Here is a 128,621-nt window from a genome sequence, read left to right on the forward strand (position 1 = left end):
ATGGTTGTGTAGTGATTTGCCTCAATCCGGGTGGTGGAAGATGAATCCCAATTGCCTCTGCGTCTGAGACCATCAACCCGAGCATCTTATCACGTGGCTTGTTGAGGGTGTTGCCACAGAGACATAGCACATGTGGAGGCTTCACGCCATCCACCACGGAATCTGTGCTCAACTCACCACGTGCCCCACCGAGAACAAACCGCATTATAGCAACCATGAGGAGGTTACCCATGTGACTCTACCCTCCCTAGCAACCGGGCCAATTTGGTTGCTTAAGAGACCTGGAGTCACTCAGCATGCCCTGGGATTTGAACTAGCGTACTCCAGGGGTGGTAGGCAGCGTCTTTTACCATTGAGCTACCCAGGCCCCCATAAAGGCTTAATTAACATTATTATTTAACATATTGAGATATTATTGATTTTGTGATTTCTCATACCGTCTTTATTTAACATCCATCCCATGCACACTTTTGGCCTCTAGCGGGTGAGACAGGGCAGGTAAGTACAGTAGAGCACCGTGAGTGAGAGTCTGGTTATTCTCTGTTGACCTTTCTCATCAACAAGGCGTTTCTGTCTGCAGAACTGCCGCTCACTGGATGTCTTTTGTTTTTGGCACCATTCTGAGTAAATTCAAGAGCATGGGTCGGCAACCTTTTTGACATGGAGTGCCATTTTTTATTTTCCTGGTCAATGGCTGTGCCTCTGATATTATCAGCATATTAGTTTGAGTGAAAAAACAAAATCACATGCAAGCCATTCACACATCACAAGCCGATCAACTATTTAGCCCTTTTCGGTGAATCGCACCTGCAAAATCCTAAAACTTTATTTCCAGGTTTAATTTATATTTTGAATAGATGTGGGTTAATGTTTTCTCTTTTAATCGTTTAATGTAATTTTGAGTGTGACTATGGTTTAAGGAGGGTGTACCTGTATGTTGGGTTGGAAATCTCAAGGATTAATAGTGGTGTTTTCCTTATTAAATCACGTGTTGTTCTGAAAGCAAAAAGAAACAAATGAAACATGGAATGTAGGCTGTTATCCGCGCAGTCTGGCCGAAGCAAAGCGGGCACATTTACTCGCGTGATTAACCGAACGTGAAGCGGTGCCGGTTCGTTATGCGTGAATGGGGTGATAATGAGGAAGGATTACATCAAGATGTTGATAGGAATGCAGGTGCAGAATTTATATAAATAAAATAGTCTACTCCTCTCTCGCCCTTGCTGGCGTGCCACTGATTACCCCTCTGCATGCCAATACTGGCACGCATGCCATAGGTTGCAGACCCATGCTCTAGAGACTGTTGTGCGTGAAAATCCCAGGAGATCAGCAGTTACAGAAATACTCAAACATGCCAGTCTGGCACCAACAATCATGTCACGGTTGAAATCACTGAGATCCCATTTTTCCCCATTCTGATGGTTGATGTGAACATTAACTGAAGCTCCTGACCCATATCTGCATGATTTTATGTATTGTACTGCTGCCACACGATTGGCTGATTAGATATTTGCATGAATAAGAAGGTGTACAGGTGTTCCTAATTAAGTGCTCAGTGAGTGTGTATATTATAAATCAGAAGTTAAGGCAGCTAATGTTGCAAGTGAACTCTAGCAGACATACCTGCAGTGACCAAGCAATAAAAGAAAATAAGACAATGGGCAACCTGGAAGCATTATCAACCATTCAGAACACCAAGGAACATCAAATGAGAATGCCGGTGAGTGGAGGTTTGCCTGCTCCAACGTCTCAAATGAATACTCCAGGTTCAATACAAGTTAAGCTCAATCGACAATTTTGACTCATCCCTCCTTTTCTTAAAAAAAAAGAAGAAGCAAAAATCAAGGTTACAGTGAGGCACTTACAATGGAAGTGAATGGTGCCAAATTATGGAGGGTTTAAATGCTGAAATGTGAAGCTTATAAATCTATAAAAGCACTCACATAAATTTTTGTCAAAAAGTTACATCATCATGGCAATGAAGTTGCCATGATCACATAAATTTTTGTCAAAAAGTTACATCATCATGGCAATGAAGTTAGTGACTAACAGAAAAAGTTAGTAAGCAATTTTATTATAATAAAATCATGTTAACGTGCATATTGTTTATGTCTTGTGGCTATACTTTTGGAACTGTGTGTAACTGAACATTGCAGAGTGGCCCCATTGACTTCCATTGTAAGTGCCTCACAGTAACCCAGGTTTTTGCTTTTATTTTATAATTTAAACCATTTGTTGCTTGAGCTTTTTATTTTGGACTGAAATTTAGGAGTTATAGCTACAGTTGGCATTGACATTATGTAGCAAGTGTCAGCAAAAAAATATATAATCTATAGGTCTTTTAAAGGCTTGTTTTATATTTATTGCACAAAACAATGTGAGTAAAGTGAGTAAAGACGCTGACTGTCACACCTGGAGTCACAAGTTTGAATCCAGGGCGTGCTGAGTGACTCCAGCCAGGTCTCCTAAGCAACCAAACTGGCCCGGTTGCTAGGGAGGGTAGAGTCACATTGAGTTAACCTCCTCCTGGTCGCTATAATATGGTTCTCGCTCTCGGTGGGGCACGTGGTGAGTTGTGCGTGCATGCCGCGGAGAATAGCGTGAAGCCTCCACATGCGCTATGTCTCTGCGGTAACAAGCCACGTGATAAGATGCGCAGATTGACGGTCTCAGACAAGGAGGCAACTGAGATTCGTCCTCCGCCACCCGGATTGAGGCGAGCCACTAGAGTGCACTGGAAATTGGGCATTCCAAGTTGGGGAGAAAAGGGGAGAAAAAAAAAAAGAAAAAAAAAAAAGAAAAGGACTTTTATTTTGAAAATCCTCCTCACAGCCATGTTGAGGACTTTTGTTTCATTTTCCTGCCTCATGTTGTTGAGCCACAGGTTTCTTAGTAGGTCAGAGGGCTTCCGGAACAATGGAAAGCTGAAACTAAACTCCTCTAGCCGTTTTCATTGTTATCTCTTTAAATGATTTTTGTTCAAAACACCACCATAGCCTGTAGAATGGAGATCGGTGCTTTATCATGAAACTCCGCGCGCAGTATGACAGGTATTTATTTATAAATACTTAATCTAGAAATGAGTATTGAGGTAAAGGTTTTCATAAGTAAATTATGTACTAGAAGTGTTTGAGATATAAACCATAGAAAGTGTTTAGAAAGCGAGATATAAAAGTGTTTATGGCTGACAAATGTATCCTACTTAACCATGTTGTGTAGTGCAGTTATCCATTAATATTATATTATTCTGTAATTCCTTGAATTAATTGTGTAAACAGACATGCTCTAATATGTGCTAGTGTACAATTTTAAACAATGCTTTAATATGCGTACAAGGTATTGTTTATGTCTGTGTCTAAGTGTCAATGTGAGTGCTAGTTCTAATGCATAGGTTTGGTTTATTTCCCAACACAGAGAAGCATATAGCGAGTCCAGAAGAGTTCTGAAACTGAGGGATTCACCTGTTCCAATGCAGCCCGAACCGAACCCGCAGGAGGGGAACGGGCTGTCATTAACCCTGCAGCCGGAGCTGCTCGCCCGAATGCCGGCGGCTGGAACATCTGGCGGCCCGGAAACCGGCGAGGACGTCCGGGTTCCCATCGCCAGCTCACCGGGGCCGACAGGTGGACGAGGAGCGACCTCGCGGAGGGCGAGAGCAGGCAGTCACACTCAATGCCAATCTCATTCTCACGTGCACGTGCGCGCTCACGAGTGTGACAGCGGCGAGTCTGACCTGGAATCCGGCGAATCCAGTAGCTCATTATCAGAGCTGCGTTACCTCTTGCGCTGGGTGAAGAAAAGTCTTCCCTTCATGGTTATTCTGTGTGCGAAACTAGTCATTGAGCATGCCCTAGGTACGTGAAGGACAGCTGTTTGTGAGATCAGTTATTGATGTTGTTAGTTCTGGCGGGTAAAGTTCACGACCTGTCACACATTTGTTGTTCTCCTGTTTCTTCAGGTCTGGCTGTTGCAATTGGTCTGTTTACCACTTTTATGTATGTCAACAAAAGCATTCAAACACAAGTGTTTCTCCACGTAAGTTGCATTTATTAATATTTAACTTTAACATTTGTCAAAAATTTAAATTCTCTCATTATTTACTCACCCTCATGCCATCTCAGATGTGGATGACTTTCTTCTGCTGAACATAAATGAAATATTTTGATGAATATCTCAGCTCTGTAGGTCCTTACAGTGCAAGTGAATGGTGGCCAGAACTTTGAGGCTCCAAAATGCACATAAAGGCAGCATAATAGTTATCAATAAGACTCCAGTGGTTAATCCATATCATCAAATGTGATATGATAGGAGTGGGTTAGAAACAGATCAATATTTAAGTACTATTTTTTACTATCAATTCTCCAATTTCACTTTTACATTGTTCTTCTTTTGTTTTTGGCGATTCACATTCTTCGTGCATATCGCCACCTACTGGGCAGGGAGGAGAATTTATAGTAAAAAAAGACTTAAATATTGATCTGTTTCTCACCAACACCTATCATATCGCTTCCGATGTTATGGATTAAACCACTGGAGTCTTATCGATTACTTTTATGCTGCCTTTATGGGCTTTTTGGAACTTCAAAGTTCTGGTCACCATTCACTTGCATTGTATGGACCTACAGAGCTGAAATATTCTTCTAAAAAATCTGGGCCATGTGGCGTAACTTGCCGAAGACAGTAAAAACAAAAAAAAAATACAATCTAAATTTAAAGCTGAAATTCTTGAAGAAGAAATGTGTGAGTATTGCAGAATAATCTTTTATTATTATTTCTTAAAAAAAATAAGCAGTGAAATATTTGAAAATCATTTGTCCACCAAATCAGAGTCATGTAACCAACATGTATGTACAACAATCCATTGTTTTCATGTGACAAAAAAAAAAAAAAAAAAAAAAAAATATATATATATATATATATATATATATATATATATATATATAGAGGACCAATTTAGACTTTGTGAAGTAAAAAAAAAAAAAACAATTCTGTTGTTATCATTAAATATCAGTATTGTTGTTTTTATGAAAACCCTGTGTAAATTTCTTAAAAGAAATTGTGAAATTTAAAAAATATATATTTTTTACATTATTTATTTGTGAACACTCGCATGTATTCAAGGTGCAAGGTACAGAATTTTAATAGTTTTACTTTATGGTTTCACCACAGAAATTTTTTAAAATCATTAAATAAATGTTTTGTAGAAAATGCTATAAATTTTATTTTATTTAAAAAACCAGTATGGACACAAAGATTGCATTTCTATGAACTTGTTTTAAACTTTAAATGATGTCTCATTTTTATCACCTCGGACAGTCATTTGTCAGTGACCCAAAAACAGATTCCTCAACTTTTGTTTTGGGTCAAACGATTAAAATAAATCAAACTTCAGGACAAAAAAACCTTGCGTTCTTGTCGGAAATGTTCATTGCTAGTGTAATAGATAATAATAATAATAATTAATACAAATAATTCCTTACATTTTTATAGCGCTTTTCTAGGCACTCAAAGCGCTTTACATAGTATAGGGGGACTCTCCTCAACCACCACCAGTGTGCAGCATCCACCAGTATGCCATAGTGCGCCAGAACGGCCACCACACACTATCTATTGGTGGAGAGGAGAGTAGTGTGATGTAGGCAATTTAGGGATGGGGATTATTAGGAGGCCATGATTGAGAAGGGAAAATGGGGGGGAATTAGGCCTGGACACTTCTTGTAAAGAGTAGGGGTGTAACCCTGGTGTCCTGGCCACATTCCCCCCATTGACCCTTCTCAATCAAGGCCTCCTAATAATCCCCATCCCTTATTTTTAATGAACACAGAGAGTCAGGACCTCCGTTTAACGTCTCATCTGAAACACGGTGCCTTTTTACAGTATAGTGTCCCCGTTACTATACTGGGGCATTAGGACCTACACAGACCACAGGGTGAGCACCCCCTGGAAGTTAACCCCATCCCTAATACCTCTTCTAGCAGCAACCTTAGTTTTCCCCAGGAGGTCTCCCATCCAGGTACTGACCAGGCTCAATCCTGCTTAGCTATAGTGGGCAACCAGGCAAGAGCTGCAGGGTGATATGGCTCGTATGGATCCATAGGAAAGCATTGCTTTGATTCAGAGTTACAGTATGTTTGCACCAAATATTTGCTCTAGGTGTCAATAGTCTCTAATACTGTGCGTAAAGCTTTAGTAAAATGACTATTTACTTACTGCAGTTGATATTCTTCTAAAGGCACTTCTGTTTTGTGTCTCCTGTCTATAGGACCGAAGGACAAAGTTGCACTGTGCCTGGCTCGTGCTTTTTCTCATGACCTGCAGTCTCCATGTTTTTTACACTTTTAACACTCAGTCACTTTATCGCGGGTGAGTATTTTACACAGTGTATTACTTCACCTCAAACTCTACAGTAACCTGTTACAACACAGTCCACTTGTTTGGACATGGTGGATGGTGTAGTCTAGGGATTAAACACCTGCTCTTAATTGTCAGTGTATAACAGTGTAAAATAATGGCTCTCTCTTTCTTTATTTTTGTCCCTCAGCCTCATTTTTGCCAACCCGACAATAGATTCCCAAAATTTCTGGGAGGTTTTGTGGTGTGTTGGTGTGACTAACTTCATTGTGAAGTTTATCTTCATGGGGCTCAAGTGTATTCTTCTTCTCGTCCCCTCACCCCTCATGGCATACCAGCGAAGGGTGAGAATAATGTGTTACTTTGTGACATTATTTGGCTTGCAGTGAATTTAATTGAATAACAGCTTCACTGTATTTATCCTGCGTTCCACAGGGTCAGTGGTATATGCTTATTGAGGAGGTGGGGCAGGTGTATCAGGTGATTGCTCCGGTCCCACTCTGGTTCCGCTATCTGGTCAGCTACGATGAAATGGATAACTCAGTTGGTCTGACTCTGGGAATTCTGCTGGCCTTGCTCTACCTCATAATGAAGGTGTGCACAAGGAAACTTAGGAAACTAGGGCTGAGTAAAATATTGATTTTCCAATTAATTTTCATTTGAACGATCCCGGTATCGATTCTTAAAATTTTGGGCTATGTGACTGAAAATGTTTGTGATTAGACACTGGCTGAAAAAATGTTCAGATTTTACTTGCAAATGATTGAGTAGTATAGTGGGGAAGATGTGCCATGTAATGTGTGTTCAAAGACAAGATCCATGCAATCCATTTGTCATTGAATAATGTCCCTTTTAATAGCCTTTCTGTTCTTTACAGTCAGCTGTTGATAAAAAAAAACAAAAAAAACAACAACATTTAAAGGAATAGTTCACCCAAAAATTATAATTCTCAAATGATTGACTCACCTTTAAGCCATCTCAGATGTTTATGTCTTTCCTTCTTCAGCAGAACACAAATGAAGATTTTTATAAGCATATTTCATCTCTGTATGTCCATACAATGCAAGTGAATGGGTGCCATCAGGCTGCTGGCTGTTTGATGGTCCAAAAGGCATATTTAGGCAGCATAAATGTTATCCAATGACTCTAGTCGATCAATGAATGTCTTCTGAATCAAATCGATAGGTTTTAAAATAAAAAAATAAATTGATAACTAAAATGTTATTAACTTTTGTTTAACGCTTCCTGCTACCAGTCGACCCATCGCGTGATGGCGCGTTCGCGTGAGAAGTCGGAAGCCCGCGCTTTGTTTACAACAGAGGACAGAATGTCAAGAGAGAGTTTGGTCATTACAAATCTTGATTTCGGTTCTGCTGAAGAAGAAATAATATACACATCTGGGATGCCTTAAAGGTGGGTAAATCATGAGAGAATTACAACACACACTCATGGCAAAATCGTAAGGATTCGTACGACTTTTCTAAATTTGGCTAATTCGTATGATATCGTACCACTACAGCCAATGATGTCGCTGGACATCGTTTCCATCTAATACGTGACAATTACTTGCTTCTGTCACACACAACAGCTTCTTATCATGTTTACACACTCTACTGATCGGTTAAGTTTAGATATGGGGTTTGGGTAAGGGCATAATATTAATAAGCATGTCCTTAAGGCCTCGTGCGCAGAACTTGCGCATTAGACATCCGGGCATTTGCACGTAATGAAATGGTATGAATTTATACAAACGAAATCGTATGAAACAGCCAACTCATAAAATATGTAAGAATTTTCATGAGATCGGGTTGGAGAATTATAGTTTTTGGGTGAACTAATCCTTTAATTCTAATCACATAACATGGATAGGGTAAAGAAAACATTCAATTTCACTCTTAATGTGTGCTCAACCAAAACACTTCTGTGAGACACTTGCTGAACTGTCGCTATTCTTAAAGAGACAGTATAATTTTAGCACATGTTCTACATATCAGTGTAAATACTTGTAAATGGTACAAATTATGGATGTAAACTATAAACATGTAACAATATATATTTAAGCAATATCACACAAGTAAGAGTGCTGTATGGCCCTGCATTAGCACTGTTGTGATTCAGCCACAGGCAGAGTGCTGCAGGTAATCACAGCCATGCAGATTTAGCGGCAGAGTAATGGCAATTCAGATAAATAAATACATTAAAAAATGAGGAAAAACTAAGGACTGTCACAAAAAAATAAAAAACGCACTTGTGGATGGAACTAATTTCTTACGCCACGGATCAGGATCTGCCGTTGCTAGTTCAAAAGATACGGCCAAACCTTTGTTACTAATTCAAAAACGTCACTTTAGAACTAGTAACGATGGCTTCGGCTATTTCTAATCAGTTATTGGAGAAACAAGGATGTGTGTGTTTAAGAAAGAGAGAGAGAGAGAGAGAGAGAGAAAGATTGAGCGTGTGCGATTTACCTGTGTCTGTCGCGACTCTCAAGCAGTGATGAACAAGTGTTTAACTCTGTTCCTCAGCTGTAGTGTAGTGTCAGTCAGTTTGCTGAAGATAAGGGAATTCTGGTCAAATACATCCTGTTCTCTCTGTAAAAATAGCCGGCCGAGCGGGTTCCCCCCAAGTATTTCCCGGTAGCCGGTGCACAAGGGTCATTCACTATAGAAACCGTACTCTCCTCCGCCTCCGTTAAATGTTTATATCTCCTCCCAACGTGGAAACTCCAGCATCAAGTAAGTTTGATTACTCCGTCTGTTGTGTTTCTCAGCTGAGATAAGCCTTAATGCTGAAGCTTTTAGTTTAACTCTATTTCCCAGCTGTAATGTTGTAGTAGTAATCCAAGCGATCATGGAGTCAGAGACAATGCCGATGACTTTAAAGAAACCGCTCGCTGACTGACTGACTCAACGAACCTTGCTCATAACGCATAAAAATAGTCTTTTGTCACCACCTGCTGGCTAAAATCTTTAATGTCACAGGGAAAAATTAAAAGACACACATCTAGCTGCTTTTTATACTGTATATGGAAGATGGCGCCACAGATGGCTGCCTCGGTGTGGAGCTCTCCAATTCTTTTGTTGTTTTTGTTTGTTTGTCCTGTGTTTAGTAATTTTTTTCCAATCAGTTTTACCAGGGACGAACTGCTGAACATTCGGCAGCACATACCAGACAATCTTTTTTCCCGGTTTTTGACTATTCAGATGTTTTGTTGGACATTTTAGTCAGAGGCACAGCTGTGTTGTTTAAGCGTGCTATGAGATGCAGACGAGGGAAGCGAGCTGGCGCGCTGGTCAAGCTCCGACAGCACAGCTTTCGAACAGTGCTGCCGAGTATTCATCTAGCAAATCTTTGCTCTCTCCCTAACAAAATGGACAAATTACATCTCACCCAGACTGTGTTTCACCCACTTGTCTAAAATCCTGTGCTGACAAGCTGGCCCCCACCTTCACACAGATCTTCAACAGATCACTGGAGCAGTGTGAAGTTCCCTACTGCTTCAAATACACCACTGTCATCCATGTCCCAAAGAAACACAAGATCAAAGGACTTAATGACTACAGACCCGTCCCTCTGAAGTCTGTGGTCATGAAGTCATTTGAGAGACTGGTGTTGGCCCACCTGAAGGCCATCACTGGACCCTTTCTAGATCCCCTTCAATTTGCTTATAGAGCAAACAGGTCTGTGGATGATGCAGTCAACATGGGATTGAATCATATCCTGCAACATCTGGACAGACCAGGGACATATGCAAGGATCCTTTTTGTGGACTTCAGTTTGGCTTTCAACACCATCATCCCAGCTATTCACCGGACTAAATTACACCAACTCTGTTCAGAGACATCAGCACTCTTGGAACGCCTCTCATCCAATCAGATTCGAGGACCGGAACTAACTGTTATATATAGTGTATACTGTATTAAAGGAATACATGGAATTTTTAAAGCTAAAATGTGACCAAATTGATCAAAAACTAACAATACAATTAGTGAAATTAATATTTTCATAATGTACTAAGTCAGAATCCCATGTATATTTAATAGCATTAGCTGAGAGAGAATTACTGGACATACTGAAATACACACAAATTAATAAATCAAGTCGAATCTGGAAATCTTTATCAGTACCCAGCCCTATAGGAAACATGGGGTAGACAGTGAAACTTAGTTGCTGTTGAGTTGTCAATGTTTGTTTAGTTTGGAAACAGATCTAAAATACTGAGTGTAAATAATAGAATAAGTTCTTCATCATTACAGGCTGTTACAGTTTAAAATTAAGAAGTTAATAAGTTGGAGATGTATAAAAATAGTCATGATATTTTGGCATGAACATTCATTATTCTGCTGTAATTACTGTGCTATTTCCCTTCAGCTTTTAGGACTGTACGGACAGTGGGGATCTTTGAAAAGAACTTTCCGGGCGTTTTTCAGTCCTGAGGTATATAAGATTGACAGCTTTTGAATAATGCTAGACATTAACACAGATTGTATTTGACCTCTGCTACTCTCATTATTCTGAAATAGTTGATGGATAATCAGTAAACTAAATAATCAAATGATAAAGAAATTATTTAGTTTTTTATTTGCACTTTAGTCGTTTACACGTTTCCTTCTCTTTGAAGGTGAATGGAGCCCCAGCCAGTGTGGCTCAGTGCAGAGAGGCAGGAGACATCTGTCTGATCTGTCAGGCTGATTTTAAGCAGCCTCGGATCCTCGTGTGTCAGGTGAGAATCCACCTGAGATCCACCTTGAGTTATTCAGCTCAAATAATACACGTTTAAACAGAAAAATTAATGTACTGTAAGTGCTTTTATAAAATTATATGCTTCACATTTCTGCCATTAAACCCTCTAAAAATTGGCCCTATTCACTTCCATTGGAAGTTAGGGTTTACTTTTTTTTTTTTTTTTTTTTTACCCTTTAAGGCTTGAAGATATTTTAAAGGTTTCCTGTTTTAGTGGCATGCCCAAAATAAACCAAAAATGGTCAATTGTTTGGTTTCATTTTAAAGAAAACGTTTAAAATTGTTTAATGATATATATTATGATAAATTATAAGACTCTCAGCGTAAGAAACTGCTGAAAAATCACAAAAAAACTACTTACAACTTTTTTTCTTATTTTTCTGATTTGACATATCTCAGGGTGGAAATAAGGTAGCTCTGAAAAGCTGTTACTAAGTAAAAATTAGTGTTTACACGAAAAAGCAATCAAAAGTTACAGCATTAAAAAAATAATTATCCTAGTGTCCAAAAGCCTCTCCAAACAAATAAAACAATAATTGTACATAAGAACTAATTACCCAACAATGACTAAAGGTATGCTCTCTCTCGAAAGCATGCAGGCATGAGAAACAAGATCTCGTTTAGTTCCATTGTCATTTGAGCCATCATTGAGTCTGTCTCATGTACTTGGCGCCATCTCCTGGTGGTCATATGTAATTAGAGTGAACAATCCTCTCTGCCCGCATTTGGATGACTTCACCTGTTCTGGTTGCAGTGATCTGAATCCTAATACGATTGATTTAGCGTTCCATGACACTGGACAATGTACTACATCATTTCCAGTGAAGTCATCTGATTAAGGAAAACTTAACGTGTTTTTAGCCAGATAGCACATTATATGCTGTAATGATCTATGCATCCAATTATGTTGTGTGTGGGCTCGTTTTAATGGGAATCCCCTCCTCTAAGTAATGGTATGATATTTTGTGTTGTGTGTATTTTTCGCGAAGTTATAAGTGAAAACTGTTTACATGTAACATGAATTTCAAAGACATGTACTTATCTATTACTCGCTATATTTTTGACTGAGTAAAACAAATAGGCTGCTTGTATTCTACTCTTTGAGAGCTTTCCAACCACATATGACACATGACTATTTGATCAGTGTGATGTTTTTACCAGTTACAATAATATGTACAGTACAAAACTATTAATAAATTATCAAAACGGAACACTTCTGATTTGTCTGCAAATTTCAAAGCACTTGTTCAGTTTTGGTCATAATACCTACATGCGTTTTAAATTACAGCTTCTAAGCTTTAAAACAATACCTACAGTATTTTGTGTTGGTCAAGACTGTAGTTAATAATATTTTTATAATAATTTTTTATGATAATTATTTTCTTCAGTGCGGTCCCACCAATCCGAGTTTATAGGGTTAAAAAAGAAGGGACAAGCAAAATTATTTTTGTGGTAATCAACATTAAGCCACAAATGCTGTTGACTGAGTTTAATTGAACCCAGAATATTCCTTGAAAGTACTGCCTGTTTCAGCTCCTACCTCTACTTAATATGTAGGGTGTAACGTTCCTGCACCACTGCTAATATGCATTAGGTCTAACAACTCTATTGTTCTTATTGTATTTCGACACACTACATGCATTCTTGTCTTTCTGCTTAAGTAATAAACTATGCCACGTAATGCATGCTTGTTCTTGTTAAAAGAAACACACTGGCCAAGAACATACGTGCTTATGTAAACTGTTTTATTGTCTCCAGCATATTTTCTGTGAGGAATGCATAGCACAGTGGTTCAACCAGGAGAAGACGTGCCCCCTCTGCCGCACTGTTATCACAGACAAGGTGCACAAGTGGAAAGATGGTGCAACTTCAGCATATTTACAAATCTACTGAACACGCTGCTCACTGCGAGGATGAGGACACAGTGTTCTGACATGTTGAGACAGACGTGTTCTGACCAGCAAAGGATTTGCACAATGTGATCGTGGCTCATCCCAAACATCTCGGTTGTGAGATTGCTATGTTGCGCATACAGCACTTGTTTCAGGGCTGTAGTCACTGGAGTAATGACAGCTATCTCTAGGTTTATGTTTTTTTTGTATAGATAATTTTGTATAGATAAAAAAAAAAAAGGCAAGTGCGCTCACCAGCTCTTTATATTATTATTATTATTATTATTATTATTGCATGTGGAACTCCCTTATATTTTTGTTAGACTTATAATTTATATTCTTCATTGTGGTTTTGCATGCCATCTTTGGTTTTACTCATTTCTTTTTCCAGCATTTTTGGGTTTAAGTGGAAAAATGGTATCCTTTTCTAATGTGGGGACAAATGGATTTTATTTGTGACAAAACACTCAAACATTCATTTTCCCCTTCTCTAAATGTATTTTCCAATTTTGAAGTGTTTTTTTATTTCATGTTTCATAGGTACTGGGTCTTTTATCTTTTGTATGAAACATATTCTATGTAAATACTGTTTTTGTCACAACAAAACACATTTATGAATCCTTATAAGTAATTTGGAAGAATGCTGATGGCATTTACAGACTTTGTGTTCCCTTTGAAGTATTCTGGTTTATTCAGTAATAATCTGAATTCAAAGTTTAAGTTTTCCAAGATGTAATTACATATGCATACTACTTATTTATTAAGGATGTAGCATTAGAATTGTATGACTGTGATTCTAGTATCAAGACCAGATAATGCTCGTCACTTTTGCATCAACAAAATGTTACTGTACATGCAAAATGCATTTGTAATTCAGGCTCTATACAGATTTATGGTATTTTTCTAATACATGTTTGTAATAAACCAAAGAGTTTATGAAGAAATATCTAATTTAGGACCATGATAAAGTATGTAGTTACATTTATATTTTTATTGTACATCAAGTATATTTTGTATCAAGCAAGAGAGCTGACCAAATAACTTTTTCACACTGTTCAAATGTATCACTTAAATATTTTGTCCAGTAAAATACATACCAGTGTTGCTCATCAAATGCACTAATTAAACTTTGATTTGGTAAGATTCATCACCTATCAAACAAATTTGAATCAGCCTAACCTGATAAGAGTACCATGGATTTCTGAGATCAGCTTTCTAACTTCAGTTCCTAAGATTATAAAAAAACACACTTAGCACCCAGTCTTAATATTCCAACATAACTGCAAGAATCAGTGGGGGATAGTTAGTGTTCAAGAAATGTTTTAAACCTAGGCCTCAAGTCTTGTGATAATAGGAACTGGACTCATGGTCACACTTTACAACTCATCAGTCTGTCAAAAGTGATACAAGAAAACAGTTTTACCTTATTGTCTGCCATATTATGAGCCCTTTCTTGCAGCAAGAGTTGCAGAGTTTGAATAAAATGTTAATATTTGTGAATGCAAAGGCAAAATGTAATGCTTCAGTAGTCTAAGCACCAATTAAGAGGCATCGTAATTTAATCAAGTTGCTACTCTTGCAGATTTCACAGGGCTGTTAACTGCCACTGCACAGCAGGCTGTTGTTCATCAGTAGGCACTGTAGTTGACAGTATACAAGCAAACAGCTTGAGATTTTCACAATCAGCATGCTTCCTGTGTATAGCGAGTACAGCCAATTACTGACTTGATGCAAACTGCGGCAAAGCCCACACAGTTCAATCAGAGCAATAATGTCCAACCACAATTACAGTCTACACAATGGAAATGAGGTTAATATCACATTCAATCAGAGATTTACAAAACAAGACCAGGATATTTTACACTCCAATGGGAAAAATGTGTGGTGTCTATAATCATGTCCAGAAATTGTTTAGATGTGGTTACACAGACTTTCCATTCATAACAATAACAATGTACCATGCATACAGGAATGGCTGTGAACAAGATACTTCTTAGCATAAAACCACCCATTATGACTTTGATTTTTTAGTCTTAGCAGCCCTGGAATAAATTTTTTTTTTTTTTTTTTTTTTTTTTTTTTTTTTTAAATATACCAGAACTATAAAACATGATGCAGATTTAGTGTTGTCCAGTTCAGTGTGTCACAGAATGGTAATTATTGATAAACATGACACTAACTGTAACTACAAGAACTATAAATCAAGGAAAAACAGCACCAACAGTCATGAGGAGTTATGTACAGCAAAGGATTAAATACTGATTTTTAAAGGATTTACCACTTTATTACACTTTCATCATTGTGGATTCATCTAGAGATTTTTCTTGCACTCTGCTATTTTAGAATCACCCAAGCTTATTTTAACTAGAGTCAATAGAACAATATTTTTTTTCCTTTCGACTCTAATATCTTAAAGATATATATATATATATATATTTAGGTTTTTCATAACCTGAAACAAAATGTTTTCAAAATCCTGAAGAACACTGTAAATTATTTTGATTCAAACACCATTATAAAGAAAATGAAATACCAGCTTAAACTTAAAACCACACAGAAAAACAAACATATTCATATAAATCATCTGGCTTAATTTAGCATTCTTGATTATAAAGGATAAATAACTTTGCATAGTTTACAAAAGTGGACAAAATTACATGGCATCTAAAAAAAAAAAGAAGAAAAAAAAAAAAAAAGATAAAAATAAATTCTACATGAGGAAGTGACCAAATTTCTTTTTTGATATTTACTACAGTAAAATTTCAAAAACATTCTGTATAACTCAGTTCTACCAATAGCCAATGTATTAGTATTAGTAGCATTAGTCTTTGTGAATGTGGCTTAGAACTACTTGTACATTAGATTAAGAGGATTTATAGAGTATTATCTAGTAATTTTGTATTTTCAATATTGTTTGGTAAAAATAATGTCTGCATTCTGAAAGCAAACATATAAGACAAATAGTTCTACTGTCCAAAAGAACATCAGTGTTTAGATACCCAGAATGCAGAAATTTCTGTAATTATGAATTTTAAATGTACTCAAAAAAAAAAAAAAAAAACGGGACAGCTGTTTTAGCATCATCCAACTCTCAAAACAAAACAAAACTTAAAAAAAAAAAAACAAGGAAAAAAAAAAAACAAGGGACGGCTGTCTTGGCATCATCCAACTGTCTCAAAACAAAACAAAAAACAAGGGATGGCCGTTTTAGCATCATCCAGCTCTCAAACCAAAAACAAAACAAAAATGAATAAAAAACAGAAAACAAGTGAGGATGTCTTGCCGTCATCTAAATTTTTAAAAAACAAAACAAAACAAACAAACAAACAAACGAAACAAAATAAAAAACAAGGGACGGATGTCTTTGCATCATCCAGCTTTCTCAAAACAAAATCAAACAAAACAAAACAGAAAACAAGGGACAGATGTCTTTGCATCATCCAGCTTTCTCAAAACAAAATCAAACACAAAACAAAAAAACCAAACAGAAAACAAGGCATGGATTTCTTGGCACCATCCAACAGTCTCAAAATAAAAAGCCTTAAAGAACAAAGCAAAAAGTCTCTTTGAATTGCAAAAACAAAACAAAACATGAATAGAATATATTTTTAAGTTTGAAGTTTTCTTTACAGGTTGGTTAGCTTAAGATTACCTCTTGTCTTTTAACTACATCTGTGATTTTTGGGGTCCTAACAACTATTAATGAAGTGTCCACTGGATTGTAGACCTCTCTCACCACCTTAAATCCTGTTATTGACTATGAAAATAAGAACTTTCCCCAACAGTAGAGATTACAATCAAGCAAAACAAAGTAACAAGTGTCAACCTCAGTGTCTCTTCTAAAGCAGTTTCACTACATGCTTGACTTTAATCTGCATGAGACACCTGCAAGAATTTAAACTTGTAACTTCATGTCTAAACAAACTTCAAACACTGACCCGAGGATATAAAAAAGATGGTAAAATACATGCTCAGAATCATCTAAAGTGCAAGGTGTTCTCATACACAGCAAGAAACATTTGTACCAACTCACTATGATGCATGTAGAGAGAGATCCTTATATAGGTCAGTGGGTTCATTCTCGACAGACTCTCTGTGCTCATATGCAGTATTCAAGTGACGGGTGCTCAAAAACTGGGTGCAAAAAGGTCTTCAGGGTAATTTGATAAATTCCTTAATTGCAAAACTAAAAACTAAAAACAGACCAAACAAAATTGTTCATCATAGTTTCACTTTCAAATGCTTGGGTCTCTTGGAGAGCACTGGTTTCGACTGTTTCATGAAGGACCCTGTGTTGGACTTCGATGGCTTTTTGATGGGAAGAGGAGCGGAGGCCTCCATGCTGCTGCTGTCCACCTGTTCCACCCGAGACACCTCAATGGGCATATTAGCAGAGGGTATGATAGAGGAGGTGGAGGTGGTCATTTCTGGAAAGCGTGAACCACGAGACCAACCGTCCTTCACAGGGCTGGGAAGAGCAATTATCATCATGGGTTATGGACCCCACCAGTGTGTTTACATGCACAGCAATACACTGATAACTACCAAAAATCAGCTTATTCAAAAAATCAGACAACGTTAACATGAGACTTAAAATCATCAGGCTATACTTTAACTTATACTTTAACTATACTAAACTTTAACAGGCATGTGCACAACATCTGCGCACACTGGATAAGCCAGTAAGAACGGCAATAAAGATGCAACATAAAATTAGGGTAATGGGCAAAACATCTGTGTGTTGATCAGTTTTTGCTTTAACGGTTTATGAATTTACCCTGATAAAAGAAAACCAATTATGGCATTTACATGACCTCATATTGTCTGCAAAAATGTGCATGTAAACACGCTAACTGTTAACAAAGACTGAAATGGAAACTAAATTAAAACATTTTAATAAACTAAAAAAACTAAACTAAACTAAAATAACTGTTCATGATACTGAATTTTAGTTTTCGTTTTTTGATACACGGTATAATATAAAATGTAAAACCTTTACAACCAGCCTTCATCAATTATGAAAATGCCACTAGATACTGTAGCAATAACACAAGACGGCCCAGAGATATTTAGTTGTTCTAAACATATTTAAGTGATATCAGTTAATGCATTATCTTTGGAAGCCCTAAAATACTAAAAATAAAAACTAAATACATAGAAAAACTAAACTCAGATTATAAAACACTGAAAAAATAAAACTTAGTCACAGAGTGAAAACTAATGAAAATTAAAAGGTGCACTCAGTATTTTTTTCATCACTCAAATTTAAATGTGAAATTAAATGTCATTTTGTAATATATGTTTAAAAAACTCATGAGCACTACATGAGATGATGACTAGTCATATCAGTAACCTTGTAAAAGCTCTTATTTTACATGGAGAGGGTCCCCTCATGGGGGGGGGGTTATTTATTATAATGTTTATTTTTTATTTTTTTGGGGGGGAGGGGTCTAATACTTATGGGTCATTGACAAATAAGGTTGTCCAAGGTGTTAAAATAAGACATCTTTTACAAATCTAGTTTAAAACACGTGTGTCTAGTTCTCAGAAATTAATTCTTTGTGTCCAATTTGGTTTCATAAATTTTTTTAAAACCTTCATAGCATTTTCTACAATTTCTTTTTTTAAATTGTCATGTGGCGTAACCACAAAGTAAAAAGTATTATATTACTTTCTTTGCACCTTGAATACATGAGAGTATAAACAACTTCATCATTAATTTCCAAAGTTTTCAAACACATTTTTCAAGGTAAAAAAAAAATTTTTTTTGAAATATTGTGAATTTTCTGAGTAAAAAATATCAAGAAGTTTTCTCAGGGTTACACCACGTGACTTGAACAAAATGTGCCTTTTCATAAAAATGGCAAAATAAATATCAGATGTTTTTATTTTACTTTATGCTCAGTCTTGAGGGTCTAAATGTGTCCGCTATGTTTTGTGGTTTTTATTGTCAACATAATAAATTTGTTACACCCAATTACTTACATTTGGTGGACAAAATCATTTTTAAATATTTTTTAAGAAGTAACAATAAAAGATTATTCTGAACTAGTCATGCCAACATTTCCTTTTTCATGAATTTCACTTTTTAATAAGACTTTGACTTTTTCAGCAGTGTGACGGGTGTCTGAATGTTCGCAAACAGTATACCGTTGCTCAGCGGTTTCAAACTTCTTTTTGGCTTTGAAAAAAAAACAAATCCTACTTTGCCGTGAGTGTGCTGGGGCCTTAAATCTCAGTAACTGCCCTGTTATTGGACACTTTCACTTACTGGACAATTTGTACAATGGCATCTTTTACTAAAAACTATTGTGTTTGAATGATGCTACATCCATGCCCCTAGGTGTCAGTGTAAGTTCAAAACGACAAACAAAAGTACTGAGTGCACCTTTAAACTAAAATGAAAGGACACACTCAAAAAAATATATATAAAAACTAAAGTAAAATGTAAAATCTATAATGACCTTGGGCCCCATCCATGCAAAATGATGACAATGATAAATCAAATACATTTTCTTTGCTACAACATAAACTGCACAAACTGTTTCAACCTCAGTAGAATGAGAAAAATATGTTACCTCACTGGTGTTCTTGGGCTTCCCAGAAGCTTGCGAGGCGAGCGGGATTTTGGCTCAAAAGTGAACTTGTCCTTAATGTTTTCGAGCACAGATGGAGCTACGTATGTAAAGCCCTGGGGAGAGACGACATCCGAGACGTGATTTAAAAATTAGTTCGAAGAGACAAAACAAAGGGGGAAAAAACAGACGAGTGTGGAGGATGTGCAATTATGATGAAGCAAAATAAAAGTAGTGCCATGCTATGAGCTGGAAGAAACAGTTTATAATAAAGTCCAGATGAGAGACATTATCCTTTTCTCGTAAGTTTGTCTTCAAAAACAGGACTAATTTACCACACACACAATGTTGATAAACACTCATAATGCAGAATCATGTTTAGGACAGGAGTGGGAAATGAATCTACATTCTTCAGTGACCCACTGCTCTACATAGCAAGCTGACAACATTTAAACAGATGGTGGATAAACAACTTTGAGTCAGGTTACCGTTGGGTTCGTGTCATGTTTTATCTACTGTCACGTACAACGTGGCCTTGGTGGTGAGTAATATTACGCTGTTTGACTGAAGAATAAAACTTTACGTTTAGCATAACAATCTGTGTTTGTGTTTAGTGTCATAAAACTAATCATGTAGGCCAGCCTAACAATGCTAAGCTCATGGGTTTAATTCCCAGTGAACACACAAACTAACAAAATGATCGCCTTGAATGTACTGGAAGTCCCTTTGGATTAAAGTAAATACATAAATGTAAACAAAATACAGTTGGAACCAACACAGATGTCCAACAGTGTTGGTGTAAAGATATTTTTGAGTGGAAACATATACTGTATATATACACACTGATCAGCCACAACATTAAAACCACCTGCCTAATATTGTGTAGGTCCCCCTCGTGCCACCAAAACAGCGCCAACCCGCTATTCTGAGATGATATTCTTCCCACCACAATTGTACAGAGTGGTTATCTGTTACCGTAGACTTTGTCAGTTCAAACCAGTCTGGCTATTCTTTGTTGACCTCTCTCATCAACAAGGCATTTCCACACTGGATGTTTTTTGTTTTTTGGCACCATTCGGAGTACATTCTAGAGACTGTTGAGCGTGAAAATCCCAGGAGATCAACAGTTACAGAAAAACTCAAACCAGCCCATCTGGCACCAACAATCATGGCACGGTCCAAATCACTGAGATAAAAAAATCTCCCCATTCTGATGGTTGATGTGAACATTAACTGAAGCTCCTTACCCATAACTGCATGATTTTATGCCCTGCTGCCACACGATTGGCTGATTAGATAATCGCATGGATGATTGTTGGTACCAGATGGACTAGTTTGAGTACTTCTGTAACTGCTGATCTCCTGGGATTTTCATGCACAACATTCTCAAGAATTTACTCCAAATGGTGCCAAAAACAAAAAACATCCAGTGAGCAGCAGTTCTGTGGATGGAAACACCTTGTTGATGAGAGAGGTCAACAGAGAATGGCCAGACTGGTTCAAACTGACAAAGTCTACGTTAACGCAGATAACAGCTCTGCACGATTGTGGTGAGAAGAATATCATCAGAATGCTATTGTGAGATGCGGGTTGGCGCTGTTTTGGCGGCACGAGGGGGACCTACATAATATTAGGCAGGTGGTTTTAATGTTGTGGCTGATCGGTGTATGTATATATATATATATATATATATATATATATATATATATATATATATATATATATATGTATGTAATATATCGCACAATTTGTAATTCAGTAATATGAAATAATTGGTCTGGGGTCTGATTACTTTTGCAAGGCACTGTACATATTGGAAATCTGAGACTTTCTTTTTGCATTAGTGCATTACAATCAAATTGTGCTTCATGGTCAAAGTAAAGAAGGGCACTTGAGTGTAGAAGTTAATTTCACAAATACAATTAGCCTAAAAAGAAACAAACTGACCAGGAAAACTTGGCTGGCACTTTCGCTGAGTGTCGAGTCATCGGGACTGTCCACGGGAGTCTGACTAGTGAATTTTGAGTCAAACTGGCTAACATCATCTGCTGATTGCTGTAGAAACAGAGATCTGTGAGGAGTTATTTTTGAATATTGAGATATACAAAATTATAAAGATCCAATAATAGAGAGACAAGACAATCTAGTGATTTAGAGAGAGATTTTCACTTTTGCTGTCATTAACACTATCACGTACCAAAAAAGGCTTGAAGGGAGGTTCAACTTTAAAAGCCAGCAGATCATCCCAGTTTACATGTCTGAAGAAGGAGTGAGCCTGAAAAAAAGAAACTATGACACTAAAAAGACACCAATACATTTTCATAGTATATATTGGAACAATAGGGCCAATTCTTAAAGGTGAAATGTGTAATTTCTGTGCCACTATCATCATCATAAGGAATTACAAAAAAAATTACGTTTTCAAAAAGTTTCTTGAACACTCCCCATCTTCTACAAGTCAGATAAACATATAGTCCCGCTCCAAATCACGCTATAGGTTTAGCCAATGTTGTTGTGTCAGGTTGGTTGGGATGCTTAAACAAACAGAGCAATGTTTTGATAACATCACAAAGCCACAGTGTTTACACTTTTCAGAGGAAATTAACCCTAAATAGGTTAATTTCCAGGGTCCAGGGACAGGGTCACATATAGTTGTGCTCAAAAGTTCGCATACCCTGGCAGAAATTGTGAAATTTTGGCATTGATTTTGAAAATATTACTGATCATGCAAAAAAAACTGTCTTTTATTTAAGGATAGTGATCATATGAAGCCATTTATTATCACATAGTTGTTTGGCTCCTTTTTAAATCATAATGATAACAGAAATCACCCAAATGGCCCTGATCAAAAGTTTACATACCCTTGAATGTTTGGCCTTGTTACAGACACACAAGGTGACACACACAGGTTTAAATGGCAATTAAAGGTTAATTTCCCACACTTGTGGCTTTTTAAATTGCAATTAGTGTCTGTGTATAAACAGTCAATGAGTTTGTTAGCGCTCATGTAGATGCACTGAGCAGGCTAGATACTGAGCCATGGGGAGCAGAAAAGAACTGTCAAAAGACCTGCGTAATAAGGTAATGGAACTTTATAAAGATGGAAAAGGATATAAAAAGATATCCAAAGCCTTGAAAATGCCAGTCAGTACTGTTCAATCACTTGTTAAAAATGGAAAATTCGGGGATCTCTTGATACCAAGCCAAGGTCAGGTAGACCAAGAAAGATTTCAGCCACAACTGCCAGAAGAATTGTTCGGGATACAAAGAAAAACCCACAGGTAACAACAGGAGAAATACAGGCTGCTCTGGAAAAAGACGGTGTGGTTGTTTCAAGGAGCACAATACGACGATACCTGAACAAAAATGAGCTGCATGGTCGAGTTGCCAGAAAGAAGCCTTTACTGCGCCAATGCCACAAAAAAGCCTGGTTACAATATGCCCGACAACACCTTGACACGCCTCACAGCTTCTGGCACACTGTAATTTGGAGTGATGAGACCAAAATAGAGCTTTATGGTCACAACCATAAGCGCTATGTTTGGAGAGGGGTCAACAAGGCCTATAGTGAAAAGAATACCATCCCCACTGTGAAGCATGGTGGTGGCTCACTGATGTTTTGGGGGTGTGTGAGCTCTAAAGGCATGGGGAATCTTGTGAAAATTGATGGCAAGATTAATGCAGCATGTTATCAGAAAATACTGGCAGACAATTTGCATTCTTCTGCACGAAAGCTGCACATGGGACGCTCTTGGACTTTCCAGCACGACAATGACCCTAAGCACAAGGCCAAGTTGACCCTCCAGTGGTTACAGCAGAAAAAGGTGAAGGTTCTGGAGTGGCCATAACAGTCTCCTGACCTTAATATCATCGAGCCACTCTGGGGAGATCTCAAACGTGCGGTTCATGCAAGACGACCAAAGACTTTGCATGACCTGGAGGCATTTTGCCAAGACGAATGGGCAGCTATACCACCTGCAAGAATTTAGGGCCTCATAGACAACTATTACAAAAGACTGCACGCTGTCATGGATGCTAAAGGGGTCAATACACAGTATTAAGAACTAAGGGTATGCAGACTTTTGAACAGGGGTAATTTCATTTTTTCTTTGTTGCCATGTTTTGTTTTATGATTGTGCCATTCTGTTATAACCTACAGTTGAATATGAATCCCATAAGAAATAAAAGAAATGTGTTTTGCCTGCTCACTCATGTTTTCTTTAAAAATGGTACATATATTACCAGTTCTCCAAGGGTATGCCAACTTGAGCACAAATGTACATACACAATATCTGCATATTAACATCTAAAAAATTACACATTACACCTTTAGACCTTTAAAGGTGCACTCAGTATTTTTTTCCTCATTAAAAAAGTTTAACTCCTAAAGACATGAATTGTAATTTTGCAATATATTTGGAAATCATGAGCACTCACATTAAAATGAAGACTCCAGTCATATCAGTAATCTTATAAAAGCTGTTTTATTCCACATGGAGAGGGTCTGCACATGGGGGCTGCCATGTTAGAATCACATGACCAGCCGAATACTACTCACTTAATCTCAGTAACCGTCCTGTTATTTGACACTTTCACTCATTGATTAAAGTAATCATGTCTGACTGTGAATACTACTTTTCTACAATTGCATCTGAAACTGATTTTAAATGATGCTGCATCCAAGCCACTAGGTGTCAGTGTAAGTCCAAGATGACACAAAGACTACACTTACTGAGTGCACATTTAAGTATTTTATTGTAAACCCTGCTTATATGACTGGGTTTGTTGCATTAGTGGGGCAGATACCTGGATATCTACAGCATCTCCCGGGCCTGCTCCCAACCTCACTGATGCGTTTCTTTTTAGCAGCTGGGTGTGAAAAATAAACAAGCACATAAGTTGAGCAACGAGAAGAGCGGATTCCACACAGGAGTGAAATTTAACTGACTACAAATAACCTGTACCCTTTTGAGAAGGTCCCGTGCTTCTTGAGTGAGGTAGGGCGGAAAGTTCAGCTTACACCTCAGGATTTTATCGATGGTCTTTTTACGGTTTTCAGCGGTGAAAGGCGGCTGGGGGAAACAGGGTTGAGAGGTTAAGAGTGCAGTCTGTCACCCTCTGTACAAACTTCATACAAACAGTGATTGCCCTTTTTCTTTAAAATCATTAAATCTGTGTCTGGTTATCTACACTCATTTCACTAACATTTCTTTTTGTATTACACAGGAGATTGAAAGTCACACGGGTTTGGAACAAAATGAGTGTGAGTTAATGATGACAGACTTTTTATTTTTGGATAATCTAGCCCTTCAACGTAGAGTAAATACAACAGAAAGCAGGGAGATGCGGTACTCACAGCTCCTGTTAACATGTCATACATCAGGGCCCCCAGACTCCACCAGTCCACAGCTCTGTTGTGGCCACTTCTCATGAGGATCTCTGGTGCCCTAAAAGAGCAAGAGAACAAGAGAAACAAACGCTGAGAATGAATGAATGAGTTGAGAGAGAAAAGGCCAGATTGTTTGTGGTGCTGTCTTTTTTACTTAGACCTAACTGACATGAGAGGACTCAAATAAGCTTCCAGCGGACATGATGGATAGAGGCTCCGAACTCAAAGAACCGCACAGGATGGAGTTTTAAAGGGGCCATATCATGGAAAACATTTTTCATGCTCGCTTAAAATGAAGTGCAATGTAATATGTAGACATAGTTTAACTTTCACAACGCAAAGCTCCTTTTCCAGTCCACCCAGCCCATTTATTGAAACTAAGATGCAAAACAACCAATGAAGTGGTTAATTATAGTTTTCTCTGTCATAGGAAAAAGTATTTTAACATTACACACATCACCAAACGCTTTGAATAAAGTGGATCCAGTTCTCTGGAGTCTCTATAAAAACAAAACTGAGTGAACATGAAATGGGAGGGGAAACAAACAAGGATAAAACAGTCCAATGTACATCTGAACTTACATGTACTCTATGGTTCCACAGAAGGTGTGTGTGACGGTGCCATCATAGATCGACTCCTTGCAGAGTCCGAAGTCTGTCAACTTCACATGACCTGAGAATGAGAGGAGGATGAAATGAGGACACCCAGTGGAAAGATCAGTCTGTATTGAACAGTTCAATGGGGCAAGCATGAGGACAGTCTGGCACAAAAGGACACAGGTGAGTGTATGTGATTTTTCTGCATTACCGTTGTTATTGAGCATGATGTTCTCTGGCTTCAGATCTCTGTAGATGATACCCTTCTGATGAAGGTGACCCAGAGCCATGGAAATCTCTGCCAGATAAAAGCTAGATGCAGCGTTTGTGTATATATATAAAAAAAAAGACAAAAAATTTAAATTATGCCATCATCACTCTGGAACATGTTGGTCCAAGCCTGTATGAATTTCTTTATTCATTGGAACATAAAATGAGATGTTATGCAGCATATTAGCCTCAGTCACCATTCACTTTTATTGTATGGAAAAAAAGATGCAATAAAAGTGCATGGTGATGAGGCTAACAATCTGCCTAAAATCTCCTTTTATTTTCCATGAGAGAAAATAAGTCCTATAGGTTAGGAACAACACCAGATTAAGTAAATTATGACAGAATTTTCAACTTTTGCGTCAACTATCTCTTCAATAATTCAGATTTTCTCAAAAGCACCAAATTGTAAAAAAGTTAAAAGAACTTCCTCACAACAGCCACTTGTGTTCCATGGCCACTTGTATTCATTTGATATTCAATCTACTACATTTGTAGCGAAAACAGCATCAAATCAGCATTTAGGGCAACTATGCAGTCCATATTTGTTAAAGGGACAGTTCACCCAGAAATGAAAATGATCTCATTATTTACTCACCCTCATGCCATCTCAGATGTGTATGACTTTCTTTCTTCTGCAGAACACAAACGAAGATGTTTAGAAGAATATTTCAGCTCTGTAAGTCCATTCAATGCAAGTTAATGGTGGTCAGAACTTTGAAGGTCTAAAAAGCACATAAAGGCAGCATAAACATAATCCATACAACTTCAGTGGTTTAATCCATGTCTTCAAAAGTGATATGATAGGTGTGGGTGAGAAACAGATCAATATTTATGTCCTTTTTTACTATAAATCTCTGATTTCCCCCCACCCAAACCACTTAAGCGCAAACCATGCCCTTCTTGAAAAGTACCAGCAGGCTTATCTTACCATTGATCGGCTTCGGATCCATTCACGATGTTTCTGGAGTCTGAACTATTCACAGGTGACTGAGTGATTGAGATGACCAATAAAAAAAAACTTTCCTGAGGGTTTAATCATGATTGCGGGGCGTGGTTTACGCTTAAGTAGTTTGGGGAAAAAAAATACAAATCACACTTCATTTTCACATTTTTCTTCTTTTGTTTTTGGCGATTTGCATTCTTCGTGCATATCACCACCTACTGGGCAGGGAGGAGAATTTATAGTAAAAAAAACAATTGACTTAAATATTGATCTATTTCTAACCCACACCTATCATATCACTTCAGAAGACATGGATTTTACCACTGGAGTCGTTTGGATTACTTTTCTGCTGCCTTTATGTGCTTTTTAGAGCTTCAAAGTTCTGGACACCACTCACTTGCATTGTATGGACCTACAGAGCAGAAATATTCTTCTTTTTTTTGGGGGGGGGTTTCCCCTTTTTCTCCCAATTTGGAATGCCCAATTCCCAATGCGCTCTAAGTCCTCGTGGTCGCATAGTTGATTCGCCTCAGTCCGGGTGGCGGAGGACGAATCCCAGTTGCCTCCGCGTCTGAGACAGTCAACCCGCGCATCTTATCATGTGGCTTGTTGAGCGTGTTGCCTCGGAGACATAGTGCGTGTGGAGGCTTCACGCCATCCACCGCAGCAACCACGCTCAATTCACCATGCGCCCCGCCGAGAACAAACCACATTATAGCGACCACGAGGAGTTTACCCCATGTGACTCTACCCTCCCTAGCAACTGGGCCAATTTGGTTGCTTAAGAGACCTGGCTGGAGCAGAAATATTCTTCTAAAAATCTTCATTTGTGTTCAGCAGAAGAAAGAGAATCATACACATCTGGGATGGCATGAGGGTGAGTAAATGATGAGAGAATGTTCATTTTTGGGTGAACTATCCAATGAGCTTTGAACACAAAATTACATAAACTGTCAGAACCTCTCCCCCTACAAGATCAATGTTTACACACAACAGAGGTGTGTCATCAGAGATCACAGAAGGGTAACACAGGAACAGTTTGTACCCTGATAAGAGTTATAACCCTCCCACCCCTCACCAGGCTGTGTCCTCCATAAAGATCCCCTCTCTTTCCAGCTGTGTGAACAGCTCTCCACCTGTCAGATAAACATAAACACAATGATCGGCAATGTTATTGACTCATAACTACCGATAAACACAAAGAAAATGCTACAGCACTAAACCAGAGCTTAACACTTTTAAGCTGTCTTTGCACTGCAAATGCAGTATTTAACTCAAACGGTTTTGCTGACAATATAATTTATAATTAAACGATTCTACTAAATTAAAAACAATGCAAAAAACAAGCATTTTCACAACTGGACACAAGGAGACTTTTGACTTTTACTGAAAAACTGTGCTAATCAGTGTGCTCACAAAATATTCTGATGTTAGAATATCACACAGCTTGTTAACCAGCATCTGTGTTTAACTCACCACTAAGGTACTCGAGAATGAGGTAAAGTTTGCCTCCCGTCTGGAAGGCATACATGAGGTCCACAATAAAGGGGTGCTTAACTTCCTCCAGGATGCTCCTCTCTGCTTTAGTGTGAGCTGTGTCCTTTGCATTGCGCATGATCGTGGCCTGTTGAAATACAAACAAAGGCAACATGCTGAGTTTGGAGTATGGCATTTTTCCCAATTCTTTAGCATGGCCTAGTTGTCATGAAAGCTCAAATAATGGCACACATTTGTTGCTGTTGCATGTCCGTGCATCTTCTTTAACCACAGGTGTGAACTCTTTAGGATCAGTTTGCTTAGCTCATGTAGCAGTGTTGCTCACTGAAGCATCAGAGTGTTGTTGTAAATGCAATAATTGTTGAGTTGCAATAAACAAACAATTTAAGAATGGAATCCGAAGCATTTCAAACATGCAAACCCCAAAGAACAATGCAACATCAGTCTCTGAGCGATTAAGCTTCGGTACACAGTCACTGATTGCTCTCCTTCTGTCCTTTAATGGTTAAGAGGACATAATATTTAGCTCTAGCAGCAAGCTTGTAAAACTACACCAGTACTCTAATTAGCAGAATGGACATGATGCATTACAGAAAAGAACTCTAAATCTAAGGACATCCAGAAAAAGATGAATTACATGGATTTTGAGATACAGTATATGTGGGGTTGTACCTTTTTCAACACCTTCATGGCAAATATCTTTCCAGGAGTTGACCCGGTAATCTTGCGAACTTGAAAAACCTGTTTGCAAAAAGAGGAGAACGGTAAAAGTTTAACTCCTAAAGACATGAATTGTAATTTTGCAATATATTTGGAAATCATGAGCACTCACATTAAAATATAGACTCCAGTCATATCAGTAACCTTATAAAAGCTGTTTTATTCTACATGGAGAGGGTCCGCACATGGGGGCTGCCATGTTAGAATCACATGACCAGCCGAATACTATTCACTTAATCTCAGTAACCGTCCTGTTATTTGACACTTTCACTCATTGATTAAAGTAATCATGTCTGACTGTGAATACTACATTTCTACAATGGCATCTGAAACTGAAAACTATTGATTTTAAATGATGCTGCATCCAAGCCACTAGGTGTCAGTGTAAGTCCAAGATGACATAAAGACTACTTACAGAGTACACCTTTAACAAAGATGTAAGTCATAATCACTTTGGATAAAAACAGCTTTATGATTAGTAAGATGTACAAAAATAAAATTGTGTAGGTGTAGCTAGTAAACAAAGACAGACACTGAAACAAACTAAAAAAAGACAAATTATGTACATGTTATTTTAACCCAGACCATATCATGTGTACAAAACATATCACATGCAGGTAGAAGTCATGCTTACTTTTCCATAGCCTCCTTTACCCAAAACACGGAGTAACTCGAAGCAATCTGGACGAATCTGCTCTGTGCCTTGATTCACACTATCCTCTGAGATCTCAAACTTCTCACAATCTTCCATGCTGTTTTCAAAACACAATAACATTCAAGATTTCACTTAAGGGGTTAGTTCACTGAAAAATGAAAATTCTGTCAATATTCCTCATGTTGTTTTGAACCCGTATGACTTTCTTCCGTGGAAAACTAAAGCAGATGTTAGGCAGTAATCTTAGCCTCAGTCACCATTCAAGTATGAAAAAAAGACACAATGAAAGTGAATGGTGACTGAACCTAATATTCATCTTACCATCTCTTTTTGTATTCTAAGGAGGAAAGAAAGTCATACAGAACAAAATGAGGGTGAGTAAATAATGACAGAATTTTTACTTAAAAGGAATATTCCTGATTCAATACAAGTTAAGCTCAATTGACAGCATTTGTGACAATGTTAATTATCACAAAAATAGTTTCGACTAGTGCCTCCTTTTCTAAAGCAAAAATCAAGTTGCAGTGAGGCACTTACAATGAAAGTCAATGGGGTCAATTTTTTTAGGGTTTTAAAAGGCAGAAATGTGAAGCTTATAATTTTATAAAAGTACTTACATTAATTCTTCTGTTAAAACTTGTGTATTATTTGAGCTGTAAAGTTTAAATCGTCGTTTTAGGGTTTGTTGACGTTACATTGTCATGGTAACAAAGTTGTAAAATTGGCTATAAGGTTAGTAAGTGATTTTATTACACTGAAATCATGTTAACACACATATTGTTTACATCTTGTGGCTATACTTTTGAAACAGTGAGTATTTTAATGTTTACAGATGGGCCCCATTCACTTCCATTGTAAGTGCTTCACTGTACCACAGATTTTTGCTTTTTTAAAGAAAAGGAGGGGCAAGTCAAAGTGATTTTTTTGTGGTATTATGCCAAAAATGCTGTCAATTGAGCTTAACTTGTATTAAACCCGGAATATTCCTTCAAAAAAGAGAGCTAAAGGGGGAAAACAAATCTTAATTTTGATTTCAATAAAGCACGTAAATTAGAATACTGCAGTAAGTGTTTAATATATACAGCAGCACTTTAACCCTTAAACGCATACCTCAGATCTTTAGAGACCAGGGACCTCATTCCATCCCCTGTACCTCATCCAATTTTTGAAGTTGTACCCAAATCTCTTTAGTATTCCTAAATCTATCTCTTATAAATGTTTCAGTGATTGGTTTGATTTACATTTGACACTGCTAGTTGATGTAGAAATAACATGGAAACTATAGCAAGTGTAACACATGAACAGTATGATATGACTATTGTCATTTGAGTGTACTACTGAAATTATGTAAGCTGTGCATCTATTTAGACTCAATAAGTGCCTGAGAAAATACTTATGTGTAACATATGTGTAGCTGATATGTGTTTGGCAGCCAGCTGCATCTCATGAAATTCCAGTGTGAAAATAATGAATCCTGTTCTAGATTTGTCCTGATTTGTTGCATTACCTCTTTAATTTATGAAAAACAAAATATCAAAATATATCTAAATATACTTTATTCTATTATTTTCTAATTGTCTTGAATATATTTTGAAAATCTGACACTACCTGGGCATTCTGTACATACATTTTTGATAGATATACTGTAAGTGCCGGGTCTCTAAAGACCCGAATATGTAAGAATGTTTGGGAAAATGACTAGTGGTCGACAGATATGGGTTTTTTTAATGGCCGATGCCGATATCCAGAGAGCAGGGTGGCTGATAGGCCGATACACTGCCGATTTATCGAACAATTTAATATAGTAAACAACCTAAACATAAAATTGCTAAAAAAATAATAAACTCTTATTTAGCACTACATTTACTCAATTTCACACAAAACTTTAACTTTGTAAAAAAGAATCTAAAGAAATAATATTGTATTTTTAATGGTAGATAGCAGTTTCTTCTGATTTCTGTTCAGTCTTCAAATTTTAGTAATTTATTTGCACATGAAGAAATTGTTAATATATTAGGAAGAAGGAAATAACAGTACACACAGTAGTCCAGCAACCATGGATGGCATGTCCACGTTAGCAATCGCATTTACTCAAAAAATACAGAATCAAACCAATTGTACATAGAGTGCATAGTGAATATGACATTTACTCATAGCACACGTGAAGCGCTTTTACCTTGGGCTGCATCTGAAAACGTAGGCAGCTGATTTGCTACCTTGCTGCCTAATCAGTTAATGGCTTAACTGACATCTGTTTTTAATGAATCTAACTCTTAAGGAAACTGGTCTCCGAACAGTTTGAAAAGCACCTTATTTTCATCCTACCTCCGTATACAGCCTCCGGAGGCAGCATTTTCCTGGTTTCGGACACAGCCTTGAAGTTGCACTCACGTGCTCGTGCGGATCCAGCGCGAGCCTCAATCTCCTAACAGTTTCAATGGCCTGGATCACCTACTTAGATTGACACGAAGTGACTGTTATGATTTGTGAATCAGATCAACTTTTGATCCTGATCCTGAAGTTTTTGATTCTGGCTGATAGAACATGCGCTTCAGAGGAAGATATTAGATGAGTGCTGGATTTTTGTGAGGTTCATGAATTACATCTGTTAAAACGAGATATCTGCATATTTGTAAATGGTATATAATAGAAGTTTTATTGATATTTATCTTTTGTCATTACAGTAGAAAAGAATGTTAAAGGTGACAGGGAACAGTTGAGGAGAGACTGTTAGAGTACGTGCTTTAGAGATAAATAAATGAGCGCTCCACAGGATGCTGGATCTGCTGAAGTTGTGTGAGGTTGGTTTATTACATTTGTTTACACGAGATATGTGCATATTAGCAGACGGTATATGATATTAGTTTTCATTGATATTTGCCTTTTTATCATTAGACAAGTTAAAAGTTACAGGGAACTGTTGAGGAGAGAGAGGGAGAATGAAACAGGCGAGCACTTTAACATTATGAGCTCAAATGCATCTGCTGTGGCTCTGATATGCGGACTGTTAAAATGACACCGTGTTGCACACCGATCAATTATTGTAGTAACACGATGGCATGTAACAACAAAATGAACCATGACTGGTCATTTACACGTCTCAGTCGCTTCACATGCAAGCAGGCAATTCTCAAAGCCCTCAAGAAAAAAATAAAAAATAAAAAAATAAATAAAATAAATCGGCCAAATGGGAAAATGTATCGGCCGATGCGGATAATTAAAAAAAGTCAGAATATCAGTTGATTTATCGGCCTCTGCGATATATTGGTTGACCACTAAAAATTACCATGCATTTAAGGGTTAAACGTGCAATCACATATCCACAAATACATACTCACAATTCAAAGCCACTGCATTGGTCCATGAAATCATTAATCTGGGCCTGTGGACAAAAAAAACAAAAACAACATTCAACATGGCATTCTTAAACATATTTTACTTCAAAGGGGATACATTTTTGGTGGGATTACTGAGATTTTTTATGTGTTGGAATGCTTAAACTATCATTTTCCAAAAGCATTTCCCCCCCCGCAGCTTTTCCACCAAATGCCCAGTGTGCAGATCTGACATACCCATTAAAGCTCAATCTTTACCAATGACTGATGCGCACTGGCTCTCCTCCATCAGGAGAGTATCAAGGTCACTGCTCACTGTTATCACATTACAGGTCCTACTTTACCAATGGACAGAGTATTACACCAGTCCAAACTGGACCTACAACAGCTTTCTTTTGGTTTAGAGGCATTTCAGGAGCAAAGCTGGTCTAAACATACATACAAGATGTTCTGTCAAACTTTTGAGCTCTATAGCTTCTTGTTCATGTCTATTATTGCTTAAATTTTTTTAAACGATGATATAATTTTTCATAATAAATATGAAAAATGTGTTTAGTAATACAAATTTTGCAGCCCAGAATTAGGCCTACTTACATATTGCTGAAGTGATGCTGGGCGGACACCACAGAGAGATATTATAACAATATTATTTATAATAGGCGAGTAGGCCATATACTTCAGTAGGGACAGTGTGTGGTCTGTAAATACATTTTCAACCTCCCTGTGTGGGTTGATATGACACAAACTTACTGTACCAGTTAAATACCATGATTTATGAATATGGTAATCTTTAAAGGAATATTCCAGGTTCAATACATGTTAAGCTCAATTGACAGCATTTGTTGCATAATACTGATTCCCAAAAAAAATTATTTCTACTTATAAATTGTCCCTCCTTTTATAAAAATAAAAAAAAAAGCAAACATCTGAGCTCTAGTGTGGCACATACAATGGAAGTCAATGGGGCCAATTCATAAACATTAAAACACTCACTGTATCAAAAGTATAGCCAAAAGACGTAAACAACGTGCATGTTAACGTGATTTTAGTGTGATAAAAATCGCTTATTAAACTTTTCTGTGTAAAGTTAGAGCCAATTTTACAACTTTGTTGCAATGACAATGTCAACAAACCCTAAGCCCCTAAAATTACTGTAAAAATTATGATTTAAACAACTTTAAAGCTCAAATAATATATGAATTAATGTAAGTGCTTTTATAAAATTATAAGCTTCACATTTCTGCCTTTAAACCCTCCAAAAATTGGCCCCATTCAGTTCCATTGTAAGTGACTCACTTTAACCCAGATGTTTGCTTTTTTTTAAAGAAAAGGAGGAACAAGTCGAAATTATTGTTCGCGGTAATCAACATTATGCCAAAAATGCTGTCGATTGAGCTTAACTTGTATTGAACCCAGAATATTCCTTTAAGTACCATGGTTTTAACACTTCTTCAATTCTGGTCGTTTCAGGTGTTTAACAGCATAGAACACTGACTGTAAACAACATTTGAATACTATATCACTCTCTGTTAATCAACAAAGTGCTCGGCTAAACTATTTAGCTTAGTTGACGTTTAACTTAGGCTACTATATTGTGTTTCTGCCCTCTTTCTTTATTTCTCTTAATAACATCTTTCCATACTTTCCCCTTATTGTCACTCATCTGGTATCAGTTGTTATCCATATATACAGTGACACTTTTATTGTTTATGCTAGTTGTTATTGTTTTGTTCTATGATTACAATATTAAAAAATAAAAAAAAACATCGTCTCTTCTTCGGTAGAAACGAGGGACACTCACGCGAACGCTTCGATTATTAAATTGACACATCACGTGCATCGTTCTAGTTTTGGCGCGTGACATCGCTCGAACTGTTGACACCGTGTAACAAGAAACGGGTAACTTTGTTTCATCGATCCGCAGGCCTGTCCAGGCAATGCGGTAGATCTGAAAGCCAGCCGGTGTCACCGGTTACATACCCCGTCAACGAGTTCCTCATCCGACACGCTGTCGTCGGGCTGATCCAAGTCGATATCAAACACACCGGCCATGTCTCTTTCTTTACACTCTCCAATTCCAGTGTAACGATTTAACCGAACGCTTCATGAACATACACACCTAACCGCAGCCATAACCAGCTCCGGTTCACATCCCCGCTGAACTACTACCGGCAAAAACACCTCATGGCGAACAGTGGAGATTTTCACCGAGTGTGTGTGCGCATGCGCAAGGTTGCGAAACAACTTGAAACAAATGTATGAACTTTTGTGTTGATTTAATAACAGGAACATTTAATATCGGTCTAAGTGATGTAACATGGACATCGTTAATTTAATACCGGTCTAAATGATGTAGCTGGTTTAATTAGTTGTACGAATGTAAAGAAACGTCATTCTAGGTGTGTAGGAAGCTGCTTTTACATATAGTAACCCTTTACTGACAGTAGGGGCCGGCAAAAGACCGTTCAATATTTAGGTTCTGTCAATGGCTTCAAGGTTTGTTCTGTTTTATATAGTGCTATCTGATAAAATAAATAACGGGATACAACAACAGCTTAGTTTATTTAATGAAATAACTCCAAGTTCTTTCGTCTAGGTTAGTGACACAATAAATTGTAATATATGGCATGTAATAATATAAATTAGTGTAGTATAGTAGGCATGTATTATAGTATAGTAGGTCTATTGTATATTACTAAAGTATAATATGGTAGGGTTATAGTACAATATGGTATAGTAGGCCAATAGTATATAATAGGCTTGCAGTATAGTATAGTATGTCTATAGTATAGTATGGTATAATAGGCTTAAAATTAGGCCTGTAGTATAGTATGCATATGTTATAGTATAGTATGCCTATAGTATATTATAGTAGGCCCATAGTATAGTATAGTAGGTCTGTAGTATATTATAGTAGGCCTATAGTATATTATGGTATGCCTGTAGTATAGTAAGTCTATTATATACTATAGTATGCCTGTAGTATGGTAGGCCTATAGTATAGTATAATAGGCATATATTATAGTATAGTAGGTTTATGGTATAGTAGAGTAAGCCTATAGTATATCATAGTAGGCCTATAGTATAATATAATTGTTATATGTTACAGTATAGTAGGCATATGTTATAGTATAGTATGCCTATAGTATAGTATTGTAGGGTCATAGTATAGTATAGTATAGTAAAGTATAGTATAATAGGCATATATTATAGTATAGTAGGACTATGCTATAGTAGAGTAAGCCTATAGTATATTATAGTAGGCATATAGTATAGTATAATAGTTATATGTTGTAGTATAGTAGGCATGTTATAGTATAGTATGCCTATAGTATATTATTGTAGGCCCATAGTATAGTATAGTATAGTATAGTAGAACAGGCATATATTATAGTATATTAGGTCTGTAGTATATTATATTAGGCCTATATTATATTATAGAATGCCTGCAGTATAGTAAGTCTATTGTATACTATAGTATGCCTATAGTATAGTAGAGTAGGCATGTATTATAGTAAATTAGGCTTACAGTATATTATAGTAGGCCTTAAGTGTAGTATAGTAGGCCTATAATATAGTATAAAAGGCATATATTATAGTATAGTAAGTCTATAGTATAGTAGAGTAAGCCTATAGTAGGCCTAAAGTATAGCATAATATGCATAGTTATATTATAGTAGGTCTATAGTAGAGCAGGCATTTATTATAGTATATTAGGCCTACAGTATATTATAGTAGGCCTATAGTGTAGTGGCCCAAATGTACATTACAGTAGGCCTATGGTATAGGACAGAGCAGCATAGTATAGTATAGTATTAAAGTTGTCTACAGCGCTTATTCTTAGTGCTGGCTTGAGCACTTTAAAGATGTGTATTAATGTTCAGGTTTGATAAGAGATTAATGTGATACAGAAAAGGATCCCTTTGACAGTATTTGATTATTTAGGATTATAAGAGTGATGTCATGATGGTTAATTCATCCTGTCCTACACTACTTAAAAATTTGACAGAAGTCAGCAAACGTGCCAGAAGGGATGGCTGTAAGACAGATGCAAGCTCACACACTTCACATTGTTACAAATTGCTGGATAGCCACAATTCTCTGTTCCCCACTTTATAAAACCACATGAATGGATCACAATGGGGACTTTGTGTGTCATGTATGCTCCAAGCAGAACAAAAAATCACTATACAAATTACACTTAAAGGGACTTTCCTAAGTTGTATTTAAAAAAAGGCATAATAGCTCATTCATAAGGTGCAAAAAATGACTCCAAAACAATACCACAATGTATGGCTGTCGATGTGACTGATATATATTTAATGAAGCTATTTTGAGCTGAATGTAGATTCTTTGTTTAAAAAATAGCCTCCTGTTGTAAATTGCAGATTTATTGTTTTTTGTTCCCTAGGAGAAGCGGCACAACAGAGTGATTTGTAAATTATATTCACCCTTTGCTATATTGAAAGCACTACAACTACACATTATATGATGTTTTACCTTGAATTTCATAGTTTCTTTTAATGTACAGTAATTTAAAATCAGATGATTGCAACACGCTCCAAAAAAGTTGAGACAGGGGCAATTTAAGACTAATAAGAATTTGACGAGTTGAAATAACAAGGCGATGTGAATCAGGAGATGTTAAACAGGTGAGGCAATCGTGTCATCGTATATAAGGAGCCTCCAAAAACAGTCTAGTTCTTCAAGAGCAAGGATCGTTCAAGACAAATTGGAAGGGTTTTGGGCATTTCACCCTCTACAGTGCACAATATAGTTAAAAGATTCAAGGAATCTGGTCAAATCTCGGTGCGTAAAGGGCAAGATGAAAACCATTTCTGAATGCGCTTGATCTCTGATCCCTCAGACGTCACTGTCTTAAAAAATGGCATTCATCTGTAATTTCATGAACATGGGCTTGGGATATCTTTAGTTAACCTTTGTTAGTCAACACCACTCGCCGCTGCATCCACAGATGCAAGTTAAGACTTTACTGTGCAAAGCAGAAGCCATACATCAACACTGTCCAGAAGCGCTGCCGACTTCTCTGGGCTTGGTCTCATTTTAGATGGAAAGTAGAGCAGTGGAACTGTTTTTTGGTCCGATGAGTCCACATTTAAAAAAGTTTTTGAAAAACACAGCCATCGTGAATTCCGGGCCAAAGTGGAAAAGGGCCATCCAAGTTGTTATTAGCGTCAGGTCAAAAAGCCAGTGTCTGTATGGGCCAGGGGTGTGTCAGTGCCCATGGTATGGGTAACTCGCACATCTGTGAGGGCACCATTAATGCAGACAGATATGTACAAATTTGGAGCAACGTATACTGCCATCCAGCACCGTCTTTTCCAGGGACATCCCAGAAATTTTCAGCAGGACAACTTCAAACCACATACTGGCCATAAAGTGTGGGTGCTAGATTGGCCTGCCTGCAGCCCTGACCATCTCCAATTGAGAATGTGTGGTTCATCATGAAGCTCACCATACGGCAACGAAGACCCCGTACAATTGTGCAGCTAAAGACCTACATAATGGATGATTGGGGGAAAATTCCACTTTCTAACCTTAACAAATTTCAGTGCCTAAATGCTTAATAAGTTTTATTAGAAATGGTGATGTTTCACAGTGGTAAACACTCGACTGTCCCAACTTTTTTGGAGCGTGTTGCAATCATTTGATTTGAAATGACTGTATATTAAAAACAAATAAAAAAAATGAAATTAACAAGGTAAAACATAATATAATGTGTAGTTGTAGTGCTTTCAATATAGCAAAGTGTGAATATAATTTACAAATCACTCCTTTTTGTTTTTATTAGCATTTATCAACTGTCCCAACTTTTTCAGAATTGGGGTTGTAATACATATTGTACCTGTGGGTGGCTGTTGCATGTGCAGATATGCAAACCTAATTTCTGCGTTAGTGTTTTGCTAGGTAAAGACTCTAATCTCAAATTCTCAGGATCTTTGTCAGATAGTGTGACATATACATGGTTCAAACTCAACCTAAGTGTGCCAGTGTTCTCCTGTTCAGTGACGGTACATCATTGATTGGTGTGACAGGTAAAATCTCTGACTCACCTGGACTTCAGCTGACTTTTTAATTATGAATTTACCTGCTTCTGACAGATGTGTTGGTCATAATTCCGTAACCATTACAAATATCTAAAGTTTCACCTTGACCCAGAATCTGCCATGTCTTCAGAGTAGATCCACCCCTCCAGGATATGTCAAATTATTATTAACATGCACATAAGTAAGACTGTTATTATGCAGATATTTGTCATAAAACAAAACACAATGAAACCTGTTATTTATTTATTTCAATAATAATGGTGCCATGTGAGAATATATATATATATATATTCATTCCTAGCTTTTAAATTATATTTCTATCAGTACTTTATTTATTATATCTATTGATTTAGTTTGTTTAAAACCCTAATACACACTAAACTAAACCCTGAAAACACCGGTGTTAGGCCTTTAGTGTAGTATAGTATGCCTATAGTATATTATAGTAGGCCTAAAGTATTGTATAATAGGCATATATTATAGTATGTCTATAGTATAGTAGAGTAAGCCTATAGTATAAAGGCCTATAGTGTAAAAACCTACACAAAAGATTGATGTTGTGAGGGAGGGCTGTTAAAAACTACAACTGAACATGCCAAGCCTTATTTGAATATTAAAACCTGTCTGAACAAGAGTGATTTGCATAACCCTGAGGCAAAGCCCATAACTGTAGTGGGTGTGACTGTCCCTGGGTCAATTTCAAAGTTACATCACTGAAAGAGGAGTGTACTGATCTACAATTTAATTCTGACAGGATGTATATAATATTACATTTCCTGGTCAACCATTTTATTATTGCGTATTGTATGCTTATAAAGGAATAGCAAAAGTTCTAAGTGTTAAGTTTTTTTTTAAAGATATATTTGGATAATAGCTTAATAGTAGGCTAAAAATAAAGATTATGGCATTGTGGCTTTTTGTAAAATTGTAAACAATATATACAGTACATATCAAATCAGAAAAAACAAGAGACAGACTGAGACTTTTTTTTATTCCACTTTATTATTTTTCTTGCACACATAAGAGACATACACAGTTATTCATACAAGACACAGAGGGGGTTCCCTGAAGTACAGGATGTTCTGAACAGTTCCGAGGAAATGATGTGACTCGATGTGAAAGCCAAACAGCTCACACCGTGGTTTCATGATGGAGGAAAAACTGCACGATGAACATTAATTTTGAATGAACGTCACTATATGTTAAACAAACACAAATACACTTGCGCGTGCAGGAAAAAAAGTGTTGAGTAAGTACAAATGAGGAAAAAAACTGTCATAACAGAGTGTGTGTTGCAATAAGGTGTGTTCTTTCTGGAGTCTCAGGAAATTCAAGTGGACAAAACCGGAAAACAGACGCGCGTGCATTCACGTGCACACACTCTAGCGCGCACACGCCCTTTCAACGGGCAGGAACACGTCAATCAACACACACAAAATGAAATATTCCTATTTCATAACGAACCAGATAAAGATAGACTCCAATAACAGGGAAATCCATGATTACAAAAATAACAAAAAACAATAAAATCATTGGCGACCGATTGGATTTTGGGGTTGATGTAAAAGCCCAAAATGTCAGACAGCCTACAGACTGTTGTCGCCGGGCGAATGTAACAGCCAACACCAGTCTGATAAGCTATCTGACACACTGGGGAAGAGACACATGCCTTATCCACACCAATAACGACATACAATAATGAATTAACTCACTTACCGATGGCGAGAGGAAAGGGTGGGGCTGAAAGAGGGGTGTGGCCATCAATTGTACCTATTAACAATCTACGAGAACGCTAGAAATCCCGAGTCGAATGATGCCTTTTCCCATTCAACCGTACGCAGTCTATAGCAGTCTCCCCGGGATGTGTCTCGCAACCTAGCGAGCTGCCTACCTAGACAGCATTTCTGGACATCAAAAGCGCGATAGAACGTTCAAAATGCTGTCTAGGTAGGCAGTGCTCTAGATTATGAGACGCAACCTCCTTCTCTCGTGCGCGCGCGCGCTGTCTCTCTCTCTCTCATCCACTACGCCAGCAGTCAGCGCACAGTGCATTGAGTTCAGCCGAGGGTTCATTTAAGGTAACGGCAAAAGAAACTCCACACTTTTCTAAACGCCTGCAGCTTCCAGACTCGCATACCAGGGCAGCGTTACAAAAAGGCACCGAAAAAACATTTCACAAGCAATTAAAAAACAAAAAACAAAAAACAAAACAAGACGTAGAATAAGCGATGGACGACACTTTTGAAGCGAATAAAAATGCGTCGCATTAACTGCATTATGGCATAATGCGTTAGTTTTAAGATGGCTACTAGCATATTTATGCACCTTGACTATTAAACTCTATAAAAAGGAAATATACTTAGCAATACACAGGCGGAGACTGTTTGCTAACCAATCCATCTGAGTTCTCATAGCGGCTAGCATCCTCCAGCTTGACCGGATGCTGTTCAGATGTAAAGAATATCACCGATAAGAGGCTACGCTCGAAACGTGGCAGCCGCCCACGCACATATGTGCACGAACACACACATGTCTTAATCTGATTGAATGCGTTATTGCATCTGGTGGAGCGGCCCTTAGTGAGTCATGTGGTTATACACACACACAGACACGCACCTCTCTCTCTCTCTCTCTCCCTCTCTCTCTTTCTGTCTATGGGTCTCTGGAAACAAAAAAATAACTCTAGACAAAAGGAACATTATGATTCACCAAGCTTTTAGAACATAAGATTTGAAAAAGGAATGCAATACAAACATCCAGTAGTTACCCAATAATTACCTTTATACAACATCAAGTCCTTGGGTGACTTTAGAGTCAGTGGCATTTACAAAAAGCACTTGGCAAAGCTTAACTTTACATGATCTCACCATCAAGCCTTAAAGGAATATTCCGGGTTCAATACAAGTTAAGCTCAATCGACAGCATTTGTGGCATGATGTTGATTACCATAACATTTTATTTTGACTCGTTCCTCCTTTTCTTAAAAAAAAAAAAAGAAGAAGCAAAAATCTAAGTTACAGTGAGGCACTTACAATGGAAGTGAATGAGGCCAATTTTTGGAGGGTTTAAAGGCAGAAATGTGAAGCTTATAATTTTATAAAAGCACTTACATGAAATCTTTTGTTAAAACGTGTGTATTAAATGAGCTGTACAGTTGTTTAAATCATAGTTTTTGCGGTATTACAGGGTTTACAGCGTTACGTCGTAATGGCAACAAAGTTGTAAAATTGTATAAAACTTTACACCGAAAAGTTTATTAAGTGATTTATCACACTAAAATCATGTTAACACATCGTAACATGGCCATATGTTTGAAACAATGAGTATTTTAATGTTTACAATTTGGCCCCATTGACTTCCATTGTAAATGCCTCACTGCAGATTTAAGGAGGGATAAGTCAAAATTGTTTTTAGTGCTAATCTACACTATGCCACAAATGCTGTCGAATGAGACTGACTTGTATTGAACCCGGAATATTCCTAAAATTAAAAGGATTCTACAGTTCTGAATCTAGAATAAGAAAATCGAATTCAATGCCTTACATCCTCAAAACTAAGGCTTTTGGAAAGTGAAGAACAGCTACTAAAGTTCAAGCAACTGAAAAGTAATTAATGCAGTTAGTCCCATATGACTTCTTAAGTGTAATAGACTACACACAACATCAACTATTGTGCACCTTAACATCCTTACCAATGGGATCAGATAACCTGTGTAAGACGCAGAGCTAAGAACATGAGTATTTCTGCACAAACCACCAGCTAAGCAAGCACATTAAAAAGTACAAATGTTAACTGATAGCCATGTTACAAAGGAAACCTAAGTAAACCCAAATGCTAAACAAATGTGAGATTTATTCCGGACTTGAATGGAATAGCCGACTTTAATCTGAAACCATGTAGGAAGCTATTAAGTTTCATAATTAAATCGGTAATATTCAAATTTTCGAATGGTTCCTTGATTTAGTTTTACTCTCAGAGTGCTTTTGCTGCTGGCGTAGCTTTGAGCCATTCATGATGGACCAAACAAAACAAAAAAATCAAACCATGATGAACGCCACCTTATGAAAGCTGGTCTTCAACCTGTAATTGAAAGAAAACAGAGACAAAAACTGTCAATTATACGTGGCCTTCAAGCATTGATTCATCACAAATATCATGCATCAAACATTAAGTAACTGCTTATCTCTACATTTCCCTCCAATCTCCCCATCTCTCTCTTAAAACAAGATTTACGTTAGTGGCACATGCTGTAGCATCATCTTTTCCTGCACCTTTTCTCAAGTAACTACAAGTGGTTCAAGTTACAAGAGAAAAGGAACATTGTTCCAGAAACATCCGTAATCTCTCATTGTGCAACATCCCCTCCCTACTCCCACACGTATACACATGAGCTGGAAAAGCGTTTAGATGAAAAGGATGATTCACACACGGGCCGATGTAAGAGCTCAGAAGGTAAAAAGGTGTAGCTCTTTGTTTCCGTGCGCACTTGTGAGGGATTGTCAGCAGCAGGAATCGAGAGTACAGCCTGACCCCCCTAACCCCCCCCCCCCCAACACCACCCTTCCCCTCCTACTCCCAGGGGCCCCTCCCGTCTCCGGCAGCCCGCACTGGGTTCAACAGGGTTCGGCTGCCGAGGGGGGAGGAGGGGAGTATGTGTGTTGCGGGGGAGTGTCCAGTTCACTCAAAAGAGCTCCAACTGCTGAGTATGACTCAGCATCCCTCCTCAGCCAGACCCCGAACGGGCCCCCGTGATCAGCCCACGAGGAGCCCCACGCCTCAAGGCCATGAACTGCTACGCTACGGTCTCCCACATGCAAACAATAACACCTCGCAGAATCACATGCTAGAATAAAACCAGCATAGAAGAGAGACTTTAGGTGATAATTAGGAAAGGGAGGTAATTAGGATGTGAAACAAAGAGAAAGGGATGAAAGTAGTCCATAAATAAGGTGAACTGAAAAGGGTGTGTTGAGATGCAGTACTTACGCTTGTAATTTTGCCCTGTGGGCCCTTAAGGTACTCCCTGAAAGGCTTCTGTAGAGAGGCGCCAAACAGGGGAAGACAGAAAAGGAGAAGGGGAGGAGGGAACTGGATAGACAGAGAAAGAGAGAGAGAGAGAGAGACAGAGAGAGAGGTCACATAAATTTCACTTACCAACATCGAAAGTTCAGCGAGTTTCCTTTGCCCTGCGATAGCACTGCCTCTCCTCCCCGCTCACAGAGAGCGGGAGCGAGACAGAGAGTGAGATAGAGACTGAGTTCTGTTATAGAGCTTTTCCCAAAAGTCAGAAAAAAAAAAATAGAAAAAAAAAAAAAAAAGGTAAAAGTACGGCTTGTTCTGGGAACTACATATCCTATGCACTTAAAAAATTATGGAGGGGAAAAAACATGGAGGGATGAGAGAAAGAAAAAAAGCTTGTCCTGAAGGCATGTTCACGCCGAGAGCCATCCACACTCCCCTGTAATGTCCCTCAGCCAGGCTGAAGGAAGAAATGAATGATTTCTCAGAACTCTCACATTTATCACCGACAGTTCCTGTAAGAACTGGTTTCAGCCAATTAATGAGGAAGTCAGCCGATGTTGTGTCATTACTGGTTGAGAGAGAGTGAAAACTCCACCCACTTGAAGTAGCAAGGCGGGACCCTTAGAGAGACAGCCCATATTAGGAAACCCTTTTATAAGATTGACTAGCTAACCCCCCCCCCCCCAACACACACACACAATCACATGGAAAGGAAAAGAGAAGGAGGTTGCCTTGGCATGGCACAAGGCCCCTCCCAAGCAAGTCAAGCAAATTAATTGAATATAAAATATATAAGTTTTTAAACTTAAAGCGAGATACTATTGAGAAAATGGCGCAAGAGGCAAATAATCATCTGCTCTTACATGGCCTGATACATTTAAACCTTTGTTTTATCACTTTACACAAAGTCATGTGAGTGGATGACCGATAATGTCCCTTTGAACTCTTGCTTCTACATTTCACAGTCAAGCTGCTCTACCCACCCGCTTTCTGAAACTGCAACTTCAGTGGATAAACAATAGATTAACTCATACCAGTTATTTTGTTCAATCATTAACCAAAAACATTATCATCACCCACCCGTGATGTGGGTTAACTGAATGTAAAAACAATCAAGGCCGAAATACAAAGAGCAGAGAAAGCTGTAGGTACGCTGTAGTTCATAAAGCCGTTAAGATCCACCATCAAAACCAACACCCACACACCTCATGAAGAACTGTAAACACACGGAGAAGCTAACCTTAGCACATCTGAAGTTTAATCTCTAGATCTGAACCTTCATTTGTTTTTGTCAGCAGGGATTTGGAGTGCAGGTATAGTGAAACACTCTTGCGCCAGAACAAAGAGTCAGATCAGAAACTTCTGAATTGGTGGGCTCCGATCGAGCCTTGTCCGATGAGCAATGGTGAGTCAGTGCCTGTACTAGTGAGACATTAAATTCCTACAACCATCAGAAGCTTGCCACTAAAACATGAGGACTATCTCCATGTCTTCCACGTCCATAAAACAAGGATTTTCACCTTAGTTCTGGAACATTCGGGGTCAAGGATTTCTTTGGAAAAACATTCTGGACTAAATGATATATGTTCACAGTCAACATTCCATGATCTGGTCATATTTACATGTTCAAAATGTGTGTTGCTTGGTATGAGTGTATTTTGTTCCCGGTGGAACTCGTGCGATTTGTACAATGGGGCCAATAAAAGTGAGTACTTGAAATATTTCCAAAAAATATCTGGCATGGTTTTGAAATGAAAACAATCTTTTTATTTTTGGAAAATGGTATTTCTGCTCAACAAAAGTTCTACGTGTATATCACGAGGATATGAGAACATAAACACCATGTACACAACAGAAATCCTTGTGCATATCTGAGTAGGAAGGAAAATCAACATGTTACATGTAAATGGGACGTGTTCATTCACAAGAATTTATTGTTTTTGTAGTTTGTTTTTTTTAATTATATGATGCTAATGTAATGAATATAAATAAATAGATATCTAATTACCCATTACTACACAGTAGTTGCACCAGAAAATTATTCAATCAGCTTTTATAGCAAAATTGATCAAATTTAGCTAATGCTAAAGTGTGTTTACCCTCTCTATGTGAGCAAAATGTAAAACTATTGTTGTGGCTTCAACTGTGTGTAAAACACCTGAAAAAAATATCTAAATATTACAAATGAAAATATAGATGTGTTTGAATTTTGGAGAAATACGGGAAGAAAAAAAAAAGAAGAAGAAAGAAAAAGAAACCTAATTTTTAACATATCAAATCGGCATACTATTTTTTATTTTCATATGTATAAACAAATGTATATTTTGCACACACACAAAAATGCAATTAGTTACAATATTCTTTGTGGAAACTGTTAAAAATGCGTGTATTAATTTGTCCAAGGAGACAAACTGAAAACAAGGTGTGATTTTCTTGTTATTCACTGTATGAAAATTCCTTCAAATCAAAGTAAAATACTTCAATTACATCACACAAAATACATGCACACACTGATATACATGTATAACAAACATGCATAATTATTTGATGATAAAATATATAGTCTAATATTTTGGAGGAGGAATAACAGGTTAGTAATTACTTGTACAATAATCAATAATATTATTAAATAAACAAATGATTGCAGTCTTGATTATGCATAACTGAATCAACAAAATCATTCCTTTGTGTTATATGAGCTAATTCACGATTTATAGGAAATCCATGTGTCATTGTTTGTCAAATCCGCTCACCTAACGGCTGTCTTACAATGCGTAAAAAGCAAATCAAGTTGAATTCATGAATATATATATATATATATATATATATATATATATATATATATATATATATATATATATATATATATATATTTAAAACACATTAAAACAGTAGTAAAATATTTTTATATGTGAAAAGTGTGGACTCTACACTATTATTAATACAACTATAACATTTTACTTTTATAACAAGCATTACACACTGTATATCTGTATATTTTAAAGTCAAGCACTAATTATTTTATCTCATAGTTTATTGTATCTAATAGCTTCATTAAATTAATTACATTAAAATACAAAACAGTCAAGACTCTGTATCCCATTGTAATACGTCAGAGTGCAATTGCACAAAGATAAAAACATCTAAAGCCTTTCACAAATAAGCAATTAACACCAACAGATCAAACCCCATCCCATATGGAAACACCTGTTTAACTCACAACATATGGATTAGTGAAGTCGTAACAATGTTTACAGGAAAGGTTTGCCATAATGATCTGTACTGATTAGTCACATGTAAGTGATGCTGGACAGTATGATACATTAAGTAAGGATATATTACGTCCAGCATTAGAGCACAGGTGAGATGACATGGGTATCTAAGGTCATTTAATTAGACTCCTGCCTCCCAAGTCTCTGTCCATCTCCCTGCTGAGTGACATCAGCAACAGGAATTGGAGATGATTCAAACACATGCAGGGAGGGATGATGATCCTGAAGAAGAGGGTGATGAGGATGGCAGTCATCGCTGATGTGAAATCTAGAGAATGACAGCGCAGGCTGCCTCTCCTCACGGCCTGTTTGCCCACATAAGCTTCTGACTCAGCACACACTAAGCCTCTGCTAACGTCAACAAGATTAAGAGAAAAATAAAGACACAAAAAGACAGAAAAAGGTGCAGACAAGGACAGATGACAGGCTGACACACTTCAGTGAGGAGTAACGCAGTGGTTACCAGTTGATTTTGCTCCATGGCCCAGATTTTACGCTGGGCATGTGGCAAATTGTTGATTGCACAAAAGTAAACAAGCATATCCTTAAAAGTCAGTAAAGTCATTTACTCAAACTCACATTGTTCCAAACCAGTAAGAGTTACTTTCTTCCATGGTTAGGCAGAAAGAAAATGACTATATGGAAAAAAGATGCACTTAAAAGTGAATGGTGACTGAGCCGAACTGCCTTACATTTCCTTTTGTGTTCCATGGAAGAAAAAAAATCATACAGCTTTGGAACAACATGAGGGTGAGTAAATTATGAATGTTTTTGTGAACTTTCCCTTTAACATTCCCACCCTAACCATAACTGTAACCCTAACCTAACCCTAACCTAACTGTATATCCTCAACAACATGCAAAATAATTTTGACAGGCTGAAAAAGAAAAATGACAATTTTGTAAAAGCATAAACAGCAGCAAAAGTGGGATTTACCAGGAACGTGAAACAAACACTGGGTCATATATTTAATTAGTATTTGCCATATTACAATGTGACAGATTTTAAAAGTTGATAGGCCTATTTATTTTGGTATCCATACTATCCAAGATTATATTGTTAGTTGCATTTTATTGTTTGCATTAAGCATTGTTTTTCCCCTTGTTGCATTGTTCAGAATCACTTTAGAAGGTGGTATGATTAACTAAACAGATTAGTATGTGAGTATTTTACATGAACTGGTATAATGGATGCAAAGAACAGAATGAGGCCTTGTTACACCATTAGCTGAATTACCCGTCAACACTTTGTGTTTTACAAACTGTAATCTTTGGAAGGATGACTAAACTTTACCCAGAAGCAAGATCAAGCAAGCAGAACTATGGGATCAGCAAGCAGGAAACTGAAAAACATGCCTCTATGTTCCCCAGCGAACAACATGGGGATTTTTTTTAGAGGTAAACAGGTTCCAGCTTCCTTTTGCTTTGCATCCCTCTATAAAACAGTTAATAATTCTCAGTCGCCATCTGACAACATTCTAATGAGCTATAATTTCCTGTAGCTGTTACAATTTCTGTCTCTTATTTTTCCCCCATGCTATTCATTTCCTTGAGACTGAATTCCATAAGCCTTGAGTCACAGGTGACCTCTGACCTCAGGTCCCTTCTAAAGCCGCCAGCCCATGTTCCCCCTAAGCTGCACACGTGCATACGTCTGGTGTTCCCGCGCATATACAGAACCAAATTCCGTGGCAGACTAAAAAATATGTGAGAAAATTATTTTATCATTGACAAATGAATGGGTGCCATTTCAACTGGAGTCTATCCACATCTCCATTAATTTTCAGTATGGAACTAAAGCTGGGAGAAATCTAGCGTGCAAATACGCAATACTGACTAATTCACAAGATAAGGACTGTACTGTATAAATGTTTTGTAAGCCTAAAAAAATGTGCTTCATGTGGCAACATCTAAACGAACTGGTTTAATTCATGTCAAAAATATTATTTAACATGACTTAATAAAACTGACTACATCAGGTTACACCAACGGAAGTAATCTTTAAAGGTTAGACCCTTAAGGTGCATACTAGAACAATACAGAGATTTAATTTATAATGGCACTTAGTGAAGCCCATAAAAGGTATGCATTATTATTTTTCTATCTTGTTTTGCGCAAAATTACCAACAAAAATTGTATCTTTTATGAGTAAATTTTTTTTTTTTTTTTTTTTTTTAGAAAACAAGACAGAAAAAAATTAATGAATGGTCAATAAGAAAACAACAGTGATGTACTGCCTCTAGATACATTCATTTATTATTAATTATATATTATAATGTACTATCATTAATTTATATTTCATAAATTAAACCTTTTAATAATAATCTTAATTTATTAATTAACAAATATTTATTATAAAATGTATTAATTAAAACAGTTATATATAACTATATAAAAAAATGACATATTATAAATATATTATAATACTGAATAATTATTTTAATTATATATACTGTAATTTCTGTTCTTGCTTCGGCCACCTGAGCAAAAAAAATATAGAGTGAACAATGCTGCCAACTGATGAGAATGTATATCTTGAAATAAAGAGGGAGCGGATATTTACCACTTCTCACACACACAAACACACACAGAGACATCTATACACTAATGACGTAACACACATTAGAAAAAGGCTTTGATGGGCTTTGCTCATCCCATTCTCTGTTTTACTGCACTCTGTGTGCTTTCTATTTAGCACAGGGGAATAAAACCGTTAGGCCCTAATCACTTGCAGCAGTTATTTTAAAACAAATGAGTACAAAATAGGTAACACTCTTTGGAGGAACTGACAACTGCACTGTTGTTCACCTCTGGTCTGATTCTCAGTGGCAGTTGAAACTGGCTCCACGTTACTTGAGGATCTTTCTAAATGACCTCATGAGCAAACCATGAAGACTCGTCCTGAATGGAGATCCCCGAACTCAGGGTATTAATCACACACACACACACACACACACACACACATACACACACACACACACACACACACACACACACACACACACACACATTGTCTTACATGCTCACAATCATTCCAGCTGTGCCAGTCCCATGTTTAAACAGTGAGAAAGAGTAAAAAAAAAAAGACTAAACAAAGGACAGCACAAGAGGAAAGCACAAAGAGAAGGGTGAGATCACTCCTATTTTGGAAAAGACTTATCAGCACGGGACTAGGAGACAGGGAATACTGATCTCTTCCCCTCTGGGTCTCCATGCTGGCTCAGAGAAGTAAAAAATGGACTAATTATAGCAGACTCGTACAAGTGTCACTTCCCATCTACACAACATACCAACTAGGCACCTCTAATGCACAATTTGAATGGATGGACCCTCTCCCCTCCAAAATAATTGGAACAAAGATCCAAGCTCTGTTCCGAAACCAAGCGAGCTACCTCGCTGCCTACATAGGCAGTTGCCTTCCAAGACACCATCCTAACCGTCATGAAAACTCACAAGTGACTGATTTATACACAAATGATTGATTCGCAATTTATTTCAATTCAGGTTGGTGTGAGCATGTTGTTAAGCTAACAGTGTCTCACTTTAACCTCTTAAGACCCGAGTATGACTGCTGTGTGCATTTTCCATTATCCTTCTTGATTTTAAACTAGTACCACCAAATAAACATGCATAATAATAATAATAATAATAATAATAATAGTTTTCTAGAGCAAATAGTTTCCTAAAAAATTTATGGCAGCTTATGTGGACAGCAAGACTAAGTTGCAAACTTTTAAATAATACCAAGGTATAGACAATTATTTACGGATTTTTTTTTATTTGTATCAAATTGTTTAATATGTTTCCAGCAGTGTTGGTTATTCATGTTTTTGAGACGTTACAGACATTACACCAGAAATTAGCATAATTAATTAAGTCTGATTCAAAGTAATGACCAGCATCATCCAATCACTGCCAACCATGTTAAAATAAAAAAATACATTATTCATTTTGAATCTGTGTACTGATTACCATTGTCCCATGTCTGCCAAACATGTTGAGTGGTCCAAACATCATCTGCAGCCTGAAACTGAACTTTTAATAGGAATTTTGGATTGAATGCACTTAGATGCATAGAGAGCTATTAGGATGCTCCCTTGCTCCCTATTTAGTGAATGACTTTACCCTTCAGTGTGCTGTCTGTCTGCACTAGTCTCAGAACAGATTGAAATGCACTCAATATAAAGCCTCTGAAAGCAACATTTTTCAGCTTTTGGTTGAACCCATTGATTCTCAATGTGATAATGCACAGAAAATATAAGATTTCTAAAAAATGCGCTAAAGCACACATTAGTGTACACTGTGTTTAGTAGCATGGCATTTCGCGATAAATAGCTCAAATTTGAAAAATGGCATATTGTATGAAACTAGAGACTCTAATCTTTTGAAACAAACAGGTTTCAATGTAAAAAAAACTTAGTTAGGTTTCATACCAGATGTAGTTTTGTTGCCATTTCTCACAAAGACAAACTCTGCTGTAGTCAGCGCCATGTTGTTTTGTCATATGGCTCCATACGTTGAAATTTTAACCTTTACTGACAACACAGAGTCTCCTGAACTGAGATCAGTTGGTTTAAATGAATTTAAATTATGCGTTGCATATAGCAAAGCCAACATACAACATCCACGCATGTGTACGCGGGGTCGCACGAGGTTAATAAGCATACAAATATATAGCGCACATAAACAATGGGTAAAATAATCAATTTATAATTAGATTAAACTATTTTTTATGTCTTAAAATGCTTAAAATTCTTCATAGGCAGCTCACTAGGTTTTGAAATGGTGCATATGCATATTACATGTGTAATCAAGGTAATTTGTGATCTGCTGAAAATTTCAGTTGAAGTTAACAAATCCGCTCTATACACTCATGCTACAAGCTTAGGCATGAGAGAACAGTCAGACATCAGCCATCCTAAAAGCAAGCTTTGACCACACAGGAACACAGTTCACATCCCTCACTATGGGTGGACTGCTTACTGACTCACTGGAGGACCAAACATGCCCAGGATGAGTGTGCGGGCAAGGCCAGGCAGGGCTGCTCATGGCTGGGCCAGAGGAGGAAGGAAAGCTGGGGTGTCTGGTTCAGAAGGATGTGAGGGAGAAAGCTGGAGTTGCCACAATCCACCCTGTAATGCCCTTCTCTTCCTCTTAATCATGAAACACTGCCAGTTTTGGCAAGGTTTCAGGATACACTGCGTTATGGCTCTTCCAGCTGACCAAACAGTCAACAGCAGATAAAATGTACCCCAACTGCAACCATCAAAAGAGGACACTGACGGTATTGTTTTGACAAATAATTGACCCATAAGCTGACTGATTATGATCAAGATCAATTTCCTGATAAGGAAAAGTGTGCAAACAAGTAAACAGGATATTTAAACATCATAACAACACTTAGCGTGCAATCCAATATTGACGCATTTGCGGCTGCACTGTCAATGTAGGTAACTAACAGACGCGAGATGTAGTTCTATGCAATGAGACTGGTATTTGACAGGACACTGAGTGATGATTAAGAGCAAGAGTTTTGAAACGGAAATGCACACACATTTTACAGCAACGTAGATGCATTCAAATACATGTATCAACATAAACACAAAAATATGTCTTTGTCATTCATAACCATTGCAAAACATCTAAATTGAAGTTTAGAGATTTGTGAGTGGGGGAAAAATATTTCTATAAAAACAAAAAATTAAGACTTCCAATTATGCCACTATTTAGGCTTCCATAAAAAAATACAAAATTATTTTTACCTGCACACACAAAAAACAATGTGATTTTGTTATACTATATGCAGCAGAGTTATTGAAATGCATTCACACACCTACAGGGTTATAAACCGCACAGGAACGGTGCTCCCTGTACAGTCATACATTGAAGCAGTTGTAGGTTGAGTTATCCGGTGAGCTTTAGGTCTGCGGGTAAACCGTGCTCACCTTCAGTAGGATGCTATCTAACCAACCGTGTCCCAAAGAGTTCAAGGTGTGCCGAGCAGACAAACAGCAATCAAAGCTGATACTAACAATATTTGAAATGGTTTAAAATAACAACTCAAAAGAAATCACAACATTAATAAATCTTAATACGTTTTTAAGCACAAATACATTCAATACATTGTGACAAAATAATCTTCAGAGTTGTAGATTACATTATTGTCTATACATTAATAATTATGACTACTATTTCTTGTTATGTGAGAAAGAAGAGCCTTGACAATGATTGCTGTATCTTTTTTTATTTTATGTCTTTTGTCATTTCAGAAGTGACACTCTTCCCTAATTTTAAACCGGTATACCACAGATGACAGAAACTAATACAAATATGGACTGCAAATTATTGAAAAGTGTATTAATTGAAATTAATTAGCATTTCAATTACAATATTTACAGTGTATAATAACTGCTTTTTTTTTATTGAGGGACTATTCGAAATTATTTTTGTGGTAATCAACATTATGCTACATATGCTGTCGAAACTGCAGCAGTATAGTAACAATCTAGACATTCAAATAATTTTAATATAAGTTCTAGGAAATACTTTACCACTAACACACCTTGCCTGTCACATAAGAACATTTACATAAGAAATCAGATGTAAGGGTCTTTCTCAAATAAGAGTTTAAATAAAGGATCTTTATTACAAAACTTAGTTTAATATTTTCTCCACACACAAGAAATACACTCTCCAGAGATGTACACACATGTACAGCTCTCTAAGCTGCATAATTCAACAATATGTCCTTTGCGGCTCTGTTTTATCTCAGACTATTCTGGAAAACCTCTAGAAATTCCAGCTTGCACAGTTAAAGCGCATATGCATATCTGCATCATTTCATACTTATGTGAGGCGTGTCATTTATTTCTCAACTTTAACTGCTGCACAATAGTTATTCATAATCACAGAGCAAAAAAAGAAGAAAAAAATCCCCCTTTTTTTGTATACTATCATTGACCACATTCATTGCAGTTGCCCCCTGTGCCGTTTTAACATGTCTACCTGAAACAGGCTGGTAAAACAGGCCCATGACTCAGAATTCCTGGATAAATGGGTCTGCAATGACTCGCACAGCTAACCGTACAACAACAAGAGGCCTTGAGCAGGTCATGGAAATAGCAACCAAAGATAAAGCTGTCACCTCATTGGCTTCTAATGAAATAAGTCACTGATCGATCCAATTCATTGTCTCTTCCTTTCTATCTCGCTCTACCACTGCTTTATATCGCACTCTGTGCTAAAAGTTTTGATGAGTCTGAAAAGACAATTAAAACACTTTCTTTTCTTGCAAGCCAGGGTTTTTCAATACACTTTATACAACTGTTAGTTCCAGGATACGAATCTGATTGGATAAGCGCCATTACAAGTTTGTATCATTCCGCTTCTGTGTTCGTGGCATTTCAAACAGGCCATCAATTCCTGCATGTTTCTCAACCCTGTTACTAAAATATATCAGTCATTTTTTCTTTTTAACAGAGCTCAAATTTTTAGAACATTTGATTTATAAAAAAAAATGTATTTAAATACAGATTTTAATTTTACTACAAAACACCATGGTGATACTATGGTTACTGTAATAAAACCATGGTTAATTTTTGTAAAGGAAGGTTAGGGTGAGGTTTATGGATAGGGGTTAGTGTAGTGTATTTGTTGGACTCTAAATAAACACAATAAAAACACTGCAGTGATGCCCCTATACTGTATGTATTTAATTAGGGGTGCAAATAGTCAGTGATGGGCAGTAGCTTCGATACAAATAGCGAAGCTATTAGCTTAACTGCATTTCTGAGTAGCGAGGTGGTAGCTACGCTAGTTTTTAAATCAGGTAGCTTTTCAGTAGCTAAGCTATATTTGTGATAAGGTAGAGCATAGTCTTTAAGATGTGTTGTCTATGACAGTATGCTCTGTGCATCTGGTTGAAAAAAAGTAGCTTAATATGTAGCAAGCTACTTTTGGTGTGTAGCTTGTAGTGTAACTTGCTACTTTCTCTGAAGTGTAGCTTTTAGCTTAGCTTAACTAATTTTTCTGTTGAGTAGTTGGTAGCTTAGCTTGCTACATTTTTTGAGTAGATTGCCCAACACTGCAAATAGTATCTGCCACTATATTGAACTGGACTGAACATTGGGTAACAGGGCAGAATATAGAGTATGACATGGTCTCAATTAATTCAATTTAGTAACAGGGTGGAAAGTAACAGGGCTGGGTTTTTAGCATATAATTAGCAAACACACAACACATGGCTTGCTAATGTCTATGCTAATGCCACATGAACATTCTACTGTTCACATAAAAATATTAATATATTAAAATTATATTCAATATAATATATCTTATATATATATCTTTACTTATATATCAAGAGGTTTATTCACCTCCTTATGAGACTGATCCGGCATTTGTCTAAAAATACTGAAACCAGTACGGTCAGTATTAGTATGACAATTCTTACTAATATTCCAGTGAAAAGCTTTGTCACCACGCATTCACCATCTATGAAGACTCAACCGTACGCTCAATATTGTCTTTGGTTCATGATGCAGGTGGAATTGCACTTCCTTCTTTAACAAAAAAGCAAGGATTTAACTCCTCAATGCCGGGAAATCCACAACAAATTAATTTGTCATTCATGTTCACAATTAAATATATATATATATTGTATTTTTAATTTTTATTTTTTTCAGCCAAATGACACTGAACAACATCAAGCGGAGAATGAGTGCACCAGAAATAACAACAATGGACAATAAGTAGTGTACCCTATTAGCGATGGTATGGGCAGAAAAAGAGGGATATTGAGTCAGCCAGTCAGATTTGTCAACGTCTGCTTTGATTTGATTTCCCCTTCCTCGCTCTCCTACTTTCTTATATGTCTACCACTTTGTCTGCTTCTCTTATCTATCTTGGCCTGTCACCATCAGTCACATTTTGTGCTTTAACTCTGCCTGAAAATACATTATTAAACAACAGGGTCATCTGCACATGCTTTGTTCTGATGATGTGACCGTTCACCACTCTTAAGATCAGTGGGAGATGCTGTCATATGGAAATGTAGGCTGGTGGATGGAAAAAAGACATCCTCTGTTAATCAGTTAGCTGCCATTCATTTAAAACAGCACTGAGAATGTTCTCTGTGCTTATATACCGAGCCCATGACTATCAATGCAGATTCTTCTGCAAGGAAACATGCAGCAGGATCTTTTACAGTAAGCTGCATTCAAATAGGCACAAAATGAGCCACACACAAAAGGAGTTTTTTTGAATGAAAACAACAGCCTGGCTTCACCAATCAACAGTATTGATGTGATATCATCGGGGGGGGGGGGGGGGGGGGGTGTAACTGAGGTGAGACCACAGAGAGTTTCGGTATGATTCAACTATCAAGGCAATACACAAATGGACGCTAAGCCAATACTTCATTCAGCCTTTTTATTAAAGGGATAGTTTACCCAAAAATGAAAATTCTGTCATCATTTACACACCCTCATAATGTTCCTCCATGGAACACAATCTTAGCCTCAGTTACCATTCACTTTCATTGTATGAAAAACAGCAGCTTCAACATTCTTCCAAATTTCTCCTCTTGTGTTCCACAGAGGAAGGAAAGTCATTCAGGTTTGGAACAACCCAGAGGGTGAGTAAGTTACGAATTTTCATTTTTGTGTGAACTGACCCTTTAACAAACACTATATAGAAGGAGCCGTTTAATATCTACAAACATGTCTGCCCTTGGCAAGGCATTAGTTCTATGATCCCACTCACGATTAGCATGCAAATCAGGTAATAGCAACAATAAATAGCTTTAATATAAGACAGAACAATATGCAACACTCCATTTGAGACAAGGAAATCAAAGCCTGTCAGGGCTGCTGGACTACAGCACTGTCAAATCATGCATAGTCTGAAGGTAATTTGCGAACAAGGACAAGGTTCCATTCCAGTAACTGCTTGTTTTCACGTTTTTTTTTTTTTTGTTTGTTTTTTTTTACTTTTAAATTCTTTTTTTTCTCACATCCTGTAAAATGCTGCTTCAGGACCATATCTAGGAACAATAGATATTTTGATTAAGAGTTTTTCTACAAAAAAATGGAGACCTGGAGTTAAAGTCACAGTGATTTGCCTCAAGCAGTACAAACAAAGCGGTCCTCAAAAATCAGCTAAAGCTTTCTAGAGATTTTGCCAAAAACACAATATATAAAATAATTATTTAGTGCACACAGGATTCCATTTTGTATTGTTATGGAGATCCCACTTGACAATTTATATATGAATAAACATAAATAGAACACACACTGAACAGACTGAAAACAGGCATCCATCATCTAATCGCATGTTTGTTAATAATTTAAACATCCTTTAGGGCCGCCCAGTGCAAAACCACTGACCTGATCATTAAATACAATACATACAGGCACTATATGTATATTTAAAATTCTTGGCAGAGCACGCAAAAATGCATTTTACTGGTATTAATCTTAAAATGGAATCTTAAAATAATCTCCCCTTTTTCCCACAGATAGGATGCATCAAATGGAGACATTTCACTTTTCAATTCCCCCCCCCCACCCCTTTTAGACAAATATTTAATGCTATTTTTCTCTGTAATAACCTTTTCAGAATTTTTCCGGTAACACTTTATAATAAGGTTCCATTTGTTAACATTAGTTAACAACATTAGTTAACAATGAACAATACTTATTAAGCATTTATGTTAATTTCAACATACAGTAATACATTTTTAAAATCAAAAGTTGTATATGACAACATTAGCTAATGCACTATGAACTACCACTATGAACTAACAATGAACAATTGTATTTTTACTAACTAACATTAAAAAAGATTAATAAATTATGTAATATATATATATATATATATATATATATATATATATATATATATATATATATATATAATAATTGTTTGTTCATTATACATAATGCATTAACTAATGTTAACCAATGGAACCTTATTGTATAGTGCTTCCATTTTTCCTTTAAAGTGTCTAGATACTAAATTATTAAACATATTAGCTGTATCTTTGCATTCCTGATGATGTCTATTAAATGTAATGTGCGTTTATCAATGAGTAAAATGCAATTTAAGCTTCTGAAACAACCAATAAGCTAGAAAATAAAAATATTGTGTATATTCTTAATGCTTTTCACCAGATACATTTATTGAATTACACATACACTGACTGGCATGAAGATCCACTTAAAAAAAAGAAAGAAAAAAAAAAGAAAGAAAAAAAAAAGCAATTTTTGGAAAGCATTGTGCTTTTATATAATATTTATTATATTATTTTGCTGTTCTTTAATTAAAAAAGCTTACATAATCTATTGTTCACACATTGTTTTTCATGTGCTTTCAAGTGAAAATGTTTTTCACACTATACAGGGTCAATATCCAGTACATAACATCTTAGATTTAACACATAACAATCACATCCCAACAGGTCTAAATATTCCATTCCTTTTCAATAACAGCACAATGTTTCAAACTATGTGATGCTATGGCCATTGTGGCTGCTTAATGATCCACATATCAAGTTTCATCATTAATGATAAAACAGGGATACAATAAGCATTTAAAACAGGGATTTCCATATTGTTAACAGGACAGACACACATTTAAGGGGAAAATATGGGTAAAATGTTCCCACAATAGCAATAAAAAGATGCCTTAACACTATAGTAAGAAAGTAAGACAGTAAAATAATTTAAATAAATCAGTTATCGTAGAGATTCATAGAGAATCATAAGGTTTCTAGTGCCAACATAGTTATGCGTGACTAAACTCATAATCCTTACACACCATGCCTGATGCAATAACAGCATATCATTTTGAAGCCAGATGCAAGGGTCTCAATTTATTAGAAAACTTAGCTTGGTATGTACTACACACAAAAGTAACACTCAATACAAATATTTACATGTGTACACTGAAAAAAGGAAAATCAGGTCTATTGAAAATACTAAACCAGTACACTTGAAACCAACTTAATTCATTTATGTTTGAGATAAGAACATAATTATATTGCGTAAAGTCCAAGTGATATTCAACACAGTCATCAAAAAGTGATATGATCACATTGCTATGAAATGTTCAAATGTATTCAGACTTCTAACGGATGGTGTTCACTCGACATGATTTTTCCTGCTTGCTCAATTAACTTATCTAAAATGAGCAAATGCAAAACAATTCTTTAGCATTTGGTCTCAACTTAATTTCATTGTGTACAATCGATCTATGTTTACTTAATCCAACTGTGTTGGGACTATGGGAATAATATTTGTAGCATTAATGTATCGCTGAAACCGAGCAAGGGATTTACAGTTCCCAGCATGCTTTGAATGGGACTGAAAATTAAGTGTTATTTGAACGTATTTCTATGCAAAATGAAACAAGTAGAAGACATGTTAGTGTTAAATGTTGTGTTATGCAAACATTTTTGGAGGTTACCATTGTGGAGAAGAGTGGATCTAATGGTTAGGTCAAGGTTGGGTATGTTGCCTTTGAAAAATTAGTGTGTAATGCTTTTCACATGAAGCAAAAACTGAGGGGTCATCCCTATAATGACTGATTGGGGAACTGTTAATTTTCCAGTACAAAAAGATATACATAGTATGCAAAAAGCTGCAAGGTTCGATAGAGTTATTTAAACTGAACAAATATAAGTAAGGTTACCTCAATTCATTTAGGTTTTCTCTACACAAAGTATTTGAGTAGAGCCTACATTTTAATTTTATATCAAAGAAACTAATTTTCATCGTGTTGAACCACTGTCCACAATTTAAGTTAAATCAGCAATTATTTTTCAGTGTACAAGCTGCTTTATTCCCCTTAATGTGCAGAATATACAGTTTCTGCACTGTTTAATTCCAGATAATTCAAGATACACAGTAACAATACAACATTTTCAATCATGCATTAAATGAATCGAACCATGTTTCTGTTTTTGCTGAATTGATGGTCTCAGGTTCACTAAAAAAATTGCTCTGTAGCTAAACTTGATTCAATCATGGACAGTGGTTCCACATGTTTGAAATTAGTTTCCTTTACTTAAATTTAATATGTAACACAAACAGTTTGTGTAGAAAAAGGCCTAGTTGAATACAGATAAACCCAACGAAATTAGACATTTCAATGTAACTCAAATAAACCTCTTAAATCTTTATGTATTAACTAGTAAATTTTTACATGTTAAATACATGCTGGTTAGAAGCACTACAGAGTGTTGTTTAATAACTATGCTATAGTTGGCATAGCATTTGCTCAACAAAGTGAGCAATCAGTTTAATTTACAACATCTGCCTGTCCTCATTGTTAGCTCAAGCTCCACTCTTTACCATAATGGTAACCACTAAATGTCCAACATAACAGAAACTCTTCTAAATCTTAACAGAACCAACATTCAACACTAACAACTATCCCAATTCATATTCATCTTGCACAAAAACATAAAATAACACTTCATTTTAACATTTGCTCTCCTAATCAAGTCCCATGCAAAGTGTGCTGGGAAATGGAAATCCCCTGCCCAGTTTCATCAATGCTACATTAACACCACAAAAAGTAATCATGTAGTCCCAGCCCAAATGGATTAAGAAAATGTCCATTTTACAAATTGAAATGAACAGAACGCAATGGAATCAAGTTGTGACAAAATATCCTAGAATTGTGTTGCTTTAGCTCAACTAAATTGAACAAGCAGCAAAAATCCTTTTTTTTTTTTTTATTATTATTATTATTTTTTTGTGATAAAGTGCATTTCCATTAATCATATATCATACTAAGACTCTCCAAATCACGTGACTGAATAATGAAATAACACCACACAACCACTGACTGCACTAACATAATTAAGGTCTGCAGAGTCGGTGAGCACCTGATCAAAGTTCATTGATTATTGATGGATCTTTTCACATTAGAGTAATAGGACCACACACCTACTGTATAAAATCAGGGGGTCATAACAAGAGCAAGGCAAAGCCATAAACATACAGGAGCAAGAGTTCATAAGTGAAAGGTAGTAAAATAGGTAAACATTAACATTTGTGTAATAAAGCACAAGATATTCTGTGACACACAATCCAAGACAGCAATAGGAGAAACTGCATGACTTTTTACTGGATAACAGCTAAGAATAAAAGCAAATGCATTGCTTCAGAGACAACAATGACATGAATATTCCAGAAATAACAGCATTTTATTTCTCTTTTATTGCATGATATTTGGATCAATAAATAGCATAAATCTGAGCGTTCTCTTTGGAATATTTATGAGCTGAGTGTTAAAACTAGAAAATGTAAATGTAAAGCTTGGGATGTTCTGCCAAAAATCTGACATCTGGAGCAAGGAGGACAAAGAAAAATAATTTTACTTGTTTCAGTGACTAAAATTACTTAAAACGGCAGTAACTAAAATGAATCTTTTGATGCCTTTAAGGGATTGAGGTAAAGCCTTCAAGTTACAAGCACGTACTTAATCTGAAAGGGCGACTTTAGCAGGGTGTGAAAGGCGTTTGGTGCATTGTAAAAAAGGAAATTTATCAAATTAAAAAAGAGAGTGTTTCTGAGAAATATGGATATTCATCACAAGAAATACACTTTGCTCTCAGGGCTTCAGTTTCACTATTTTGATCTTTATATCGATTCACTTTCATATACCCACTGGTACTCATACACACGTTTACTTTGCTGGTAACACTTTAAAATAGGGTTCCATATGTTAACATTAGTTACTAATATTAGTTAACATGAACTAACAGTGAACAATATTTATTAAGCATTTATTAATCATAGTTAATGTTAATTTCAACATATAATACATTTTTAAAAGCAAAAGTTGTAAATGTTTACATTAGTTAATGCACCAAGAATTAACATCAACTTACAAAAAAACAATAGTATTTTTATCAACTTTGCATTAACTGCATTTGCCATGGAACCTTATGGCAAAGCATTACCACTTTGTTATATAAATGGGGACAGATATACAATGTTTATTATTTTAAATTAAGCTCATTATAATGTCTAACCCAAACCTTACCTCTAAAATATTTTTTGTGCTTTAAAAATAAAATAAAATAAAAAAAATACATAAAAAATTTAAAAAAGCATTTGCTTTATTTATGAATCAATTTTCCAATAGAGGACAACGCCAAATGTCCCCAAAGAGAGGTTTAGTCAGATTTAGCTAACTTTTGGGGACTACTTTGTCCACAAACTACAGCTAAATACGTACACATACCTAGAAAAGACTAGAACAAGCAAACTTTCTCTTACAAATCCAAACATACACTCACACCGAGCACAAAATGTACCATTCCACACACACACTCAGATGGATTTAAGTTGCATCATATCTTCGCCTGTACTTGGTAAAACCACAAAAAGACACTGAGAGATAAACAGTAATGACACAGTGAACGCAACTCTACAATCACAATCATCATTTCTCACTGCGTCTTGAGAAAAACAAGTCCATAAATAACCCAAATCTGCTGATATTCCCTCGACTTAATTTTGGGTCAAAAACATCATGTGGACAAAAAATAAGGAAAATAAAGTTTATTTTTTTATTTTTTTTTTCATTGGAAACAGATTTGTAAGAAATTCCCTATAGCATCAGCTTTTTTAGAAAGTAAAAGGGCAACGTGTTGTTGATGATGGAGCTGATGCAATCTCAGTGTGGTGTTGCAGTTATGGCTGGGGTGATTGACACTTCGCATTGTCAAACGGGACTGTCCATGAAGACAGGTGTTCACAAGCCAAAACAGCCCACCTATAGCATCCTATTACCCGGATTGAACACAATACTTCCCACTGCCACAGCACAGGTGTTTAAAAGAGTCTGGTGCTTAAGACAATACAACATGCGTTTTTTCAACACAACACAGCAGATGGTATTAGTCCATTAAAGAACAACAGCCCGGTTTATTACTGCACTACAGCTCTACTTCATGTCATTCTGGGGAGAGTCTCTTTCACAAAGACATGGCACAACATAGTAGTATTCCATTAAAGTATGAAGGTACTGTTGGTGTGTAAGTACGGTGTCCCAATAATGTATTTGGACACTTCCACCACACTTAAAAAAATATTAATTTAATTGATAACAAAACATCAAACCAAGTGGCATCTGTAAACAAATGATGCTAGAGGTTTTTTCAGAACTGACATCACTTTTCCAAACATTTTTGTAATTACTTTTAATCAACTGGTCCCACAGTATTTTTCAAGTATAGTTGAAGTCAGAAGTTTACATACACCTAAGCCAAATACATTTAAACTCAGTTTATCACAATTCCTGACATTTAACTGTAGAAAACATTCCCTGCCTTATGTCAGTTAGGATCACTACTTTATTTAAGAATGTGAAATGGCAGAATAATAGTAGAGAGAATGATTTATTTCAGCTTTTATTTCTTTCATTAAATTCCCAGTGGGTCAGAAGTTTACATACACTTTGTTAGTATTTGGTAGCATACAAATGGGTAGCCTTCCACAAGCTTCTCACAATATGTTGCTGGAAATTTGGCCCATTTCTCCAGACAGAACTGGAGTAACTGAGTCAGGTTTGTAGGCATCCTTGCTCGCACACGCTTTTTCAGTTCTGCCCACAAACTTTCTATCAGACTGAGGTCATGGCTTTGTGATGGCCACTCCAATGCCTTGACTTTGTTGTCCTTAAGCCCTTTTGCCAGAACTTTGGAGGTATGCTTGGGGTCATTGTCCATTTGGAAGACCCATTTGCGACCAACTTCCTGGCTGATGTCTTGAGATTTTGCTTCAATATATCCACATAATTTTCCTTCCTCATGAAGTCTATTTTGTGAAGTGCACCAGTCCCTGCTGCAGCAAAGCACCCCCACAACATGATGCTGCCACCCCCATGCTTCACGCTTGGGATGGTGTTCTTTGGCCTCACCCTTTTTCCTCCAAACATTACGATGGTCATTATGGCCAAACAGTTCAATTTTTGATTCATTAGACCAGAGGACAATTCTCTAAAATGTAAGATCTTTGTCCCCATGTGCATTCACTAACTGTAGTCTGGCTTTTTTATGGCAGTTTTGGAGCAGTGGCTTCTTCCTTGCTGAGCAGCCTTTCAGGTTATGTCGATATAGGACTCATTTTACTGTGGATATAGATACTTGTCTACCTGTTTCCTCCAGCATCTTCACAAGGTCCTTTGCTGTTGTTCTGGGATTGATTTGCACTTTTCGCACCAAACTTCGTTCATCTCTAGGAGACAGAATGCGTCTCCTTCCTGAGCGGTATGATGGCTATGGGTCATATGGTGTTTATACTTGCGTACTATTGTTTGTACAGATTAACGTGGTACCTTCAGGCATTTGTAAATTGCTCCCAAGAACAGACTTGTGGAAACCACAGTTTTTTTTTTTTTCTGAGTTCTTGGCTGATTTCTTTTGTTATTCCCATGACAAGCAAAGAGGCACTGAGTTTGAAGGTTGGCCTTAAAATACATTCACAGGTACACCTCCAATTCAGTGCACCTCCTATCAGAAGCTAATTGGCTTATTGTCTAAAGGCTTGACATCATTTTCTGGAATTTTCCAAGCTGCTTAAAGGCACAGTTAACTTAGTGTATATAAACTTCTGACCCACTGGAATTGTGATATAGTCAATTAAAAGTGAAACAATCTGTCTGTAAACAATTGTTGGAAAAATTACTCGTGTCATGCACAAAGTAGATGCCCTAAACGACTTGCCAAAACTACAGTTTGCTAATGTTAAATCTGTGGAGTGGATAAAAAATGAGTTTTAATGACTTCAACCTAAGTGTATCGAAACTTCTGACTACAACTGTATGTATTAAGGAAGTTCCCCTCAAGTTCACACTGGTGTCCAAGCAGACTGACCATAGGTGTAGTACATCACATTAACTATGGACATGATCTAATAATTTTTAATGTATTAATTTGAACAGTTTATCTATTTTTTTATAAATTGAAGGTGCACTCAGTAACTTTTGTCTTTGTGTCATCTTGGACTTACACTGACACCTAGCGGCTTGAATGCAGCATAATTTAAAATCAGTAGTTTTCTGTTTCAGATGTCATTGTAGAAATGTAGTATTCACAGTCAGACATGATTTCTTTAATCAATGAGTGAAAGTGTCAAATAACAGGATGGTTACTGAGATTAAGAGAGTAGTATTCAGCTGGTCATGTGATTCAAACATGGCAGCCCCCATGTGCAGACCCTCTCCATGTAGAATAAAACAGCTTTTATAAGGTTACTGATATGACTGGAGTCTTCATTTTAATGTGAGTGGTCATGATTTCCAAATATATTGCAAAATTACAATTCATGTCTTTACGAATTAAACTTTTTTAATGGGGAAATAATTACTGAGTGCACCTTTAAGATGTAACAAACTTACTTTTGGGCAACATTTTGTTGTGCTTTAAATGAATGTGTGAAGCAGACCGCTCATACACTGGAAACTCCACAGACATTGAGAATCATTTGCATTGTATGAGATGACAAAGTAGAGCACTAATCCACTGTGAAGCACGTAGCACATGTAGACTATATATTTATATAATTAAATCACCGCATTTGCACTGTTAATGATCACACTGGGCCATGTAGTGAACAGTTTATTCATTTGAAGAAGTGAAGCTTCTGTCAAAACCACACGTCAAAATAAAAGCATGATTAAAAATAAAATCTAGATGCCTGAAATTGAAGAAATTGCAACAGAAATATATTACAATTTAATAGTAAAATATAATATTCACTGTAGTAATATTAATAATAATAAATTATAATTAATAAATAATACTAATTAAGCAATATATTGTACTGAATAAAAGTTTGTTAAAAAAATGCAATGGTATGTTGAAAAATAATTTTATTATTTTTTACTTGTTAAAATATTTTAAAAGTTTTAAGAAATAATTTGATTGGACACCATTTTGATGATGAAATTAAATTAAACTTTAAAACATGGAATTCTGGAAAAATAATTATAAAAAAGGAAAAAAGGATTTGGGTAAAAATAAAACAGATTTCATTAGTGCCCTACTTAAAACACTTAAACAAGGCATACTTACTTCTGGAACAAAAATCTTAAATCTTTTAATTTATTATTTACGTTGGAATTTTACTTTAAATAGGCTAAAAGAGTATGTTCAATATTACATTACCATATTAGCATATTAGCATATAGCTTTGGTATCAAAATTGGTATCGAGAACCGTGAAATTTCCCTGTTATCGGTACTGACTACTGAAATTTTGGTATCGTGACAACACTATTTGTAACTGTACAATGATAATAAAGAGCTTGACTTGACTTTCTTTAAAATAAATGCCACTTGGTTTGATATTTTGAATCTAATGCAATGCCATTCATACATCTTTACATACATATCACTTTACAATAATATTAAATTTTTTAACATTAGTTGATGCATAGGTATCATAAATGAACTATAAACAATACTTTTACAGCATTTATTAACCTTTGTTAATGCTAGTTAATAAAATCACAATTTTTCATTGTTAGTTCATGTTGTTAGTTCATAGTGCATTAACTAATGTTAACATATACAACTTTTTATTTTAAAAATAAATAAAATTGATACATAAAAACATTTATTACTATATGTTCAAATTAACATTCATCAAGATTAATAAATGCTGTAAAAGTGTTGTTCATTGTTATATCATGTTAACTAATGTTGTTTACTAATGTTAACAAAAGGACCATTATTGTAAAGTGTTACCAGTGAGGCATAAGTATCCAAATACTTTTCGGGGTCAGTGTAGGTGCTCTTAACAGCAAGTGTGTAGAAGTTCTTGTAATTGAGAACATAGATTTTCTTCCTGGTTGCATCTCTCTTTCTCCATCTCTCTCATTCTTTCTCACACACACCCACTCATGTATTCCAAACAGTCCCTGTTATCATTATAGGATCTTTATGTGAAGTGGTGGTTTGTATGAAACACTCTGGGTGGGCATCATATCTGCAGATTAGAAGGACCACAGGCCACAGGCCAATGACAGAGGCGATGTCAAATCTACATGACTGAACCAAATCATCATCCTGCACCGTCAACAAAACCCAACTTTAGAATCCCCAATTGACTTGCAGAACTGGTGACAGAATCTCTAAAAACAATGACAACAAAAAACTAATTATAAAATAATAGTTCTGACAAATGGATGAGCCACATTTGAATCCGTTGTAAAATGCTGATAAATGCACACCTGTGACCACACATTCTTTATTAATGTGATATTTGATATAACTTGGTTGAAGAATGGTTTATTCAGGTCAGTATTATTAATAAATGTAACTACGTATTGAACCTTTCTGTCTTTTTTGTTATATTACTGTTGCCGCCATTTTATACAGTTAATGCAATGCAAGTCACTCGAGGCCGTGCGTTACAGTGATTTTACCACAGTAAAAGGAATGTTCTGGGTTCAATAAAGTTAGCTAAATCCACAGCATTTCTAGTGTACTGGTGATTACCACAACAAAAATATTTTCAACTCATTTATTTAAAATCGCAGTTACAGTTAGGCACTTACAATGGAAGTGAATGGGGCCAGTCCATTAACATTGAAATACACATTGTTTCCAAAGTATAGCCACAAGACATAAATATTATATGTGTAAACATGAGTTTAGTGTGACAAAATCTCTATTCTACATGATTAATCGCTTATAGGGTTTACTGTATTGTGTTGTCATGGCAACAAAGTTGTAATATTGGATATAACTTTACACTGATAAGTTAGTAAGCGATTTGTTTCAGACTAAAATCATGTTAACACCTATAATGTTTACATCTTGTGGCTATACTTTTGAAATAATGAGTATTTTAATGTTTATGTACTGGCTCTATTTAACTTCCATTGTAAGTACCTTAGTTTAACTGCAATTTTTTCTTAAATGAGGGACGAGTTGAAAATATTTTTTGTGGCAATCATTAATATGTCACAAATGCTATCGATTGAGCTTAACTTGCATTGAACCTGGAACATTCCTTTCAAGTGGTTTTAGGAATCTCCCCTTTAAAGGGACAGTTCACCCAGCAATTAACATTTCTCAATACTCGACCTCATGTTGTTACAAATCCCATAAAAAAAAACTATTTTCTTTCTTTTACTGAACACAAAAGGACATGTTAAACAGAATGTTAGCCTCAGTCCTGATTCACATTCATTGCATTTTTTTTCTATACAATGAACGTGAATGAGGCTAAAGGCCCCGATATACTTCCGGAGAAGTTCTTCTTCGTTCTTCGTTCAGGGGTAAAAAGAAGTTCAAAACAACCAAGCAACAGTATACTGTTTGCAAACATTCAGACAACTGCCACACCGCTGTGGGAGGCATTTAGAAGTACACTTAAATATGAGGATGCTACATGTAAAACCTAAACTAATGTGACATTAAAATCTGTTATCAATGAATTTATTCCTCATTCTATGAGCAGAATTCACATGAGGTCAGTAAAAGAAGTTGGTTTAACCACTTGATGATGATTTTAAGTAATATCTATGCAGTAGAAAATGTGCAATTTGTCTTGTACATTCTGAATTCACGATGCTAACATGCTATACGCGGTCATAATATGCGCCAAATACACTCTGTTATTGTTATTTATGATGATACTGATACTACTGCAAAGATGGGTGTATAAATGAGGGTTAATGTTCAGAATACAGACAAAAGAATAATGATAGAAATATCTCACTTTGGGCAGATGTGTGAATGGCTTTCACTGCAGATAGCACATGAGTGAAGCAGCATATAAAACAAAAGAGTGAATGGGCACTTAAGAGTATTTGAGTCGATTTGATTCCTTTTGTAGACTAATTAAACAAAAAAATGCACGACATCTTCTTGAAAAATGTCTCTACGCGAACGATTGTACAGATGTAGGTAAATTTGCACCAGCTCACTAATAACTGCATGGCGGTGTGTTCATGTTGACTAATCTTGACTGACTGAATGGGGTAAATGGGAATTAGCTGCCGGCCTCAAGGTAGATGGAGCTCCAGGTCATACCTACCGATGACGTGGACCAGTGGCAGTAAGGTGTTTAGCAGCCGGTACGAATTTTTCATAAAAGTTTGCACAGGCAAGCTATTACAAACCACTGAAACGGACTCAAAAACACTTTCATCTTGGCCAAATTTTGTTTTAAATTACCTCAAACCTGTTCTTTCGTCAATTTAGTATGAAGTATATCAGGGCCTTAACATTCTACCTAAGATCTCCAGTTTTGTTCTACGGAAGATTGAAAGTCATACAGGTTTGAAACAACATGAAGTTTTGTAAATGATGAATTGTAGTATAACCAATCACTGACAAAGTGATTTAGTCCAGTATTAAGCTTGACACACTGTCAATATAAGTCGATGTGTGAAACGTCTATATGTGGGCCTATAGCATCACAATGTCCCTTCCATGCAGGCCGAGGACCTGAAGACAAGATGATAGGTATTTTAAAGTAATGGACATAGTCTAGACCCCATGATGTCATTTTGGCCTCTAATCTACCAATGGCACTATTTTAAAGTACTAATTTTCACAGTCAAACTGTCATTTTGATGCTTTATGGGAACTGTAGGTTGATACCTTACAGACCATGTAAAAGGGTTTTCCCAGTCAGAGACCAGAAAACCGAACAAAGAAGCTCATTGGTACATTTGTCTAACTTGCTCTCCTTATTTTCATTTAACTCCTTTTCCGCTATACATCTAAGTAGTCCGCCCACCCTCTCTGACACACCAAAACCACAGACACTTGTTCATATATGTACACAATTTTGCCTTTCCATTTGCTCATGGGCACCCAGATATAAGTCAATATTTTCAATTACTCACCCAATGAGGGCCACCATCTGCTCCACTATGAGCTTGCTGAAGGTAATGATCACAAAGACTTTCTGCATGAGAGAGAGAGACAGAGACAGAGAAAGAGAGAGATACACTCCATCAGTTATCCATCTAGCCATGTGCTCATTGGGGAGTGGTCCTGGGTGATACATTCATAACCACATCTATTACCCCCTATAGACCCTCCAACCCAGAAAATGAGCAGGCAATGGTCAGCAGAAAGAGGGTTTTTTTTGTGATCAGAGGTTAAAAAACAACATGACACATCTCAGAGCCAACAGACATGGGAGAGGCTATATACAGATGGCGTGAGTCTAACAGGGCCTAGGGCTATGGCTAATATGCTGAAGGGGAGGGGGGTAGTGTGAAAAGAAAAAACAAAAACATTTTTGAAAACCAGACTGGAAGTATACCAGGATCAAAGATAGCTCCTGTCCAGTCTAGATCCTGCTGACTCACAAGCCCTGATCAGGGTGATAAAAGGCAGGATGGGTGGCGTGGGTGTGGGGGGTCTGGTTTTGTTGGCTGGTGGCGGGTGGAACTCAACTAGTTTGAACTAACTCATTATGGTTTTTTTCTTGTTTTTTTTCTGCAGTTTCCTTTACCAATCGTGTCTGAGTTGCATAAACACCCTTCATAACGTCTGTGGCCTATGTGATCACATCTGGACGCCCTTTGCATGAGCTTTATAGTTTTAATGCTGTGTCATAATTTGTGCAGTTAAATTTAGCAGGGCCGCATTAAGATATCTGGGGCCCCCGGGGCTTACCGTTTTGCTGGGCCCTGCCAGTCGTCAGACAAGAGGCGAAATGTTGTCACTCTATGGCCATGCACTACACGGATGGGTTTAACTGTTGCACACCGTCTCTGTGTTTACATCAGCATCTCCCGCTGAATGCGTTTACATGCATGTCCTCCTGTGAGCGAAGACTGTGGAGAATACGGTGGCGGATGCCGTGACTGGGCCCCCCCTCATGGGAGTTCGGGGCCCCGCTGCAGCCGCGGGCCCCGGGGCTTAAGCCCCGGTAAGCCCGTGCGTTACTACGTCCCAGAAATTTACCATGCACATAATTGTTTTTTCAACATCTATAAATGATATTTTAAGAACGTTGAGTTTGTGGCATCCACAGGCCACCTTTTATCATTTTCAATTATTTGAGGGATTTGTGGAAATTGTATACTGCACATAATGCAGTTTGTAATTCAGACAGAATGTTTTGTAATAGAGCAGAATTGTTTAATTGTCTACAATTTAAGTTAATTTCATTATTATATCATTGTAATTTACTTACATCTGTAATTAATGATTTTTTTTTATTTATTTGCTTGCCATTAATATTAATATGCAATAAAAATATTAATTAATGTTTAAAAAAAAAAAATTGCTTTTAAATTCTAAATGGAATGTTGACCAGTGTCACATTCTTACCAACACCTTTTTACACCGGACGCGAGCGGCGTGTCGCGTCGAATCAAAAGCATATCTTTCCTATTCACTGGAAGCGTCCGTTGCGGCGCGTCGCGTAGTGCTGACGCGCTGCAGAGCTACTCCAGCCATTTTTTTTTCGAGCTCACAGCTGATTGGTCCGTGCTATCTGCGCGCCATTTGGAATGTTCACTTCGACGCTTTCAGTGTAGACAGCTTCAAGCCGTTGCGTCGTGTCACGTCAACGGCCTCATCCGCTGTAGTCAGGATGTAAGATCTGTCAGTACGTAAATGTTTTTTTCATATCCAAACATTAATGGCCCTATATCTTTTCTCTTATATCCAATCCCAATACATACTAAAACATAACTGACAAAATACTAATGGTAAAACACCAGTATGAACGAATGAACTCAGTTAAAGTAAAAACCTTTTCAGAACAGGTCACTGTGAAATAAAAGACAACATTTGAGACCTGTGTGTCACTAAGTAGCTATACAAAAATATTGTGTATCTGAACACCTGATCCAGAGGTGAGGTATGGCACTGAAAAGACCTTTCATTTCAGATGTATGACTAACACAGACAATTTCACACACTTTGTCCCTCTCTCACACACACAAGTTCACACTCTCAACTCCTCTTCATCAACTTAAACATCAGTTCACACACTCCTTGTCTCAATCTCTTGCACACACGCATAGCCTACTACAACTTTAACATAACAGTCACAAGAGCTCACATCTATTTTGATCTCTATATTGTCTTTTTTAAGCTTAGCACATAAAACCTAGTAGATTTGTTTAGAACTTAAACAATTCAAGCTTGAGAAAGCATTTTTTGTACAGATACTTTCACTTTTCTGTGTTTAAGATATAAAATAGCAAAACGTTTTCACTCCCAAGGTGTCAAAGACTGACTCTTGTGCAAGAGCCCAGCGCGGTTGAAAATAGTGAACCCTATAAGGGAATAGTAAGTCTGTGTGGCGTTGCGATGTGCTTGACTTTTTTTCTTCTGCTGAACACAAAGATTTTTAGAAGAATATCTCAGCTCTGTAGGTCCATACAATGAAAGTGAATGGTGACTAAAACTTTGAAGCTCCATAAAGCACATTAAGGCAGCATAAAAGTAATCCACATGACTCCAGTCATTTAACCAATGTCTTCTGAAGCGATCCAATTGGTCTTAGGTGGGAACAGACCAAAATATAACACAATAAATCTGGACATCTGTAGTCTCTAGGCACAATCATAATTTCAAGCTTGATTACACTTTCTATTGCTTGATGTGTGAGCAGAGCGCTAGATGCCGCTAGGAAGTGCAATCAAGCTTGAAATCATGATCGCCAAGGAGACTACAGATTTATTGTGAAAAAGGAGTTATATGTTGGTCTGTTCTCACCCAAAACCGATCACTATTATGCTGCCTTTATGTGCTTTTTGGAGCTTCAAAGTTTTGGTCACCATTCACTTGCATTGTATGGACCTACAGAGCAGAGATATTCTTCTTAAAATCTTCATTTGTGTTCAGCAGAAGAAAGAAAGTCAAACACATCAGGGATGGCATGAGGGTGAGTAAACAATGAGAGAATTTTCATTTATGGGTGAACTATCCCTTTAATACTTCTCATTTTGAACCATTTACAACTCAGGAAGAACAGAAAAAATATAGATAATATACATATAAATCAACTGTTGTGAGGAGTATACACAGCATAATATACTGAAGTTCAGTTTGATTTCCTAAATCTAAACTACATCCAGTCTTCCAAAGACACAGCAAAACTACTGTAAGTGTGTGTTTCAGCATATAATTTGATACATCTGAGTATGGAATGAATGTTAGAACATCTAAAACAAGACACTACCACAGCTGCAACTTTCACAAAATGGAGGCGGATAAAACACAAAATGGCCGCCTCTCATTATACTTTAGAGTCACAGTTGATCTGAATGGTCCTTTTGGCATCTTAACATCCTTTTCATATACAATAAAGATAAATATACCTCATATTTAGGGTTATGTACAGTATGTACCCAAATATATGCTGTATGTATGGATGCATATAACATAAGGACATATATGAGATGTTTATTGAATGCTCATTTGTTTGTACATATGCAACACCCATAGACTTGTATTATTATGTATTTCTACCTCTTATTTATTTATCTTTATTTGCATGAAACACAAAAGGACTTCTTTCCAATTCTATTCTCTAATTTAATGTCTGCCACAAATCAGCAACTGTCAAGTCGATTTCCTCGTAATACTAATCTTACCTGGCCGTTAAAAACAGTTTTGATTCTGATTCAGATATATAAAATCTCAAATATAAAGCCTATATATTTAGGTTGTGGATACATTCACCAAAGCATATAAAATAATTTGTTTTCTATTAGGGCATCCACATCTCTTTTGTATGTTTTTCTATATGCATGTGTGTCTTTACTCACCTGAATGTGCATCTTTACCAATATCTTCCTTGTCAAAATGAAAATAAAGTCCAGAAATGGTTTGGGAAATGTCCAAGGGTGATCCTTGGCAGGTCAAATTAGGGATTTGGGATCTGAAATATACAGAAAGATCATAAAGCTGTAAGAAAGCATGAGAAAAACACTTTAAATTGCTTTGTTCTAAAAAGCATTGTCTTTCAATTTTAATGCAATAAATGCAATTGTGGTAAAATAGATCAGCTATCATTCATTATATTCAGGAAAATTAAGAACAAGTGCATGAGGAACAGCAGTCCGTTTCCACAAAAATGTAGCTCTGAATAAAACTATGTCTCATTGTCAAACAGTGACATATTCTCGTGATTACTAATAACCTGATGAAATCTCTTCTAATGTTCAGAACATTTACAGAGACTATTCCTGAACAATTGTTTGATTTGCAAACTTCGTTCTTTGAGAAAGTTCTACAGAAAAAAAAAAAAGAGTTGAAAAAGAAAATTGCGAAAGCTATCAGAAAATTAAGAGTTATTATTTACATTATTTATTACATCTAAATGTAGAATGAGTGTCAGAAAATGAATAGTCAGACACTGAATTAACTACCACTCCCTGTAACCCTGCCGAAATACACAACAGGATATTTAAACCATAACTTTTATGTAGATTAACAAAGACATAACACAAATGTATTAATTACAAGAGTATAATTGTATTTTTAAAAGTTGATATGTTATTCATTTGATGGGTTTAATATTCTCTAATATTTAAAGATTTAATATGGGTAAACTAACACACATGAGAGATGAAAAGAGGAAAAACATATAAAAAAAACTGAGCTTTTCACATTTAAAGAAACAACAATAAGAGCACATAAAAATAATTATTTCTCAATTGTCTAGAGAAATTTGGAGAAAAGGACATAAAAAGCTTATTCTTTATAACATATATATATTTTTTTAATAAAAGACCTCACACACACTTTGATCTTTGCAGAGTAAAACAAATTAGCACCATTTCAAGGTTTCAGAGATCTCCAAAAATGTTTTAACTTCTAGTACAAATTATTTATTACTAATAGAGATGTATATTAATTATGGGAATACAAAGATAAATATGACAGTAACGAAAGCCCTAACAATAAATTATAATACACTGCTTTCAGTTCGACATAAGAACTGTTTAATTAGGAGTTTAGTTCAATGCTTTTGTATATTTCATGAAATATATTGTAGGTTTATTTAATAATACATCAAACCCCTATGTTGTAATACATATTTATTCAATTAACCTCTTTTGCCTAAACCCTAGATAAAAGTGAGACAAATGTACAATACACTTGAAAATGAGAAAAAAGAAAACTGTCTGACTGCTTGTTAACGAAATGTTTCTAATAGTTCATGATTTCATGCTTCGGTTTTTAAAAACAAACAGATAAAAACATATCTGAGTGATGAATATTATTTTTTTGGATCATATTTGGATTCGTGCCTAAATTATAGTAAAGGCACATTTTGACACTGAGCTGAATTTGGGTATTTATTTATCTTAGTAGTTTAGTTAGATATTTTAATACCGTTTATAATCACTCTAAAATTCTGCTTTTACCATGCTTGATTTTAAAACACTTTTAATTGTTTTATCACAGTAATTATTTACATCTTTCACTACCTTGCTGTCTATGAGAAGTCACAAAATCATTTAATGCATTTAACAAATCATCTCATTTGGCAATTTCTTATTCTGAAATGGAATTTGGGAGGATTCTGTTACCTTAAAGTGCTGCCACATATTCTGTGAAGATTTGAAATAATCATATGGTTTGAAAAACTACACAGTTAAGATGTGCAATACATAAAACAAAAAGAAGTCAGAATTAATTGTTCTTGTTGTAACAAATAGAACAGATCAAATGATCTTAAGGATTAGGAATCAAAAGAAGAGCAAAGTAACTTTAAATGGAAGATTTGGGCAGATTTGATCCAGCATAAAAATTATGAAAGCATTTAAAGCTTTGAGAAGAATGGATGACACTGCTTGTTTTGCACAGGCATGTTCTTAGAATGTCAAAGGTTTGCAATATTGATCTATTTTGTTATTTTTTTGCCTGATCACTGCCCTATGATTAGAAGTCATTTCTGCATGATTAGAATCAGAGAGAGAGAGAGAGAGAGAGAGGGAGAGAGAGAGAGAGAGAGAGAGAGAGACAAAGAGATGGTCTGTGTTTACTTAATGGCAAGTAGTTAAACTACACTAATTACATTAACTTACTGTTCCGTGTCAGACTGGTTAGAGGAAGAACTGGATTGCTAAATCATTTTTAAATAAGTTGCTTCTAAGAACAAAAGAGTTTATTTAGCTAAATACTGTTTTTTTTTTTTTTTTTTTTTTTTTTTTTTGGAGGAATATTTTTTTTCCAAGGCATATACTGTAGAATGTGTATGTATCTTACCTTCAAATTCCTATCTAGTGTTCTACACTAAAGACTATTCTTACAAAACATTTTTCAAATGTTAAACCCTTACCAGAAAGATCCACGAAACCTCTGAATGACACTTTTTAAATTCCATTTGAATCGGAACAGTTGGAGGGCAAGACCAAGCGCCAAGGTAATTCCTGTGAGTCACAGAATCCTTGAAATATCTGAAGGTTTATTCCTGACTATCTCACAAAAGGCTCTTTTACCAAAATGACATGAATTTTCCTGCTTATGCCTTTGCTGGGAGTGGGTGGTAAAGAAGCACTATAGAATGAAAAAAGAGAGAAGACAATGGCAGATTCTTATGAAAAGATATGAATGTGGAATATTTCAAATATTTAATATTTTTGATTTGTTTAATTTGTTTGGGCTTCATGAGGAATTTACATGGATGAGCAAACCAGGTAAATATTACTGATGCATATGGTTAGTGAGTTTAAGTAAGCAGAATTTGTAGTATTTGTTGTTGTAATGACTGTTTTAATAGCACATGCATTATCTTAACATTTATTAAACAAAGGAACTAGTTTAAATAATTATAAGGGTATTTAAATGGATGCTTTCATTAATAACTAAATGACAACAAATTTTATAAATATTATTTGACCTCTTTTTGCAATTTAAAGTCATTAGAAATACACTCAAGATTAGCCTCTCCTAGAAATGCATTTAATAATTCTTTTTCAAATATTAAGCTTTCACTATTTTTTCATGATCAATGCATATGTTTTTAAATCAAATATTTTTTTTTCTGTTAAGTGCATATACATATATTGCTGTAATTACATTGTATGATCGAAAATAAATGTTAAATGCCCACCAATCATAAAGAGGAGCAGGGCTACTGGCAGGTGGCAAATACAATTAATATATTGATCACATGGGCCAGTGAGATCATCTTTAATTCATTTACAGTACATAGGCTCAGAATGCTTTTTCCTGCCAGAGATAAAAGTACTTTAGCACAGAATTTAACAGTTGAGGGGCATGGGAAGGGATTTTACGAAATCAAGCCTAATATGGACATTAAAAGGATCCAAGAAATGCTGGCAGGGGAGAGAAGGGAGGGGAGATGGGTACCAGCCAGAACATCTGTGTTATGATTGGACAACCATGAAAATTTCAAATTTGCTCTGTCCAATCAAAATGTCTATTTGGACACTTAGCAACAGCACATTTCATTCCATTGCTTTTTTTTTGTTGCTTTTTTTATTCTCTATAGATTCATCTGTTCATTTTTGAAACCAGACATAAAAATGGCTGCTCAAAATGTCAAGTTGGTAAGAGAGGAATGTCTTTTGTTCAGAGTATTCTGGATCGGCTTTAAACCACAAGATGAAAGCATCAGATTAAAGAGTGACACGGGAGGCATTCATGCCCATCCTTGTTACAAACACATCATTCTCCTCGAAGCTGTGAATCAGTTTCAAACGGTCACAAGCAGGACTGTAGCAAGGAATTCTGGGCCCCCTGACTGTACATTGCTCTGGGCCCCTTTCATATGAAAAATATAGTTTAAAATTTGTCGTGGGCACCCCTGGACCTGTGTGCCCCTAAAATAGTTACCACCTTTCACCCCATTAGCTACGACCCTGGTCACAAGAAACTGCTGAGTAATGTCAAGACTAAACCGCTGCATTCACGTCCAGTCACAAGCTCTCTCATTTGTCTTCAAAGGCATCTTTCAGTTCCAGACATCTGTTTACAGGATTCACTCGTCACCCATCTACCTCACCCACCAAAATGACAGTAAAATGCGCTCATATTCTAAATATTAGCAACTAAATACAATGGACCCCCAACAATCACTCATTTATAGTGACTGAATATTATTTTGGGGAATGTTGTATTCCGTGTGTAGCTGACTAATTCTTACTAGCCATTTATGTGGCGGTACAGGCTAACTTTAACCTAGACGACAGCGCAGAATACCGATGAGAGCTAAATCAAGCAACTATGTCAGAGTTTTATAGACATGCAATTTTGACTTTGTGACGTATTCATAATTCTAGTGGGAAGTTTTCCTGTCTAACCACAACAGTGCCTATCTGACATGACAAATAAATAACCAAGCTACGTTTTTTTGTTTTGCTTGTTCTTTTTATTTCTTTTTTCGACTTTTTCTCATACACATGGAAAATTACCATTTGGCACAACTTTCAGCCACCACTGTCTCCCGCATTTACCAGCTCAGATCCTGCAGTCCCTGGGGGCAGGGTTTACCAGCAATTACATTTAAGAGATCTCGTCAAAGGTGCGCCTTCAGTAAAACCATGGGAGACAGTCTCAGCTCTCTCTGATATGTCTCCAGCACTATTCAGCACTTTTTTTCTCTATGTCTTTGATTTCTGTCATCATCATGTTTCTATTTTGTCTTTGGGGGCGGGTGTTCCATTTTCAGTAGAGAAATTTAGAGGGCATATAATTGTATAGAAGCCATTTTTTGAAACTTATATTTAGCTTATTTTAGGACATGAATTTACAGGAAAAGCCTGAAAGCTCCACTCAAGCATTTGTGTTAAATCATTTTTACCCCAAAATGGTGTTCCTAGTAAATATATTTGTGGGTCATGACCGACTTTTGTTACAAAAGAGATGACGAAGACTGACGCGTATAAGACTTTCCTAATCCATAACCACACCTAATAATGTTCTTCTTTCCACACCACATTTAAAAGTTGCTGCTAACACACACCGGCTTCCCTAGAGTCCCCTTACGTCAATAGCACCTTAGTAACAATGGCAACATTCCTATACATAAACCATTTACATATACCTGAAACCAGCTAATGGCACACTCAAAAGGACAGTTTACCCAAAAATTTTAATTCTCTCATCATTTACTCATCCTCATGACATCCCAGATGTGTATGACTTTCTTTCTTCTGCAGAACACAAACAAAGATTTTAAGAAGAATATTTCAGCTCTGTAGGTCCATACAATGCAAGTGAATGGTGACCAGAACTTTGAAACTCCAAAAACGACATAAAGGCAGCATAAAAGTAATCTAAAAGACTCCAGTGGTACAATCCATATCTTCAGAAGCAATGTGATAAGTGTGGGTGAGAAACAGATAAATATTTAAGTCCTTTTTTACTATAAATCTCCACTTTCACTTTTACTTTCAAAATGTGAAAGTGGAGATTTATATTAAAAAAAGTCAAAGTAATACATAAGACTCCAGTGGTTAAATCCACATGATTTAGTAACATGATAAGTGTGGGTGTGAAACAGATAAATAATAAGTCCCTTTTTTTTAAATTTTTTTTTTTTTTTACTATAAATATCCACTTTGACATTTTGAAAGTAAAAGAGAAAGTGGAGATTTATGGTAAAAAATACTTAAATATTAATCTGTTTCTCACCCACACTTATCATATCTCTTCAGAAGACATGGATTAAATCACTGGAGTTTCTTGGATTACTTTTATGCTGACTTTATGTGCTTTTTGGGGCATTCACTTGCATTGTATTGACCTACAGAGCTGAAATATTCTTCTAAAAATCGTTGTTTGTGTTCATCAGAAGAAAGAAAGTCATACACATCTGGGATGGCACGAGGGTGAGCACATGATGAGTTAATTATCATTTTTGGATAAACTATCCTTTTAATAACTATATTTATTTTTATTTTGTTTATAATGGTTAATTGCTTCGCTAATAGATTTAGATGAGGTAACTGGGAAGTTATTTTTGCATTGAGTAGGTTTCCGTTTTAATTGACCTGGAATGTTTATTTGTCTGTGGAGCAAGTGAGTTTGCAAAAGCAAATATTGCTGATGATCTAATTCGATCTGGAAAATCAGACTGCCAGCTGGGAGGAAGACGTAATCAGGTCAAAACTGTTTTTTTCTTCCTGGATGATTATTGCTTTCTTTTTTCTGAATGAAGCCCTTTAACACAGGCACCAAGACAAATCTTTGGCACACATGCCACCAAAATCAACGTCCATTATGTGAAGTGCTCATAGATACACACTCACTCTCTCTCTCTCTCTCTCTCTCTCTCTCTCTCTCTCTCTCTCTCTCTCTCTATGGTGTAGCACAGGAAGTGATTAAGGGTGCCTGACGTAATTGCACCCAGAAACCGTTTCAGGGAGGGGAAAAAATTCAAATCTATCTATCACAAGAAGAAAAAAAAAAGTGCGTTCTGAAGTCCACGTTGACAAATTCTTTAACAAGCTGTGGTCAAAGGGAAGCTGGTTGAAGACTGACTCAGCCCCTCCTTTCAAGCAGTTTACTGGAAACTTGGGGGGAGGCAGGGGGAGGAGGGAGTTTCAGAGAAGTCACATGACCTGTAAGGGCTGGGCTAACCACAGCTCCGGGAGGAGGAGGAGTAGGAGGAGGAGGAGAGGAATCAGGGTGAGGGGGCGGCAGATACACGCCCTTCCCAGGCACAGATGCCTTTGAATCGGGTTACGTACTCGACTGCCTGGGAGTTGGCAGTGGAGAATTCACAGACTTCCTAACCCTTTCAGTGCTGGAAAAAAATTATAAATTAAACTAATGTTGGTATTTTTAACAGCTAGAACAATAGAAACAAGGAAGTAACTTTGTTTTTGTTTTTTTTTTGTTTTGTTTTTTTTACTTTTTCTTTTTTTTGCTTTGCTATTAACACGTTATAAATAGAGAAAATACAGTTACACTTACAGTGCTCATGTTGTTGTAATATTAATTAACCACATGCACTTAGTGTGCAGTTATTTTGTGGCGCTGCTTGTACTTAAATATTGTTATTGCTACCACTACTATAGTTACATGTAATTCACGTAATAGCCTACAGACAATATAAAATAAAGTGTTGCTGATAATTCACACAAGAATGTCAGTATGTACTGGAACAAGGAGAAAAAATAAGAATGATGGCATTTTAGTGACTAAAACACAGCTGTTAGTGACTAAAAACGAATGCAGCTGATGATGGTCAGTCGAGCAGCTTCGTGCCAGTCTGGCTGTGTGCAGTTACACACGTGCAAAGTGTCTGCTGCTCTGTAGAAACCAACATGACGACACAGACCCATTGACATACAATCACGTGCCCTTGACCTTTGAGCAAGGAAAGTCTGAAAACCAGTCTTTAACAGAGTGCTTCTTATGCCACCACAGATGTCATACAGACACGTACACATACAGAGACACACAAATACCCATTTAACAGTTTCCTGTTCTCCAAAACTGGGAAAACTGAAAAAAGTAGAGCTCTGCATTGAAAAATACTTTTTGAAAATATTCACATTTTTACAACACTATTTTGGATATTGTCCTGGACAAATGTAGTTGCCTACACAAAAAACTAAAAATATAAATAAAAACTAAAAAAAATAAAAAAATAAAAGTACAAAAATAACTAAAATCAGCTTTTCAAATCCGCATCGGAGAAAAGTATCGAGTCGGATCGCTTCATCTTCACTTTGTTCGCAACGTTAGGAGGATGATTTCTAAGAGCCAAATGGACAAATGAGAGAGTTCTTCAGTATATTTAAAAAGCCACAGAAGTAGAAAGGATGCCGTCTTCAGTCACTGACGATATGAAGCTCAGTTTGCATAGCTGAGAAGAGAGGTGCAAGACGAGAACATTTTGGGGAAATCAAGCTTCAGTCTGCACAGAGAGATGCTGTGATCCAAGCGTGAATGTCAGAATGACCAAACAGCGACAGAGAGGGAGAGAGAGCAAGAGAGCGAAAAAGAGAGAGAGAAGACTGTGATAGGAGAGTATAACAGAGAGCGAGAAAGAGAGCAAGCAAGAGCAAACAGTGAAAAAAGAGACACATCGCATCTTGAAACTGTCAGGCACTCGTCTAGTTTAAGCTCTGTTTAATTTTGCCTCGGAAATTGTAACCCCACCCCTGAGCATGGGCATGTCAGCTTCCTTAAAGTATTTCATATTAAGTACCCTTATCACTCAAAAAAATGATTTTTGTAGGTTGTTCAGATTACTTAATTAAAATGAGCTAAAGCAACACAATTCTAGAACATTTTGTCACAGCTTGATTTCATTGTGTTCTATCCATTTAAATTAGTAAAATTTAAGTTTACTTAATCCATTTGAGTTTGGTCTACATAAATACTTTTTGTAGCATTGACAAAACTGGGCAGAGGATTTCCATTTCCCAGCATGCTTTGCACAGGACTGGATGGGGTGAACAAATGCCGAAATTAAGTGTTATTTTATACATTTCTAAGCAAGATAATAATAGGAGGAGATTTGTTAATGTTTAATGTTCTGTTATATTGGTATTTCTAAAGAGAGCCTGTTATGCAGGAGTTTTGGGTGTTACCACCGTGGTGAAGAATGGCGCTCGTAGTAAGGTTGAGGATGGACTTTCATTTTCAAAAGATGTTTGATTAGAGTGCTGCTTAGCTCTATAAACAGTTGCTATCAAATTGACAGTGCACCAGTGTGACAAGGTCTCTGACTTTCTTCTCAAGGAGGCAGTGAGGGTCGGGTAAATGTTCAACACAAGTCTTTTATTTTACACACTTTCTCGGCTAACACAACAAGGCTCTTTTAAATCCCTCTCAGCTCTCACTGCAAACACAAACAGATGTTAGATATAATTTCCCACAGGTGTCAATCCTTACCGTTCTTCCTCTGCCGGCCTCACTCTCCACAGATGTCACTTTATCTCCCGGTGCAAATTCCCGTTGCCGAGTACCCCTAACCAAAGCCGGCTTTGACGTTCTTGAGCCTGGAGCAAATTCTCCTGTGTTAATTGCCCCAGTGTGTGGAGTTTTACCGGCTTTTATCCAAAGCCTCGGATTGAACCAGGCTTTGATGAATGGAGGTTTGCTTATAACCTGAATCCACCAAGGCTTGATTATTAACCCCCTTAATACTCACAGGAATCTGGTATGCTCCTACTCAATCGGGGGCGGCCTGTGGCACATCGGGGACCTGGACCAATGTCTCCACTTCCATCGTGGGGAAACAGTCCTGGAAATGCCAGGATCCCCACAGCTCCAGCAGACTGTCCCAGACTCCACACCCACGGCAGCGGATTCACCAGCCTGTGGGGGAGAGCGGAGGGGGGTTAGGGGAAACAGGTGGGTTGAACGGCCCACGGGAATGGAGAACCGGTTTTGGAGTTGAATTTCCTGTTTCTGGGGAATAGGAACATGATGAGGGGAAGGAGAGGGAAAGAGAGGAGAGAGAGAGAGAGAGAAAGTGAGAGAGAGAGAGAGAGAAGAGGGCTTGCCGGCCCCCGAATACGCCGCCATATGGTCCTCTGCCAGCTGGATCGCCTCATCCAGCAATGCCGGGCAGTGGCACTGGACCCATTCCACCGTCCCTTTTGGTAGTTGGTTGATCGGCTGCTCCAGCACCACCAGGTCGACTACGGCTGCAGCGTCTCATTCTGCTGCCAGCAGCCACCGACAGAGCTGTTGGACAAAGGCAAAAGGGCGGCCTAGCTCGCCAAGCGTCAGCGAGCGGAAGCGCAGGCGATGCTGCTCTGTGTTGTGGCCGACCCGTTGCAAGATGGCACATTTCAAGTCCTGATACCCCAGGAGGTTGGCGATGGCTAGTTGTTGGGCTGCCAATTGCACTTCTCCTGACAGCATAGAGCGGCAGCAGGGGGACCACCCACTGGGACTCTGGCCATCCCACTGCTTCCGCCACACGCTCAAACAGCTCCACGAACGCCTCCGGGTCGTCCTCTGGCCCCAATTTGGTGAGCATGAAGTGGATCACAGAGGGGGCGGCGGCCGAGGTCGTGCCAGTGGAAGCCCCCTTGGGTATCAAGCTCCGTAGCACCTGCCGGTCCTCTGGTTGAGCTTGAAGGATGACCTGGAATCGCTGCTCCTGTTCCTGGCGCTGCTCAAGCAGAGCTTTACGTTGTGTTTGGTGGATGCTGGCAAGGGTCTCGATCAGATCGGCTAAGGGCGAGGACTCCACGATGGCATAACTTCCTCCAAATCCCAGGTTTTGACACCACTGTGACAAGGTCTTTGACTTTCTTCTCCAGGAGGAAGCGAGGGCCGGGTAAACGTTCAACACAAGTCTTTTATTTTACACACTTTCTCGGCTAACACAACAAGGTTTGCTTTTCAGCACAACACAAAACACACAGAACACTTTGCTGCATCTCTCTCTCTCTCTCTCTCTCTCTCTCTCTCTCTCTCTCTCTCTCTCTCTCTCTGGCAGACTGGACTGCTCTTTTATATCCCTCTCAGCTCTCACTGCAAACATAAACAGCTGTTAGAGATAATTTCCCACAGGTGTCAGTCCTTACTGTTCTTCCTCTCGTGGCCTTGCTCTCCACAGATGTCGCTCGGCCATGCCCCCATCACCATAACCAATTTCATTGTTAGTGTATAAATGACTAATACACTATATATGAGCTGCACATTATAGGGCAGACTTATTTGTGTTTTGGGTGTCTAAACAATACCAGACTTGTCTTGGTGTAAACATATCAGGACCAGTGATGTAAAACTCACACCAAAGTTAACATTGAGCTTATAGACACAAAAACGTATTGGTACACTTGGTGGAAACTGCACATTTAAATTTGAGCATTAATGTTGAGGTAATCACAGAGAGCTTTTTTTGTAAGTGAAACAATTGACTGTTAGGCTGCAGAGTAATTCAGAAACAAAATGACCACATGACAAATGAGTCACGATGCGTACTTCCATCAGTGACGGTTTGAGGTTAACAACTGATATAAAGTTTCCCTGTATGTCTGACATGATTAGAAACTTCCTATTCACGAGAAAGACTGCTTTAGAAAGACATTAATCTGTCATAACACTTATCTGAAGACACACACACACACACTTTCAACTACTGGTTGCTTCAAGAGAACTTTTAGGGTGGGTGGAAAACTTTCTCAATAAATGAGGAATCATTTTAAGTAAATGCAAGTCGTCTTAAACTTTGCTTGGCTAAATCATTATATAGCATGAAAATGAAGGTTTGGACCATTTTAGACAATCTATTAATAAAATAAAATTAGTGTTTTATTATATTGGTGAACAATAATAAAATCTGAGCATGAGTTTGTTTGAAACCAGACTCCAGAACAGTTGGTTATGTTTACGAGTGGATGAGGCTATTGTGGTAAAACTGCTCTTAGTGCATTTACATGCATGTTCTTACACCGATTATGCTTAATAAGCCGACAACATGTGTGGCCATGTAAACACATTAAACGGCTTTCTTAATCGGTGTGAGAATAAACCGATCAGCACATGTCAATTACCCTGCTTTCACGTTTGCATGTAAACACCTTTACTGGTTTATTCAGTGTGCGCAAGTGTTGTGCGCATGACTCTTCATGGTTTGACGTCAAAAGCAGAGAATAACTTGATTATTTAAAGTCTCATGTAAATGCGGTATTCTTGCATTGTCAAATTTTTTACATAAGCTGATTTTTGGGAGTTATGAGCGCATTGGTGTGCATGTAAACTAGCTCATTTATTATTACAGTCCCGTGACAATGGGGCAACTATTATATGCAGATTAATCAGAAGAATAAAGCATGTGATACGTTTCAGTATAGTAATGCATGTAAATGGTGAGTAGAAATCCACTTATTGTCCTACATGACTATTATGGGATTGTAAAAGAGTGAAGACTGCTTGTATAACAATGCATTGTAAAATGTGGATGCCAGGTTGTTCCAGAATAGATAGGTGAAATGAAAAGGTGAGAGGAAAGAGAGGTAAATCAGGGCTCAACAACAAGGATCAACCGATATGAGAGAGTTTCGGGCCAGTTGATGGAACTGTCACTTCATTTGCTGATCTTGCAAGTAAACTGAAGCATTTGATTTACTGGGATGTTTTGAACATTGATATTGCGAACAGTGCTGACTTAACTGGCTTATATAAGTGAGGTTTTGAAATTGCGATAATTGCTTGTGATAGTTTTGGAAGCATCTTAAAGAATAGGCTGAACATTTTTAATTGATCAGTAATTTTTGCATAGTTTCCAGCAATAGAGAGTCATAAAGTTCCAGTATCACTATTTCCAGCTATTATTGCAAATTGAAAACCTAGTAAATTGGTTCTAAATTGTTTTTTTTTGTGAAGAAAACTTTCACTGAAAAATATAAACACTGTTTATTTTACTTTTTACCCAACCAGGCCAGAAAAAATCCTAACTGTTGAGCCCTGTAAATAAATGACAGATGACCCATCTGTACTTTCTTACCATTTTTATGGGGAATATCTTCACAAAACTCCTAATATTCTTCATCATCTGTGCTCGTCCACAACAACTTTGCTGTCCAAGCCATGAAGCATGCCAGGAGCTTCAATGTTGCTGTTCCTGCATCCTGTGAACACACACACCAAACTTCATAAATTGAGTGTAATTGAGACTGTGCATATAACTGCATAAAAGAGGGATGAACATGGGAGACTGAATGTCTCTAAAAAAAGAAATGGGACTGCCGTTTATCCTTTTAATTCCATATCAAATGGATGCCAAGCACCAAATCATCTACAAAAGTTGTAATTGCTCTGAAGGCTCATACTGTGAAATAACTAAGGGGCTGTTCAGACAGGACCAGTTTTTGCAAAAAAAAAAAAAAAAAAAAAAATATATATATATATATCGATCTAGAAATTCTTATGATTTTTAAATCGAGAGTCATTAGTGTTGGTCAATGCTCGATTTAAAATGCTAAAAATTGGATGAATGCAATTGAATCGCAAAAACACTGTCGGTTAAGCCATTAACTGATTAGGCAGCAAGTCAGCTGCCTACATTTTAAAGTGCAGCCTTTGCGTGGCCACTACTGACATAAAATGCTGTCATTGTGGTGAAATCATGCAATTTTTATAGTAAAATATGGATTACGCTTGGATCTAAAATATTTTAGCAGCATATTGTGCTCTGTTGTATTCCAAGAAGCTTACAGTGCATCAGGAAAGTATTCACAGCGCTTCACTTTTTCCACATTTTGTTATGTTACAGCCTTATTCCAAAATGGATTAAATTCATATTTTCCTCAAAATCCTACAAACAATACCCCATAATGACAACGTGAAAATAGTTTGTTTGAAATCTTTGCAAATTTATTAAAAATAAAAAACGAAAAAAATCACATGTACATAAGTATTCACAGCCTTTGCCATGACACTCAAAATTGAGCTCAGGTGCATCCTGTTTCCACTGATCATCCTTGAGATGTTTCTACAACTTGATTGGAGTCCACCGGTGGTAAATTCAGTTGATTGGACATGATTTGGAAAGGCACACACCTGTCTATATAAGGTCCCACAGTTAACAGTGCATGTCAGAGCACAAACCAAGCCATGAAGTCCAAGGAATTGTCTGTAGACCTCCGAGACAGGATTGTATTGAGGCTCAGATCTGGGGAAGGGTACAGAAAAATTTCTGCAGCATTGAAGGTCCCAATGAGCACAGTTGCCTCCATTATCCGTAAATGAAAGATGTTTGGAACCACCAGGACTCTTCCTAGAGCTGGCCGCCCGGCCAAACTGAGCGATCGGGGGAGAAGGGCCTTAGTCAGGGAGGTGACCAAGAACCCGATGCACAAACCACTCTGACAGAGGTCCAGCGTTTCTCTGTGGAGAGAGGAGAACCTTCCAGAAGAACAACCATCTCTGCAGCACTCCACCAATCAGGCCTGTATGGTAGAGTGGCCAGACGGAAGCCACTCCTCAGTAAAAGGCACATGACAGCCCGCCTGGAGTTTGCCAAAAGGCACCTGAAGGACTCTCAGACCATGAGAAACAAAGATTGAACTCTTTGGCCTGAATGGCAAGCGTCATGTCTGGAGGAAACCATGCAACGCTCATCACCTGGCCAATACCATCCCTACAGTGAAGCATGGTCGTGGCAGCATCATGCTGTGGGGATGTTTTTCAGTGGCAGGAACTGGGAGACTAGTCAGGATCGAGGGAAAGATGAATGCAGCAATGTACAGAGACATCCTTGATGAAAACCTGCTCCAGAGTGCTCTGGACCTCAGACAGGGGCGAAGGTTCATCTTCCAACAGGACAACGACCCTAAGCACACAGCCTAGATAACAAAGGAGTGGCTCCGGGACAACTCTGTGAATGTCCTTGAGTGGCCCAGCCAGAGCCCAGACTTGAATCCGATTGAACATCTCTGGAGAGATCTGAAAACGACTGTGTACCGACGCTCCCCATCCAACCTGATGGAGCTTGAGAGGTCCTGCAAAAAAGAATGGGAGAAACTGCCCAAAAATAGGTGTGCCAAGCTTGTAGCATCATACTCAAAAAGACTTGAGGCTGTAATTGGTGCCAAAGGTGCTTCAACAAAGTATTGAGCAAAGGCTGTGAATACTTATGTACATGTGATTTTTTTTTTCTTTTTTTTTTTTTCTTTTTTTCTTTTTAATAAATTTGCAAAGAATTCAAACAAACTTCTTTCAAGTTGTCATTATGGGGTTTTGTTTGTAGAATTGAGGAAAATAATTAATTTAATCCATTTTGGAATTAGGCTGTAACATAACAAAATGTGGAAAAAGTGAAGCGCTGTGAATACTTTCCGGATGCACTGTATATGTAAATGTATTTAATGTGTTTTCTTTCACGCTGCTTTTGGTGCAGTAAAATATCTTAAGTGTTTTTTTCTTTCTTTTTCTTGCCTAAGACATAAGGGGAGTATTTTAAGAATCCAGTAAATGCATTTAAAAAAAATGCAGAATCAAATCATTAATCGAATTTCATTGTGAATCGAACTGAATCATTCTAAATTTAAAAAAAATAATTTTGAATAGAATCGAAAACATATGAATCGATTAGCTTTCAACCCAAAGATTCACACCCCTAGTAACAATACAATGCTTAATTTACATTTTCCAAACAAAGCCTTCGACAGTATAAAGATAGAAATATACTAAAATAGCACCAATTCAAGTAACATTAAATGTTTCCCAAAGTCTAAGCAAGAGGTTGACTAATTGAAAAAACTAGTCCCCACATAGGTTGCAATTTCATTGCAATAGGTATTAAATCTCTTAAACTCTCATCCTCCACAACATAAATCTGCCAGTAGACTATGGCTATCCACTTTGTTACAGCAATCGTAAAGCTGAGTTCATGATTCACGTCAGGGCATCAACGGCAGCATCAAGAGCCGCTTTGAACTCCACATGAAAAGCGCTTGCAGACAAAAACATCTCATTCTGCGTTTTGGTGATATTTAAGACTTGACGTGCTTCTGTGGTAATTAAAATGCACCTTACATAGGCTGAAAAATATTGATTTCTATTTCAAGTCCCATCTGGGATTGTTTCATACATCAGATAGCATTAAGAGATCCTTTCTCCATCATTTTATCACTGACACGGGAGCACTGTTGTGTGTGTGTGTTATGAAGTATGCGTCAGTGTAATGACTCCGGGTGGACACATCGACACATCGCAAAGATTCTGCTCTTTCAACAAGTGTTATGCTGGTTTATTAACAGTAAATGGGTTAATCGTGATTAAGAACAATTATCGTGTTAATGCATGCGATTAATGAAAAATGTTTAACGCATACATTTTCTTAATCGCAATTAACACATTTTCTTTTAAAAATCAAGTGTTTTAGAAATAAAGTATTTTTCAGCCTATGTAAGGTGCATTAAAATTATCACAGAAGCACGCCAAGAAATTCTGACAGCTCTAGAAACCACACAATTCACATCTAGGGCGACCAGAAGACAATGACAAAAAAATCTTAAGCTTAAATGTTATGAGCAATTAGGCATAAGTGTATAAGAAATAATCTGAACCTTTATACTATATAAATATGCTGGTCATGAAAATAATTAAATACATGATCAACTACAAAATTAAAGAATCAAATTAAGACAAGATGCATGCTACAGTTACATGCAGTAACTAATTAAGACAATGCAATTGATTTCACTTGGCTCATTCAAGAGTGTGTGAATTATTCAACGAGAGACTAAAGTGTTAAGTTCACATTTCGGAGTGTATGTCAGAGGTGTATTAGGATTTAGGCAGAGGTGAGAGAAGTTTAGCGCAGGGAGCTGCATGGAGAAAATTATCTCACTGAAATCAAATTGTGTAAATGAGCAATTCTTTAGTTACTCTCTGCTTTTTTCTCATAACAGAAAAATACTGAAGTGCAGAAATGTCACTTTAAAACTCTTATTTATAGTAATCAAACTAGCTAAGACTAATTATCGGGACAACAGATGACCCGAATGTAACTCTGTCGGGCTTGTAAAACTGGGGCTGTCTGGTCAACCTATTAGAATCAGGCCATTTATATATATATATATATATATATATATATATATATATATATATATATATTTTTTTTTTTTTTTTGCAAAATCCATTCATCACTCAACCAACACTTTCTTTCCTGTTCATGAGAGCCACATTATTTTAGATCGTTTAATCCTCTAAAAAGTAAGAGCATTGGTCTGTGAAATATCAAATTATTACAGCAAAAACGTTGGCGAAAGTTTGGAGGAGTTTCTCCTATCTCTCGCTGTTGTCAGGCTGACATTAATAGGTCTATTATTTAATCTGGACATCCTGTCTCTTCAAAACAACTGGCTTTGATGGTGACCAACACTGCATTACTCAAAAAGCAGTTGGCCCTAATCTCCTGGGCAGCTGTCCCATTCAATGGCACTTGGTAGGAGGTGTTTGGTTAGAATGAGAGTGTCATTCGGTGCGTTTGTGTGTGTGTCCCACCTGCCCCTTGGGTGGGGAGAGTGGAAAGCCCAATAATATCTACAGGGGGTTAGCAGGGTGGCACAGGAACAGATGAGCTCAGCAGGATAGAGTTCTACTCTCCCTAATACACTGCCGCTAAAATAGATGGGTGTGTCAATGCTTGTTGTGTGTTTGTGTGTCACACCCTAAAGTAAACTATCACTAACTGTTCAGGGGCAACTTAACTTTCACATATTTAAACAGACAAGAGCACATGATGACTCTAAGACATTATAGATATTACAGTTTCATTTTCTGTTAATGCATGGTTTTCTGTAAAGCTGCTTTGAAACAATGTGTGTTGTGAAAAGCGCTATACAAATAAAAATGACTTGACTCGACTTGACATGAGTTTGTGTATGTGCTATGAGTGATCTGTGTTTCAGCTTGCTAATGTGCCCTCCACCATAATAGCTCCTGCCAATGATGGCACTAAACACAAAAGTTATGACACTGCCAGTCTCATGGGACTGGGCGCAGCTTGGCAGACAGTCTGGCACTGCCAGGTGTTTTGATTAAGCCCAGATTGCTTGCTTTACTGAAATGAAAGCATCACAGGTTAGGCAAAACCTAAGAATGTAAGGGATTAGATAACTGCGTTTTTAAGTACTTGGAATACAACCAAAATATGGTTTAGGAAAATCAATGAAAACCATTTGCATTTAAACTAGAGATGCACTGATACAAAATGTGTGTGTCAATACAAATATCTGATTATTTAGACCAACATCTGCCAATAATGATATAGATCGGTATTTTATTCTACTGTACCTTTTTTGAAATCGCTCATACTTAATTACACAAATTTGAAAGAAATTTAAATAATAACTTTATTCTCTGTATCTCTACATGTCTTCCATGTTTCAGAGTAACTGGTCTCAGTTATAAACAAAACACTGAAACAAAAGTAACATTATTAACTCATATTAACATTCATAGCTCATGACATGTTTTTCTGCCTCTTTTTGACAGGAAAAAATCAACAGGAATTTATTGATGGTTTTTAAACAATTGGCCGACATCCAGTTATAGTGCATATATTTGCTTTTATCAGGCAATACCAGAGTTCGGACGATACAGCGGTGCGTCTCTAATTTAAACTCCTCTGAATGTATTTAAATATACTTTGTGATTGTTACATCAACATCTTTTTATTAACCTCAAAGTGTCAAAACTTTGTTTTATAGGCATTTTGACCTTTTTTAGACAGGGCTGTATAGAACGAAAGGAAAGTGGAGGGAGAGAGAGGGCAAATGGCACATGATGCAGTCTGGATTCGAACCTGTGTCACATGAAAACATGCGCCTACAGCTCTGACAAACATAATACAGTGGCAAGAAAAAGTATGTGAACCCTTTAATTACCTGCATTAATGCATAAATTTGTCTTAGAATCTGGATTGATCTTCAACTAAGTTACAATAATGAACAAGCACAATCTATTTGAACTAATAACACCCAAATTATTATATTGCTCTTGAACAAACTGAAAACATCATACAGACATTCACAGTATAGGTTGAAAAAAGAATTTGTTATAAAATGTATTAAATCCAAGGGTTCACTTACTTTTTCCACAGCACTGTGAATGTTTAATGAGATGTGTTCAGTAAAGACATGAATGATTATAATTATTTGTGTGTTGTTAGCTTAAGCACATTCTGTTTGTCTATACTTGTGACTTTGATGAAGATGAGATCACATTTGATGGCCAGTTAATGCAGAAAACCAGCTAATTCCAAAGGGTTCACATACTTTTTCTTCAGTAAAATATGCTGTAGTGTATAAATATATTTATAAAACATAAATATGTGTTTACATCAAGTTCTACAACTTGAGAAGCACATTGTGAAATATTTACAATGATTTTACTACTAACTCAATAATCGAATCCAGCAAAACATATTTACTGTGGAACAAAGAAGGGACCCAAAATTAGTTTCTGCATTTGGCAGTTTGTCTGTAAATTCAAGACTAGTTTGATGTCTCAGAATCCCTGCTTTTATATGTCTGCCTTCCTGGATACAACAAGATTAAGACTTGAAGCCTTAAATAAATACTTTTTAAGGCTAAAAAAAAGTGATGACTTCTCAGTTATTTATGTTTAGAGACATGAGGTGATAATGATACCACAGATACTTGAAAGCACTTCCCATTTCTGATTAATAGAACATGAAAAATAGCATAAGAGCATCATTTACTGGAGGCCACAAACACATGTTCTCTATTCTCAGATTTGCAGGCCAAATGTGCTATTTTCTCAGTAATCAACCTTAGAACTTTCTAAGAAATAGAAATAATTCGAAAACCCTTCAGCAACAAGTAAATAAACTATTTGTACTACATCATGGACAACATCACTGTTTTGCATCAACCAGACAATTATAGAGTCTGGCTACTTGTTTAAGTTTGTTTTGTTTAAATGTGCACTCAGTAAGTGTAGTCTTTGTGTCATCTTGGACTTACACTGACACCTAGTGGCTTGGATGCAGCATCATTTAAAATCAATAGTTTTCAGTTTCAGATGCCATTGTAGAAATGTAGTATTCACAGTCAGACATGATTACTTTAATCAGTGAGTGAAAGTTTCAAATAACAGGACGGTTACTGAGATTAAGAGAGTAGTATTCAGCTGGTCATGTGATTCTAACATGGCAGCCCCCATGTGCGGACCCTCTCCATGTAGAATAAAACAGCTTTTATAAGGTTACTGATATGACTGGAATCTTCATTTTAATGAAATAAGTGGTTGTGATTTCCAAATATATTGCAAAATTACAATTCATATGTTTCAGGAGTTCATCTTTTTTAATGAGGAAAAAATTACTGAGTGCACGTTTAAGTTTAAGTTGCAGATTTGGACAGAAGAAAAACCTACGTGGCTTCAAAATGCACAAATCAGTAGAATTCTGGGAAGACACACGCAGACCGGATGTGCTATTGCACAATAACGCAAGGTTGCAAACTGCTTTTTCCATGGTACTCTAACAGAAGATCATAATCTTTTTCCATCTGTGAAAATGATATTTTCCTCGAAATAATTCAGATAAAATTTTATGTATTTTTCCCCTCTATCCTGCCTTAATGTATAGATGCAACTAATCAGTGACAAACTGTTTGTTTCAGTGGCCAACACCGCAACATTGGCTCAACCAATAGTGTGAGCTTGGGGTAGGGCAACCTGTTTGATCGACCAATGAAAGACTGGGGGTGTGTTTGGAAAACCTTTATGCTTTTAGCTTTAGAAATGTAAATTTTTATTTCCATTTGGTAACACTAGTGGCACAAAAATGACACTTTTTAATCATCACAAGATTGGCTACATGACCCTGATGATTACAGTAAAATAGCAAAGCCACAATAGTAAACACAATGTAAGCAAGTATTCTGCATACACATATACTAAATGAGGTAGATGGCAGGAAGGATGATAAGAACATATCTAGTTCAGTCTGTACCATCTTTGCCCTGTCAATAGAATCACTTCCTCATTGGGTCATGTGTATATGTGTGTGTTTGCATGAGTGTGTGTTCTAAAGAACAGGCTGTACTACTCATAGTAAAAAAATGGCTAAACCACATGTCTGATGTGTGAAGTGTGAAACCACTGGTAAGAAGCAGTGGGGAAATACACAAACACTGACAGGTTCTTTCCCCACCGCATACAGTTATCATTCAGAAAAAAAAAAAAGATCTCAATGAAATCACATGTCAGTATTAATCACATAAATCTGGGCCATGAATTATTATGCTGTTGCATCGTAAGCATCCTCTTTTAGAAGACTGTTTCAATCCAAAGACTCTTTATAATAGTCATAAATGCAAATACTTATAGACCCCATAAACTGAAGATTGTGTGCACCAGGGGCTCTTGAGTTATATTAGCCCTACTCACCCATGGATGTGCATTCAGATGCACTTAGAGATAATAGCCAAAGGAGAGATGGCTCCATCCCTTGACACTGCTGCCCCTCTGCAGTGCCCACTTGGGGGTAGATGATCTGGACAGGGTAGGGTGGTTCAGGGAAGTCCAAAAAATCCATTCTTGTGCAGGTAGTGTCATGTTTCAGGGCTAGGTGAGGACCCTGCAAAAGAAAAACAAAGGATAATTAGTATTGTGATAGATATGCTCAAGTATGAACTTTTACGAATGATTTCTACTCTACATGTGTATTTTACAGTGCATTTTATCGTTTATGGACTGGCCCCATTCACTTCCATTGTAGGTGCCTTACTGGAACTGCGATTTTTTACTTCTTTTTTTTTTTTTTAAATGAATGTGGGATAAGACAAAATAATTTTTGTGTCAAACACATACTGAGCTACACATAAGCTACACATATGTATTTTATGTACACATATATACTCAGGTACTTTTTGAGTCTAAATAGATGAACAACTTACATAATTTTGGTAGTACACCCAAATGATAACAGCCAAATCATACTGTTCATGTGTTACTTGCTATCGTTTACTTCCACAATGCTTCTTCATCAAATAGCAAAGTCAAAAATAAATCAAGTCAATCACTGACACATCAGCGCCACCTTGAGTAAGAAATAGCCAGCCTTGTTACATGACAATGGCAACATTTTTGCAAACCAAAATTAAGTGCTTCGTAAATTATGTGCTGCAGTTTCCCAGTGAAATGTCCAGCGGGGGGCACCAAAATCGAGTGAAATGATGTTGTAATCAGACGAGGTTTTTAAGGTGAATATTAGATGGATGTTTTATGGAGTAAAACGAAAATCCCTGACCTTAAATTTTAACCTAAACCTAACAAACAGTGTCTTAAAAGATAAATGTAATTTAAACAAAACAGACATCCTTACCCTAAACCAACACCTAACCGATAGTGTTTTAAAAGCAAGTTCGACATGGAAAGCACAATTACTGAAGCAACCTTGTCATTTTGTGTCATTTCTATGGCACTTCTGCTTCACATTCACTTTCGTTTCGAGCATCCATGGCTGGGCTCAAGGCTCGGTCTCCAAGTCCAAAGTCCAACACTCTTTCAGGCGAGCTACCACAGAATTTAATCACATTGGAAAAGTGTGTAAATGAAGGTGGTCTGTAATACAAGCATTAAAATGTATCGTTTTTCAAATGACGCTTTAAAGTGTTTTGATAGTATAACATAGTAGGGTGTGAGTAATAGAGCAAAAAATATATGTTTATAAAGTCATAAATAGCCATAGTATCCGTGATTTGTGTGAAAGTAAATAAAATGCACAGTTATTGTGGCACCTCTACTGTTAATTTCACCAGGAAACTGTGGTGAAACTTTAAATATGGCATGTAAAAGTCCGTTTGCAAAAATTTATTTATGTTAACGTTCATTCTATGAGACTAAGTTGGAAATAGCATGAATAACACAACGTGATATAGTAGTCATTTGGATGAATATAGTACTCATTTGCCTTGTGATAAACAAAGAAATGTGTATCCTGTGATATTAAACTTATATACAGTTGATATGTTTATGGGAGCGCAAAAAATGACACTATTACATATCTAGGGTCTTTAATGACCCTATACACTTCTGGTAATTAAGTAGTTATAAAAATGTTTGTGTGTGTGTGTGTGTGCAAATTTGCCATTTTTCGTTTATCGTTGGACTACTTAGAAGAGAAATGTTGAGTAATACTAAAGAGGTGTGGGCATAACTCCAAAAAAATGGATGAGGTACAGGTGGTGGAATGAGGTCCCGGGTCACTAAAGACCCAAGGTGTGTATTAAAGTGTTAAATATGGATCTCCAAGCCGTTGCTGTAGCACAGATCCAAATGCATGCAGCATGAATACACATCAAGAGAAAAAGGGCATAAAAAATTTATTTTGTGATGATCTGCAATTACTTGTAATAAATGAGTTGGAGGCAGAAATAGTGGGGGATGATAACTGGAAGGTGCAGTTTCTGCAGGGTGCAGAAACAAGCACTGGATCAAAGGAGGAAAAGAAACTCTGGGGAAGAAACGACCGTTACTAAGGGTGAGTCCTGCACCTGTGCCGAACACACACTGACATAAAGGCAGAGAAGCATGAATGAGAACTTTCCATTATACACTGACACACACTACACACAAAAGAACAGGAACACACACACACACACACACACACACACTCACTTCTTCTCTGCAATCCATTCATATCACATATACAGAAATGATGTGTCACAAGCAAACTGTTGCTCCATGGGTATGCATGGCAAGAGTGGGAGGGGATGTGAGGCAGAGTGACCACGTGACCTCAATTGGAAATTGGCCCCATTAGTGTTATAAAGGTGAATTCTGCCATTTACTGACCCACATGTTGTTCCAAACCTGTATGACTTTCTTTCTTACGTGGACATCAAAATGAGATTGAAGGCAGAATGACAGACTCAGTCACCTTGTATGGTAGTACAATGAAAGTGAATGGTGACTGAAGTTGTCAGTCCTTAACATTTTGTCTAACATCTCATTGTGTGCTCCAAATGGGTTCAGGACAACATGAGGGTGAGTCAATTATGTCATAGTGGTACCATGGTACAGTGATGGTGTCACTCCGTGCGTTCTATCTTCTCAAATAATAAAATAATGTCAACTCAGATCAATATTTTCTGTCAATTTATTTACTTATTTGATAAGTATCCGTGTAATACTCACTTATACGAACACAGCTGCAGCTGCTGTGTTTGTTTTGGTTTTGCTGCGTTTCCAAAAGAGAGAAAGGGAAAAAACAAGAGGTTCAGGATGACTTAGCACATCAAGGAAAGAACGGAATTCTGATGATAAATTCTGAACTTGTTTCAACACATCTTACACACACACACACACAGCCGATTACCAACATTAAGCTTGTCCCGACAAAACGGGAAGAGTACAAAGTTTGAATATACGATGGGATGCTCCTACACAGAATTCACATGCTTCTACTTGTACACACATACACGCACGGGCCTTTCACTCTGTAAACAGATGTGGTTCTTTTAGGTGTAGTTTCTTTATGGCTGAATGATAGTTTAACAGGGTGTAAGAGATGAGTGCTCTCTGACGCACATTCTACAAACAAGCAAGCGTGGAATTATGTAATTCAAAGCCTTTTGCAACAGGACAGGCCCCTGACGTTCAGTACAAAGTAGGGCAAAACCATGCAGCAGAACTAAACCAGGCCAGAAAAGTAACAGAGGAGCTCCTCTAATAATTGCATTAATACCGGCATGTTCATCTCCACTCAGGAATGTATGAGTCTGAATCATCGAAGTTATCATACCAAATTTTCATTCAAGTTCTAGGGTTTTCATATAGGGCGTAATGAGTCAGAGCATTCCTAATATTGAGCAATGGCCAGAACTTCCTCAAATCTATTGTGTTTGTGACAACAATGCGAGTGATTCTGGTGAGGTACAGTTTCTACCTAAGAGGGGATTTGTCGCAACAGCTCATTACGCCAAATGGGGGGAAGATGTTGTAATTCTTTAGTGATTAAGATTTCACTTTTTACGCTTTTTATAAGACAGAGACAAGTAGCCCCCTTTATTAGACACACTAATTAAGTAATAATATGAACAGTCCCTGTGAATGCGATACATAAAAATGCAATACTGAGAAAAAATAAATGCCCAACCACAACATCTCAACATAACTAACGATCTGTATAGTGGGCTGTTGCTTGATATAGAGCGACAATTTCAACCCTTGTGCTTTTTTTTCTCCCCAATTTGGAATGTCCAATTCCCAATGTGCTCTAGGTCCTCGTGGTAGCGTAGTGACTTGCCTCAATCTGGGTGGTGGAGGACGAATCTCAGTTGCCTCCTCGTCTGAGACCGTCAATCTGCACATCTTATCACGTGGCTTGTTGAGTGCGTTACCTCGGAGACGTAGCGCGTGTGGAGGCTTCACGCTATTCTCTGTGGCATCTATGCACAACTCACCACGCGCCCCACCGAGAGCGACATTATAGTGACACGAGAAGGTTACTCCATGTGACTCTACCCTCCCTAGCAACCGGGCCAATTTGGTTGCTTGGGAGACCTGGCTGGAAACCCATCGACTTTTTAAAATTGTCTTGAAAGAGTCTTTATTTTTCGGGCACTGAGAAGTATAAACAGAATTTATAAGTGTTCTCAAAAATCAATGCATAAACCCAAGAATTCCTTATTTTGGAAGTATCTCCTTAACATAGAATCTGTAGTGGATTGTAGGGTGTTTTGGGCACTTTTAGCACTGTGGACTTCTAAAAAGTAAAGTCTTGTTAAAACATTTTTCATACCCTCACTATTTTTTAATTTTTTTGTTGTTGTTGTTTACTAGCTAGAGGTCGACTGATAGTGAATTTTGGCGATACCGGTAACTAAGGTGGTGAAAAAGGCCAGTAACCGATTAATTGGCCGATTGTTTTTAAAATCAGTTAATAGAATGTTAAAAACAATAGAGACTATAAGAGTTCAAAATGAACAAATCTCCAAATGCTGTATGTTGTGCAACCAAAATCCCAATAATAACCAGAAAAAATGAAGATATGTTGCATAACGTGGGACTTTTAACTATAAACAAACCCAGCATACACATATTTGTTTTGGGACTCTTATTTTGAGGTGACAGAGACTTGACTTTGTTACAATGCTCTATATTTAAGTATTTACCAAATTAAGACTAAGAATTTTATACATCACCAGATGACGTTTTTTATTATCATTCACAAGAAAGTTGGAGACACGATGTACGTGCTAGGGGCACGTTTCTATATAGTCGCATTTATCTTTGCATGCCCTCACTTAAATTTAAAACACGTAATTTATCTAATCAAAATAACAAAATGTGCACTGAAGTGAAGAAAAAAATATTGATGAATATTGTCAATAATGAAATATTTTGATACAGCAAATGCCCACAAGGTGTCAGGGATTGTTTTTATTTCACCTCTAGAGGCCGCTGTTATATTGTTAATCGGTTCTTAAGGCCCGGGTACTTCATTTTTCCACGTTCCGGATCTGATCGCGCCCGCCCGACCGTGTTGCCTTTCTGAGTATACTTTTCTAACTGCGAACGAATAGGAACGCGTTTGACGCATGCGCACTACAAATGTTTTGTGACACTCTTTTAGTACAGTCAATGGCCAGGTCAAGCCGTGTGGCTGTGCTGATGATGCTATTTGCGTCACACATACACTATATTGCCAAAAGTATTCGCTCACCCATCCAAATAATTGAATTCAGGTGTTCCAATCACTTCCATGGCCACAGGTGTATAAAATAAAGCACCTAGGCATGCAGACTGTTTCTACAGACATTTGTTTAAGAATGGGCCACTCTCAGGAGCTCGGTGAATTCCAGCATGGTACTGTGATAGGATGCCACCTGTGCAACAAGTCCAGTCGTGAAATTTCCTCGCTACTAAATATTCCACAGTCAACTGTCAGTGCTATTATAACAAAGTGGAAGCGATTGGGAATGACAGCAACTCAGCCACGAAGTGGTAGGCCACGTAAAATGACAGAGCGGGGTCAGCGGATGCTGAGGCGCATAGTGCGCAGAGGTCGCCAACTTTCTGCAGAGTCAATCGCTACAGACCTCCAAAGTTCATGTGGCCTTCAGATTAGCTCAAGAACAGTGCGTAGAGAGCTTCATGGAATGGGTTTCCATGGCCGAGCAGCTGCATCCAAGCCATACATCACCAACTGCAATGCAAAGTGTCGGATGCAGTGGTGTAAAGCACGCCGCCACTGGACTCTAGAGCAGTGGAGACGCGTTCTCTGAGTGACGAATCACGCTTCTCCATCTGGCAATCTGATGGACGAGTCTGGGTTTGGGGGTTGCCAGGAGAACGGTACTTGTCTGACTGCATTGTGCCAACTGTGAAGTTTGGTGGAGGGGGGATTATGGTGCGGGGTTGTTTTTCAGGAGCTGGGCTTGGCCCCTTAGTTCCAGTGAAAGGAACTCTGAATGCTTCAGCATACCAAGAGATTTTGGACAATTCCATGCTCCCAACTTTGTGGGAACAGTTTGGGGATGGCCCCTTCCTGTTTCAACATGACTGCGCACCAGTGCACAAAGCAAGGTCCATAAAGACATGGATGAGCGAGTTTGGTGTGGAAGAACTTGACTGGCCTGCACAGAGTCCTGACCTCAACCCGATAGAGCACCTTTGTGATGAATTAGAGTGAAGACTGCGAGCCAGGCCTTCTCGTCCAACATCAGTGTCTGACCTCACAAATGCGCTTCTGGAAGAATGGTCAAAAATTCCCATAAACACACTCCTAAACCTTGTGGAAAGCCTTCCCAAAAGAGTTGAAGCTGTTATAGCTGCAAAGGGTGGGCCGACGTCATATTAAACCCTATGGATTAAGGATGGGATGTCACTTAAGTTCATATGCGTCTAAAGGCAGATGAGCGAATACTTTTGGCAATATAGTGTACGATGAGTTGAGCGATCCGCAATGTGGTCACCCGAAGTATACTTTGGCCTTTAGTGTACAGCTAAAGCCTGTCTAAAGGATAGCATAGAATAGGATAATGTTGTGGTCCCATAGACATTCTATGGCGGTACACTGGCGAGGAGACAAGAGGCCGTTCTTTTTGAATGGATGTCTATGGAGGAGACACTTCCCAATGCTGAATATATTGCTTTTGTGAGGAAACAGTTCATCACTTAATGAACTGACCACCTGTGCACCAATCTTCAACATGTTTTACACTAAACAATCCTTTTGGAGTGAACTATGTGTAGAGTTACTACAATAAAATAGCTGTTTTATAAGGGAAGTTGCAGACAATTTTGCGACAGGTAGGTGTCACTATACGGCTCTTCCCATTCATTTGTATGGTACCTGCAAGTGGTGATTTACGGTCATAACACGCTAGTTGACTGTTATGCTGGCTGTGGCTGTGTCTCTTTTGGAAGGCTGCATCCTCCGGAGGTCGCATTTGTCAGCCGCATACGTCATCGAGGCTGTCTCGTTTCAGAAAAGCGAGTAGGACACTTTGAATGCAGCCTTCGAATACGACCTTCTTTCACGGGAATTTGGGCATTCATAACCCTTCAACGGAAATGTTAAAAAATAAATGATGCCAATTTGCCCGTAAATATGATGTTCAAACGCAAGGAATGTTAATTCCCAAGTTGAAGTACCTCAGTAGATGGGTGCATTGTATATAATATGTATAATTATATTAATATATAATTAAAATGAAGTATTCGATTAAACGTACACCTGTAAAATCTATTTTCTTTTCTCTTTACATCATTATAACTCTCCTAAAATGTACCTCATACATTCCCTTCCAGAGGGACTTTGTTCCCTTCTCACTCAAAGCGCTCGCGCTTGTTAAAGAGTGGCATGTAAAATGTAAAGTATTACATTCTAGAAATTGTCAAAAAACATGTGGCCCATAGTGCCATAGTGCCGATACTTCACAGAGCTGAGACCACCATTTTTTTTTTTTACAGTGCCTCGCCTGTGTATGTAGATGACATTACGTGATGGTCCAAGGTTAATTGCATTGATATCATTAACTACTTTGAATTGTTATGACAGCCAACAACTGCACAAGTTGAGCTTTAAATTAATTCTTACTCCAAATAAGACTAAAATGGTTGTTGTTCTCCGCCTGGATCGCTCGTTTAGGTTAGTTTTACATTGCGTCTCGAGACCATAAACAGAAAACCGGCGATTAGAATCATCATAGCGCCGCCCAGTGGTTGCTCACAAGGAAGTGGTGGCAGAACCCGGCCATAAACAGTAAATTTTGTCAGATTATGATGTTGACAAATGATGTCCAGGGTTCTCGTAGACGGCTGTGGCTTCAAGCCATAAACAGAGCTGAATGGACTGAGGAAATTATTTAAACTCACGACTTTGCAGCAAACATATAAAGCGAACATTATTACAGGTATGTTATTAACTCATATCATTATAATAATTGTATTGTTAAGAATATTTGTGTATTTATGATGGTTTTGTGTCGTACTTTCGTTTTATTGTCTAATCTGTCAAATCGAACACAATAGTCTATCGGCTTCCTGCCACAACGTACTGGGCATGCGCTGAAATTTTGGTAAACAATAGGATTAGTCTATGGTAAAAGCATGGAGGATCTCAGTATATAAGATCTCTGGTAGATCCACAGAGGAACACATAGGAAAAAAAAAAAAGCAACTATCTGCATAAATTTGTGCTTTTATGATGATGGCCTGATAACAAGTTTCCAAGTCAGTTTTAATGTGACCTTCATATAACAAAATTAAATCTGTCCATTTAAATAAAAATCAACCCTTGGGGTGTGACTGAAGATGACGAAAAACCCTGTAAGGAATTTTATTTCTCTATATTTTATAGCAACCTACACAGAAACAAAACACATCTATGAGAACGATTAGACATTTTCAGTTAGTAGCTAGCAGATTAAATTAAGCACCAACACACAGAGAAACCGAGAATCAGACACTTGACCCCTAATTTGAGTGGGAGTCCATAACTAACCAGCAATAACAAGACTGAAGGAGGGGAAGAGGAGGGAATCAGTGGAGAAAAGGGGAGTGAATGAGAGAAAATGGGAGGAAAAAGAGGGGTGGTAGAATAACGGCCTCTACACAGGGAGCCGTTTACCCTCCTGACGTTCCACGACGAAGAAAAAAAATTGTTGAATTATGTCAGCAGCTGCGAAGTCTATAAAATGGCCTAATACTTCTCTCTTTTTTATCTCCACAAAAGTTGTCTGCACCAGAGGCCCAGAGGCCTAAGCCATGGGATAATGGAAAGAAAATAGCGGACATTTTTGTGGCGGCCCACAGAAACCAGGGGTCGTGCAATAAAGACAGGCGAGATCACTAGTAAATTGTACACACATTCAAACAGAAGATGCAGCCAGCTCCACCACATGGAAGGGAAAGAGCTGGGGTCTGGCAACCTTCTCTTATGATCTGTGAACTGGCAACCGACTGTTTTCAAACTGCTGGGCTCGTGCTACAGTTGATGTGTAGCAATGAAAAATGAAAGTGATGAATTATTACTGCTCTGAGAGTACTCTGATTGTTTGTTTGTGCAATTTCATCTCATGGATTAATGAAAAAAATACGTCATGTTGGAAAAAGTAACTTTATGTAACTTCAGTAAGTAATTCAAATATTCTATAATGATTAACAGATAAGTAATTTAAATATATATATATATATATATATATATATATATATATATATATATATATATATATATATATATATATATAAATTATATCTAAATGTAAAAAAAAAAATTCCAAGTCAAAAATACTGAATCAATCTATGTTGTTACGCCAGTGAAAGCAGTGTTTAAAGGTCAAGTCAGGTCAACTGCACAGTTTGACTTTTTACAGTGTAATAATGTTTGTAAATGATATTAATGAAAGTTTATATAAAGTTTTAGCAAAACAAGTAGAATTTTGGTTTTAAGAAGAGAAGTTTTGAAGTAATTTTATGATTTTTTTCAAACAAGTTTCCGGAAAACTCCCCCCATTTGCCATTAATCAGGCAAACAGCTAGTCCCACCCCAGACTCATGGCACTGGTTGAGCCAAATTTGCTGTGTCTGGCTGGTTGTAATGTTCAAACAAACAGAGCAATGTTTTGACAGTGCCCACTTTTCAGGGGAAATCATCCTATGAATGGTTTACTTACAACCAGTGTTGGGCAAGTTACAAAAAAATAGTAATTTACTACAAATTTTACATTTGTTTTTAAAATTCTAATCAGATTACTTTACTGATTACTTCAATGAAAAACTAATCACAATACTACTTTCCTTTTAAGTTACTTTTTTGTTTTTCCACTCAACAAATTCAAAATAATGTCTATTTTCTCCTTGTTCTCTTTCGCACACCCTTCGACTGTCACAGAAACGCAAACAAATGTAGATATGAACATATGGATTCATCTTTTCATTGTATTACACATGAATAATATTTTTTTAGAAATAAAAAAATTTAATTACTTTAATTGAAAGTCAGTAAATCTGGCTACAAGGATTTAAAATGTAATTACACTACTTTTTGTGCCTAAAAGTAATTAGATTACAGTAACTAACTACTTTGTAATCCAGTTACACCCAACACAGCTTACAACCCATAAAGTGTCTCTTCATTTTAAGCTGGGATAGAAGAAGAATCTTTATATTAAAAAAAGACCTCTTTGTCTATCAGTGAGCTCATGTTTTCATCATTTTTGCATGATGTGTGTAGGAAACATCATCCGGAGACGAAGGATGAACAATCCCTGAAGACGGGGGATGTTCAATCCAGAGTGTGAGACAGACAGTGTGTATGTGTGTGTTTGGGGAGGTGACTATGAGACAGCATCCCCTGGGTTGAAATAATGTGTGGCTGGGTGTGGGGGCTCAGTGACTGCGTGGGGTAAGTCCATGATTTATCAATGTGGGAATTTAAACCACATTATCTCATTCTGGTTCCTCCACCCACTCCAGTGCCACCGGAACACACATGCACGTGGCCAGAAGACAAAGAGGTGAGGTTATCAAAGGAAAAAGGCCTAAAATTGAATGAAACTGTCATTCTATTATTGACACAACATGAAAAAAAAATAACACAAAGTGCACTGATCAATTGACAAAAGAGATGTGTAACTTACACATATGGGTCATTTGTGCATTCTGCATTACACTTTGAACTCTGTAACATTTAAAAAATGAATATGCCTGTATTGAACTTTAAGGAAGTATGTCCATAAAACAGTATATCAGATATTCAGAAAGAGGCTCTGAAAATTGCTAATACTTGCTCATGTTTGTGCTGTAGTTTTCCTACCAAAAATGGTGTCACTTCCCCGAGGATGATGTTGTTAAGGAACTGGCTTTTATATGACAAAAGACTAACAGGATGTTAAGTGATATTATTGAGGACATGGGAAAACCCTAAATTAAAGTAATAATTTCAAATTCCCCCTTAATGTTTACTTAGCTGTGATTAAGTAAAGCTGAGTTTAATATTGTATTCAATATATTAAGAATATGACAGGGACATGAAAATGTACTGCATGACAGGAATGACCCATGTGGTCTTGCATACGGAAAACTGATATCAAGGGTTAAACTAAAGATTTCAGGACAATTAAAAGCCTAGTAATTTAGGGTTGCATTTGTTTTTATGTATCAGGAGGGTAGGGAGGTTCCCATTCTTGAAAGACATCAGTGTCTCTGTAATTCATAATTTATTGGTCTTGCATTAACAAAATTGCAGTCTGCAAATATGCAAATTCTCTAGGCGTTGGTTCCATTGTTCTGTGTTCCTACTGCACAGATTTTTTGAGACAACTGTCAATTTGCAGGTGACGTCAGGAAATAAAAAGCATGCCTTGCAGGAAGAAGACTAAAAGAACTGACAAGGCATACACAGAATTCCATACAAATAACAAATTATTTTATAGCATATTTACTAGACTGGATTAAATTAGCCAATTTAAACTAGCTTTAGCATTAAACTTGAGGACATTTCTAGTGTCCCCATAATTCAAATCACTTAAAAAACCTACTAAACGATGTTTTATTGAAAATGTAAAAATGCAGAAAGTTTTCTGTGAGGGTTAGGGTTAGGGGATAGAATCTATAGTTTGTACAGTATAAAAATCATTATGTCTATGGAGAGTCCTCATAATGATAGCTGCACCAACATGTGTGTGTGTGTGTGTGTGTGTGTGTGTGTGTGTGTGGGTGGGTGGGTTTGGGTTTATGAGGACATTTTTTTAGGTTACAAACTGGTAATTACAAGTGTATTATGCTATAAATGTGGTTTATGAGAATATTTCGTGTGTGTGTGTGTGTGTGTGTGTGTGTGTGTGTGTGTGACTGTTTCTGTATGAAATAAGGCTTATGCTGGCAAAAAAATTAATAAAAGACAATACAATAACTATTTATGTCTTTTTATAATGAATTGCTTGTATGGTAGCCAGCCTATTGTAGCCAAAAATCATCTGCAAAATTAATAAATGTAAATGTTCAAGTGGAAACTCATATACAACAAATTTACTCACACATGCACAAAGACACACATCAAACACAAACAGGCTATTTACAAATTCCTCTTTGATTGAGTTTTTCAGCAACAAGTCAGTCACGGGATGCATGTCGTGTCATCGTCCTTCTGGTGAATGAGTTGGAAAATGAATCAATGAATGAAAATAATGTTCTATTCATAACTTCCCCCGGAAATGAAAAGAGCTTTTGTGCACAGCTTTCAAAATCAAACATGGATAGAGGTGTCACGTGAAAAACAAGCTCAAAAACAAGTGCATTAAGATTGAATTAAGGGATATTTTCATATATCTTCATCAGTACTGTAAAAAAAAAAAAAAAAATCATGGATGGTATGTTTAATGTAACTATATCCATATAATCAAAAAGGCTGAACTGAAATTCAAAGAAAAAGATGACAGGACCAGAGAACAGTTGCAAGAAACACCTTAAGTTAAAGGAATATTCCGGGTTCAATAAAAGTTAAGCTCAATCAACAGCATTTGTGGCATAATATTGATTACCACAAAACCTACTTTTCTTTACAAAGAGCAAAAATCTGGGTTCCAGTGAGGCACTAACAATGGAAGTTAATGGGTCAGTCAGTAAACATCAATACACTCACTGTTTTAAAAGTATCGCCACAAGCCATAAACAGTTTGTGTGTTAACATGATTTTAGTGTGATAAAATCACGTACTAACTTTTTCTGTGTACTTCATTGCCATGACGATATCATGAAAACAAACCCTAAAACCCTGAAATGACTGTAAAAACCACTATTTAAACAACTTTACAGCCCAAATCATACATGAGATTTAACAGAAGAATTAATGTAAGTGCTTTTATAAAATTATAATCTTCACATTTCTGCTTTTAAACCCTCCAAAAATTGGCCCCATTCACTTTCATTGTAATTGCCTCACTGTAACCCAGATTTTTTCTTCTTTTTTTTTTCTTCTTTTTTTTTTTTAAAGAAAGGACAGTCGAGTTGAAATAATTTTTTGTGGCTATCAACTTTATGTCAAAAAATGCTTTCGATTGAGCTTAACTTGTGTTGAACCCGGAATATTCCTTTAAGAAAACCCATAGTTACAATTGTAAGACTATTGTCACTAAGGGTTTTCCTGACTTAAGGGGTTCTTGCAACTGGTTGCTGGTATGAAGACACATCTTGGTGCATCAAATCATTTAACACAAATGAAACACGTCTACACACACACTCACACCTGTCACATCACCCATATGAGCTGGCTGTTTCCTTTCGTATGACTTGAATGTGGTTTCAGGGCCCCGAGCAGGTACAGATCTGACTCAGCTCAAAACCCCCAAAACCTAGAATGACACGCATGATTAGAGGGCCATTGTGCGGAGAGTTAAGAGACAGGGAGGGGAGAGGAGAATGAGTGTGTATTTGTGTGCACCTGGCCAATGGGGTTCAAGTTTAGGGTTGCAGGTGGCATAGTATGGCATAATAAATAGAGTATATTATAGTATAGCAGAGTATAGTATGGCACGGTAGTGTGAGTGTGTGTGTGTGTGTGTGTGTTTGAGCATGTGTATGTGTGTGTGTGTGTTTGAGCGTGTGTGTGTGTGTGTGTGTGTGTGTGTGTGTGTGTTTGGGTGTTTGAGTGTGTGTGTGTGTGTGTGTGTTTGTGTGTGTGTGTTTGTGTGTGTGTGTGTGTGTGTGTGTGTGTGTGTGTGTGTGTGTGTGTGTGTGTGTGTGTGTGTGTGTGTGTTTGAGCGTGTGTGTGTGTATATGTGTGTGTGTGTGTACAGGTTTTACTATCCTTGTGGGGACCTAACCTCCCCACAAGGATAGTAAAACCTGAGATCACCAGCCATCGGTCCTCACAAGGGAAATTAAATTATGTTTTTTTTGAAAATGTAAAAATGCAAAAAGGTTTCTGTGAGGTTAGGTTTAGGGGATAGAATCTATAGTTCATACAGTATAAAAATCATTATGTCTATGGAGAGTCCTCATAATGATAGCTGCACCAAAATATGTGTGTGTGTGTGTGTGTGTGTGTGTGTGTGTGTGTGTGTGTGTGTGTGTGTGTGTGTGGCCAAACCATACTTTGGGAGAAATTTGCTGAAAATGTGCCAGAAATAAGCTAAATCTGACAAAACCTGCTTTAGGAGATGTCCCCAAAGAGAAGAGTAGTTCGCAAATTAATTTATTCTATTTATTAAAAAATAAAAAATAAAAAAAATAAAATAAAAATACAATTTAGGGATATGGTTTGGGTTAGGTTTTGTCTATAGTAATTTAAATAATAAAAGTGCATTTTTGCCTAAATGTTTTTTTCATTGTGAGATAATACTTCTTACAATCAATACAAAGTGATAAATAGAATCTGCAAATCAAAAAATATTTAATATGTCAACAAATTTCAGAGAATGAGAATGAACTTAAAGTCCCAAAGGAAAAAATGACAAACAAAACAGTACATAAAAACCTACATTCTCTTGAAACTTTTCCTTTATGGCAATATTTCAAGACATTATACACATAGAAAGGAAAATGTCCTTTCACTCTTTAACTGTAACTTCTGTATAAAGGTGTTTAATGACTCAAAAGCTCATAACATTTAACTAAATGTAGTCAAAAATTGTAAAGTTCACTTCTCCGAGACACACAAAATTCAAATCCAATTATGAAACATAATATCACTGTACGCTGGCCCAACCCTGACATTTATATTGTCATAGTTGGTGACGGTTTAGAGCGCTCACGGGTATAATTTCATTTTTATTTCAGGGGGTTTGGTGCACTTGGCATAATTTGTGTGAACTTCACAAACTCAAACTAGTTTTGCAATTTTAAAAGCCGAAGGAACTCTTTATAAAGAGAAATGCTTCCTTAATTGATGGAAGCCAAGTATTTTAGAAACACGAGAGGCTTTAAATCACACTGATTAAACACACTAACAACCTTTTCCCTCACAAACCACAAACGTGATTCAAAGCTGATTACAGTAAAATTACATCGTAGAAAGAAATACTTTGTAAATAGCTGTAGGAATAGTCACACACACTTGTATGAGGAATATTCTAAATGACGGCTTTCATTCAAGTGCAAACACTGGAATACAATGTCTTCATAATGTTTTTGAGTTTTTTTTATTTAAAGTAAAGTGCTGTAATTTCCGGGGTAATTGTAACAGGGTAATGACAACTATTACTGACAGAAATATATTTAACTCAAGGCTGTTAGCAGAACTGATCATTTTTGGACCATGGTAATACCATGCTTTTTTATTTTTTTATGTACCTTGCATTAAAAACCATAATATGTGAATATGGTAATCATACAGTACCATGGTATACAGTGGGGTTCAAAGTCTGAGTCTACATTGAAAATACAGTATGTGATTTAAAATGTAATTAAACCTGGAAAAATGTAGAAACAAAGAAACTTTATGATGTTTCAAAGATTAAGATTCTCCACTATTTCTGTCACTAATTTCAAGAGCAAATTTGTAACAATGACAAACATTGTTAACCGCTTCCTTTCAAGCACACAAGATGCTGAACTTCTCAAAATATGTTGGGATAACACGGATCATTAAGTTTCGCAAAAACTTCAAGTTTGTTTCAGCTCAAGTGCATGCTGTCATTAAAGAAAAGGGAGACATACAGTACCAAATACTAAGAAATTCAGAAATGCATGTTAAAAAAAAAAAAATTATTATTCAACTCTTCACTGAAATTGTTATGCTGATAATAGAATCTGTAAAAAAAAAAAAAAAAAAGGTATTAAATTATAAAAATACAAAATAGAAGCATTTTCACAGTCAGGCTCAGGTGGACTTTTGAACCCCACTGTGTACCATATTACCACGATATTACTATTTAACAAACCACAGTACTTTTTAATAAGGGTGATTAACATCACAGTCAATCTAACTGCAAAAGAAATGGCTTGACCGTGGACAGTATTTACAACTTGACTAAAATAGTGGCCTGAAGCCAATTCAAATGTCCATAAAGTGCTCACTGGATGAAGTTATAACAACTGACTTTCCTGCAAGGGGGTAGAGTACATGTCATCATGCCTCCCACAGGGTGAGAGACAAAGGGAGATGCTGGGGTCAAACTGTGACTCATGTGAGCAGTCACTGTGAAGCTAAGATACCAGACAAAACAGCCATCAGAACAAAATCACGAGAGCTTTGTAAAGACTGTTACCAGACGCCTAAGATCGTGAGAAATGTTGTTGTGTTCCTCCAAATGGACTGGATATAGAAAGAATGACTTTACAAGGACGGGATTAAATTAACATCAGGTGCTCTTGAAATAATGATACTGTACCCTTCACCCTCTGCTGGACAACAGCATGAACTAAAGGCTTGACCTCAATCAAATAATAATTGTTTGTTACAGAAAAAGGTAAAATAAAATTATAGTATAAATGAGTTCCCCTAATGGTAAGAATGAAGTCCTGGTCATATTTCACCCCAAAGAAATAAATTAAATTAAATTAAAATCATATTTTGCACAAAATATTTATTGCTGTTTTTGTGACCATTAGAATTATTTACATTCTGTATTATTTTCATGCCATTTCCAGAAAATTTCCCTGTGCTACAGAAATGAAAATCATCCTGTTTGGACACAATTATTATTATTATTATTATTATTATTATTATTATTATTATTATTATTATTATTATTAAAATCAGCATAAATAAATTCAGTAAAACAAATAATGTCATGATGTATAACTTTAAAAAAAAATACTTTTCAATATAAATAATATTTTATTATTTTTTCACATTACAGTTATGGATTTTTTTTATTTTTTATTTTATTTTTTTGCATTACATTTGTATTACATACTGAGAATTGGGGGATAGAGAGGAAATGTGGTTAACTTCCACAAAAATAAAGGAAATTATAAAATAAAAAATAAAAAGATTTTTTACATTTTAATTTTTTAATTTTGAATTTAATTTATTATTATTTTAATTTATATTTATTTAGACGTGAAATATGACCTGGTTGTTTCTTGACAGTTTTGAAGTCAGTCAGTTCTGTTTACATCAAAAATTAAAGAGAGAACAAAATATAACATACGCACACAGTTTATCATATAAGCAGTGACATGCAAGACATCACACAACTATACACTTGTTCTTTGACAGGAATGGTTAAAAATTTGCCAATGAGGCAGAGAACTTTTGGCTATTAGCTAACATCTGGTCTCTTCAGCAGCAGCAGCAGTGCAAGAATTCAGATTGGTCTATGGCGCCACCTTCTGGACATTGTCCGCAGTAGACAGAAAAGAATAATAAAGGAATATATATATATATATATATATATATATAGATAGATAGATAGATAGATAGATAGATAGATAGATAGATAGATAGATACACACACCAAAACACCACTTTCTACCGCACAACCCTAATTATTAACCAGACAAAGCTTTAAATAACTGTTAATGAAAGCCTATTACACATAAATAACTAATATTGGCATTATATTCATGATGTTAGCCAGAGGGGAACTGGCTCCCACAGTGAGCCTGGTTTCTCCCAAGGTTATTTTTCTCCATTAACCAACATCTTATGGAGTTTTGTGTTCCTTGACACAGTCGCCTTCAGCTTGCTCACAGGGGGTCTAAATATAATATACATTTTGTATTATTAATTTTAAGGCGCAATTTACAATCATGTTTTTTTATTATTATTATTATTAAACTGCACTATTAATACTCAAAGACATATAACAGCTTTTATGTTAAAGCATAATTGTCTGTAAAGCTGCTTTGAAATGATGTGTGTTGTGAAAAGCGCTATACAAATAAAAATGACATGAAATGACTGTGAGACCACCACCACAGATTCCCGCTAAACTGATCATTTCCAGGTAAACCTCAATATATCCAAGAGGTCATTGGGTTTATTTGCTACGTGATCACAACTAACCACTAGATGGCGCCACAGCTCTAGCAAGATAACAAGTGATTGATATAGGGTGACCAGCTTTTTAAAGTCTCAAACCAGGACACTTAGTGTCACAAATCCTACTCAGATTTAATCAAAGGCGGGAAAGTTCTCTTTCCAAAGGAAGTTTCTAGTACATTCTTTCACCACTTGAGTCCAGCAACGGTGCCAACTACAACACAGCAACTGCGCAGTGAGTGTGTGACGCACAGGGATATTCAGAGCACGGTTAGCCCACCATAAAAACTACCAGATGTTTTAAAGCCTCTATCTGTGTCCATGCCAGCACCTGTGTGTCACAAAAGAAGCTTTAAGTAAATGCATGTGTGACAGAGGCTGAAGAAGAGGAAGGATGAGAGCAGAGAGAATGTCAAGATCTCTGAAAGAGATTGATATGTTTGTAAAAAAAAAAAGAATATATTAAGGCTGGATTCCTCAACAAAACCAGTAAAAACATAACTGATGTAAAGATAATACACACTCATGTGTGACTGGGGATGGAGGGAGGGAGAGAGAGAGAGGATGGAAGTGATAGAGTGAGACGAGAGGGTAAAAAGAAAGAAAAACAAGACAGAAAAGAGGAGGATGGAGGGGGGGCACAGAGAGAGAGAGAGAGAGAGAGAGAGAGAGAGAGAGAGAGAGAGAGAGAGAGAGATGGAGGGGGTGTCCTCAGCTAAACTGCAGGTCAACGGGTTTATTCATTCCAAATGCCCCATGAAATGACAACTGATCCCAGACACGGTGTACCGTTCAGACATTCACACAAACACACACACACCTGCAAACCTCAAACACTGCTATGTAACCATCTCACATCAGACACAAACATGCATCCTTTTACATGTGCGAGCACGTGGATTCACTTTCAGTCTCAACAACCTGAATTGTTTACATATGCGTAGGCAACAAGGAAGCAACATTAAAGTTACACAACCACTTGAAAAAGAACACACTGGATTGTTCCACAAGCTTTTACAGCTAGCTATGTGTTATGCTCCAGCAGGAAGATGCACACTTATGTCACATTTAAAATGCATCCATGCCACACAGTCTGCACAGAACACACATGCAGCATCAGCTCCGTAGACACAGTTTCTTATAAAAACACATTGGTTCTTACCAGACAGATAAAGAAGGTGTGCAAACCAGTTTCCAGTCCAGCTGGGCAGAATATCAATCAGTGAACCAGTGAACAGACCATAAACACATCTTCTCCAGGAGCAGTACACACGCAAGTCCAGCCATACATCAGAAACAGGCACAGAGAGGAAGAGAGAGAACCACATGGGGCTGAAAATGAAAGAAGAATGAGAGGAGCTGAGAGGTACAGCTTAAAGGAAGAGAAAGAGAAGTGCGACACAGCAGGGAAGGGGAGAGGGAAATAGATAGATAGAGAGAGGGAGAGAGAGATAGAGAGAGAAAAAGAGAGAGAGAGAGAGAGAGAGGGGCACCTCGGTGTGAGTTCTTGCTGTTGCAGAGAGGGGTGGTTGGAGCTGTATAGGGTACCAGAGTTCAAAGCACTGAGAGAATAAGAGTGTTATTCTGCTACAGCCAGCCAAGTCTTACATAACACCAACCAGGGGCAGCAAGTTCTTCCTGCCGCTCTATCTCTCCCTCTCTCTCTCATTCTGTTGCGCACAGATTCTCAATTCTTTCCTGTTCTCTCTATTTATTTCACCTAATTTCTGTATCTTTTATTTGATTTCTCTTTTCCTCATTTTTTCTTTTCATCACTCCCCATAGGTAAGAGCAATGACGAATGAAAGCCTTTTTTATATCCCAACTGCTTCTCTTAGACAGCAATTAGATTAAATGGAGAGCAAAACTGAAACTCTTATGAGCATGTCTCCTGCTTCTTAGATTTTCTCTTGAGAAAAAGACCCTAGTGATCTCTTGCATGTCTCCTCTGGAATTTCAAAGGAGATCTCAAAAATGTCTCACATTGTGCTCAGATCTCAAAGACTGCCAGAATCCCAAAGTTCATAAATCTCTTGAGACTTCTTTAATATCTTATTTGTTTCTCCAACAGAGTAATGCGATTAAATGGAGAGCAAAAATGAGACTCTTATGAGCATGTCTCCTGCTTCTCAGATTTTTCTCTGGAGTTTCAGAGGAGATCTCAACAATGTCTCACATTGTGCTTCAATCCCAAAGATTGCCAGAATCCAAAAGTTTGTGATCAAAAACTGAGATTTCAATTTGAATATTTCTCATCAAATTATTCCAAGCACAAATGAGATCTCTTTAAAATCTCAATTGTTTCTCTTATAGCGCAATGAGATTAAGTGGGAAGTAAATTGAGACTCTTGCTTATGTTTTCCAGTTTCTCCGATTTTTCTTTTGAGAAGAGATTTCTAGAATCCCAAAGTTTACGAATTTCTCTGAATTCTTCCAAGCACAAATGAGCACTGTAACATCTCAATTGATTCTCCTAGATAGCTATGAGATTAAATGGAGACCAAATAGAAACTCAAACATTAGCTCCTGTTTCTCAGATTGTTCTCATTAAGAACTCCCTAGTAATCTCACATCTGTCTCCACTAGGGTTGTAAAAGAGATTTTCTAAAAAAAGAAAATGTCTCAAAGTGTGCTCAGAAGTATGCACCAAATTTCAGAGATTTCAATATGAACTCAAATATTTCTCATCACATTCTTCCTAAACCAAATTATCTGAGCTACGCTATCCAAATCAGTTTTATAGCTGTATACATTTACATTTGGTCATTTACACATAGTCACACACTTTTACTGTATGCCAACAATTTTCTCAATTATCATTTATCCTATGGAATTTTAGGAGAAACATCTGAGACAAAATGTATCCTTAAATGGAGCACTGAGCAATACAATTTTCCGATCCCTCTGATTTCTCCCTTCATTCTGTTGGTGTAGGGGGCAGGTTGTTGTGCAGTCATACTGAACCTTGTGGTTTCTGATCATAATGGAAGCACTGGAGGGTTTCTTGAAGAGGGCTGTAGAGCTTCATCACCGGAATTCCAGCGAAAACAGAAGGATAAATAAAGTTCCTCTGCTCTCTTCTCCCACTGGGTTTGAGACCTCTCATTACCATCATTAAAGGGATAGCTCACCCAAAATAAAGAAAATAATAAAATCCAATAATTTACTCACATTCATATTGTTCAAAACCCATATGACTTTTTTTTCTGTGGAAAGAGATGTAAAGCAGAATGTTAATCTCAGTCACCATTCACTTCCATTGCATCTTTTTTCCATACAATGAAAGTGAATGGTAACTAAGGATGCCTTTCTGCCTAACATCTCCCTTCTGTGTTTCACAGAAGAAAGCAATTTATACTGGTTTGGAACAACATGAGGGTGAGTAAATGATGACAAAATTTTCATTTTTGGGTGAACTATCCCATTAAGACAGTGTTCCACAGAATAAAGAAAATCATACAGGTTTGGAAATGATGACATTATTTTGAGGGTGAGCTCTTTCTTTAAGGTTGCAGTTGGGTTAAGGTGTTTGTTCACTGTGCAGTAGTTTGTAATGAAGGATTTAATCAAATCTAGGGTTTAAATACACAATAAATTATGTTCTACATGTCTGTTTGTTGGTTCTATTTTTGTTTGGTCTCACAAAAGGTATGTAGGCAAATATGAAAACACTTCTGTTCATTTAAGGTGTTTTATATGCTCCAAAGGCATATGTGATGTTTCTGAAGGATGCAGGATAGAAATTGTTTATACAAGTTATAAAATGTGCCAATTCATCTGTTATCCATCACTGGTGTCAAAATTGGTTGAGTAATAATGAAAGGTGCTTTTTCTGAAGAGACAGAGATGTCAAGGCATGTTTTTATGCAAAGTGAGGACATTACGCAACCACTTTCACAAACAAAACAAAAAAATAAAATACATCTTTGAAATAAAAACAGTACAGCATATCAGCAGCAGAAATTAGCCAATGCAAGAATATCTTCATGTACAAAGTGATCCAACTGTTCCATAACCCGATAAACAGTTCAATCTTTGCATCTAAAAAGAGCTAAAAACATTTCATAATTGTTATGTAAGCTTCAGACTCAACTTCGTCTTCTGATGTGCCGCCTCTATGGAGACGACAATAAAAAGGAACAAGGAAAAACAGAAACAGTGGGAAGACCATTTCTCACCAGAAGCTAGGAGATGGAGGATAGAAGATGAAAAGTGTGCGAAGGTCTTAAAATGCAAACAAAACAATATAATTGGCCTTTTTTGCTGTCTGCTTTTGGCTTTGCTTCAACTCTGGGGTTTTGTAATTCAATAAACTGCAACTTAACCCAGCCAAGACTGAGCTCTTTGTCTTTCCAGCCAACCCTGCTGTTGAACACAACATCACCATGCAGCTGGGTTCGACCACAGTAACGCCTTCCAAAACAGTCAGAAATCTAGGGGTAACCATCGATAACCAACTCAGTTTCACAGACCACATCTCAAAGACCGCAAAATCATGTAGATTTACACTCTACAATATCAGTAAGATAAGACCCTTCCTCTCTGAACATGCCACACAACTTCTTGTTCAGTCACTTGTCATAACTAGACTGGACTACTGTAACTCTCTCATTGCAGGCCTCCCTGCATGCACAATTAGACCCCTACAAATGATCCAGAATGCAGCAGCATGTCTGGTCTTTAATGAACCAAAGAGAGCACATGTTACACCACACATGTTTCTCTCCACTGGCTGCCGGTTGATGCACGTATCAAGTTCAAGGCTCTGATGCTGGCATATAGAACAGTCACTGGGTCTGCTCCAGCATGCCTAAAATCATTTCTGCAGAGCTACGTCCCCACCAGAAGCCTGCGGTCGGCTAAGGAACGGCGCCTTGTTGTACCAACACAAAGAGGCACCAAAACACTTTCCCGGACTTTCGGCTTCATCATACCACGTTGGTGGAACGACCTTCCCAACTCCATCCGTGAAGCTGACTCACTCTCTGTATTCAAAAAACGGTTAAAAACACATCTTTTCCATGAGCACTTAACCAGTCACTAAATATTTTTTTTTTTTTTGCTTGTTGCACTTTAATCTGTCTTGAATACTACTATTCTGATGCTAGTGAAACTTTGTAATACAGCAGTTTTCGTACCACTGTCTCCTTAAGATGATTCGCTTATAATGTATTCCTCTTTTGTAAGTCACTTTGGATAAAAGAGTTTGCCAAATAAATAAATGTAAATGTAAATAAACAGATTATTTGCAAAGAAGCAACAGCACAATGACTGCAAGGTAAAGCTAAAAACAAAATCATTATAAAATTTTTCATTGGTTCATTTTTTGTAAAACTCATACGATTTCGCTGTCTCGTACTAATTATTATGACTTGTCATGAGAACAGGTTGGTTCTAGCTTGATTGACAAAAATGAACAAACCTTCTAAACTACTGAAATGTTTTACTGTTGCTCTTTCACATCTACATTTCTGTGCTAGCTAGTATTTTTCAGGCCAGATTTGAAACTTTGTATTGCAGATTTTCTAATGGTACTGTCCCCTTAGGTTAAAGTTACACACACACCTGTGACAGAGAACTATCACTATCCATTTGATATTAAAAATGAGCTCAACTGTCATCAGATGAGATCCCGCTGAGGAGAGTGGCTTTTTTTGTGTGTGTGCAGAAGTCACGTGCGTCAGTTGAAAGCTGTTGTGTTGGAAAAGCCAAAGTCAGATGCCTGGTCCGGGATTGTCAGACTTAGTCATAATAAAATCATTTCCACTAAGTCTTACGAGTCAGAGCAGCTCGCCTGATTAAATGCTCCCACACATACTGAGAGGCGACTCAAGTTTCTCGCATGAAAGATGTATTTTTCAGTTCAAACTCGCCAGTTCAAGCACAATTAAAGCTGCACATTATCATCCTTTGAGTGAAAAATAGACAGTCAATAAGAAGATAGTGGGCAGAACAAAGTGTTTTTTTGTATTATGCATGTAGTTAAGGTGATTATACAGTAATTACAATGTTGTTGTGTGTGTTACACTATGTAAACATTAAAGTGGGCTACTTGAACAGAGCGTGCTCTTGAAGTGCACGCAGAGCACACACTATCACATTCAGATGTGTGGGAGGAAACCATGCTGAGGCCCCTGGTTCTAAGTGTTTAACTACTGGTATTACATACCCAAGGCTGTTTCGCAAAAACAGTCTTACTCATCTAAGCCTATTCAAGCATTTTCAACAGAATTCAAACAAGATCTATTTCATTAATCTCAGGGGATTTTAATAAACACAGAGCAACTTGGCGAAGACTCTGACTTGCAGTTAGCTGTCATTCTTAATGTGTGAGAAACGCTGTAGGATGTTTAACTGGATTAAGATGAGGCAGTGACTTGCTCTAAATTGCACTGCTAATGGTGATTTAAGTCTAAAATGACTATCGTTTTGAAAGTGAGAGGATCAGGTTGTTTTCCTTGTAATTATTTAAAAGGGGCTATTCTGTAACTTTGGAACACAACAGTCCCAATAGAGCACCACCCACTTTTCAGCCGTCTTGGTTCTGGAATTCTTTTTCCCATTCATTTTTCTCATAGGGATTTCATTAAATCTGTCATCAAAGAGTTTTAAGCCGTAAACCAAGCCAACCAGCTCTGAGGTGAATTACAACATTACAAATAGGGACGCACCGATGGATCGGCTGCCGATATTTATCGGGCAATTATTGACCAACTTAAAGCAATAGTTCACCCAAAAATGAAAATTCTCTCATCATTTACTCACCCTCATGCCATCCCAGATGTGTATGACTTTCTTCTGCAAATTAAGATTTTTAGAAGAATATTTCAGCTCTGTAGGTCCATACAATACAAGTAAATAGGTGCCAAAATGTGGGCGCTCCAAAAAAAAAAAAAAAAAAAACATAAAGGCAGCATAAAAGTAATCCATATGATAAGTGTGGGTGGAAAGCAGATCAATATTTAATTAGAATTTTACTATAAATTCTCCTTGCTGCTCAATCTCCACTTTAACTTTAACTTTCTACTTCTTCTTCTTGTGTTTTTGGTGATTCACATTCTTCATGCATACATCCCCCTACTGGGCAGGGAGAAGAATTTCTAGCATAAATTGACTTAAATACTGATATGTTTCTCACCCACACCTATCATATCACTTTTGGATTTTTATTTTTTATTTTTGCAGCTTCAGAATTTTGGCACCCATTTACTTGTATTGTATGGACCTACAGAGCTGAAATATTCTTCTACAAATCTTCAAATGTATTCTGCTGAGGAAAGAAAATCCTACACATCCAGATGGCATGAGTGTGAGTAAATGATGAGAGAATTTACATTTTTGGGCAAACTATCTCTTTAAAACCATCAGCATATCAGTAATAAGCATTAAAATGCAGATATGAAAAACTGATGGTTTATTTATACTTAATTAGTAACACGCTTTGTAAAAAGTCTGTGAATTAAAATGCACAATTCAGAAAATATAATAGCCACAATATGTAGAAGAGTTGGCACTCCTAAGAACATTAAATATTTAAATTTTATTCTGTCTCGTTCTCACGTTAATGTGAAAAAACTCCATAAACGGACGTGACAGTTGTACAAATGGCACTTACCTATAGGCTTCTTGATGAGGTAAACCATTCAAAATGTTTTGAAACCAGCACACTTTGACTTCTGAGACATCAGTATGATATATCTATTAATACGGCATAACTGATCGAATTAAGATTGAAATCGCATTATGGACTTGTGTGATTACTAAACCTTAAAAGGCTGCGTTTTAAACTGCAAAAACAGAATTGCAAGAAATGTTTTAGAAGTAAAATAGTTTTTTTTCATTATCATGTTATCATATTTAGTCAGATGTATCTTTTTATCTTGTATGTTTCTTTAACTGTGTCTCTCTTTAACCTCCTGAGACCCAAACTTAACTGCTGTGGGCATTTTCTGTTTCCCTTTTTGAGTTGTTACTGGTAGCACCTAATAAACATGCAAAAACAAAAATTGTAGAGCAAATAGTTTACCTAAAAATGTATGGCAACGTATGTGGACAGTGGGAATAAGTTTTACAATTTTACCAAGCTATAGGAAGTTTATCAAATTTTCCAGCAGTGTCGGTTATTCATGTTTTTGAGACGTTACAGACATTACATCAGAAATTAGCATAATTAATTAATTCTGATTCAAAGTAATGACCAGCATTATCCAATCACTGCCAACCATGTTAAAATAAAATGATACATGATAAATTCTGAATCTGTGTACTGATTACCATTGTCCCATGTCTGTCAAACATGTTGAGTGGTCCAAACATCATCTGCAGCCTGAAACTGAACTTTTGACAGGATGTTAGTAGTGAATGCACTTAGATGCATAGAGAGCTATAGGATGCTCCCTTGCTCCCTATTTAGTGAATGAGTTAACCTCCAGTGCGCTGTCTGTCTGCACTAGTCTCAGAACAGTTCGAAATGCACCGTATTTTCATCCTAACTCCATATAAGCCTCTGAAAGCAACATTTTTCAGCTCTTGGATGAACCTGTCAGGTTTGGGTTGAGGAAACGGAAGGACTCAAATGCAGAGTAGCGATTAGGGCTTTTATTTATCAAAAATAAAACAAAAACAAACAGAAATTACCCTGAAGGTGAAAAACAAACACAGTCCAGGGCGACAACACAATGACGGGCTGGGCTGGAACAGGGAACTAACAGAAATCCGACTGGACAGGAACACAACCGACAGAGACCTATCAGGGGACATAAAAACAAGCAACATCCCACAACGAACTGGCACCAGACAGAGCACAAAGAGAGATTATAAAGGGAGAGAAATCAGGAGGGAAACGAAGAAGGCAGGTGAAACTAATAAACTAATAATCAAACAGGTAAGCAGGCAAACGAGAGGGCGGGGTTATCACTGAAGACAAGACAGACACGAATGCACAAGGAAATGAGAAAACACAAAATCAAGTGCATTCACATAACACGAGACAAAACACAAGTGTCTGGACATAAAAGACATAAAACAGACATGGAACACGTTCATGTCAGGGCTCTGCCACAAAGGGGAAAAAACTCAAAACTTTGGGAAGAACCCTGACAGCACTCATTGATTCTCAGTGTGATAATCCACAGTAAATATAGGATTTCTAAGGAAAAAATTAGCTTAAGTACACATTAGTGTACATTTTGTTTAGCAGTGAGGTGTTTTGCAATAAATCGCTTAAAAAAATGTGTTTTTTGTGATTAACATTTTTATTGACTCAAAGAACAAAAGCAAAACATATATACACAGAATCAACATTGAACCCCCACCACTACCCCTCCCAATCCCCGACCCCACCCTGACCCCCAACAATCATTCCTGTGGTCACTCATGAGTATACACCCACCCACACACACACACACACACACAAAATAATAATAATAATCACACACATTTATAACTATACCTTTCTCTCCACTGCCCCTCCCCGAGAGCCATTCCAGAATGTTAAATAGTTGCCCCATTTCCCAACAAACGTATCCAAGTTCCCCAGTCTTCTAGATGATGCTTCCTCGAAACCCTCCCCATCTTCGTGTACCACTCCTGAAATGGGGTGCTTCAGCCAACTTCCATCCCCTTAAAACGACTTGTCTGGAGATCATAACATAGGTTAGAACCCAATTTTTTATGTGTTTATTCCCAATATTGATGACCATCCCATCGCCTAAAACACAGAGTCTGGGGCAAAATGAAATTTGAGTGCCCAATATGTCACACACAAAGCTCTGAACCTTCAACCAAAATTCTTGGATCTTAACATACCACCAAACATGGGTTGTGTCTCCATCATTATACACCTAAGTATAACTATGAATAGGGGAAGTCTTATAACGTATTATACCTTTAGTTATAATTATTTATGAAAAGTTATAACATTATAAGTTGTATTATAAGACATTATGGATGCAGTATAATGCATGCATAATGCCTTTACAATGCATTATAAATATGGGCTTTATACAAAGTGTGACCAACTATTGATAAAAAGTTCAAAGTTAATTATAAGTATAGAAACAATATATTTTAAGTGTATTACAAATTATTCTCATATATAAATATATATTTAGGTAGACCGACTCAATTACATCATTCACAATGTGTCATGGGAGTGGCTGGTCGCTGCTCAACACATTTGACACTTTGTTTGCTGTGATTCTCTGATTGGTGGATATTTCACTGCTGGAACATACATAGTGTAGTTTTTCAGCACAAGTTCAGCTGTTAAATGTGATTTAAAAAAAATTAAGTTGAAATAACTTGTACTGATGGATTATACCATCTAACAACCTCGGAGCTCACAGTAGACCTGTCTTTAAATTTTCTGACACTGTCTATATACAGTACCTTTCCAACAAAATAAGCCAAAAGACCCTAAATATAATCATAAAACAAAAAACAAGCTGATAAAGGTCAATCTGCTGGATAAAGCAGCATAATGTATTTAAATCAGAAATTTGCCTTTGAAACACAACAAGCATTAGGTTTGCTCAGTCCTTTCATGTGAGTCAATGAGTACATTCAAAGAAAGCCTGCAGGGCTGGCCTGTCTTTCCAGAATTCTGATTGTGCCGGTCCCACATTTCCACTGTTTTTCAAGGAAGCTTTACTCTGTCCCATTTTAGCCATCTCATTATAGATATTCACACGCCTAAGGGATATGCAGAGAGACAAAAAATCATAATGTAAGAGGGAGATAAGATGAAAGCAGACAAAGAGAGAGCGTTAAAGAGAGAGTCTGCATTCACATTCTTTTCTGTCCTCTCTCTCTCTCTCTTCTCTGTCCCTGATGACTCTGGTGGCTGCAGTTCTCTGCTGTGATTGGCAGATTACTGTAACCCAATCAGACCTGTCCATGACCCAGAGATATGACCCTCTGCACTGCCAGTGTCATCATGGATGCCAAGGCAACAGTGCTAACCATTATGTAAAACCAACAAATCTGCCTGTTCTTTTCAATAATTTTTCCAATTTGGAACATATACGTATGTCATACGACAGCTTTGGGTGGACCAAAATTTAAATTGTTATTCGCTGAAAATCTTCCCCTCCACACTAGCTCTCAAATCTCATTTGTGTATGCACACATTCAAATATGGTGTGTCATGATGAGGACTAATGATACGCGTAAATTAATGTGTTTGGCATCACTGATGTCAAATCTGATGTGACGCATATTCAACCACCATATTTTAACATGTACGTGCATAAGTGAGATTTGAGAGCTATGGTGGAGGGGAAGATTTCCAGTGAATAATGACTTAAACTTCTGTCTGTTCATCACACAAAGTTATCATTTGGCTTTAGAAGACATGGAACATAGTTCATGCATCGTATGGACTACTTTTACAGTGCGTTTTTGTCCTTTTTATTCCTTGGAAGCCTTTGTTCACCATTTACTTTCATTGTCTGGAAAAGAGCACCTCAGAGATTCTGCTAAACTTCTCCCAACTTCTACGGAAGAAAGTCATACAGGTTTGGAACAACATGGGGCTGAGTAAATGATGTCCGAATATTCATTTTTGGGTGAACTATTCCTTTAAGTGTTAGAGATACACTGTATATATATATATATATATATATATATATATATATATATATATATATATATATATATATACACACACACACACACACACACACACACACACACACACACACACACACACACACACACACACACACACTACCGGTCAAAAGTTTTGAAACACTCATTCTTTATTATAATGTTTTTTTTTTGTTTGTTTTTTTTGTTTTTTTCACATTTTAGAATAATAGTAAAGTCATCAAAACTATGGAATAACATAAATGGAACTATGGGAATTATGTTGTGACTAAACAAAATCCAAAATAAATCAAAACTGTGTTATATTTTAGCATCTTCAAAGTAGTCACCCTTTGCCTAGAATTTGTAGACATGTACTCTTGACATTTTCTCAACCAACTTCTTGAGGTATCACCCTGCGATGCTTTTTAAACAGTATTGAAGGAGTTCCCATCAATATGTTGGGCACTTATTGGCTGCTTTTCTTTATTATTTGGTCCAAGTCATCAATTTTTTTATAAAATTTTAGTTTTGTAATGAAATAAATTAATATTGTGGCACAATTATATTTTTGTCTACAAAACTAATTTCAAACATTTAAGCATACACCTGCAGATCAAAAGATTTATAAGATCATGAGAAACATTTCAGTCAAGTGTTTCAAAACTTTTGACCGGTAGTGTGTGTGTATATATATATATATATATATATATATATATATATATATATATATATATATATATATATATGAATTCTGGTTGTAGATGTATGTGGCAAGCTCACAGGGAGAATGAGTGTTTGTGTGCTTAACGATACCCTGGTGAGATCTCACACACAATCTAAATAGACCAATGGCATGACAGTCTATATAAAGATTCCCATTTCAGTTACCAACAACATAAAAACCCCTGAGGCCCACCACAAACTTACCGAAAATAATCTGGGTAAGCACCGTAGAGTTTTGACAACAGAGGAACAAAAATGTTTCTCTACAGAAGGTACATTTGTGTGAAAATGCTTTGATGGCAGGTTGTTTTATCTCAGACCTAACCTTTAAACACTTCTCTCTCTCTCTCTCTCTCTCTCTCTCTCTCTCTCTCTCTCACTCACTCTCTCTCTCTCTCTCTCAATTGCACTTTTAAAGTACTTTACTGGCATGATTGTGTTTACATACAATATTGCCAAAGCATTAATACACAAAACAGATAATGACAAGACAAAAAATTATAATAAAACAGTAACAAATAACAATAAAAATAGAATTAAAATAAGGTGCCAGGTAATGAACAATATACACTATACAATATACAATAAAATAAGCATTTAACAAGACATTATGAACATAAAAAATAAATACTGTGACTGAAGTACATTAAGGCAGTGATTGGTTTCTGAGGGTGTGCAGCTCAAAAATGAATTTTGCTGCAACTGATGCATGATTGTCCTCCCGCAGTAACACCTGCATTTGATCTGTTTCTGCTGAAGTGGAAAACTGTAGCATGAGGTTTGAGAGTTTGTCAAAGTATTTCTCTCTCACCTCTGTAAATTTCTCACAGTGAAGGAGAATGTGTGTCTCTGTCTCGACCTCACCAGTGTCACAGTGAGCACAGACTCGTTATTGCTTTGGAAGCCATGTTTGTCTGTCTCCTTTTTTCTATGGCCAGACAGTGATCACTGAGCCTGTATTTGGTGAGGATCCATCTCTGTTTTGGGTCTCTTACAGTGTAGAGATATTCTGCTAGATTATACTTTCTGTTTAGGGCCCGATAACATACCAGTTTGCTCTCTCTCTTTCTTTTTTTATTGAAACAAAACACTGGTAACACTTTCTATGAAGCCAATATTTATACTGCATTGTAAAGGCATTATAAATGCATTTCAGCGCATTTGTAATGTCTTATTATTTGCCTTATAATATAATATACACTCACTGAGCACTCTATTAGAAACACTATGGTCCTAAAAAGTGCCCGATGTGGTCTTCTGCTGTTGTAAACCATCTGCCTCAAGGTTCGACGTGTTGTGCATTCTGAGATTATATTCTTCTCACTACAATTGTACAGAGTGGTTATCTGAGTTACCGTAGCACTTCTGTCAGCTCGAACCAGTCTGGCCATTCTCCATTGACCTCTCTCATCAACAAGGTGTTTCCATCTGCAGAACTGCTGCTCACTGGATGTTTTTTGTTTTTGGCACCACTCTGAGTAAACTCTAGAGACTGTTGTGTGTGAAAATCCCTGGAGATCAGCAGTTACAGAAATACTCAAACCAGCCCATCTGGCACCAACAATCATGCCACGTCAAATCACTGAGATCACATTTTTTCCCTATTATGATGGTTGATGTGAACATTAACTGAAGCTCTTGACCCGTATCTGCATGATTTTATGCATTGCACTGCTGCCACACGATTGTCTGATTAGATAATCGCATGAATATGTACGTGTACAGGTGTACCTAATGAAGTGGTCTGTGAATGTATATATACTGTATATTAAATTACAACTGCGGATAAAATTGGATGTTGATTGTGTTATAATGCATTACACTCTTTAAGGTATAGTTAAGGATAGGTTAATTATTATGTATAATAACTGTAGTTGCAATTATTAATGAAAAGTTATAGCATATTATAAGGTGTATTATGAGACAATTATGAATGCATTATAAATAAGGGCTTCATAGAATGTGTTAACACTGTATTTAAAGTAGCTTAACAGGAATATGTACAGGACACCTGCATATGAAACTGAACAACAGCCTAGGTGAGGAAAAACTCCCCAGGGGCAGCAAGCAGGTAAAGTATCTAATATGACAGGATGAGAAATATAATCAGTTAGTTGGCCGAGTGTGTCAGTCTTACACAACCCTGAGTACACCTGCTCTCTCAGGGGTTCACGGAAGGTGTAAAACCATGAGAGCTTAGTCTGAAAAACAGAGTGTCTGGTTTCAACGCTTCTTTACACTGTCTAAAATTAGGCTGATTAGAAAAGAGATTGGGCTCTAAATGTTGGAGAATGGACTGCTGTTAGAGCTGCATGCACCTGCACTATTTATAGTCTATGGCTGTGTCTTAAAACCTAGTGAGGCAGCCCATTAGGTGACACAGCCAATACAGTATGTAGTAGAGCACATGTGATCACTTCAGTGTGACAATTTAAAACAATTTCACAGTAAAGCAGTCTATATATTTTATAGTAATATAAAGCCTCTGAAACAGGGGTGTCAAAAATGCAAAGAAATTTTATACAGTAATAAATATCATAATTTGAAAATATTTTGATAAAAGGTTCATTCAAAAATATAAAATTCCGCAAGAAAACAACCTGATCTATACGTATCTGAAATCTATAGTTATTTATAGCAATAGTTAATAGTTATTGTTATTGTCAAAATATTTTCATTATTTCTAACTCATGCTTGTTCCAAACCAAATCTCCATGTAATTTATGTTGGGGAAAAAAAAAGAGAGAATTTTGAAGTTTCTTCACGCGGCTTTTCTCTATACAACCACAGTTCATAGCGACCATGTCTGTCAAGTTCCTAAAAGAACAAAAAACTACATAAAAGTAAAAAAACTTAAAAGTAGTCCATATGACTTGTGTGCTATATTCTAGGTCTCCTGAGGCCATAAAAAAATAATGACCAAAAACCGAAGCAGCAGAACTTCAGCAGCCTACCATTGCAGTGGCAATCTCCTCAGCCAACGATATGTCTGGAAGACCAAATTATCTTTTCATGTTTCCAGCATTACTCACCATAATTGCATTTTTAATAGTAAGAATGTAAATTACAGAGCTCTACAATTTAATTTTGACGAGTAAGAATTTAAATTACAGAGCTCACTAATTGAATTTTTACTTGTAAGAATTTCAATTAGAGAGCT

At 37.0% G+C, this 128,621-nt stretch overlaps 2 protein-coding genes and 1 long non-coding RNA gene across 13 annotated transcripts; 1 reads left to right on the forward strand and 2 right to left on the reverse strand.

Annotated features, from left to right (window-relative positions):
• Window positions 1-2,883: 2,883 nt before the first annotated feature.
• On the forward strand, window positions 2,884-15,078 carry LOC127433793 (E3 ubiquitin-protein ligase RNFT1-like). Its single transcript, XM_051686010.1, has 9 exons — window positions 2,884-3,050; window positions 3,415-3,854; window positions 3,959-4,035; window positions 6,263-6,363; window positions 6,542-6,695; window positions 6,787-6,945; window positions 10,723-10,788; window positions 10,973-11,074; window positions 12,853-15,078. The coding sequence occupies exons 1-9, from the start codon at window positions 3,025-3,027 to the stop codon at window positions 12,985-12,987; spliced, it is 1,260 nt and encodes a 419-aa protein (XP_051541970.1). The 5' UTR covers window positions 2,884-3,024; the 3' UTR covers window positions 12,988-15,078.
• Window positions 15,079-16,136: 1,058 nt separating this feature from the next.
• rps6kb1a (ribosomal protein S6 kinase b, polypeptide 1a) lies at window positions 16,137-35,170 on the reverse strand. Of its 6 annotated transcripts, none has more exons than XM_051686005.1 (16): window positions 35,090-35,107; window positions 32,974-33,017; window positions 31,961-32,086; window positions 29,615-29,732; window positions 28,933-29,001; window positions 28,240-28,387; window positions 27,842-27,899; window positions 25,759-25,859; window positions 25,533-25,623; window positions 24,918-25,008; window positions 24,526-24,633; window positions 24,368-24,430; window positions 21,759-21,836; window positions 21,509-21,616; window positions 19,565-19,677; window positions 16,137-17,454 (listed from the first exon to the last, which is right to left on the reverse strand). In XM_051686005.1, the coding sequence occupies exons 4-16, from the start codon at window positions 29,729-29,731 to the stop codon at window positions 17,208-17,210; spliced, it is 1,392 nt and encodes a 463-aa protein (XP_051541965.1). In that variant the 5' UTR covers window position 29,732; window positions 31,961-32,086; window positions 32,974-33,017; window positions 35,090-35,107; the 3' UTR covers window positions 16,137-17,207. The 6 variants fall into 6 exon arrangements, 5 of the variants coding, with proteins under 5 accessions (XP_051541965.1, XP_051541963.1, XP_051541964.1 ...); XM_051686003.1 differs by lacking the exon at window positions 35,090-35,107 and adding an exon at window positions 34,951-35,017 and having other exon boundaries at window positions 31,961-32,089; XM_051686004.1 differs by lacking the exon at window positions 35,090-35,107 and adding an exon at window positions 34,951-34,992.
• A 4,845-nt stretch (window positions 35,171-40,015) lies between these two features.
• Window positions 40,016-114,724, reverse strand: LOC127433799 (uncharacterized). Of its 6 annotated transcripts, XR_007895939.1 has the most exons (7): window positions 114,312-114,724; window positions 95,158-95,347; window positions 86,738-86,861; window positions 83,423-83,589; window positions 74,106-74,218; window positions 70,212-70,273; window positions 45,184-47,683 (listed from the first exon to the last, which is right to left on the reverse strand). It is a non-coding gene; the product is annotated as an uncharacterized LOC127433799 (long non-coding RNA). The 6 variants fall into 6 exon arrangements; XR_007895937.1 differs by lacking the exons at window positions 45,184-47,683; window positions 83,423-83,589 and adding an exon at window positions 40,016-43,118 and having other exon boundaries at window positions 114,312-114,722; XR_007895935.1 differs by lacking the exon at window positions 83,423-83,589 and having other exon boundaries at window positions 45,184-47,680; window positions 114,312-114,722.
• Between the last annotated feature and the right edge of the window lie 13,897 nt (window positions 114,725-128,621).

This window comes from Myxocyprinus asiaticus, chromosome 43 (genome assembly GCF_019703515.2).
Source record: "Myxocyprinus asiaticus isolate MX2 ecotype Aquarium Trade chromosome 43, UBuf_Myxa_2, whole genome shotgun sequence".
NCBI lineage: Eukaryota > Metazoa > Chordata > Actinopteri > Cypriniformes > Catostomidae > Myxocyprinus > Myxocyprinus asiaticus.

What these genes read in the sequence shown, in the direction of transcription:
- LOC127433793 (XM_051686010.1), top strand. Translation starts at nt 3,025, where the DNA reads ATGAAACTCCGCGCGCAGTATGACAG. An exon ending in TCATGGCATACCAGCGAAGG is followed by an intron (nt 6,696 to 6,786) that starts GTGAGAATAATG and finishes TGCGTTCCACAG; the next exon opens with GGTCAGTGGTATATGCTTAT. An exon ending in TGCTCTACCTCATAATGAAG is followed by an intron (nt 6,946 to 10,722) that starts GTGTGCACAAGG and finishes ATTTCCCTTCAG; the next exon opens with CTTTTAGGACTGTACGGACA.
- rps6kb1a (XM_051686000.1), bottom strand. Translation starts at nt 35,022, where the DNA reads ATGGCCGGTGTGTTTGATATCGACTTGGATCAGCCCGACGACAGCGTG. An exon ending in TGTGGAACCATAGAGTACAT is followed by an intron (nt 25,009 to 25,532) that starts GTAAGTTCAGAT and finishes TTGCTCTTTTAG; the next exon opens with GGCACCAGAGATCCTCATGA. An exon ending in ATGACATGTTAACAGGAGCT is followed by an intron (nt 24,634 to 24,917) that starts GTGAGTACCGCA and finishes TGTTTCCCCCAG; the next exon opens with CCGCCTTTCACCGCTGAAAA.